Consider the following 116,252-nt stretch of genomic DNA (forward strand, 5'->3'; position numbering starts at 1 on the left):
AGTAATTTTGCCCCCCTGTCAATAAGCAAAGAGACACTTTGCTGGTGGTGGTATTCTTATATGTCAGGGACAGAGCAGATGGCAGTCCTTTGTTCATTCTAGCTTGATGCCTGGCTTGGTGGCCAAAGCTGTCTTATACCAAGGACTCATAAAAAAAATCAAATCAAATCCAGGCAGCTTGGGGAGGAGAAAGACAGACAGAGGCCTGTGGACCACCATGCCACCCACAAACCTGTCTTCCAGAGCACAGCGCAGGCGGGTCATAGATACCCACATGCTGCCACACCACACAGCAAGGATGCACAACGTCACCCAGGGGTCCACAGGTCCATAGCCAGCCTGCAGTAGGAGCCACCGCAATGTGCGAGTATGTGTTGGTTAGATGGGAGAGAAAGAGAAGGGGAGCCACGTGAGCATTATGAAAAGAGGTGCAACTCTAGGCTGGAGGGTGGGGAGAAGTAGCCTGTGGTGAGCGGCCAGCCCTGCTCCCCGGGGCCATGATGGGTTCCCAGCCCAAGGGCCATATCTGAGTCTGTGGGTATGCAGCAGCATGAGTTGGGGCCAATGTCTGTGGCTCATGTTACCTCTGGAGAAGGTAGGGATGTCCAGGGGCTGTGCATAACTGGCCCCACTCCTCACTGGATGGAGCACACTCAGGAGACTGGTCCCTGCAACTTAACCAGGCAGCACAATGGAGCTGGCCCTGGTTGCAGGGGTATGGGAGAGCTGACCCTGCCACTCATCCGCTGTGGGGTGGCATGGATTCCAAGGTGGTGGCCCTACCCCAAGCCCTACCCCCTCACCATCTCTGGTAGTCAGGAAAGCTACCCACCCATGGGGTCATGAGCTCAGGACAGCTATCCCTGCCCCTCACCAGCTGCAGTGTTCTGGAGAGCAGGCCCTGCAACCTCTCCTGGGCAGCACAGTAGAGCTGGTCCTGGTGGTGAGGATGTAGGTGAGCTGGCCCTAATGGAAGAGTGTGGGAGAGCTGGCCCACCACTCCTTTTCCATGAGATGGTGTTGGTACTCAAGTGATGCACCCCACCGCCCTTACCACCTGCAGTAGCCAGGAGAGCTATCGCTAGGGTCCAGACAAGGGAGCGGGAGACCTAGCCCTACCTCCTCACTGGTTGTAACACTTGGGAGAGAGGGACCGTGCACCTCACCTGGGCAACTCAGTGGAGTTTGGTCCTGATGACAAATGCATAGGTGAGCCAGGCCCCAGGATGTGAGAACTGGAGAGCTGGCCCAACCCTTCACAGGCTGCAGCACTTGGGAGAGTGGGCCCTGAGCCTTGGCAGGGGAGCTGGCTCTGGAGGCCTGTGTAAGAGTGAGCTGGCCCTGAGGGCCTGAGAGCAGAGGAGCTGACCCTGCCTCCTGCTGATGGCAGGAGGTGATGTGGATAAGAAAAAGCCTGTGGACTAATCAGCTTAGTTACCACCCAGGCCCAGATCCAGGGCTCTGAATTGGCATACCCCAAAATCTGTACCCTCTACAAATGGTTGGGATGAATGAAAGGGCCAGTCCTGCCATTTCAAAGCTGCAGGATCTCCATGACACAGAGCAACAACAAGGTAACCAGGGAGAGTCCAAAACTGATGGTGTGACAGAAGCCAGAGATCTCTTGAACCAAACCAATGACTCATTGCAATGAACATTTGCAAGTGAAGATGTGTGGACCGAGAAATATACTGGGGGACACACTGTGACCTACTACAGCTTCCATGATGAAATGTTTTCTATACTTTGGGTGTTGTTGTTTTTGTTGTTGTTTCGTGTCTGCACAAGTGTGTGTGTGTGTGTGTGCGTGTGTGTGTGTGCATGTATGTTTGTGTGTGTGTGTGTGTGTGTGTGTGTGTGTGTGTTATTTGGGAGGAGAGAATGCAAGGGTGAAGGGCAGATATGAGGGGATAGGGAGATGAGGGGCTGGGATGTATGATGTGAAACTCACAAAGACTCAAAAAGTTATTCTGGATATAAGAATTCAATAAATAATAAATAATGATGTCTTATGTGTTATGAAAAAACAAACCTCAAATTTTATACCTATCTAAACTACCAGGTAAATGAAACAAACGTAAGGACATTCAGCCTTATGGCCGCAAAACTTTATAAGTCTCCCCTCTTTTCTGAATTACTCAGAAAATTGTACTATTTCCTTTTGGTTTTCATAGCTCTATGCTAAGTGTCATTTCTCTGCTACTTTGGGACTTCTCGTTCTCTAAAGCCCCCTCCCTGCCATACAGCTGCTTGTGGCCCTGTGGCTAAATGCCTTCTTAGTCTGCTTAAATCCAATGGCAAGGCTTTTTTTTTCCCCCTTCTTTTCTCCATTCCCCTCCTCTAGACAGCTGCTGAGATTTACAGCTTGTCAATCTTGGGTTTTTTCTTTCAAAGTCTAATAAAATTGTCCTCAAGCTTCTGTTTGGATCCACGCTTTAATTCTTTTATTAATAAAGCAAAGACCCTGAAGAGGGAACACAGTTTCATCAGGCAATTCCAAAGGCAGGGGAGGGAGGAGGTCCCTAAAATTTCTAGAAACATGTTTGGTGGCCCATACAGGGACGTTACAGAAGTTTCTCTGAGGATAAAACCAGTGACTGTACTATGGGAGAAGGGAAAAAGCCTCTTGGCAATTTCTTGCAATGCCCCTCTTCCTGGGGTGCTCTTCCACACTTCTGTGGCTGACAGGTAGCCATGTGGAGGGAGATAAATAGTACTGTTTCGCTCCACATCTTCTCTCTCTCTGAGCACAAGATTCTTTCAGGTTTCAGAGAAGGAAGAAACAGACAGAGGAGCTTGGTGGTTTAGGCCCACATTCCCCAGACATGAAAGCACTGTCTTCCCTAATGAGACCCAAGCAGTTGCTTTTCTAACCAGGTGAAGGTGCCACCAAAGGCTGCTAGGATTTAAAGTCAGAATTAACTATTTTTAGCAAGTTGATTTCCAAGGAACTTTCATTCCTAACAAAACAGAGAGCCACACATCCTTCCGCACTCAGCTCAGGTCACACTCGGGTGGGACAAAATGGTACCAAAGTCATTTTCTCCCTCCAAGTTTCTCCATATGCCTCCAAGAGAAGAGTGTCGTGGACAATGGCCATACCTCCACATTCCTTCTACCTCTTTCCAGCATTCTTTCCCTAGTGACAGCTTTTACATAAGAGCCAAAGGGAGATGAGGATGAGCTCCTGAATACAGCACTTGGTGTTCCCAGTTATCACTCGGTGAAAAAGGATACAGACTTCCCTTCCTTGCAGTGACACATAGAATTCCTATTTGGGTCCTATGGACCTCGGGGCACTTTCTCCTGCCTGAGCGCTACTCTAGGAGGCCCCATACCTTAGCATAACTGAGACCATTCTAGAAGTACCATTCAGGTCATAAAATGCAGCGCATAGACGGCACCACCTGCCAAAATGAAAGCAAAGACCTAATCCATCCAAGCCTAGATGGACTAACCTTGCCTTTTGGTTTCTGTAGTTCTGCTTCTTGTATGCCAACGCAGGGTGTGGTTTTGTGCTTAAAAGCTCACCCTAAAAAGGCCCGGGCTGAGCAGTGGTGGTACATGCCATTACTCCCAGCACTCAGGAGGCATATGCAGGCAGCTCTCTGAATTTGAAGCCAGCCAGGTCTACTGAGCAAGCTCAGGACAGCCAGGACTATGCAGAGAAACCTTGTCTCAAAAGAAGAGGCGGGGGTGGGGGGGGCCTCGGGGCTACATCAGGAACCTGAATACCCAATGTGGTCACTTGCTGACTAATAAAGATTTTCTATTTGCTTAAATCTGTACTCTGATGGAAACCCCCACAACATTATTATCTCCTATCTCCGTGCTAACATAACTTGGGTGCCTTTTTAAATTAATGTGGATAACTGTCCACCTTTAATCATGCCCTCGTTTGGGAAGAAGCTAGCTGGCCAGCTAACAAAGAGAACTGATGGCTTAACCTGGAAAGTAGGGTGGAGTCTTGAGAAACCCTATATCCCAAAGGATAGTACTAAGTGTTAGACAAGCTACTGCTAATGGCCAGCTGCTCCAGCTGAGGCATGGTCAGACTGCGTGGGCAAGAGACAGGAGATGTGAGATCTGCCGGGCCTTAGTGTCTGCTTATTCTGTCCAGAGTCCAGGCTTGTTTTTCCCTAACTGAGATAAAGTATTCCTTCCTTCCTCCAGGCTCCTTCGCTCCACGTTTATTGTCTGTTTATGTGTCTGCCTCCATCACACCCTGGGTACCACTGCTTTTGTTTTCACTCTCTAGTTACAGTGGCTCAGAGAAGTTAAGGGAAAAGAACTTTCTGGTATCATCTATTTCCAAGTTCTTTTAGATTTTCTTTTTGTCATCCCTGTTGTTTGTTTTCTGTGATCAGTATTCCCTAGATTATGGGGATCTAAATCCAGTTACATGTGATAAATTGCAATATGGCTATCCTAATCCAGGCAGCTGACTGATAGCCTTCCTTAATTAGAAAACTCATCCTGAGTGCCATTGAACTTGCCTCCTATCTAGACTGAGGAATGTAATGTGGACTGATTATCAATTTGGAGGAAAAAAACAGGTCAGAAACAATGTTTAATGAGAATATTGGAGTTTCCTTGACATAAAAAACCACTAGGATTTGACTGACTTCCCTGATGCATAAGGGCCAATATTTACTGCAAAGTTTCTTTTAGATGGTAAGTCCTGCACAGACATGCTAAGACTAACCAGGAAAAGTGCAGAAATATCTCATCAAGGTCACAGGGAGTCAGAGCCATGGAGAATCATGTAGTTAAGAGTAAATTCTCCTTCCTCCCCATCACTGATGAGGGGAAGACAAGACAGGAAACTCAGATCTCCAGAAGTAAGGGTCACTAGTGTGACAGACTTCCCCTTTCCTTGGGGTCACCTTGAGGATAACGGAAAACTCCAGAGGCGCTTTTAGGTCAGGTATACTAAGAGAACATGGAAGATGTTCCAATATAGCTTCCTTTTGTCTTAAGAGGGGCAACAAGACATCTCTAGACTATGTCAGTTTGATCAAGAGCCTAAAAAACAAAATACCTGATGATTTCCCATACTCCAGCCCGGCCTCAGTTAAACTGGGTGGTTTCTAAATGTAGCCTAGAGTGGGACTATCAGTTGGTATACTATTATCCTACAGACTGATCTCTTCATAAGAAGGAGAGGGCTTAATAAATCTTTCTGAGTTTTTTTTTCTCCATTTTGAGGCACACACATGGGTAGGTTTTCAAACACTTGGTCTCCCAAAGTCCAGCCAGGAAAAATATCCAATTGGACACTGGTAAAGGCAGCTACTTCTGTTGGCCTGACCATCTTTGGTCATGCGTGCTAGATAAGTGATACTCAGCTTATAAAATGTAAAGGTTTAAGAGAGTGACCTTTCAAAATCAAATGTTCTGTCTCTTCCTGGTTTAACTCTATTGGGGGGAACATGCTTTATGCCCTTGTCAATCCTTATTTCCTATACACGACCCAACAGATGATGTGACTCATCCAGACAAATGTGTGTAGGTTATAAGGTAGACAGCACTTTGGGCCCAGCCTCTCATCGCTGAACTCAGGAGCAAGTCTCCTTTCAGCAAATACCACTGGGTTCCCTCTCTCTTTTCTCTGATCCTTTAGAAAAAGTAGTCATTGTTATATTCTTCAGTTATACAGAGAGGCAAATGCCTTTTGTATGTATTATATTCATAAACTATAATGTACTGCTCAAAGTCACTGAGAAAGTGCCTCTGAGGATGGGATTTGGCCCTACCAACTCTAGACCAAAGCATGTGTGTCTCAAGTGTCCTATAAAGTCCCTGCCCTGGGTTTGGCTAGTCCCCTGGCTTTGTGGCAAGGAAAAATGAGAACAAAATATCCTAAGAGTGAACAACTTGAAAACAACTAATGGGTTTGCTATTTCCAACAGAGGCTACTGTTGTTTAACTTGTGACATGAAGGTACCCGTAGTGGAAACCGTTTATGGAATGCTCACCCATGGAGAGGACAGAGAAGGCTCTCTGAGGGGAGAAAAAAAACCTCTCAATCTGTAACACCAGTATAATAGTTTCAACAGGGGTTTTTCAGTTAATTTCTCCAGGATGTTGTAAACATCCATCCGATGATGATGTTGCTATAGACCTGCTGCTCCTATGTCTCTGCTACTTATAATCACTCAAACACAAAAGCACAGCTGCTGTAACATTCTATAGACTATACAACACACAAAAAGATGTTGGACTTCCTTGTGTTCTCCATGGGGCTTTCCTGGGATCTTATAAAGCCTCATAATTTAACAATACATATATGGGTAACCTTTATTTGTTACATTACCTTATGTGTACAATGTGGACTTAACTATCTTTCAATAGTGGTATTTTTATGTTAGGTACTGTTTCATGGTATTAAGAAAGGAAATGTAAAGTTAAACCAGGAAGTAGGAAAAATGTTAAAAAAGGGGTAAGAATGGAAACCTTTTTAGCAGAGAAGGGTTTCTATGTGAAGAATAAGAGAGCTGAAAGCAGATTCTGGATCCATCACTCTTGAGTCCAGCCTTGGAGGCCAAAGAAACTACGAAATAGATAGAGGGTGTTATGAGATCATTGAGACATTTTAATGGACTTACATATAAATGCTTGACAAGTACCCTGTGATCTAGACTTTCCTTGTTCCCTGCCTAGGGTTTGCAATGCTAATAACTCCTGCCTTTGCTTCTCACTCACCTCTCTATGCAGACATCAGTCAAGGACTGCCTTTCCTCATTACATCTAAATTTTATACAAATGTAACGACTGATGTACTTTTCGGGTCCCAAAAACAACAAATTCAGAAAGGGCCTAGATCTGGCATGGTGGCATATGCCTTTATTCCAGCACTAGGGAGACAGACGCAGGTGATCTCTGATTTCACGGCCAGCCTGGTCTATAGGGTGATTTCTAGGACAGCCAGGACTATATAGAAAGACCCTGTCTTAAGGAAAGGAAAGAAGGGAAGGGAGGGAAAGAGGGAGGGGGGAAGGGGAGGGAGGAAAAGAAGAGAAGAGGAGAAGAGAAGAGAAGAGAAGAGAAGAGAAGAGAAGAGAAGAGAGTAAATAAGAGAAAAACAATGATGTTGGTTTTCTGGCCAGGAATGCCAGGAAGGAGCTCTGGGGTGGGTTGTTTGTTTATTTTCTTCTTTGGTGGTGGTGGTGGTGGTCTGTTATTAGTTCTTTTCGAATTTCATACGACAGGTTTTGAGCAACTCTTCCCAGATCCGCTAGCTCATCCCTACCCATCCAACATTATTTTTTTCTTAAGACGATCAATACCAATTTGTGTTGCCCAGATATTCTTGGATGTGGCATTCCATTGGAGAGTGGCCAACTTGTCAGGCACTATATACTCTTTGAGAAAACTAGGAGTTAATCGTATCCTAAATGAGAAGCCCGACCAAGAGACTACACATGAACTAACGTGGTCCGTTTTGGGGAAGAGCTTTGGAACTGGGTCTCTAGATCTTCATGGTGACAATGGGACAGAGGCAGGAATGAGACATCATCAGGGAAGACCCATGAGGAGAAAGTTTTTTCCCTCTGATGAAGAAAATGTAATCTTGGTCTTAAAGAACAACATTCCAGCTGGGTAGGTCAATGACATAGCTAAGGGACTTCCCCTGAAGAAGGTGGAATCATCCCTGAAACAGTGCATTTACCATAAGCCACATTCAAGAGAGTAGTTATCACTTTAATGAGATAATAAACTTTTTATCCAGAATTCCCTCCCACCCTTGACACAGTAGCTCACAGAGCTCTAGCCATGTAGCTTCGTAGGTCTTTCCACTTTCCTGAATTATTCAGAGAAGCATACTTCCTTTTCTTGCTCTGTTCTATGGAAACTTTCCCAGGTCCTTTGGGCTTCCTTACTTTTCTCTAAAGTCTCCCTCCCCACCATGTTGCTGCTTGTCCTCCACATGGCTAGGAGACTTAATTCAAAGGATGTGGCTCGCTCTCTCTCTCTCTCTCTCTCTCTCTCTCTCTCTCTCTCTCTCTCTCTCTCTCTTTTCTCCTCCTCTTCAGGGAAGCTGCTAAGATTTACAACTTGCCTGCCCTGGGGATTTTCTTTTAAATGCTAATAAAATTGCCTGTGTGTTTGAAAACAAAAAATAAAATAAATGACAAACAAAGCTATTCATGGACATATAATCCTTCAAAACAATTACTCCATGGAACCCATCACTGAAAACATTTCTTAATTCCAAAAAGATTTTAGTGCAAATTGGTACCATGGGATATGTACAGTGATTAAAGATCTTAGTAAGTGTCCAAAGTGGGTAAGGCAGAAATAGGAAAATGACACACAAGGTAGTAAACAAAATAACATAGGCTAAGGTGGTAAAAAATAAATCTTCATGTAACAGTAGCTTGAAAAATGAGTATATTAAATTCACCAAACAAAAGAAGAGACTCCAAATTGGACAAGAACACAAAACACCATGAAATGGCATATTTTAAGGGCTATGCATGAGTTTTCTAAAAGCAGAAATGATTTTCAGGGGGAAAAATGTATAACAGGCAGTTATACACCAAGGAGTAGCATTATACATCTCAGACAAGTATACAAGACACAGAACCAAGGAGAGAGAGAGAGAGAGAGAGAGAGAGAGAGAGAGAGAGAGAGAGAGAGAGAGATTATACACTGGCAAAATAATCAATGAGCTACAAGCTACAACAATAGAATTGCCAAAATTAACTATTACCATTTATTGAGCACCATGTAAGTGATAATTTAAGATCTTTTCACCCACTGACTCATTTAAGACCACAAGCCAGTGAGATATCACCACTACTAGCTAACATGTTATTATCACTAGTTTACATGAAGCAACTAAGATGCAATGTATGCCAGAAATATAAATATAAATGTCACTAATAATGCCATGAAATATAAGGCAATGACTAATAAAACTACAAGCAGAAACAAATAAAGCAAACAAATGCAGTTAAAACTTTAAATGCACCTTCCAAAATCTATTAAATCAAGAATGTGTTTAAAGGACCCTTGAATTCACAATTGCATTAAAAAGGAGACAAAAGGCCCTTGTTTTCAGAACAATACTAATAAATGCATAAAAACGCGGTGTATGACGGAAATAACCACCATCCACAGGAAATAATGCAGTTCTTCAGGTGAAAGTCATTAGTCTATAATAAAACCATTGCTCAAAAAAGGTTTTGAGAAATTGAATAGCTAATGCTCTTAAAGTTATGTACAACAGGTTTGACTTTAAGGTGGAAATAGCTTATTGATTTCAAAGGGAAGAAAACGCATAGCTTTATGATTTAAAAAAGTGCCCAAGTGCACACCACCTAAATAAAATTAGCAGTGACCAGACAGACTGGCTCCTTGTGCCTCTTCATGTGATGCAATGAAAAGAACACATGTTTTACCAAAACACAAAGAAAATATGTGGAATGTGAGAATAGCTACAAAATGTTAATGATCATACTCAAAATATGATCACTCACAGGACCCTATGTCAAGATTTAAATTAGAACAGACATCAGTGAGTTAAAGAAGAAAATATTGATTGCCTTAACAGGTGTTACAAATTGGTAATGTTCAGTACTATTTATAAATTAAAATAACTCAGAAAACCAGAAATAAGAAAATATCTTAAGTCAATGAAAGGGTCAACGGAAAAGACTCAAACCTTTTAATGAATTCCCTTACAACAAAAATAAGACGAAGATGTTCACTATGTCTAAAACTGCTTTACATAGTTCTTAATGTTTTACCCATGGTAAATGAAGGTTGCAAGAGAAAATCAAAACTGTCATTGTTTTCAAATAACAAACAATGAAGGCTAATTTCATAAAGAAAATCTTAAAACCCATTAAGTCATAAATTACAATTGATGAATTAAAAACCCAATACTTGTGGGTGATTTAGCATTGTATAGATAAACTCTCCAACAAATTAACATAAATTTAATGGAATTACAAGCAAAATTGTAGCAGAATTTTTAACATCTCATCAAACTAACTCTAAAATAAGGAGAGAAAAACAAATGTCCGTGAATAATACAGATAATTTTGAGAAGGAAAAAGAGCAGAAGTCATTTGCAAGAATAGATTTAGGGTCACTCTAACAAATTGCCTCACCAAGATGGCCCTAAAACAGCAGGCATGTTTCCTCTCACAGTTCTGTTAACTTTGCTGTTGAGTTCGAGTCTAAACTAAGGTGATGGCAGGGCTTCCATTACCTGTAGGCTGAATCCAATGCTTTGCGTTCCAAATAAAATAGATCATACAAAAGAAATAAAAATTAGCTCCATTTGACCAGGCAATGGTGGCATATATCTTTAATTCAAGGACTCAGGAGGCAGAAGCAAGTGGATCTCTGAGTTCAAAGCCAAGCTTGGTCTACATAGTGAGTTCCAGGACAGCCAGAACTTCACAGAAAAATATTGTCTCAAAACCAACAATAATAATAGTAATAATAATAATAGTATTAGTAATAATAATAATAATTAACTCCATTATAGAAAAACTTAAAACCTATCATATAATATGAGAACAATACTACCAGTGATAATTTTTCTTCTTATTACATACCCTTTAGTGTTATCTGATGAGAGAGACACATTGCTTCTAGGGTCTTTTTTCAAAAAATTCTTATGGTCCAATGTGGCCATTAAAAAACCTCAGACAAACCCAAATCAGAAGGCATTATACTAAATGTTTGACCAGTACTCTTTAAAACTCCAGAGATTGTTAAACACACACACACACACACACACACACACACACACACACACACAGTGAAAAACTATCTCAGATCAAAGGAGATGTGTCAGCTTAATGCAATATAGTGTCCTGAATTGTGTATTAGAACAGTCCAAGGAAATTCATGTAAGAACTGGAGAAATCAAAATGTCTGTGTGTAGTTAATACTGCTAAGCCACATAACTGGCTTGCTTTTTGATTAACACACCGACTTCTATGGATGTCAGCAACTAGAGGAAGCTTGGAGAAGCTGATAAGATTAGTCTGTAGAACCTTTGTAACGTTTTTATAAAACTTCTAAATTAAAACACTTTGCCACATATGAAAGTTTTTTTCTCAACAAAGGAAGATAGGAGATGCCTTGTATGAAGTAAATGAAAGCCTAAAATATACAGAACTCCAAGAAGTGAATGAGAAAGTCAAGAAACTCAACAGCAAAATGGATAAGGCTATGAATAGGGTACTGGACCATAAATCCAAATGTCTAATAAATGTATAAAGAGAGTCTACCTCACAATTAACCAGAAATGCTTGTAAGAGCATCAAAATATACCCAGATCGTTTTGGGAAAGTATGTGGATGAGAATGTGCAGACAGGAAGTCTAACGCACATCTCACTGGAAAGGGAGAGGGAGCAGACCAAGGCACTCTGCAGAGCAACAGTAGCACGTGAGGTGGAGCAGGTGGGTTGCCTGGTACCTCTGATCCCTTTCTACAGTCAACATCCCAGACCCTCTGGACTACAAAGGAACACTCCTCACATCATGGTTTGTAGATTAAGTCAACGATGCTGTCTATAAGTAGGATGTTGAGCAGAACACGGCGGGTGAATACTCTAGAACATAAGAATTAGCTAAATGAACATTCACCCACATAAATGAATCCTAGAAACTGTGCCAAGTGAACACCATCAAAGGAGAAAACTGGAAATGAAAATGGTATTCACTGATTTAAATGGCATGTTCTAAACACATTAGTATATATCTTTAAGATATACCAAGGAACTCAACAGACATCAAGATGGAACAGAAGAAGCGAAAACACTAAATAAACTAGCATATGAGGAAGGCCATGGACAGGAAGGCACTCCAACTTCAGCTAAGGTCCAAACCAAGAAGGAAAAAAAAAAAGAGTGAGGGTATTCTGGCAAAGGCTCGGAGAGCTTGCCTTTGAGCTAAGCACACGAGTTTTATGTGGGTAAGCACACAGGTATCTATATTGGGTGTTCAACAGCAGCACTTTTTCTCTATATACTGATTACAGAATAAGTCATTTGTTAATGGCCAGATAAGTCACCCTCAGATAAGAAAGGCATTGTGGTATTGGATTCTATTATGGTAAGAAATACTGATGGTACAGTCTGATGCTCATGAGTAATTCTTTCCAAGACCTTTATGAACCCCCCAGTTCTCAAATAGCCAGTATGTCACACAGTTTCCATATATATGAGTGAGAACATTATTTTCACTAGTGATCTGGGGCAGGGTGTCCAACTCATTTACTAACCATGTAACCCACCACTAGACTCCAGCATCCCAGCCAGCAAGCATAACTCTAATTCATGCTTCAGTAAAAATACAAATTCTAATACAAATTTTGGACCCAGAGGGTCATTTGCAAATAATGAGAAATGCAAATTCTAAATCAATGAAAGTCCAGGGAGAAGTGTGGCATGATGACCCCTCTGGTGCCCGGGAAGAGCTGCTGCAGCCTTTTAAAGTGTTTAATATAATCTCTGAAACAACAGAGGCCATGAGCAAGCCCTGCTCATTTTGATTGACAATTTGGCCTGTGGCTCAGAGCACTATAGCACTGACTCACAGCAAATCAGGGAAGATTGAAATTCTAAAAGAAGCTGTTGCTTCCGAAGCTTTTAATGATTCAAATTTTCAATCAGAGGGGCCTTTTTTTCCAGCTCATTACCCACAGATTCTATGGATCAACCAATGTGTGTAGCCCATCTTGCCTTTCTTTCCTCTAGTATATGCTCCTGTCCATCATTTTACTGAGCCTTGAAAAACAAAGCCAATATATACATGTTTATTTCACCTTCATTTACCTTGGCAGGATTCCAAAAGCCCAAGAAACAAAGTGGTGGAGGGGGGGGGGAACATCCCAGCATTGTAGAAAGCTTCTAAAATGAAGCCCGATCAGACTGATGGTTCCTTAACACAGCTGAACCAATGGGAGATTGGGCACAAGCTGGCAGCTCTGGTGTGACAAACGAGAGAGTCATGTAAAAGAACAGGAGAAGACAAGAGCATCTCAGCCTCGAGTCAGAGCTGTGTCCACCTCAGTGCCAGTCCACCTCAGCAGCCTGAAGATGAAAATAACTCTGAAGCACACAACAAGGCTATTGAGGAAAGCAGCTGACAATTACAAGTACGAGGAGGGATACGGGAATAGGTTCCCACTGTGTAAAATTGCATGTTATTGAATAGATTGAGTTGTCATTCAGGAAAGGTGATTTTAGAAATGAAGCTATCAGGCAAATAAATAGAGTAGAAATTCAGATAAAACTCATTCAAGTATTGCTACTGGTATATGTAAAATGAAAGGACGGTAGCTAGTGGAGGTAATGTCGTTAAACAATGACACTGAAGGTCATTTCTTATTCCATTTCTTCTTTGGCTCATGGGCTATCATTCAGAAAATCCACTGGCACAGTGACTTATCTAGAATCAGTGCCAGCAAGACTTTGGTAATATTAAGAAATCCTATGCACTGCCTACAACATAACCCAGCCTGACCTCTAGCCTCTTCGGTGCAACACTCCCACTAAGATCATTCTCATGGTTGACCAGTTGGAGGAACTGTACATAACTGGTTTATTTCCTTGCTTCTCATCAGGCAGATCACGCCACTAAGTATACATTCTTTTTATTAACATAGAAGTAATTGGGTTTCATCATGGGTCTTTTTCCAAAACTACTCCAAGTGGGGCAGGCTTATGTTTTATCATAGTTACCGTTAGCTAAGGAGGATCAACCCTGGTATCTTATTTTTTTGTTTCTCTTGTTGGAAGAAGCGTGTTGCTTGAGGTTGCAGTCCTCCCAGTCCAGATAGCCATCTGAGCATTAGGCGCAGGACTCCCTCCCCAGCAGGGCCTCCAGGTCTCTGCCAGACTCCATTTGGAGAATGTCTTTAGACATAGATGCCCCTAACCTTAACACAGCTCCCTGCTAGCTTTTCCCTCCCTGTGCCTATAGAATAATTAGGTACTGTGCCTTTGCTAATATGATAGGAGCTGCCAAGTGCAAATCCAGCATCCTTAAAGTGCCTGATTTCAACCAATTATGAATGCCTATCTTGGAAGGCCCCCACCCACTCCCCAAGGGCTATATAACCTTTGTTCTTCTTGAGTAAAGTTGAACTAGCTCCTGGAGCAGTTCCTGGAGTGTTTGGTCTCTGTCATGCTTATGGCCTTCCAGGCCCTGTGTCACATTTTCCGCTCCTCATGCCTCAGTGGGCTGGAAGCAAACAGCTCCCCAGAGAAGAGGAGAACCACAGTTCTAATCAAAGTGCTCAATAGAAACAACAGAAGGGGGAAAGGTTTTGCCTTAACAGGTTCAGAGGGGTCTCAGTCAGTCCATCATAGCAGAGAAAGCATAGAGGAAAATCTCAGTCCGACAACACCTGGATTGTGTGTACTGTATATAGTAGATTCTCAACAACAACAAATGTTCTCGATGAATGAAGAAATAATGAACCTCAGGCAGCTCCCTGTAGTAACAGGAGTCTGAGAGTGATAGAAAGAAATCCCAGCAATACATACAAATTTTGCACGAGGTCAACTTGTTACACTCAGAGAGCGTGTGTATGCACTCACCAGTGCTCAGAAGCTGTGAACAATATCAGCCAGAAGTGGACAGAAAACACTACAGAACGGTAGCTCCGGGGTCTGTCCTGGAGGCTGGCGAGCCCACTCTGCAGGTCACGCTTATTCCTTTTCCAAACCGATGTCTGCATGACAAATATAAGAGTTGGCTGAAGTGGAAAAGAGTACAAACAAGGATGTTCATCTGAAACAAACCCGGGATTCCAGCCCTGGCACAAGCAGACTGTGCCCTCCAACAATTTGGTTCACTTTTCTAAGTCACGGGTCCCTCTTCATAATTGGGGGCAGCAGGAAGACTGATTGGAGGACTTGAGAAAAAAGGAGCCTACCCACCTGAAAGCATTCCGTGCCACTCTCAGTGTGGCTGTTTGTACATGAAACAGTCTCCTATGCGAATCCTATGCTAAATTTATCAAATCAAATTGTAATTATAGAGCTACAGCTTTAGTTTCTTGTTAAATTTTTAAACTTTGAGCAGGCAAAATGAGTTTTGGAGGAGGCCAGAGAGGCTTTCCATGGACCCCTGAAATTAGTCCATCAACTTGGTGCATCAACGATGCTGTGAGTCGCAGCCGACTGGGCGTGCAGCGCGTTTAACTGTCTGCTGGAGGGCATGTAAATAAAACCCTCACTAAGGTAAACACTTGTGCCGTTTTACAGCCTACTCACACGTAACTTTTATGCCCCATTATGATATATGACTTATATGTGTTTGGAAGTCCTAGAGTGTCATTCAATGCAGAGTCCCCTAAGTGACTGGCTGATAAACGATTATTTACTCACTAGCTTTCATGGCTCATGAAAGCCTTTAAACTGGAACACTGTCCCTAACTACCCATTAGTGACCATGGTGATTCTTCCTAATGGCATGAGAGCCGGTTATCCTGACAGCCTTAGTTGCATGGGGCAGCAGCTTGGACAGAATGAGAGAAGATCCGTGCTCAGCCCAGGGGCTCAGTGCACTGCATCCCACGCACCTGTAATCCCACCACCTGAGAGGTTCAAGCAGGAATTCCAAGCCCGTTTATTGGACACTCAGGTGCTGTCATAAACATGAGGCTCTTCCAAGAAAGAGTGGGTGCTAAGTGCAGCATCTGCTCCTAGACCAGGTCACCAAATCCTCAGTGCCTACCTGCTGGTCTCACACTAACATGACTGCTCAGCTGCTTGATCAGATCTCAAGGTACAAAGGAGACACGTACAAAGGAATTCCTTTCCCTATAGGCACCTATGAATGCTCCGGACTATAAAGAAGTCAGATCATTCTGGGGTGGAAACGCCGTGGGCAGACTGATAGCAAAATGAATCCAGATTTTTCTTACAAAATTTGCTTCTCAATAATCTTGTACAACGTTTTCATAGAAGTTTGGGGGTTACGCTTTGGAAACCAATATGGTGCTTTCTCAGAAAACTGGGAATAGTGCTACCTCAAGACCCAGCTATACCACTCCTGGGCATATACCCAAAAGATGCTCCACCATACAACAAGAACATTTGCTCAACTACGTTCATAGCAGCTTTATTTGTAATAGCCAGAATCTGGAAACAACCTAGATAATGGATAATGAAAATTTGGTACATTTACACAATGGAAAACTACCCAGCTATTGAAAACAAGGAAATCTTGAAATTTGCAGGCAAATGGATGGAAGTAAAAATGACCATCCTAAGTGAGGTAACCCAGATCCAAAAAGACATACATGGTATGTACTCACTTATAAGTGAATATTAGCCCAACATAGATGTCCTCTGAGAGACTCCACCCAACAGGGGATCAGGACAGACACTGGGACTTGCCGCTGTACTCTGAGCAGAGCACTGAGAGTTGTATGGAAGACTGGGGGCATAGAAGGAACCAGAGGGGACAGGAAGCCCACAGGAAGACCATCAAGACAGTGGATCTGGACCCAAGGGGGCCTGCACAAACTGATGCAGAGAACCTAGACCCCTGTTCGGATCTAGCCAATGGACAGCTCATTCTCCACTGTTGGGGGGGTGGCGAGAGGGCTACCTCTGACATGAACCCACATTTTGATCACTGCCCCTTGACAGGCACACAGAGGAAGGGGATGCAGGCTATCCTGATGAAACCTGATAGGCTATAGTCAGGTGGTGGGGTAGGAGGGCCCCTCTGTCAGGGGGAGGGGAATAGGGCAGAAGAGGGAGGGAGGGTAGGGATGGGAAGATACAAGCAAAAAGATAACAATTGGGATGTAATGCGTGAATAAATGATAATAAAAAATTGAAAAAGAAACTTGTGGTTTAAAATCATTTTTAAAATATCAATGGCTATTCCTACAGTCATTATAACAAAAATGGGGTATTGAGTATTATTTATTTTTTTCCAGAAAATGTGCTAATGTTCCATAGAAGCACTTTCCATAGAATACTCATGTGATAGTCGCAGCAATGCCATTAGATAGGTTTATCATCTCCACTTTGTACGTGAGATTTCTGAAGCTCAGAACAGCTAAGTAAGTTGCCCCAGTGTTGCAAAGCACCCAGCCTACGGACTGCTGCCACCCACACTCAGGGTGACCTTCCTCATCTCAATAAATCTGATGTAGATGATCCCTCCTCCCACAGACAAAAGTTTGTCATGGACTCTAAATCAGAGCTTCTCAGCCTGTGGGTCGTGACATATATGTCAGAGATCCTGCATAGCAGATATTTATGTTACAGCTCATAACAGGAGCAAAATTACTGTTGTGAGGTAGCGATGAAATAACTTTATGGTTGGGGGTCACCACAACATAAAGAACTGTGTTAAAGGGTCCCAGCATTAGGGAGGTTGAGACCCACTGCTCTAGATCATCTCAAGTGTTCAATCAGTGTTAAGCATCTCACAGCGTAATGGTAAAAAGCTTTTAAGTGTCAGATTAAAGGCTGTGGACTTCATTCCATCTCCTAAACCAATACCACTTTTCACCCCATGGATTTCATAACATAAAACGGTAATGAATATTAAAGTAGCTATCCGTCAACCAGAAGAGAGGAGAAGTAATTGTTGGCAACTACAAAGAACAAAATTTTTTTAAAGAAATGAGATTATTTAACTGTCATATTTATAATAAGAATCATCTCTTCCTTAGAAGTAATGAAACGTGATTTTCACATTTCCAAAATACTAATGATAATGTGGCATGCTGAAGTGTTGAAAATGCTCAATGGATGTGATCGGGGGCCATGTTTTCTGTCCTTCCACCCTCCCGACTCGCCACTCTCCATAGCCAGTCCTTACTTTTACACTGAGCCTCAAGCCTCAGTGGTCACTGGGATACTATGCAGGGAAATGAAGTCAGCAGCTTATTCTGTGGCATTTTAGAAATCTGCCTTTTGCAGAGCACTGGGAGTCATATGGAATAGTAGGAGGATAAAAGGACCTGAAGGGGACAGGAGCTCCGCAAGGAACCAACAAAGCCAACAAATCTGGACCCGGGGGGGCTGTAGAGACTAATGCACCAACTAAGGACCACTCATAGAAAGAACCTAGACCCCCCTGTTCAGATGTAGCCAATGAGCACCTCATTCTCCATGTGGGTCCCCTAGTAAGAGGAGCAGGGGCCATCTCTGACATAGACCCTGATGCCCACTATTTGATCACTTCCCCCTGGCGGAGGCGGCCTTCCTGGACCACAGAAGAAGATGCAGGCAGTGCTAATGAGACCTTATAGGCTGGGGTCAGATGGTAAGGGAGGAGGGCTCCCTCTTTCATAGGACTAGGGGATGGGGATGGGGGGGATGAGGGAGGGAGGGTGGGAGCAGGAGGAGAGGAGGGACAGGATTACAATCGGGATGTAATGTGAATAAATTATTTTAAAATAGATAAAATAAAATAAGAAGACTGCCTTTCAGATACTTCTTGGGTATTCAGAGCTCAGCCAACTGCAAAAAAATTGAATACCAGGCACATCTGTCCTTCACTGAGGCCTTAGTGCCCAGTACTCTGCTGAAACTGGGGAAACACAAACAGAGCAGGCCCTTTAGTTGCCCACAAGCTGGTAGAACTTTCTGAATCCCCAGAGACTTCTAGAACAGAGCAGGCAGGAGCAGAGCATTTGTGAGTCCCAAACTGAGATTCTGCCTACACCTTCACACCTCCTCTGGATCTAGACAAGAGAAAAGGCCTCCCGTCCTGCACCTGGCAGTGGGGGAAATGTTTTCTTTATCTTTGATTTGTGTGGCATCGTGTCCAGGGGCCAAATGTTCATATCCAATTCGTCGAAGGCATGACCCCTGGGGTTCCATTTCCATACCTCCTGCAGCCATCATAGACATTGTCAGAAGTACCATGCTCCTACCACTTGGGACCCTTTTGCTGTCTATTCTAACAGGAATATTCCTCTCTCCCTAGCCACCCTGCACCTCCAACTATTCTACCTACTTCTACATTCAAGGATTGGCTTAACCATCACTTCTGGAGGGGTGGATCTCCTCCCCCACAGCAGGCTGCACAGCTGGCAATGCACCCTCTCGTGTCCTCTTGTTCCCTTGCCATAGCTCTTGCCACACTCATAAGTACTCACCTGTTGTCTCCTACTCCTCTAGACCAGAAACTTCAGAAAAAACATGATTTACCTGTCTTTGTCTCCACCATATCCGTATCATCATATAGCAGGTGCTCAACAAATGTTTAATGAGTGAGCTGAGAGCCACATCTTTAGGGAAGAATGAATCTCATGTTAGTCTACAGTGAGCTCATGTGGTCTAGACGAAAGGACCACACCTGCTGTAGCTCTGTAGCTGTGATGCCCCACGTTGTGCTAAAATAATTCAGCTATAGAAGCAGAAAAGGCATGATGCAGGGCTTCCTGGCTCCAGACTTCCCTTCCGTCTAACTTCAAAGGACTAACTTGATTTCTCCAGGCACACTGTTGTTCTTTTCCCCTGCCACCTCAGCTTCCTCTGTTCTCTGCCCTTACACTTGTCAGTTGCTGTCTTTTCACAAGCTCCTGAAAGGAGAAAGATGTGCCTCCCTTCCATCTCTGGGTTCCTAACTCCTCATGCACAACTGGGGCTCAAGAAATGTTGACTGATGCCAAACAATGGTGGCATACACCTTTAATCCTTGAACTGGAAAGGCAGAGGCACGTGGGTCAGTGTGAGTTCAAACCCAGCCTGGGGTATAGAGTAGGTTCCAGGACAGACAAGGTTACACAATGAATACCAGTCTTGAAAAACCGAAACAAAAGGTGACTGAGAGCTGACAAGAAATTGAATTTATTTCCAAAATTATTTTATAATTCTCTCCTTGGTAGACTTTGAAACAAAGAACAGATTTCCGGATATGTAGAAATCTGAGCAGGAGCCATTCTGCAAACAGTAAAGTACATGAGTCCCCTATCCAAGCCTCCAACTCTGAAAACAAGTATCTTGTTGACACTGAAAAAACCTCTTTTGGGGGGGGGGGTCTTCCTTCATCACAGACAAAGCCTGGTCCTGCCAGACATAATCAGGTTTCAGAAGGCTCTGAAATAACAGGCAGTGATGCTCACTCTGATATGAATCAACACAGACTGCCTGACTTCCTCCCATCAGAGCTGAAGCAAGCACCTGGGCCTGGAGACTCCAGGACAGAGTCTCAGCATTGGCACCACAAATGCAAACCCATTGCTTTCTATATGAGTCCAGCCTCCATAAGGGTCCCTCAATAATCACCCCTCCCCCACCCCACCTCACCCCAATCTCCATACCGACCTGCACACTGTCATAACCACAGATAACCTCTGACACCTGGCCTGACTTTTGCACCAGCATCCAGCCTTTTAGGAGCTCTGCTAAACCTCTCACCTACTTTTCTCATGGGCAGAGACAGGAAAGGCCCCCACACAGAGACCCCTGGGTATGTCACTAATCCATTCGCCTGCTTCTATGTCACATTTAATTACTTACTCAATACAGAATTATCCGTACTGAAACTCCAAACTAATGAGATGCTGTGAAGCCTTCAAATTGGGGATTACAGACTGCCGCGTGTTGCACCAAGGTCAGTTCAGATGGTTCTAAAGCTCTGATTACTACGTGATCACCTTCTCTTTAACCTGAAGCCCCTTTTGTTTTCGTTTTTCAAAATAAAAAAAGGAAAAATCAGAGTGTTTTGGAGGAGGCAAAGGGCGATGCTTCGTTGTTTGTTTTAACTACATGAAAGCTTCAGTGATCAATATCTGAATCCTCAGAGCTGCATTGAAGTTCTTTCTCCTAATAATCTTCCCAACAGGGTATGTTGACCTTTGTCTCCAGGGGATAAGAAAATACAGCCTCGTGGTAGCATTTTGCAGGGGAAATACTGCACAAGTTGCATAGACATAGTTTTAAATAAAGCCATATTTCTGTTTCATAATCAGAAAGGCTACAAGCAGTCTTTAGGTTCAGTTCCTCAGCGTGTGGCTCTCTAAATAGTAGGATGACTATATCTCACCATATTTGTTCCACCCAAGAAATATGTAATGGTCCCAATAAGCTTCCAGGACTTTACAAATACATACACTCTGTACCCCTGGAATAGGTAAAGTATATTACTGTAACTTTTTGAAATGTTTTAATGCTAAAATTATTGAAACACATTGGTAAAGTTAGCGTCGTTGTTTCACTCCATTATTTTAAAATGAATTGCTAGGGAATTTTTAATTTATTCCTGCAGCCTGCATTTTGGTGGCTTGTGCTACACTTTCATTGGACAGTGTTGGCACACACTGTGGACGTCTTGCCATTGAAGCCTGTGATTTTTCATCTAATACCCAAAACAAAGCCCTTTAGGACCCAGCATGAGGGAAGGCGGTAGACCTAGGACTGTGGTAAGCAGTGCTTTCAAGAAGGGGTCTTAGGGAGTACCCACTGGGATTACTCAGGAATCTAAGAGGGAGAAAATGGGACAGACACCAGAAGTCACAGATCAGACCCACACATGATGGAAGAAAACACTTGCAACAAGTCTTAGCGAGGAAAGGCACATTCTTAGTAACTATTATAAAATCGCACGCTGACACACATGCCTTTGACGGCATACATGCCTCTAAATAAGACCACTTCAGCCTCAACATGTCTTTTAAGTGGGAATGACTCTATGGGTGTCAAGCAGTAGAGCATCAAGTGTATGGGCTGGAGACATAATGATCTCAGTCAGGACACAAGCTCCCAAGTCCACTCACCATTTTTGCATTGCACGGTCCTGTTGTGACTCCCTTGGTCTGCCTTTCCCTCAGCTGTCCTTCCCAAGCCTGAGGTTACTTTTCACCCACTGTGCCCAAACCTCATAATCCTCAGAGCTTCGATATGGTTCTGTCACTCCAGATGCCTCCTGCCTGCACTAATATGGGTGCACCTCTCCTGTTGGAAACTCCGACTCATAGGTCAACTCTACACCACCTCCAGCACTCCCAAAGTGACCCCCTTCCTGGATCTCCCCTTGATAATTGAGTCTCAGCTCAGTCTCATGACTTAACGCATGACCTACCTCCGAGCTCTCGGAAAGGAAGAGATACTTAGGCATCTTTACTTTGTCCGTTAAGCTCCCTTTGCTTGAAAAGGACCAAGAACTCAGCCAACCCAATAGATAAGGGGAGGATAGCTCCACGGTTAATTGGGTAACTCAATTTCCTCTTTTTATCTGTCATTCTCTTTAAGGCTTCACTCTGCTCATCTTAAAATATATGCAGCAGTTCCAGCATCCCATCCAGACTGGATGTCCAGAGGCGGTGAGAGAATGACTATCTCCCTCCATTTCTCTTCTTCTTTTAACATTTATCTTATTTTTTTTTAATTCTCTCTGTCTGCTTGCTTGTCTTTCTGTCTCTGTCTCTGTATCTCTCTTCTCTGTCTCTCTCTGTGTCTCTGTCTCTGTCTGTCTGTCTGTCTGTCTGTCTGTCTCTCTCTCTCTCTCTCTCTCTCTCTTTCTGTGTGTGTGTGTGTGTGTGTGTGTGTGTGTGTGTGTATCTATGATTCTATGATTCATGTACATGAATTCAGGTACCCACAGAATCCAGAAGAGGACATCAAATTGGATGGAGCTGGAATTACAATCTCTTGTGAGCTGCCAGATGTAGGTGCTGAGAAAAAAAAACAAACCATGGGTCCTCTGGTAGAGCAGCAAGCACTCCCACCTGCTGGCCTACATCTCTAGCTGCCCTGCTGCCACCCCATGAAAAACAAACCTTTCCCATAAGCCCTCAGCATGTGTCTGTATCTAAGTGGCAAGGAGAAGAGAATCACCATGATTGGCTTAGAGTGGTGATGCTCAAAGAGTAGTCCTCAGACCAACAGCATCACTTACGCAATTAGAAATATATATTCTCTAACCCACTTCTATTACATTAGAAACCTCAGGAATGGGAGCCATCCCCTGGTGGCTTAAGGGGACTTTGTTGTGAGTACTAGAAGCGGAGAGCCACTGGCTTGGACCAGTCAAAACCTGTTTCTTATTTAAAGCTTTGTTCTCCTGAAAGATACAGTCAGAGCTGATCCTGAGGTGGGGGTGGGGGCTAGGGGCGGGAGCAGGTGGATCACAGTTATTACATAAAGAAGAAAGGAATGATGGGAGGATAGGCTGTACATCAATTATTTTTTTCCTTTTTTGACTAGAAAGAACAATGTTGACACTTTTTCTGTTGCACATGCTCTGTAACCAATAACTTAAGAGGATACTTAAAGGGAATATTTTACAAAAAATATTTTGGATGCCCTTAGATCACTATATAATACTCTTAGCCATGCACACCGAGTCTTTAAAAGTAATTCTCATAAAGCGCTTCATAACAACCCCAGGATGATTCTTTATGGTAGAAAGATGAATTACTGTTTTTAATTTTCATTTTACAGATGAGAAAACTGAAGCTTAAAGGGGGAAAGAACCACACAGCTAGCAACTTTGCATGCCAAGGCTCACTGAGCAGAACTGGCTGGGAGCTTTCTGGAGCATCTTCCATTAAACTCTGGCGTTGGGAGGAAACGGCCCCTGCAATGAAGTCTTCTATGGAGAAAACCACGAAGATTTCAGCAGCTTTATCTGCATAGCCTAGTCGCCTGCAAGACTTTGCAATTCCAGCTACAACACAAGAGAAGCTGACAGCTAGAACGAATGGCACACATTTCCCCACCACTACTAATTGCATGGCAGAGGAGTTTCGCATGCTGCTGCCCAAGAAAATGAGCATTTTCATTACCCACTATAGCTTTAATGAATGACCTAAAATACAGCCACTGAAATGCTACCTCCATCACACTGCAATGCCTAACTGCACATTTTTCTCCAGAAAAAAAAAAATCCAAAAGGCTCTTTTTGTTTGTTTGTTTCATTTTCCTGTGAGCTACAGGTATGAATATTTTTTTAATCTTAAAGAAAAAGAACACACGTGGCATGTTGTATGCTAAAGTGGATTTCAACCATGACCTTTCAGCTAAGGGACCTAGACTGTTGCGTGCTTGAATGAAAATCAGTTCGACGCTCAGGCCACAGAGGGACCACAGATGGGTCTTAGAGCAAAATAGGCCAAGATAGAGTTCCCCATACCAGGGATTTGCTCTATGCCGCAGCCCTGCCAGCAATGCTACTCAGATCCAGGAGCATCTATCTTCTCCAATAGTTCTGCCGGGGACTAGCGGGATTGATTGGTGGTTATAGCATTTGCTTCATTTCCAGAGGACCAGGGTTTGGGTCCAGGCAACTCGTGTCAAGTGGCTCACAACCACCTATAACTCCACTTTCCAGGGGATCTGATGCCCCCTACGGCACACCCATATAGACACACACCAACTCAGAAAAATAAAACTCAGGTTTAATAGCTCTACTGAGAATTCTATGAGGCTCCAGTGTCTGTCACAACCTAGGTCAACACTGTGAGATCCTGGGACCAGCAAGCCACAGCTGCCATTTGATGGGAGACTTCTAGGAAAAAAAATAGAGAATATTTCAGCAGATATCAGTGGGGACTCTGATTTCAAGGGCAAAGGCAGCATGGTCCTCCGTGCCCTTTGCCCTAAAGTTTCCCAAGGAAAACTGTTACCTCCCGATTCCCTGCTTCTAGCCTTTGGGACTACCGCTCCTCCTCTTGTGGCCTAGTCCTCCCACATCTCCCAGGCCTGCAGCTGTCTTCATCTGAAAGTTAAGCATCTTCCTGTAGAGCCCAGGTGGAAGAAAACACAGTCCTACCTCGGCCTGGCAGGAGCACTGAAGTTCAAAGCCCCAGGCAGAGCTCCCCGTAAGCTGGCTTCATGAATGCTGTATCACTGTTCGGCTAAGCAGTTACCCCCATGCCAAGCAAGTCAGAACAAGCCTTCCAAGCTGTGGTGATGGATGTTTGCGGGGAACCCGTGGGAGTTATTAATATTCATGTCCCCGTCACACTTTTGCAAGTAAAGGAAGCCTGTTTTCTGTAACACATCATTAGGTGAGGAAGACAAGTGACCTCCTAGGGTTTTGAAGCAAAAATGGGGTGGTCACTCCAGACCCAGAGGGGCTGAAAGAGGAGCAGACAAGGTGAAAGGGTTGTAGGCAGTAAACTCTCTCTTTACAGGGATGCACAAAAGATCCTTTTCATCAAATGCAGACATTTGTAGGGCTCTGCAAAGAAAGGAGCGATGGGATCTGAGGTTGTTCGCAGTCTCTTTCCTCTAACAGAGGGACAGCGGGACATAGAAGCCATGTCTGAGAACACAGCTTTTCGAGTGCGGAGCAGAGAATTGGGGAAATCTGAGCCGAGCCACCCTGCTCGCCTATAGAACACCGAAGGGGTCTTCTGACTTAGGAACAAAATAGCAGGGCATCTAGTTAAGATGGCTGTCATCAAGAAGACAAAGAACTAACAAATGTTGACAGAGATGCAGAGAAAGAGGAACTCTGATACACCAGCAGTGGGGATGCAAATTAGTACAGCCATTATGGAAAACAGCATGGAGTTTCCTCAAACAACTAAAAATAGGGCTACCATATGATCCAGTAATCCCACTACTGGGAATGTATCCAAAGGAAATGAACTCAGTGTGTCAACAAAATATCTATACCTCTGTGTTAATTGAAGCAACATTGACAACAGTCACGTGTAGAATGTCTATCAACAGGTGGAGATAATGAAAACATAGTGTGTGCAGTCAATGGAATACTAGTCAATCATCAAAACAAAAATCCTGTCATATGTGGCTGCATGGTTGATGGATGGCACTGAGGGGCGTTTTGCTAAAAGAAATACACCAGGCTCATAAAGTCAAGTGTCACATGATCTCAGTGGCATATAGAAACTAAACATGCTAATCACAATTTTTAAAAAGGCATCAGCAGCTAGGAAGGCCAAGAGAGAGAAGAGATTAAAAAGAGAAAAGATAATAGTTATCAAACAGATAATAGTTAGCAAAATTCAGTTAGATAGGAAAGAAGTTCTGACCACAGCAGGATTCCCTTAGCACTTTACTGTATATTCCAAAATAGCCAGGGGGAAAAAAGGAATTTTAATGTTAACAACACAGAGAAAGGATAAATGTTTGAGGTGATGGAAATACTAATTACACTAATCATTACATCTTCTCATCAGACACTATGTACACGTACCAAAGCATTACACTGTACCCTCTAACTATGGAGATGATCTTGTGTCTACTGCAAATGCTTAAAAATAACAAGTCATGTAGCTCATAAGGAAAGCACTTGCTGAGCTCAGAACAGACCGTCTGGAGTTGGTCAGTGGCTAGAAGGAAGCAAGAGTTAAATGGGGTGAGAAACAACCAAAGAAAGGGGGGAAAACCCATCCATGATGGTGGAAGTAGAGAGCGCCCATCAGAGCTCCCACCATCCTCTGGCCCCTCCCATTATGATGTGCCCAGCTAAAATGTAAGGGACTTTTGTCAGCCACTAATTAAGGTGAGCTCATTTAGTGACAAACCCCCATACTTCATGAAGGAAAACGGTTTTGCCCCTTTAGAAGACAGTAAAGCACCTTCAAAGTTGCTCTGTTTCAACTAGAACTCCTTGACGACACAAGAAACCAGCTGAGTGAGTCATTTTGACTCGTTGTTTTAGGTGACCTAGAGGAATCTCAGCTCACAGTACACCCAAATGCTTAGCCTGGAAGGATTCCTGTGAGCCACCTATCCCTTTTGACTGTGTCTTCTTTGACACTGAGCTGAGAATGCTCCGAAATGGACACCTTAGTCTGAGCATGACCATAAAGTACCACCCTCCACTAATCCCACCCCTGTCTAGATGAGCTTTCCTCTATGTGCGTATGGTATAGGCTATCTCATGTTCTTTCCAGGAGCCTCCTTTGTTCCCCAGAGCACTGTTTGGAAGTAACACCTGTGGGTTCCTTACAGGCTATGGGTCTCAAGATGTCCTTGACTGTTATTGCTCTACTTGCCTTTCTAGCTCTACTGTGTCTGTTCACGCTTTCACACTCCCCAGAACTCTCCTCCCAGCGCACTGTAAATAGGTGCACAGCTTCTCTGTGCCTTCCTCGGCTACAGAATGAGCAGAAGGTAAAAGCTCGTTTCGTTGTGCAAATTGAGAATTAGTGCCCATGGGTGTACACTGAGCCACATCTGGTAAGTGTGCTGCCACCCTTGAGGAACACCAATTCGTTTCTTTCGCAAACCCTTAGATTATGGATTTCTTCAACAAACAATGGCCATGGGTCTGAGATGGATACTGTTCTGAAAGCTGAGAGTACGGGGCAGTGAAATGAAACTCTTGGGCCTTCCTGAGATTAGCTTCCATGAGTGTTGGGGGAAAAGAGACAAATATAATAGTAAACAGAAGCAAAAGTAAAAGACAGTGAGCTAGCATCAGAGACAGGAAGTGGGGACTGAACTCTATAGTGATGAGCTGAAAGACCTGCCTGAGCAGGAACACTTGCAGCGACCATGGAGGGTTGACTGGGTGGCCACAAAGCTGTAGGGAAGGGTCTTTCAGTCAGAGGGAGCAGTTTTTTCACTGTACCCTGGCAGGTACATCACCACTGTACTGAAATGGGGGAAGGTTTCCTTCATCCCATAAAGTGAAACCCCAGCAAAATAGCAACAGTCCTTAATTAGCTCAGGTGTGTGCGCAGAGTGAAACTGGGCTCCCACCTGCCCTGAAGGACATCCAAGATCTGCTTCTGCCTCCATGGCACTGCCTCTTACTCACACCAGTGAGACAATGTAAGTGAGTGCTTCACCCTGCACCTGTCGTGTTGGAAGCAGCTACAGAGCTTGCAACATTTTTGCAATATGCCGAGGGCATTCCTGGCCTGTAATTCCGGTCTTATTCTTGACTCTCCCAACTTTTCAAAGTCCTAGAAAGGACAGAGGGTGCTAGAAAGGGGCTGTTGCCCTGTTTCTACTTGGGGAGAGTGGATAGTCAGGAGGAAGGAAGTTACAATTGATTATTAGTGTGTTGTTTCCATAGCATGCTGGGAACTGTTGCAGTTAATTTAAAAGTATGGCCTAATAAGTGTTTATTATTAGGCTATAATTACTACAGCGGTATTTTCTAACCTGATATCAATCAATAAAAACACAGACATCAGTTATATTTTAAAACAGCCTTGGCTCACCTGGTGCAGGGCAGATATTAATCCCCTAAACTACCTCCTGTATCTTCCTGCCCCACACCCATGCCATCTGCTTCTAATAATTTCTATCAAGCTACCTCCCATCATAATCTCAAATACTTGCTAATGTTCTTCATCTGAGCCAGATCCTCCATCAACACCAGCCGTGTACTTCTCCACCTCACCCATGGCAGCAGCCTCCTTCCTTCCTTCCTTCCCTCCTCTCCTCTCTTCTCCTTCCCAAGATCCTCTTCTGGTCTCTGACTACTTCCTTTCCCAAGAGCCTCTCTGTCCCAAAAGCCTGTGAGCTTTTGCCATGCCTACCTTCCTCCATCCCTGCCCATGTAATGGCTTACTTTATTAGTCTAACAGGGCAGCAAGGTTAAATGGTGATACTTGGGGTACGTGATGCTCTGCGGTAAGAATCTTGAATGGCAAGCCATTGACAAATACAAAACATTAGACCATACTCCAACAGGAAACAGTGTGACTTCAGCTGTCTCCAGCCTTCTGGCCATGCTCAGCGCCCAGTGGAAAACCTGGCACATAGTAGCAACTCAATAGATGCTCAATGAAAGAAGAAATGGAAACTAGCGTTCCTGAGCATTTGCTGAGGCACAGCACAGGCACTCTCCTCACGTCCATGACCCGGCTCTGCTTCTCAGCCAGCAGGAACTTGGGACACCCACAGTGCCAGCTTGACAGAGCCCTGACATCTCAAAAAGCAAAGTCACCTCTTGTCTCCAGAGCACGCTCTCTCGTGCCCCCCACACCCCGCCCCAAGTGTCTGTGGGTGCGACTGAGAAGCAGCCCACAGAGGAAGCTGGGGTGATTTTACTGCAGGTTAGCTTTGTTGGCATTTACATCAGTCACCTCTTTCTGTAATTTTAAACTCTAGCTCAGCGTTCTCGGAGAAGACATAAATTATTAAACAAAAGAAAGCAACTCTGGCTTCAGATCACATGGCAATAAGCATCACCTAATACCGCTCAAAGTCCCTTCGTGTGGCCTGGGTGGCAGGAGAAGGAGTTTAAGATTTGGCAACACTGCTCAAGTTCTGCCTGCTGTTAATTGTGGATGTGTCTGGAACTCAAAAGGACTATTGGAGACAACTGAGGCACTTCCCCACCCCCACCCCACCCCACCCCACCCCCACATGCAGGAGGAAAGAGGAGGGTAGGAGAGAAAGGACAAGTAAACCTTCAGATCAGAACAAACAGAATTTGCACTGATTACACATCTTCTACAGCCTATGTACAATGTATGTCAGCCGTGCCCCTCCCCACACCCTGTGGACAGCCATGAAGTCCATTATAAAGGATGCCATAGATCATGAGCCCTGGCGTTAGCTTTGTTGTGGGACACATGCTTTGAACGACACACTGAGGGGGGAATGAGACCATCTGCCTCCTACAGCATCAGAATCACATCCTTTCTGTGCAGGGGGGGTGGGGGGGGAAGACAGCGTCATGGCAAACAGCAACACTTGTGTGACCCCAGAGCGGTGCTCTCAGCATGTCCTCTATGGTGGGTCCTGCAACACAGTCCTCCTAGACATGTCCTTCTGTAGCCCCGATGAAAGTTTAATGCCATGTGTGATATATAATACATATGCTTTATATAGCTTGAGAGGTGGAAAGAGGGAGAGAGTGTGTGACTGGTGAACACACAACCCAAAGCCGATGTCCGTTCCCACTGAGAGTGTGCGATCTAGAGCAAGATGGAGTCGCCATTCCGTGCCTCATTCAACGGGCTCCAGAAGCAGACCCCAGACCGCAACATCTCACAACATTTTCCCTCCTGAAATTAAAGAGGAGGGGCTTAGTGAAGTTGAGCCCCTCCAGAAGCTGGGAGAGAGATGAAATAAAAGAGACTGATCTGCTAGGGTGAAGGGTCCAGCAGGAGCCAGGCCAGAGCCCATCCACATCCCCAAGAACCTTCACTTGCACATAGGTGTCTGAAGCGCATGCCCTAGCAGCCCAAACACCCCCCCACCCCCCGCCCTGGGAAGGCTGGTCCAGTGTGCCCGTCCCCAGGAGCTTGCCAAATCCATGATGTGTTAGACAACTCTGGGGTACTACGGGAGGGGCATCTTTGACCATTTCTAACAAACCTGCCCCCATGTTACAAAGATGAAACTGACATGCAGACGGAGAACACTTGACCAAGGTCACAATGGCCTCACTAGTGACAAAGGAACCAGGAGGCAACCACCCTGACACCCTTCCCAGAATGTTGGTCCAGTTCAACCCCGGTATATCTCAGCAAAAGATGCTGCCTGAGATGGAAGTCCAAGCCTGGCATCCAGCTCACCAGGCGCTAACAGATATCACTCAGCAATCTACACACCTGTGGCAATAAGCACAGGTACCTAAGACACCTGCCCTGGTGAGAGCCAGGTAGTGACATCATCATACAAATAAACGCCGATGCACTGGATTCCACTCTCAAAGGCCACACACAGTCATCTGAAGCATTATTTGGACAGTACCCAAAGAGGCTTCCTTGGATCTCCAAAAAATATGCACCCAAGAAGCTGCAAGAAGACTTAAGCCTCAAGCATCACTGACAAGGCCACTTCTTCCAGGAAGCTCTCAGCTCTCACCCCACCCTCAATTCCAAATAATCTCTCCCACCTCTGAAAACCTTCAGGCTTTATCAATTCTTTGGCAGCACAAGCTCTTGCATAATAGTCGCTATTGAGTTCTCTTTCAGAAACAGGTCTCTTTGTTATGGTATTTCAGGAGCTCATACAGCTTAGAGATATATTATCGAATTCCCCTTCAATACCTTGCACCGAGCTTTGCCCACAATACACACTTAGTAAATATTTGTTGAATGAATATTCTTATGCAAAATCCATCATGGGAAATAGAAGATTATAGCTGATCCAACCAAATAGGGTTCAAAGAAGAGAAGGCTTTAGGCATAGATATTTCTTCTAATGCCAAGAGCAAATCTCCCTCTTGGAATTCAGAAAGTGATAGGAGCTGTTGACACTGGAATATGGAAGAAGACGTTGAATTAATCAGGTGTTAAACCAAAAATCTTTGTTTACTGAAGAGCCCGTCAGCCTGTGCCAAGTACCTGTAGTGACGGAGTGCCTTTCCTTTTCGGAAATTGTTCCTCCTATAAGTGAGGGCGAGGGGAGGAATAAGGCTGAATCGTCCATTTGAAAAGGTTTACAAGACACCATCAGTGAGATAGTCAGCACTTTCAGATGAGAATGCCAACTGGTCAGGCTGTAAGGGTTGAGAAAAGAGCAAAGGGCTGTATTGAAATGACCCTTGGCTGACCAAAGCGAAAACTGAAAATCTAGGCAAGGACGGTCAGGTGAGTTAAGAAGAAAATCCTGCCTCCAGTGCGCCAACAAAGAGCTTCCTTATTCACCTGGAAAGACCACACACTTGTAACTGATGAGAATGTTCTTGGGCCTGGTCACCTTCTACCAACCATTGTGCCAACTGCTGTGCCCTTTGGCTCCCAGGCCACCTGCTTAGCATCACACATGCCAGAAATTCCAGCTGCGCATCCCAGAACCGTGGAAGTTCACACTAGCCAGGTGACTTCTGAGCCTGAAGGATGAAGCCAGCTCCAATATTTCTCTTGGGAATCACGCCAAAAAGCAGCTGCCTAAATAGCAAGGCCCACAGCCAACTCCAGTAAGACTTCCTCTCTCGGTGCCAAGGGTCAGCTACGCTGCCAGAGAACAGACTGCAGAGCAGGAAGAAATATTCAGACAAAAGAAGCTAAGAATATTATTAAAGCTATACATTTCTTCCTTGGGAATTTCAAACTTTCTTGGCTACAGAGTCCTACAGACCTCTTCTGGCACGCCTTCTCTCTGCCATCCCACAGCCCTCTCGCTTTTGCAAAGTAGCTAGAATTTATCCAACAATCTCTGTTCTCCTAGCAAGAACTGACTCATTTAGTCAAGTCAAAGAGAAAACTCTTTAAGTAAGCAATATTATCACCTCTATATTACAGATGAAGAAACTGAGGCACTAGGAGCTTAACCCAACCAAATCACATGGCTCTGAGGCCCCAGGCTTAGACACAACCCCTAGGTGTTTGTTTGTTTTCTCTCCCTCCCTCCCTCCCTCTCTCTCTCTCTCTCTCCCTCTCTCTCTCTCTCTCCCTCTCTCTCTCTCTCTCTCTCTCTCTCTCTCTCTCTCTCTCTCTCTCTCCTGTTGCCACTGATGCAGAACAACCCCTCCATCTTTACTTTGGGGAGTTAAGTGGATTACTAAGGACGTATACAATGCACACAAGCCAATGAATGGTGATTGGGCACCTGCTAAGTGAAAATTAGGACTGGGTAGGGAGGCAGATGCCAGGGGGGGAGGGAGGAGGGAACATTGCAGGTAACTCCAAGGAGGAGGTATCTAATAAGGAACATGGGTTGAGAAATACCTGGGCCACAGGACTGAGAAGGGTGGTCAGTGCAAGGAAAGAGAAGCTAAAAAGCCACGCCCTCTTGAGTAGCCCTCTTCTTGCTTGATCACCTTGACTGGTTTCATTTCCAGATTATGTCCCTTATATCTGGCCAGCATGGTCAATTACACTTTTGGCTCCCTGCTAAGCCCTGTATTCAAAGTCTAAGAAGTAGGACATGAGACATCTATTCTCCAATGTTCCCCTAGACCAGCTCACTGTTTGATTCAGTTGCCCTCAAACTTCTCACTACTAAAGGGCTCAGTAGCTGGATATAGATCACGGAGAAAGGGGCCAAAGAAGCCAGATGTCAGTCAAGTCTTTGAGCATCTCGGGACACAAAAATGCTGTGGCTCATGCATAGTGAAACCAACTCATTTGGACGATGGAGGACTATGGTGTCCAGCACCCTGTGATAAGAAACTGTTCTTGTCTGCTCTTGCCCTCATGTATTTCTGCTTCTAAACAAGGAGTGTAAACTTGGAGGATCTAGCTTATAGCATCTTGGTCATGTCTATGTCCATCTTAGGGATGTGAGGACCAATGAACTATGGTCCTGTCCTTGCTTCAGCCTAGAAGAGATGCACACGAACAGTAGTCAGGTAGAAGGCAGTCTGTGCTCTGAAGACCCTTTGTATATTAAATGGCTTAAGCTTGTCTCATAACAGATAAGCAGTGTCCTAGTTAGAGTTTCTATTGCTGTGACAATATGACCAAAAAGCAAGTTGGGGAGGAAAGGGTTTATTTGGCTTACACTTGCAGATCATAATCCATTACTGGAGGAAGTCAGGACAGAAATTCAAAGCAGAGCTGGAACCTGGAGGCAGGAACTGATGCAGAGGGTATGGAGGGATGCTGCTTACTGGCTTGCTCCTCATGGCTTGTTTAGCCTACTTTCTTATAGACCACCTACAATGAGCTGGCCCCTCCCACATTGTTAACTAATTGAGCCTATGCCTTTACAGCTGGATCTCATGGAGACGGTTCCTCACCTGAAGATCCTTCCTCTCTGATGACTTTAGCTAGTGTCAAGCTGACATGCAAAACTGGCCAGTACAAGTGGGCACTCAGGTTACAAGTGTTTACTTCTGAAGGCTATCCCTTATCTTTTCCTAGAACTCTGAACTAGTAAACCCAAGCGTATGGATTTGCCATACCTCTGCTTGTTATAGACACACACACACATACACACACACACACACACACACACACACACAAACACAAACACAGCTCAAGCCCAATATTTCCAAACCAAACCTAATTCGTCTTGACTTTTCTCACCACACCTGCCTTTCCCACCTTTTGCTGCTTGAGCCAGTTAACCTGTCAGTCAAGTTTTATTTCTTTCATGCTCTCACATCTCACAGTCATAAGCAAATTCTAATAGCTTGAATATGAAAACATATCCAGAATCCAAGCACTCATCACTCATTTCCACAGATACCTGCATGGTCTTTTGTATGCTGGATTACTGAGAGAGCCTTAGATCCACATACAGTCCACCCAGGGCTCAGAGTGACCTTGAAAGTTGTAAGCTGAAACACTCAGACACTCCTCTGCTCAAAGCCTCTAAATAGTTTCGCTCTCACTGGGAATAAAGGTGAGATCCCTTCCCCTGCCCTGAGCTCCGAGGTCTCCTCTACCACCTGCTCCCCTTCCTCTGCACCAGCATGCTGGCCTCTCCCCTGCCACTCACACACCGAGAAGATTCTACCTCCAAGCCCTTTACACTTTCGGTTTTCTTAGCCTGGTTTGTTTCTCTCTATATGTGCCTGCGTGGCTTTCCCTGTCCCTAGTCAGGTCTCTACTCACATCCGGATCACCAACACTGTGTCTGGCTTCCTTGCATTTTTTTTTAAAGAATTCTAAAGAATAGCAACCCTGTGCTTCTTTTTATTTTATTTTCTGATGTATTGTGCCTTATTTCTTTGCTTGATTACATACAAGTCAACTTCTTTTCACCAGACTATACACTACATGAAAGTGTTTAGTCGGATTTATCCACAGATGACTCCTAATGGCTAGAGAAGTAGCAAGGACAGAGGGCATGCTGTGCTACTTCTTTCAATGTCTAGATCTAGTCGGTGAGTTCCGTGAGTCAGCAATCCCCACCAAAGATGTGTTTATAGTGGTCCAAGCCACCACTGATAGGGTCCAGAGCTGGGTCGGATCCTGGACAAACACTCCCTTGTGTTACAAGAAGCATAAGCTTGGAGTGACAGGTGATGTCTCATAGCTTCAAATCACAGAAGCCCAGGCTTGAAGGGACCAGAGCTTTAATGGTGTCCCATCTTCATAAGCAGCACAGACACAAAGGCTTTGGGGATGGTTCGTTCAGTAACCCAACAGTGATGTCAAAAGCCAGGTTCTCTTCCATCTTTCCAAGTCACACGTCAAGGTCGCTTCACAGAGATCATAGAGCAGATTTCTCCTCAGGTATCACTGGCAGAGATGGATCCCATGCCCACCTCTAGCCAGTGCCCGGCAAGAAGAATAGAACCAGAGCCTTGGGTACCTAAACAAAACTGGGTTGCTGTTTTTTTTAAGGGAGTAGGGGAAAGGGCATTGTTGTCTATTATGAGAGACTGAGTAAAAAGTCCTGAAAGATGCAGCTTCTTCCAGAAGACCAGAGCTCAGTTCCAAACATCCACATCAGGTAGCTCACAATCTCCTAGAACTCTGCCTCCACAAGGATCCACAGAGATCTGATGTCTCCTGCCTCTGTGGGCAGACACGCACATACACAAAGAATTAAAAGTAATAAACTTGGCATGGTGGCACACACCTTTAATTCAAGAGGTAGAAGCAGGTAGATCTCTGTGAGTTCAAGACCAGCCTGGTCTACATAGTCAGCTTCAGGCCAGCCAGGGCTATACAGTGAGACCATGTCAATTAATTAATTATATTTTTAATCCTGATATGTACAACCCTTACTTCCTGGAACCTACAAGTGTGATCTTAGATGGCAAACATGAATTTACAGATATCTCTAAATTAATAATAGCTGGCTTGAATGCAATTGGTAGAGAGCTTACCTAGAATGCGCACGGCCCTGGGTTTGATCTCAGTACCACGTAAAACTTTGCACAGTGGCACAGGCCTGTCATCCAAGCTCTGGGAGGTAGAAGCAGGAAAATCAGAAGCTCAAGGTAAGCCTGAGCTTCATGGTGAGTTCGAGTCCGGACTGAGCTCCATGAAACCCTACCTCAAAGTAATGAACTAGTCAATTAATTAATTAATTAATTAAAATAACTTAAGAATTATGAAAGGGAGATTGTTTTGAATTATCCAGATGAATCTATGTAATAAATAGTTCCTTATGGTGGTGCTTATAGGAAGAGGCAAAGGGAGCTTTCACAGAGAAGAAGACAATAGGGTGACAGAGCAGGGACTGAGTGAGTCACAACAGTCACTGATGGTGTGGCTAAGACAGGAAACAAACTCTCTGCTGGAGCCTTTAGAAAGAACCTCCCCACTGGTACCTTGATTTCAGCTCCCCACGATTGGAACTGTAAGACAGCAGATGTGTGCTTTTAAGTTACAAGGTTTAAGGACACTTGTTACAGCTGCAAGCAGAAACTAATACAGCTGCAGAGCTGACAACGCCTAGCACACACAGCAGCAGCGAGCCCTGCCCCTTCCAGGATCCCTTTACTTTTAAGATTCCAACAAGCAAAACAGGAGATGGGGTGGGGGTTGCTTTTTAAAATTGAATGCATGTATGAGATTATTGAATAATTTAAAAACTTGTTTCAGCCCCAACCCCAACCAGAAACTTTTGCTTTCTTCCACAGCACAGCACAAGGAGACAAGGCCAGCCTGCACCGTTCTAGTCTGTGTGCCATCTTTTGTAACAGCTGCTTTAGGAAATACTATTTTCAGACCTGACATACCGAAGCCATCTTATTTTTTTAAGAGCATTAACTTTCTTTTTTGCCTCCGATGGGAGGGGGAGAAAGAGAAAAACTTCATGCCCTCAAGTCAAAATAATTACCTTCAGGACTTTAAGACCGCATCCCCGCTGCTTACGTTGGTCTGATCAAAGCCAGTCATGAATTAAGAATAAACCGTAGCCCTCTATTCACTACGTCTTTAAATAAGCTTTCTGCCTCTCTTCTTGGAGGAAGAAAAATAACATTAAAGCAAAGACTGGTATTAACTGTAATGATAATGTTTCGCGTTTATACTCTCAAAGAGCGTTAGTATCATTAGACAGCTAATGCATGTGACACTGTCTCACCAATGCGGGTCAATACTGTTACTCTCTCCTAGCAACAGGGATCCAGGTGCTGCAAGGTACAGCAGTCACTCAGAAACTTGTCATCCGTCAGTTACAGAGCCAATGCTGAAAAGTGGGTGGACGGACGGAATCTTAGATCCTTCCAGCATATGTAGAACCAGGATAGACCAACAGCCCGTGCAAAAAAGACTAGCAAAGTGTGTCAATTAGTAACAGAATTCCGATGGAGGTGGAGTGCTCCCACTCTTCACGGGAGATAAGATCATGACTGATAAACAGGGCACAGAAGACAGTGTGAGAGCCGAACATTGCACTGTACCACAGTGACAGCAAGAGCTGCAGGAATAAGGCGAGGGGAGGCGTGTCTACGGGGAGTCTTGTCGGGGCTTGGGGATGGGGAAGAATCGTTTCTTTCCTGATTTCACACCAACTTGGGCTCTCACAGATCGGAGAATCACACCGGAGTACGCAGCCAGAGCACACGCGTGGCCTACCTAAAGACAGTGACACATGCTCAGCAGAGCAGGACACATTAGATAGCAGTAAATGGGGCCTCTGGTACTGTGACTGACCTGAATTTAAGAATGTTCTGGGAGCTCTTGCAAGCCTAAGACCCACTCTGGATCCCTGCTGTCCATAAACAACACAGACAAGCACTTGTTAGCCTTGAAGTATCTTATTTACCGAACCTAGTGAACCCATTCAAGCAGTCCAGTGACTCAATTTGGGCCAACCTGTAATTTCAGTGACATTGTTCAGAAAGATAAACACAAGTTAACCCAGTGGTCCGGCCTTTGGGATTGCAAAGACCACTGAAAAGTCATCTGTTTCCTAAAACCAGAGAGGGAGACTCTTGAATCAACGGGATTCAAAGAATGTGCTCTTTTACTAAGTGGAGGCACTTGGCAGGGGGAAAAGGGCAAGCTATTGTCTGATATTATCCCCGGTTCTTTAAAGGGGGTGGGGGCATTCAAATAAAAGAACCCAATTTAAAGAATCCTGGCAGAGTGTGCTCAGCTCTACAAGAGTAGTCACGTGCTGTCCTTACTCTGTTTCCTATTAGTGCAGATAGGGAAAACTTCACTCCCCGCTGGCACAGGCTGCAGCCTGCACTAGTGACCTCTGGATAACAGGATTCCTAACCATCTCTACCAGCAATTTGTGCACCATATCCTGCCTCCATCTTACCTGCTTACACAGATTCAGGGGAAGCCACGCGGCACACCTGCTCTGTTCCTCGAGGCCACGCTGGCTGTGTCTGAGGAAGGCGGTCTCTGAGAGACGAGTTCATTCATCTCTCTCTCTCTCTCTCTCTCTCTCTCTCTCTCTCTCTCTCTCTCTCTCTCTCTCTCCTCATTCATACAGCCATTCCTTCATGCAGTGTTTGGGACGTACCTGCTAAATACCAAAGGCTGTGTTAGAAAATGGACACATGACGGGGAATTTAGAAGGAAGCCTTACTGGTTGCCATACAAAGTATTAAACAAAGAACCAAGTTGCAGCAAGACATGCAAATTATAGTGACAACATCACCGGACAGGGAACGGGTCTAAAGGGGGTGGGGGGAAGGATGGGACAGTGTGCACAGGCTGCGCCCACTGAAACGCTCATCTTTCATTGTGCGTCCCCTGGTAGCGATGCTGACAGCCGGCAAATCTTGGGATACGGCAGACAATGATACATCCCACTGTTCTAATTCTGGAACTGCTATGCCACCTCATTAATATGAGAAAATGTGTTAAAAAGCTGCTGATAAACAGCTGCACAGAGGCAGAAATAGTGACTCCCATCACATTTGCAAGCTTTCTTGGCTCTCCAACATGGCATAAGAGGCGAGGCTTTGCCTGCATGTATAAACGGAGTAATTTGCTGTAATGCTCAGTTTATTGGTAGACATTTCGCCATATCATGTCTCCCCAACCACAGTTTAAGGACACTTCTGACTTACACAGTTCTGTAAACGGCCTCTTTCTTAGAACTGTCACACCGACTGGCACAATTATTCCAACATTTCAATCTCTCTACAAAACAGGATACTGTCTGACTAGCTTCCACGCATCCCATAAGCCCTTATAAGTAAATTTCCACTCAGTCAGAGGATATTTGATTAAGAAATTAGCTGTGAGTTGTGTCTAAGTCGCAGCAAGTTGGCTGAAGCGGTGGGAAAGGACACTGCTCACACGGGCAAGTTAAATCTTAGCCTAATCCAAGGCCAGACCCGGAGTTACAAACGAGGTTGGAATGAAATGCCACAGGCAGGGAAGGTATTCAAACCTGGTGGGCACAGGTTCCCAACAACAGAAGCAAAAGTCCCAATTTCCCTTACCTGGGGACGGCTCTGCTTCATATCTCTCCTAATACAAGAGGGAAAGTCCCACAGAAGCTCAATTCCAATTACCTGCCTCCCTTCCCCCAAGTCTCCCTCCTTTCTGATGACAGATTGATGGCCTCCTCGGGTGCCTCCTGGGTGCAATCCACAACAGGGGACAGCAGCATTGAACTCACAGAATTGATTTCCACTGGGCCCCCGTTTAGGCTAGGCCCGTGGAGGTGATTTTCATTGCTGACCTCCCCTTGACCCCCCTCCCCTTGAGGAGTTACAGCCCGTTGGGGAGCCTTCTCTTCTAGATAAATATTAGACTGTGTTCTGTTTGGCACCAGGTGGCAGCTGCTCCCTTCCTTCTGGCTTGGGGATTATGTATTTGTGTAATTTTTATATTGTGTTTGTTTTCTTGGCAGATGGTTTATTATTGGGGTTGCATGGGAAGAGGGGAAGGTGTAACTCCAGGGGCACGTTCTGCTAAATTAGAGGCAGGTAGGGCAGAAAAGTGGGAATTTTTTTAACAAATAGAATCCAAAACTGTATAATTTAACTAAATGTGAAGAGCCTTAGAGCCTACAATTATCCAAACAATGCTTTGAAAGGGTGGCTTAGAGACAGGATTTTCCTTGTAGATACATTTAGGCAATTCTTCTGGGGGGATCATCCTCCTTGGGCCTCATACCCCAACTCTGACCTCACCCCATCACCTAGAAGAACAGCCAAACAGGCTCTGGGTCTGTGTCCTCATATCCTGAAAATGTGACTGTTTCCTGGCAGCACCAGGGGATGGGGTCTTAGAACTGCCAATATAGCATCAAGTTAGAGCCCTCAGTATAAAATCTGACCTAATTAAGACACTACGGGCAAGGCATTCCAATAGCAATTACATGGGTTGTAAAGGGGTAAAGTACCTTTTAAAACCGAGAAATGCTTCTGCCAGAAATAAGTGCCCTGGAGGGTCAAATGAGGTGGAGCTGTAAGCTCAGGACATTACTTGCCTTAACCTTAAAGGGGACACTTCCACCACCTGGCATGAAGGATGTCAGCTGGGGACCTCAAAGCCAGCATAGGGGTCCCACATCCGAGACCATGCTCATCTTGATCAAGGACTGTCTCTCAGAAGCTGCAACAACCCTTTACTCGGTGGTCCCAGCTTCTCTTACAAAGCCATCCATTTGTCCACGGATTCTGTGGGATACTTATTTCATCTTCCAAAGGTTCAGAGACAAAGGAAAATGTAGTCACAGGAGGTTAACACAAATTCATCTCTAGACCAGATATAAGCTGTAGTTATTTTCTTACGAACATTCATGAGGTTCTAGTTTGGGGGAGAAAATCATTCATTCTTGACTGTTTTGAATACTGAGCTGGTATTAGACACAGCTACCATGCAAGAAGGGTGCCGAGTTTGTCATATTGTCCCTGCTCCTGAGAAGTGACGAGACTAGTGGAAAATATATGCATCTGCATAAACACTTGAGATAATGAGCAATGTCCCCTCATCAGCCAAAGAGAAAGAGCTGTGCAGAGAATCACTCTACCCAAGGCAGTGCAGACTGGAGACAGGGGTCCATGGCCCTGGCCAGACTACAGAACAGATACATGTGCCTCAAAACAAGAGGGAAAGGACGTGCTCTGAAGGTGAGCTGCACAAGCTGATTCCTAAGTCCTCCACTTACCGTGTGATCTTAGAGAAGACACTGAAGCTCTCTGTGTCTCTAGCTCCTAGTCTACAAACTGAGGCTCCAACACTGAGTTGTCTTAAGGATGGAGGAGGAAGCGGCTGCCAAGCCCCAAGCATAGGCCTGCCCTGCTCAACTGAGAACTGACATGTTAGGCAAGTTATCTGTCATAGCTCCTTCAGCATACTCAACCTCATTCCATCCTTAAGAGAATTTAATGAATAGACACATGTAAACTCTTCAGGAAAATCTACTGTAATATCTTACTTGTTATTATTGATGTTTTATTACCACAAATAGACCCCCTCTGTGGTATCATAAAACAATCTTTGCATTTCAGATGATGTTCTCACATTCAAAAGAAAAAGCCATCAGTTAGAAAATCAAAACTTTAATTAAGAAGATTTAGGAAAATTGATTAACCTCTCCAGGCCATGGGGTTTTTCCATCAATAAAGTTACATCCTCCCGAACCTTCCTGGTAAACCCGTCTGTCAGACAGAGTCGGGAGTGGCCATGATACACGGCCCCTAGAGCAACACACCTTGATTGGAACCTAGTCACTTAGTCTGCAGTTCTCAGAACTCTAGGCTTGTTTCTCCCCTATGTGTCCACTAAGGTGTCCCGTCATATGCCTCCTGAACAAAGAAAGTCCAAGCATTTCTCTGAGAGTCAATTAACTGTCTGAATCTGGAAGTCCTTCCTCAGGACTACAGTCAGCTTCAAGAAAGAGACAGAACAGGATGCAAGCAGGCCTTTGTTTTAGGGATTTAATGTCAATCACCTTCAAGTTGCCAGCTATTCCAGTGCTCTCAGAAGTTAATCTGATGTGAAATACATAAGGAAATGTGTCTGCATTCCAGCCCAGCCTCTCCATTTCTGTATATCAGAACGATGACTAACGCCATCATTATATTGGAGACTTAGGGGTGTGTTTGACATTCATATTCACAGAATTTGAAAATTTATACAAAGAGCTTAAGAACAATAAGGCTCCCGTTGTTCTCAATCCATGGGCATTTATTCAAATACCTTTAAAAAATAAGTAGAAATAAAACCTTGTGGCCCCAAACTCAACTTATTTCCCCTCCAGGGCAATGAGGTTTCCTTGTGAACTAATGTCATGCTTATAGAAAACAAAAGGCAAGGCAAACAGTCTATGACTATCTCTTAGATTCCAAAACTGTTCCTAAAACTCACAGACAAGTTTTAAAAGCCAAAGCCTTTGATGTCCAAAAAACCAGTTTGAAAAACATGAAAATTAGCCAAAATTTGTTAGCCAGAATTAGAATCCTTGCACAGGATCTGTTATATCCTACTCTCCATGGATGTTGCTGTGGAATAGATGTGGTTTGAGGATGTCCCCTCAAGGGGAAGAGTGGTGAGACAGGAAGTGATGGCATCATTAGGAGGGACAGCCTATTGGGGGGTAACTCTGTGATTGTGGGTTCTGCCTCCAGAAGAGATTAGGGCAGTTGGCATGGGACTTGGTAAGTTCCCACGAGAAGTAAAAGTGGCTATTCAAAATAAATAAATAAATACATTAGTATGTAGGTAGGCAGATAGATGATAGATAGATAATCAATAGATAGATAGGTAGATAGATAGACAGACAGACAGACAGACAGACAGACAGACAGACAGATAGATGTTAGGTGTAGGGACAGGAAGATACTGACTTTGAATCAAGCCTGAACGACATAGCAAGGTCAAGAACAACTGCACTAAACAATGAGACTCGGTCTCAAGCATAACTAAACACACAAAGTAACTTAAGTTGTACCAAGAGTTCTCGTGAGAGTCATGCTGACCCTTCTTCCAGCTGCCATGCCATTTCTGACCATGCGATCTCTCCACGTTACACACTAAAGCCCAAAGCCATCTGCCACGCAGTGATCTAAACAAGACCCTCACCAGAAGTTAACGGGACCACCTGACTTTTTCTTTTCTTTTCTTTTCTTTTCTTTGTGTATTGCCCATCTTCAGGTAGTTTATTACAGCAGCAGAAAACAAACAGATACAGACATCTTCATAATAGCATCACTTGAAAATGCTAACGTAGCTTAAGAATGAAACTTAATTATGAAGAGGGAAAATAAAAGAGGCTAGGATGGAGGCTAGACGGAGAGAGATGCCTCTTGAAAGCTGCCTCATGGGATGGTGCCCACGGATCTGGATAGACCCCAAATCACTGCTAATATTAGCTCCATCCCTGCAGAGGGAAGAACTCTACAGCAGAACTCGTGGCCTCTAAGTTCTGTGTCGGACAGAGGGAAACAAGAATAAAGTCTATGACAGCAGTTCAACGAGTCTACATCAGGTAGGTCAGAGTTATCTCTGCTGAGGAGAGAAAAAAAAGTGGAATGCCTGGCACACCATTGACCTAACGCCAGCGACAACATCACTGGACTTGTGGGAAGTGGGCATACTTCCAGTCCAGATTCTCTGCCAGACTACCTCGGTTCTCATTCCAACTTCATCCTCACCAGCTGCACCAACTTAGACAGGATTCTCAACCTCCACCCTCAAGCTCTTCATCCTTCATGTCTTGTATGATGGCCTCGATCAATGTTATTGTATTTATTATTGATATTCAGAATATCTGACTACCAGAGACTTCCTCAAAAGACTCCAAGGATCTAGTGTAATCCTCACTGCTGTGAAGAAAATCTCATTTTGTAAGATTTCTTTTCACAAGAAGAAATGTGATCTGCGGCTGTTTAGCATGTGACATAGCTCCAGGCATAAGTGGGCATCTGTTCCCTGTCTTTGCTGGGGATGTATTAATCACTTCTCTCATCATTATGACCAAAGCTCTGACAAGGATCAACCTAAGGGAAGAAGGGCTTATATGGGTTCACAGTTTGAGGAAGGATACAGTCAGACATGGTGAGGAAAGCATGGCAGCGGGGGCATAAGGCGACTGTCTGGTCACATTGTATCTGCAGCCAGGAAGCAGAGAGCAGACAGGACATGGGGCTGGATTATATAACCTCAAGGCTTTCCCCCCACAGTGGTCCACTCCCTCCAGCAAGGATCCACCTACTACAGGTCCTGTGACCTTCTGAGCAAAACAGCACCACCTGCTAGGAACCAAATGTTCAAGCACATCATCCTGTAGGGGACATTTCGTATTCAAAGCACAATGAACCCTTAACGAAAGCTATGAAATGTGCCTTAAGATTATTTTTAAAGAACTTGGGAAGGCAAAGGCAGGCAGATCTCTGTGAGTTTGAGGCCAGCCTAGTCTACAAAGTGAGTCCAAGACAGCCAAAACTACACAGAGAAACCCTGTCAAAAAAAAAAGAAAAGAAATAGAAAGAAAGAAAGACAAGATTCTTTTGAAATTGAACAGGCACTCTCTACAAAGGGTAGAAGCCAGGAAAGCACCTCATGTTAAAGTAACAAGCAGTTTTCACAGGTCAATAAAGTTGACTTTAACTGCTATTATCTGGATCCAAAGAAGTGCTATTACCTGGAGATGCAAATGTATAGAAAGGAAGAATGCGTAGGAGGCAGATTCTCCTACTTAGAGAGATGGTGATGAAAACATCTTAACATGCTATTAATCTTCATTCAAAATAACTTTTGCTCTCATTAAGAAGCCATTTCTGAAGGACCTGAATGAGTGATGACCGGGAATAAGTACTTCACGAGCATGGGCGAGCATTGAGGGCATGCTTCGGGGTAAGCTCAGTCAAGCACCTACATCCTACTGCTATTGCTTCCAGCATCATGCTGCCGCTTGGGCAGTTTGCAGCCGAAGACAAAAGACAGGTGAAGTAGAAAAACCAACTCCCACAACTCTCTCGGGGTGGAAGGGTTAGGAAAAGTTCTAAGAATAGTGAGGACCAAATCTCACCTCTTTTCAAGCAAAAAACGAATGTTAGCATATTCCCTCCAGGTAGAAAACCCTCTGACTTCGGTCATGTCTGTTGCTCTGCCTTTTAGTTGCTCGGAGTAGAAACCCTCTCCTTCCAAAAATGCAGCTGTCTCGGAAAAATAAAATTCTAACAGAGGTTTGGACCCTGGGCAATCTGAATCCCCCCACACCCCCACCCCCGCCCCACATGGCATTGGAAGGGAGTGTATGCAGGTGACAGAGGACTCATTCAGTCCCAGAGCCACGGAAGAGGATTAGACCAAAGGGTGAGGTGGTGGCGATGTGTGATAAAGACACTTAAATGGAATTTAACGGTTTATTCTCTTTCAAATTACTGAACATTAAGTTTAAATGTTTTCATATAAATATTAAATTATATGTATATAGCTGAATCGCGAATTTGCACTTACCACTCAGTTTCACAAGGAAAATGTAGCTTTATTTTCCTTCTCTGATTTATCCTCCCTCTGAGCTTGTCCTCTAGTAAGGAGAAAAACAAACTTGCCAATTAATACTGTCTCAAGTGCTGCCTTTTAAATGGTGTCTCATGGCCATTATTTTGTTTAAAGATAGAATTCTATTTGTAGTCTTTGTCCACAGATGGTATGTGGTGATGAGAAAGAGGCCCTGTGACCCACATAGTCTCTCTCTCTCTCTCTCTCTCTCTCTCTCTCTCTCTCTCTCTCTCTGTCTCTCTCTCTCTCTCTCTCCTGCTCCAGTCTAAACCTGACTTATTGCCTTCTAGACACCACTGGTCCCCTCTCGCCTTTTGGGACACTGTGCAATTGTTTCCTTCTAGATTAGTCCCTTCTGCATGCAGTTCTACCTCTCATCAGAGACCAGGCCATCCCTAGGATCAAGCCAGTATGGGCTTAACACACTGGACACAGTACCAAGCCAGTCTCTCAGACCCTTCTCACATCACTGACCTGGCCATCCCCAGGACCAAGCCACTATGGCCCTAACACACTGGACACAGCACCAAGCCAGTCTTGCCAACCCTTCTGGGACGTGGAAGAGGAAAATATCTCCAACACCATTGCCTTCCCACTCCCCTGATACCCTCCCAGCTTGTTACAGGAAAGGAGAAAATATTTTCCTGTTACAGCTGCACTCTTTTTTACAACCACAACTGGTTTCTACCAGCTAAAGCTGCTAAGTGACTGTGACCCTCAGTGACACAGCCAGCACTACACATCCAACAGTGATAAACAGTGAAGAACTTTGGGTGACCCCAGTTTGTGAGCCCCTTACTGAACCTACCTTTCCTGATCAATGAGCAATGGATTTGTTCTAATCAAGCATATACAGACTGATGGATGCATTTTGACTTTGCCACAGTGAAAGCTTTCAATTATGAATTAGCATAAGTATCATGAATTTCCTCCTTCTCTGGTGCATAAAACATCCTGTCAGGCCCTCCTGGGAAGATGCATTCAGGGCTGTGTGTTCTTCTGCTGGGAACTCAAGGAAGCTGAGGGCTTGCTTTCTTGAGCACTGGAGTCACTGGTTTTCTGTGAATGCCTGAACAGAGAAATAAGGGCTTGAGCATGGGGCTCCTGGCCCTCCTCCTGGGTCTTCAGGCTCCTCCACGGAAGTGCTCTCTTTCATTGGGTAGGATGTTCCCTGAGCTGTTGCTCCCAAAGGAGCCATGACTGTGGCCTAATAAAGTGGCAGATTGGATGCTGAGGAGATTGGCTTTACAATTAAGATGTATCTTGAGACGTATTTTAAAATTACCATTCCCGCCAGGCATACACGTCAAAAAAAAATGGCACAGACAATCCGGTAGACAAAGCTGCAGTCCAGTATTTTGTTTATTAGCTAGACACTAATAACTGTAAACACAAAGTTATCATCATGAGTTGTCCACATTTCTAGAGCCTTCATGATACTAACACTTTCCCTGTAAGGTAGGTACTATCATCATCACCATCATTTTATAAATAAAAAAAAAAATTTGAAGTACAGGGCAACAAAGCAACCTTGTCCACAGTTGCAAGGTGAACTGTGCATGAGCAGGGTTCAGGTTCAGACAGCTTAGTGCCTGGGATACTCACAGGCAACAGCTAAAGTGCTGCTGCTGCTGCTAGGTGTAGGCATACAAAACCTAGGAAGCAACCAACTCAGGAAGAAAGGAAACCCACACATAGTGAGGGCTTTCCAGGTACAAAACACTTATGTATATAGTTTTAATTTCATCTACGATGGAAAGAATAGGAAACAGAATATACCACATTCATCTAGCAAAGTAACTCGTTGATTAGGGGAGCTTTTGTCCGTGTTTCTTAAATTGAAAAAAAAAGTGATAGCATTAGAGTAGACCTGGAAGTTAAGAAGACCAGTCTTTGATTCTCCATTAACAAAGGGCTCTTTCTGGCTATTCACACCTGATCGCACAATGGAACCATTATTAGAACGACGTCAGGGAAGAGACCATCAATGTATTTTCTCCCTCTACAGAAACCAGCCAGAGACAAGCATTTGCTATAAAATTATCTGGATTTAATCGCTATCAACATCAGAACCATAGTACATTAAAGTACAAAACTTTTATGTACAATTACACATACAAAAATGTTCTTTGTGAGGAGCAATTTTAAGCAAATCTGACAAACAGCAAGAATCATCCCTATTTGAGGTTTGAAAGGGAAAAAAATGGAAATTTCCAAGACATCTCCCTCCTCCATCGGGCCCCACTGACCCTCAGAACATCAATTTGCAAAGGCCTGAGGTAGAAAGGCAGGTATTAACAATATGAGGCACTCATTCCTCCCCTCATATGGGAAGGATGACGTTTTAGCAAACGTTTTCCATTATTTATTATACTGATGTTCCATCCATCTGCATCATTAGGTTCAGTAGTTACCATGACAATGTGATGCCTACAGCAATCTAACTTGATAGCCAGATGTCAGAATGTGAAAAAATAGGACCAGCTAAGAAAGTGAGAAAAATATAATTAGTCTGAACCACATAGAAAATGTGCACAAAACTAGGACCAGCAGGAAAATTGCTGAAATGTCGTTGAAAAGGGAATCACTGAAGGGCAACAATAATCAGATTCAATGTAAAAACTTCACTAACAAGAGCTGTAAACTGGTCTTTAGGCAACTTTAAGGAAGGAGTCCAAGTTATTCTGGGATGTTGCTCCAAGCCCCTGCTGCAAAGCCCAGGGGTGTCTTCTCTGGCCCCCATTTTCATTTTCCTGAGCTTCTCAAGCTTCCTCCTCAAGTGCTGCTGCCATGACACTCTACCATGGACCTTATCACCTGTTCCTCCATCTGATGAGATAGTCCCATCACTCAGAAGCTAGGCTAAAGACTGGTCCACCAAGCTGTGTCTAGAGGGATACTGCCTTTTACCTCCAGGTACCCCTTGTGCAGCAAGGGTGAGGAGAACACAGAGAAGTGGGAAGCAGAGACTAGCAGTGCCTTGGGGGTGCGCCCAGGATGGAGAAGTGGTCACTCTCATGCACCCTGGACAGATGGTCATTCTCAGCATGGTTGGGTCGGATAGCGGCGCTGGGCTAGGCGGTTGGGCCGATTCAGGTTACTAGCAGTGGGAAGCTAGAAAAGAAGAAGAGACAGTACACTAGAGTATAGCCTCAAGTGTGGCTTCACTTGGAGACTAGTGGGTTGAACGAGGAGCCATTTTAGCTGACTATCTAACTCTGTGCTCTTTTTTTTTTTTTTTTGGTTTTTCGAGATAGGTTTACTCTGTGTAACCCTGGCTGTCCTGGACTTACTTTGTAGACCAGGCCGGTTTTGAACTCACAGTGATCCACCTGCCTTTGCCTCCTGAGTGTTGGGATTAAAGGCATGCATCACCACCACCCAGCCTAACTCTGTATTCTAATGGCCAACCTTTACTTTTGAAAGATGGTGAAAGGAAGTTTGATTTTTATCAAGATTAAAGGTCAAAGAATGCACCTGCAGAGTCATCTCTAATCACCAAGGAGCAGAGAGTGAGGCGCCTCTCAAAGTTTGCAGGAATCCCCTCACCCCAAGTCAGGAGGAGGCACCAATATCAAAACATCAGCACTTTGTCTCTTATATCTCAAGACCAATTACAGGTCAAGAGTGACATTCAGAAGTGTGACATTTCTTGAGCATTTTCTAGGTACCATATTACATACCTATTCTATTTGAGATAGCTACTGTTAGCTTCACTTTACAGAAGTAGAGACAGAGACTTGGGGGAAGCTCAATAATTGCTCATATTCAGTGGGTGGGAAATTGGAGCTATACGCCTTCCTTCCTAATCAATACCCTGACCTCTTAGCTCCTCCCCGGAAGGATGGTCCTTACCTGAGGGACCTGAGACGGATTGTAGAGAGGAACAGCGCCTTGCAAGGTAGGTGGAGGAGGCAGAGCACCGGGTTGGGAGTAGAACTCAGAAGAAACACCCTGTGGTTGCAAACAACAAAGACTCTAATTCCTGGCAGCTTCCTGATAGGTTAAACCCTTCCTTAAGAACCAGTTTTGGCCAATGAAATGGCTTCTTATGATAAAACTCAGGTGCACACAGACAAAGCAAGGACCCAGGACGGCCATGCTCTTATACCCAAAGACAGTGGGTGGGAGAGTCACAGTATATTATGTTGGATCATAAAAACCACTATCAAACTCTTCAGAAGGCCTCAGAGGCTACAAGAGTACTCCAACGAGGCTTCAAGAAATGGAAACTTTTCCCTAGCAATAGTCAGGAAATCCCTTGCTATACAGACAATTTGTGAAGAATTTGTGATAGTCCCAGGTAAGTGCATATGAGTGAACTCCACCTCCCACTAAGACAGAAGAAGAAGCCGTTCTCTGGACTCCATCAAAGCTACACAGGCCAGAGTGTGGCCCTCCAAAATGCATATGACAAAGCCCCAGTATCTCAGCATGAAACAGAAACCTCAAAGAGGCTGCGTATGTGCCCCACCTAACATGGACCACGTCCTTACAAAAGGAGGAAAACTAACACAGACACATGCAGAGGAAAGACCCAATGAAGACACAGGGGGAAAGCAAGCTGTTGCAAACCATAGAGAAAGCCCCAGGAGAAATCACATCAGCCAGCACTGTGGCTATGTACTTCTGTGGCCCGGAATTGTGAGAAACTATCCTTCCACAGTCTAGGCTCTCCAGGCCAAGGGACTATGTGGGCAGCTACAGCAAAGTCAGGCAGAAGTTTTCTCTGTATCTGAAGTCATCCTTCACAGGGATGCTCCACCGGGCCACTGAAGACATCCAATACACACACACACACACACACACACACACACACACACACACAAGCATCTTCTGGAGTTCAAGGACCCAGGCCAATATCCTGCTCACCTGTGGCCCCAGGAACCCTCCGGTCCCAGCACCTTTAGCTACTCCACTATTGTTTGAGGATCCTTGGAGGGTACTCCCACCTAGAAAGCAAGGAATCAGAGCTGTTTCACATGCTCAGAACTGAGGAGTCCCCCTTCCAAGAGGCAACCCCCAATCTAGGAGCACCAACAGCACTAGAGATGACCCAGAAGACCAGAGGCTGGCAGTACCTGTGCCTCTAGAGAAGGTGCTGGCAGCTGGTAGAGATGGGGAACCGAGAGGAGGTGTTGGTGAGAGGCCCAGACCAGCATGGCGAGGAGGTGATGCTCTAGAAGACTCCTGCTTGGTGGCAAAGAGGCAAGAATGGTGACATCGGCTCTCAGCAAAGTCATGCCAACCTACATGGGCTCTGGCATCCACAATGGTAAATCTCCATGAAGGCAACTCCCCCACAAACACCATTTCCTCCTGTGGAACCTCTACTAAGGATGCAAGTCAGCTTCCTGTTACTGCACCTCTGAATGAAAAATTCTTCATCTTTATTTTCTAATAAAGAGAGGTGCCCCTCCCACCTCTGTGTGTGTGTGTCTGTCTGTCTCTGTCTCTCTGTCTTTCTCTCCCTGTCTCTGTCTCTCTGTCTCTGTCTCTCTGTGTCTGTTTGTGTATGTGTACGTGTGTGGTGTTGTGATGTTTGTGTGTGTGGTATGTAGGTATGGGTGGTATTGTTTGTTTGTTTATTTGTTTGGGGCTTGGTTGTGGGGTTTTTTTGTTTTTGTTTTTTTAATGAGGCCAAACTGTGTAGCCCACGCTGGCCTAGAACTCACAGCAATCCTCCTACCTCAGCACCCCAAATGCTGTGATTATAAGCATGAGCCACCATGTCTGATTTCTGAGACCTGTCTCACTCTGCCTTTCACCTTTCAAAAGAAAAGATTTATTTCCTGTGCTCTCCCAACACAAAGCCTCCCTTTCCCTTAAACACCAAAATGCAACGTGATGCCAGGGTTGCTGTGTGTTTGGGTTTCCTCTGAGGTCCACAGGCAGGGCCTGCCAGACCATCTGCAGAAGTTACCTCTGAGTCAGAACTGTCTGAGGAGCCTTCATCTTCAGAGGTGGACATGCTATCGGCAGGCTTTGATCGAAACCAGCTGAACCAGCCAAATCCAGAGCTCTAAAAGGTCAAGGAGAATTGTCAAGGCCAGTGGACTTGTTTCCCTCACCACCTGTGAGAGCTGCCAGCCGGGCATGGATGAGCGTGGAGGGCCCAGGGCTCTGGACTCCGCTCCAATGTTTGAAACTGAGATGAAAGTGGGGGGGACACAGAAAAGACCAAGTTCTCTACCTTTGTGGTCTCTTTCCCATCCCCCGGCTTTCCTCTCTGCGAAGCATCTTGGTGAGATGGGTTGTCTGCTCTGTCAGAAAACCCCTCCTCGTCCTCCTTGTCTGAAATGACGGAACTCTCAGAAAACCTCCGAGCCCTGGGGGCCAGTGGTACCTGAGGTAAAATAAAACAGGGATTTGCACGGAGTTAGGAGGTTTCAAAGCACATTTCCATATGACCTCTCACTCCGAAGCCAGGACTAACCTTGGGAGATCCCATCCTATGGGGAGGGAAGCAGGCTGACCCATGAAAATGCGTGGTCATAGGAGAAAGGACAAGCCGGGACCCACCTGGTCTTCATCTTCTCCCTAACATTAGGGGGTTTGTCTGCCCTGTAACCTCTCCAGGTCATAATCTCAGAACCAGGCCAACACCTGGAGAAGAGTGTGTGAACGCTCCTGCTGGAGATGCCGAGCTTCTGAAAGCACCTCTGAGAGATCCTCAACCTCCAAAGCCAGAGAACTTCGCAGCCAGTGAACCTAACCTCAGAGCCTACTTCCTAGCAAGCTCTCCCAAGAACATATACGCCATGGAGGAGCCAAATATGCCACACCCCGTTCCTTATCATGGTAAAAACATGCACAGCATAAGGCTCCCTTTAATCATTTATGACACAGTGGCATTAAGAATACCCACAGTGTTATCCAGCCATCAGCAGGACCCATGGCCAACAGCCCATCAGAAACACTACCTCCCTGCTCCGTGTCCCCAGACCCTGGTCACCTTCGCCCTGTTCTATTGTGTCTCATTGAATTTGCCTACATAAGTATCTCATATGAGAGTAATAATGCAGCATATTGCTCTTTATATTGTATTTTCATGTCATATCCTCTAATAGAGACAAATTAATAAATAAAATAAAAACTTTGCAAAACACTACAGCAAAGTACAGGAAGGGCTTCGCTGTCCTAGGTGTTTGGGTGTAGTGTCTTCCGTGTCCCAGGCACTGTTCCAAGTGCTTCGCACACCGTGATCCGCTGAACCCTTGCAACAGTACAGTGAGATGGGCACTACTTTTATTATCACCTAGTTTTAAATATGAGAAAACCAATGTGTAGCGAGGCCCAAAGACACACAGCTAGTAAAATGTAAGAAAAGGAATTCTAACCTGGCTCTGCACTTAAGAATTTCTTCAGTAAGTCATGACACAGGCAAGAGCCTTACTCTAGGGTGGCCGCCATGTGTGTTGTGTAACAGTGAAAGGGGGAAGGGATGGGGGAAAAAAAGCACAGGAGAAAAGGAGGGAGGCTGAAAAGGAGAAGGCAGAGAAGAAACAGGCTGTTTCTAAGTCCCCTCCCCTGTGCACCCCGCTGTCTAAGCCAGGAATCTTCCTTCATTAATCTACCTGTGTCCATTCAGGGCTCCCTCTACAATGACACTTGTGCCTTTGTCACCTGCATCGTTTCCACACTGCACTCTGATCTCTGCTTAAAGACCTCCTCAGAGACACAACCCTGAGCCATCCTCTCTACCCAATGCACAGTGTTGTTCACCTCTAGTCACTGCCACCAGACAGCAGAGCGTGAGGGTGGCTGCATCTGGTCACTGATCATGCCCAGCCGCCCCTCCCCCCCCACACACACGGTGCCTGGCATACTGCAGGAGCTTGGAAGATGCTTGGGAAGGGGACTGATACTTTCACACAGTGGATCTTGTCATACCATCTTTGAAACTATACTTACAAATGATAGAAAAAACATTATACAGTGTTAAATAACAAATAAGATACAAATACAAACAAAAAAATTTGTTTGTTAAAAAACAAGTAATACAGAAATAAGTTTTAACTATTGAAAAGCATATCTCTATATATACTTATATATGTATATACACATACATACATAGAAAAAATATATATGTGTATATACATATATAGAAAAATAACAAAAGAACCAAAATATTTGCTGTAGAATTCTGAATAATACTGTGCAATTCTGAATAATATTTATTTAGTTATTCATTTTAATTTTTCTATAATAATAATGTACTATTTTTCTGCAAAAGAAAAATATATATTTTTTTTAAGATCCATGGTCCTAGGAATGGAAAGATTACTCAATGGTTAAGAACACTGGCTGCTCTTCCAGAAGACCTGGGTTCAATTCTGAGGTCTCTCACTACTATCGTAGAGATCTGACATAAACCAAGGCGAATGCTAAAATAAACACCAATAGTTTTCCTCAACATGGAAGGAGAGGATGAAAAACAAACAAACAAACAGAGATCAATCCATAAGCCACCTCCGCTACACTGTCCCTCACTTACAGAGGTCAGGGGACGGTGGGACTAAGCGCACCTGAGAACACAGCCTCCTTTCCAAGTCCCAAGGTTTCACATGGGAAGGAAAGAGGACTGACTTGCACAAGGTAGAGCAAAGAGCTCCCCGCGCAGGAGAGGAGCCTGTGTGTGGCTGAGACACCAGGATCAAATAGCAAAAACAGATGCCTTGGCGTGGTCACCAGCATCCCTCCTGCTCCGTCTGCTCACCTGAGGACTGGAAATAACTTCTAGACCATCAGGATCTCGTAGGGGTTCTTGAGGGGCTGTGTTCTCTCCTGAAGCACCAAAGAGAAATGAAGACAAGGGCCTCAATTTGTGCTCTTCCTACCCAGCTTGAATAAAGAAAATGGAGGCCCGGGGCCCAGTGGCCTAAGAGGCAAGAGTTTATACCACAAGCAGGGCACAGCAAATGCAAAGTCGGCTTGCTCAGTTCCACCCAATCCACGCCACCTCTTGACAGACTTATCAATCCCAATTCTACCTGCTAAATACCAAGATCGTTCCTTGGGTGTGTAGGGAGTCCCAGCCACATGGAGCTAGGTCTCGGGGACTGCCCCTAACCTTCTTTCCATGTGGGGCTCTATCTTGGCCAAAGCTTTAATCTTAAAGGGCTGAGATCTAATCTGGGGGCCTCCTTTGTGCTCCCCAGAATATCCTTGGCATCACCCAACACTGTCCCTCCACATTTAGGCTTCTTCTCCCCAAGATCTGATAAGCTGAAGAAATGTGGAACCAGGCCAGAAATAGGGCCCCAGGTCCTGTCAATGATCTCTTGGGTAGAAGACGACATCACAAAGAAGCCCTTGGACCACTGTGCATGCGACACTTTTTGTCACTCTGCTTTGCAGCCTCTGCATTTCCAGCTATGTAGTCCAAGGAGAATGGTGATGTCTGTCCCACCCTGCTTGTCCCAGGAGACAGGTAGATGGGCTAGAATAGAACACGCTCCCTCAGGCTAACAAGAACAAGCCGGAAGTACATTCCCCTTCTTCCAGCAGGCCCCTGCGCCTCCCTCGCCTGCTTCTTTACCAAGACTCTACCATCCACGGTAGCTGCCTAGCTGGCAGATCTTACCAAGGGCGGGATGGATCTGCAACATTTCCTCTCCAGGAGCCCCTGTCACTGCCACACTGCTGCTGTTGCCTCCACTGCCACCGCTAGTCACTGACAAGTGGGTTGCAGGAACTGAGTAGAGAGGCACCGGAGCAGCCACGTGCCCTGAGCCTTCTCTCTCTGAGTAGGTATCTCTCTGCAGGGAGAAAGGCTGCTGTGGGATGGGCTGAGGCAGGCCTGACTGCTCAGGTGTTGGCCACAGGGATGAGCTGTACCCAGGATCCTCTGAGTAGCTTTGATGTCCTGAAAGATCTTGGTAGGGGGTGCCTAAGAAAGAAGATGTGGCAGTTACAGACCGTTCGTAAGCATTCCTGCTCTGGTCCCCTCTAGAAAGCAATCCCACGGCCTGGCTGCTCCATGTAGCTTCCATTAATTTGATGGCAAGCAAAGCATTGACTGGCTGTAACAGCACTTCTGTTGCCTTCAGAAATACAGTCTCACTTCTTGGATGATCTCTGAGCCTTTCTCCTTTGGGTTGAGAGGACAGAAGTGACATCCAATTGAATCCTTCCTCAAGGAGACCTCATCAGATTTTTTTTAAAGCTCACAGTTAAAAAACACAAATGACACTTTAGAAATGATGGCTTTCCTTGTAAAGACTCAGGGTTCATTTGCCCTGGAGGAGATGGGCCTTGCTGATACAATCAGCTGATGTGTGGGTGTGTGAAACGCTTGGCCCAAGGGCACAGAAAAGGTGTGAGCTGCCATCCTTCGTGCTTCCAGGGCTCCAAGAACATCCTCGCATAGAGATGCCAAGGCAGGCTCTCACGAAGCCAAGAAACAGAAGCCAAAACCTCCCTACATTCTGCACAGGAAGAAGAAAGGCTGGAAGGCAGGAGACAAAGGTGGGGCCCCTGCCTGAACTTCACCACCTCGGAGATGACTTCGGCAAAATGTACGGAGTTAATTTGGAATATAACTTGGGCTGACCAGACATTTGGAGGCGTTCTAAGGGAGGAGGGAGGAGGCTGGGAAAATGCTCTAAAACAGATTTCAGTGATATGGCCAGTCGATAGCTCAAAATCTTCACATTTCTAGTATCTAGAACACTAATATAAAATGTACACTCTCTGGCCTTGAGAGAGATATCCATCTGGGGAGCAAGGTACGCACACAGGTGAAACTATTAGCTAGCAATTTTTAAAAAAACACGAAATAGTCAAATATTTGGAAAACAAAGCCTGCAAAGCAGAAACCCTCATATTACAGGCACGTGGATGTGTTCAAGCAGCCTGGATCAACAGGTCTAATTTCCAGACAGAGAAGGCACCAAGGAAGAGGAAGTGTGGGGTGTGGCTGGAAACACTGTGGCCAGAGTACTGGTAGTCAGTCTCTGTTGTTGGGTACCTGTTGGTCCTCTGGCTCCATACGTTACCTGAAGACGTAGATTTGGGGTCTCGGAGGCCTCCTGTTCTAGCCTGCTGTGTAAAATAAAGAGAGATCCCTTTCAACAGTATAAAGGACAATAAGGACAGAAGACAAGAGAGTGAAAAAAATTAAATCATTAAGAATGACGAGACAAGGACCCTCCACTGAATGGCCCAGTGCCCCTGTTTCCTGGGTCTCCCAGCTCCGCTCAGAGCCAGGAAGGCTACAGCGAGTGTCACCATCCTCCCCAGAGTGAGGGACCAAAGGAAGGAATTAAACTGTGGGCCTCAGAGTTTGCTATCTGCGAAAGGGAGAAAAGGCACTGGGCGTTTAAAAATCCATTTTGTCCTGCCTTCACAGCAGAGTGGAAGAAAGAAAATGGGGGAGGCCTCGCTCCAATTACTCTTCTGATTATGACCAGCAGCTTTTGCAATTGTGGGAACAAAAAGGAAAGGCCCGGAAGTCTTTTAAGCAATTGCCCTACATAACATGAAAGTGACACGGGTCCACTATGATCCATTGTTCCTGACAGAGATGGGGGAGCTTTGATAGTCATGAAACATTCTCTGGGACCTCAGAGAAAGGGTGGCAAGAGTGGTTGGGACGAGCGCCCCCCGGTGGCACTAGGCAAAACACAAGGAAATGATTGCACGAGGGAAAGAAAAGAAGCAGGGAACAAAAATGTTGGGAATCCCAACATTCAGGGACACAGGCCATGCCCCAGAAGGAAAAGGAGAACCCGAGGTGTAGAAACAAGCACCTCTATGTCTCGCCTATGTCTGGGAATAAACAGGAAAGCGTTGGGTACCCAGCGACCCTAGTACCACCCGGCTTACCTCCAGTTCCTTGTGCTTGCTCCGCAGTTCCGCTAGCCAGGCTGGTTCCAGGTCCTGGTCCCCACGGCGTCTTTCTAAAATCAGAGGATCTGATAGCTTCAGCCTCTCTGCAAGCTGAGTTGCCAGGCAGGCCGGGGGTAGAAAGTGAGAGAGGACACGAAGAGAGAGAAATGGGGCACATGGAAAGACAACAGGGGAGAGAGAGAGAGAATAAGAAAGAGAGAAGGAGCCATAATTCACTCGTACATCACATTACGAAGAGTAATTGAGAAATAACAAATTCAGCAGATCTCCTCCCAAAATTACAGCATAAATAAATAAGCAACCCATTTTGGCATTATTTCAAAAAAAATATGAGGGAAAAAAATACTTCTTCAGCTTTGTGGCTCTGTAAAGCTGTCTTCTCTTCAAGAAGCTTCTAGAATAGGAATGTTGGGACACTCGGGGACCTTCAAATGCTAATTCTGATTCCAGTCTGGGCTGAAGCTCAGATCTACATTGCTAGCAACCTGATCTTTCTACTTTAAGGTGTCATTATGCCCTGTATCTGCAAACTTCTAAACACTCATCCTGGGCAATCAATTCACTAGCAAAAACGTCAGAGTATCCAGGACTCAGCAACATGGATCTTTTTGGTCACAGCATCCAACACTTGGGCCTCATGCAAAGCAGTACACAAACCAAAGAGCACGCTGCCTTTTCCTCTCCAGCTAATAGAGTTTTTTCTTCAATTAATTGGAACAACTATTTGCCTGATTGTTGTTTTCTTCCCAAGGAACTAAGGGTTGCTATACGTTTTTGTTTTCTTTTTCAAATGTGTCCCACACGTGATAAGATACTCCATGCATTTAAAGGTATTTTAATAAGGATCATTTCTTGTTTTAATCACTAAATTCTATTTCCAAAGGCTCGCTTTTGTAATTAGAACAGCTCACCATAGCTCGCAGTTTAGCTGCACCAGAAAAGCAAACATGTGGAACGTCTCAAGCGGAACACAAGTGCTTTCCAGTGCCCCAACCCCACTGTCCCCTGCCCAGTCAGTTGTTCTTTGTGGAAGTAGGCCTCTGCTTATCACATTGGGGCATGCATACGTGGTCAAAGACAGCTGCGGGCTCCAATTTTGCAGAGCACATTCAAAGAAGACGAAGTGTGGAGTGTAAGCCTCCTACAATGGCGTCTCTGAACACTGAAGATAAAACACCAACAGAGAGAGACCCCTTTGAGACGCTCACCTTGATGAGCTCCGCTAAGAGCACAGGGTGACTGCTTCTTCCCTGGCTCAGGACAGCCGCACCGATGGCTTCACAGTAATGCAAGGCCTGGGACGCCAGACCATAATCTGCCAGGCGGGAGGCGTAAAGGAGCTTATACACCTGTGAAGAGGAACGGAGCCAGTGATGACTCCATCCAGGCAGGAGCGAGGGAGAGAAACGTAGATAAGACTTCTTGGAAGTCAGCTGACTGCCAGCTTCCACTCACTCTGGCATCCAAATAGCAAAGGCCCGGTGCCATTTGTGGCAGTTTATCCGTATGTGGGCACAACTCCAAAACCAGCTTACACACAGTTACTGTGTTATGGAGGCATCACATTTGCCAGACCCCCGGCCTCCACTGTAAAGGCACCCCCTTTTATCCAACAGCCCACCTCACAGGGAGCTGGAGTATGTAAAGTACAGCCCTGGGCCCGGGGTGGTGAGGGGGGAGGGGGCACAGGAAGTTACAAAACTAGACCCTTTGCGAAGGGTAGGAAGCCCAGAGGAGAGTACAGAGGGACGCAGGTGTGGGGAGGGGCTCTCCTTGAAGGAGCAGTAGGACAAGATCAAGCTTGATGGCTCTGGTGTCAAACCAACCCAACCCAACCCAAGCTCACACTAGTTGTAGGACACTTGGGCTACTCCCTTCACCTCTCTGGCCTCAGCTTCCCCATTAGAGCATAGACAGTGCCACCTGTTCCACCGGAAGCTATAAAGCTAAAAGTAGATGTTGCACACAAAGTACTTAGGACAAATAGTGTGCACAAGCGAGCCGGTAACGTATAACCAAAGCCCCTGAACCTCGGTTACCTCTTTTGCAAAAACCCCACAGGATTAGATGTAACATCCAAGAAGCATGGTAGTACAAAGCTGAGTACGTGAAACAGCGGATAAGAACAGCTATGTGATGGCCATCAGCCCAGAGCAATGTCAACAGGACGTGGGGGCAGGATGAATAAAGAGGGGAGAAAAAAGCCCAAGTGCCTATGCAGGAGCCACGCGGAGGAGCAGGTGGGCAAGGCAAAACTCTCAGAGAGGAGGGGCTAAATGGGTCATTTATTTATAATACAGTGATCCGTTCCCGAGGTTGCGTGTGTTTCCTGTTGCACGTGTGTTGCTATTGTAGCTGCGTGCACTCTCAGTAGCAGGCACTGAAGGACATCCGTCCAGTTGTTAGAAAAGATCTCAGGCCTGAAGAAGATAACTCAAGACAGAGAAGAAAGGTGCCTGCCCATCCAAGAGGAAGAAAATACAGAGCAGTGGCAAGTAATTGTGAGATTGGAGCCTTTGGAGCCAGCGCTGTGCCTGGAATAATCCTGTCCCCAGCACAGAAACAAACTACCTCGGCTTTACTGCCAATTTACTGCACAGGCTACATTGAAGTTCACACTCCACACCAGCAAGAGAGAAGAGAAAAGGCTACAAGGGGCCAGGCCTGGACGAGGACGCAATGCCAGCATCAGACACTGTGGGCATAAGGCAGCGACGAGATGGCAGGCAGAGAGGCTGACAGGAGAGAGCAGAGCCCTGCAGCGCAGTTGCCACTTGTACTGACAGGAAGCTGAAGCCATGACAGGAAAGAGCTGGTGGGCCAAGGACAGAGTAAGAGGGAAAATCCTGAGGAAAGAGGGATCATCAGGAGGAGGGGGAGACGCTGAGCAGTCAGTACGACAGGATAGCCCTGAGAGTTGAGGAGGAGATTAGGGCGGGAGGATTGCTGAGAGAGAAAGCCCAAAGCTACAGAAGCAAAGGAAGGCAGGGGCAGAACCGCAGCAAGGGCGTGAGGCTAGAAGATTCTCCGGCAGAGATCTCGGATCGGTTTCCTTCCAGGAACACAAAAAGACACCCTAAGCCTTCCCGTACTCCCGTACTCCCGCTACTGAAGAAAAAAATGCAGGAGATAACTTGGCCCTTGGTGCCAGGTGCCAAGCAGCAAGGCTGAGAACCTGGCTACCCACATGTACACAGCTGAGCTGATGGTCCCCTCTGGATTCAGTTACCTGGAAAGAAGGAATGAAGGATTTGGGGCGGCCCAGCATCTGGCAGTACTCGAAGATCTCCGTCCTCTGGATAGCCTCGATTGTTGCAAATTTCAAAAAGGCTTGACTAAGACCAGGGAATAACAAGAACAGAGGTGAGGTGGGAATGCTGCTTGCCCGGTGGCTCCATGAAAACAGAGGAGACCGAGGGCTCGCGGCGGATGCGCTTCCTTCTTGCCCTCTGTACTCTTGGGTTTGGGCAACACATGAAAAGTGCCAGGGGTTCTAGAAGAGCCTGCCCCCTGCAATTCTCCTGTTTCAACTTCCTGAAAACTAGCCTTCAGCCCTCCAGCCTGGCATGCCCCAGGAAAGGCTGATTTAGCCTGAGCACGCCCAGCGCGAAAACGGAAGCTGTAGGGTCCGTGAGCCTGGGAGCCGCAGATGGCCTGGCGAAGAACGGAAGGAAAACTGAGCCAGAAAGAAATGGCAGATTTCATTCAGCCAATGAGAAAGAAAACTAGGTAAATGAGATCTGAGGGGCAACACCACACACACACACACACACACACACACACACACACACACACACACACACACACACCTTCAGAGCCTACACACACACAGCTTGCCAAGTGCCCGATATCCCAGCCACCAGAGTTATCTCCAGAAGCTAACATACCTCCAGAAACTTCCCCAGGATTCATAATCATGGGAGAAGAGGCATATTAACCCAGGTGTCTCTCTGGTCATATTTGTCCCAGTCAGGCTTCCTTGAGAAGAGGACTCACGAGGTGGGCACATCAGCTACAAGTTTGACTGCAACAGCCTGGCAGTCTGGACTCCAAGTCCAACCTGATTGAGTGCCAGCGGGGCTACTTTAGATGAGATTTTCAGTCCCTCTATGTCTTACTTTCCCTGACGCACTTATCTTTTCTTATAAGGTAAATCTGTAGCAAAGCAAACAGTGCAAAAGGACTGACTACCACATCTCAGAAACTTTTTTTGCTTGTTCGTTCGCTTGTTTTTTTTCTCATTTGAGACAGGTCAGTAGCCCTGGCTGGGTTGCTAGCTTAGAACTCACTGTGTTATGCCAGCTAGCATTGACTTTGCCACAATCCTCCTGTCTATGCCTCTTGACTGCTGGAATTTAAGGAGCGCCATTCCACGGCTGCTCAGAGATCATAACTATTAAGAAGAAATGGGTAGAAAGACCCAGAACAGTGAGGACCATCCAGGACAAGCTTATTTGCTTCAACTCACCCGTCTCCAGGGCTCTGGGGTTCTTCTGCATAAAAATCCTGACGTGTGGCTACCAGAAAATAAGTGACAAAGGGGGCAGGCTCCAAGGCGCTTGTGGCCAAAATTAATGTAGTGAAGCAGTATGGAGGCCCCAGAAAGGTAGGCAGGCTCCCGGAACAGGCCCAGGGCTGCCCAAAAGAGACTGCATGAAAACATCCTCTTCAGTCTGTCTATACTATCTCTGGTTGTGGAGCTAGGCTGCCACCCAGTGGCCAGAAGGGTACAATGCACACCAGGCTCCAAAGGCCCTCTGGTGGTGTGATGTGGCTGGCACCCACTGGTCACCTTGCCTAGATCTGTGCAGAAGATACAGAGGGAGAGCCAGCAGTAGCTGAAATTTGAAATAAATAAATACATAGATGATAGATAGATAGATAGATAGATAGATAGATAGATAGATAGATAGATAGATAGATCAGGAAGGGCCAAATCAATCCACGGAAAACATCCTTTTCTTTTCCTTTCCATGCAAAAGTCACGTACCTGTGGTCACTGCCCACCAAGGCCAGATGGTCTGTCTTCACCGTGTAGTGGCCAAAGGGCACATGAGCCATGAGATAGCAGAAGTGAGCTGCCTCTACAAGCCCTTTCGCCTCTGCAGGGGGAGAACAAGAGGCACACCCAGTGAGGCCTACCATCTGATACAGAGTGAACTCTGGGGTCAGAGGGCAGAAACTCCGTGAGAATAAGCCAGGGGAGTCCTCATGGCGCCTTCATCTCGGCCCCTCCCACGTCAGCGTTTTTTGACCTCAGATACTGCATTTCCATTCCCATCAGTCACAACCTGGTGCTATTTCACATTCCCCTGATGGATTTTTTTCGCTGAGAATTTACTAAAAGTCATGGTCCTCCCTGAGGCTGAGAAGCGGGAAGCGATGCCTATACCGAAGTAAAGTGGAACATTGGGAAATGAATCTAAAACATCCCCCATGCAGTGTGCCTGCTTCCTCTACCAAAGCCGGATAGTCGAAAGCTTTTCCTGCGCTCTTAGAAATCACATCAATTACCAAATTGTTCCTGATTTTTAAGTGTTCTCAGTACATTTCCAGGGCCCTAAAAATTGAATTAAGTGGGTGTGACGGTTAATCTTCATTGTCAACTTAATAAAATAACTTAGGAGATACACTAACGCCCCTCAGGGTGTTTCCGGAGAGGTTTAACAGAGTAGGGAAGGCCTATGGTGGGGGGGCGGGGTGAAAGGGTGGAAGGGCACTAACCTCTGGGCTAGAACTCAGGAATGAACAGAAAGAGAAGGAAGGAGGGGCCAAGCTGAGCCCCATTATTCACCCCTGCTTCCTGACAGCAAGTATCAGGCCTCTGGCCGCATCACCCTCCTACCGCAATAAACTGTGTTCTTTAAAACGGTGAGCCAAATTTTGTTGGCTACAGTGAGAAAATAGCTAATACAGTGGGTAAAATACCAATAACCCAATAAACATGGTACCCAATAAACATGGATTCCCTTTTAACCCAGACAGCTGAATGACAGCCATCACTTGTCACAGATTTATATATGGCTGCTTTGAATCCAGAAGAGCAATTGTTCACATAGAGAACAACACCATGATTTCTAAACATTATCTCCGGAGCAAATTTGTGAAGTAGTGATCTGGAATATTCTACAGCTGTTAAGTAGCATCTTCACGGTCAGACAATAAACACAACGGCAGTGAGGCGCCAAGGTAGTTTAGGCAAAAATAGCATTTCCCATCTTGATGGTGTTGGGCCACTGAAGGCCACAAGGCAACAAAAAGTGACATGCCCCTGTGTTAGCGCTAGGTGAAGGCGTCTTGCCTGTGACTAGAAAATGAAGAGGAGGCTACATAGCACTGAAGAACCAAAGCTCCTAGTGGGAATTCTGGGAAATAGATGTGGAAAAACAAACAAACGAACAAAGCTAGCAAGGGGAACTCTGGGAAACAAAAGCACAGGATCAATATCCTTTCCCTGGAGTTTCTTCAGCAGAAGGACAGAACCCCCAGAGCCTGAAAAGCCCTGAGCCCTAGACTCTGCCTCTCCCCAGTGTCTAAGACTCTAATGTCAGGCATTAAAAGCTGGCCTGGAGGTGCCCAGGGAGGGCTTACTGCTGTTTCTGCTTACCCAGGGTATCCCCCATGCTGACAATTGCTCGTTGGTACAGCTCTGTGTCTCCAGCCTGATTTGACAGGATCACAGCCAAGTGGGGTCGCCAGTCTCCCCACTGTTTGTCTCCACAACACTGAAAGATAGTAACAATTTAAACAATCATTTAGCACAGCCCAGGATGTAGGTAAAGACGGCTGCTGTTTATATTTTGGTGTGGAGTCCAGAGAAAGTCTGTTACACTATTGATGCAATTACTCATTGATTCAGCATTCCCTCTGTGTGGAGCGGCAGGTGTGTGGCACAGAGCAAGCTGGTGGCGCCCATCTGTAAGCCTAGCACTCAGGAAACTGAGAAAACATCATGGTTTTGGACCACATGCTTGGACCACAGTGTGAGACCTTGTCTCAAAATAAAAATGTAAAAAGGGAAAACCATATATATGTACACACAGAGATGCATACACACACAGAACACAGAAATACCTATACATACATACACACAGATACAGATAAAAACACACAGAGACACAAACACAGAGAGACACACACAGATACAGACACATATACATACATAGACAGAAATATACACACACAGAAACATACACATACACAAACACAGAGACACATATACACAGAGACACACAGGTACACAAACATACACGCAGATACACATATACAGAGAGAGAGAGAAAGAGAGATACACATATACACACACTGAAAGACACACAAGGAGAGGCACACAGACACATAGATACACACAGACATAAACACACAAACACAAACACATATCCATGCACACAGACACATACCAAAAAAATCCACACAGAGACAGACAGACGCACAGTTATAAGCCTATTAGATGATAAATAAAATGGCATCATTAACTTACAAATTTCCAAGTTTCTTCCCTGTGCCTTCACTTCAAATATCTAGAAACAACGCCCTTCTCCACACTCCATGCTCCCAAAGTGCCTGGTGTTTCAGTGAGAAAAGGCAAGTGAAATATTGTTCACTCTTGCCTCATGGGCAGAGGGGCCATGCTAACCTGGCACATAGGTCAGGGACTCTAGGTTTCTCAGTGTCCCACAAACAGCTAGTGTGTCCTGGTCTAACAAGGCCCTTCCACTCAGGGCAACCTTCATGACGCTGCTGCAAAATGTGCTTCCTGTTGTAACGTAAGGAAAGAGAAAATCAAGCCAGCTTCCAACTTCCCTCTCGACCCTGGTGACAGTGCAATAGTCACAGACCCCACCAGGCACCAGGGGAAAGCCAGTAGACTTGTACAACTGTGAGGCCACACCACGTAAGTGCTGGTTTCCTCCCACATAGATTCCACATGCCTTTGACCCATTTGAAGCTAGTTTTTATGTAAGGTGATAGACACTGGTCTAATTACATTCTTCTACACATGGGCATCCAGTTTTCTCAGCATCATTTGTAGAAGAAACTTTCTTCTCTCCAGCTTGTTTTTGATGTTTGTGTCAAATCGCAGTAGTTACATGTACTCAAGTTTAGGTCCTTGATTTTGCTCCACTAGTCTACATGTCTGCTTTTGTGCCAGTATCTTTTTTTTTTTTTTTTTTTTTTTTTTTTTTTTTTTTTTTTTTGCTGTGGCTCTGTATCTTAACATCTAGGAAGGTGGGCTGGAGAGATGGCTCAGAAGTTAAGAGCACAGGCTGTTCTTCCAAAGGTCCTGAGTTCAATTCCCAGCAACCACATGGTGGCTCTCAACCATCTATCATGAGATCTGGTGCCCTCTTCTGGCATACAGATGTACATGCAGGCAGAACACTGTATACATAATAAATAAATAAATCTTTTTTTTTAAAATAAGAACTAATTTTGAAAATCTAGAAAAGTGATCCCTCCAACACTGTTCTTTTTTTACAGATTGTTTTGACTACCTGCAGTCTTTTGTGTTCCCATATGAAATTTTAGGACACTGTTTTCTATTTTTGCAAAGAATGAGAAGGGGATTTTGATGTGGATTGAATTGAAATGTAAATAGCTTTTGGTAAATTGGTCATTTTCACAATATTAATTCTATTAATCCATTAACATGGAATGTAAGTCCATTTTTAATGTCTTTTTTTTCCTGTTTCTTTAGAGGTTTTAGGTTGCAATATATAGGTCCTTCACCTCCCTGATTAGATTTATTTATATTTTCCCTGAGGCAACTGTAAGTGGAGCATGTCCATAATCTATTTTCCTGTATGCTTGTTGGTGGTATGTAGAAAAGGTAGTGATTCATACAAGTTGATCCTTTATCCTGCCACATTGCTGAACATGTCATTCCAGGACACTTTCTGGTAGGATTTTGTGTACTATCATGCCATCTACAAATATGGGTAGGTTCTCCTCCACTTAGAATGATGTTGGCTGTAAACTTCTCATTTGTAGATTTTATTGTGTTGAGATACTTTCTTCAGTCCTGCTCTCCAGGACTTTTGTCATGAAGACATGGTGGAGTTGGTCAAATGCTTTTTCTGCATCTATTGAGATGTCCCTGTGATTTTTGTCTTTAGGCCCATTATGTGGTTTATTACATTAACTGACTTTCATACACTGAACCCCACCCTAGGCCACCCTCCTCAGAGAAGAACTTCACAGGAGAAAGAACCAATGAAGAAACAACACAATGTGATAAATTCTACCCAGGCCCTAGATTCAACCCAAGTCCTGCCTCATGCTACCAGTGTGAACCTGAGCAAGTCTTTTATTTCACTGAACCTTTGTTTTCCCATCTCTAGCATACAGATCATCACTTCTACCTGACATGATTCCTAGTAACAATAAAATAGACAGCTATATGAAGCATATAACACAGTTCTTCGCACTTGGTTTGCACAATAGGCAGGAACATGCATGTGCGTGTATACACTAACAAGCACACACAGAGAAGCTCAGTAGAGGAAAGAGGTAATTTGCAAATAGACTAAATCAATCCTGCAACGTAGATAAAGAGAGACTAAAACTGACAGTAATTGCTAACAGAGTTCAGAGCCATTTGTAATTGTTTAGTGTTTATAATCATCACAAGGAATTAAGGATGTTTTATCCAACTCCATGTGATACTTGCTCCCTATCTATTTCAACGGCACAGTATAAATGTATATCATAATGGTGGTCATAAGGAGTCATCATAGTAATAGCAGTTTTAATTAATGACAATGGCTGAGACCATGAACCACACCCTTGGCTAAATATTTCTCTTGCTAATAATTGCATACTCCATACTCCATGGGCATTGTTGCTCTCATTTAAACATATAGAAAGGAAACTCCTTCTACAAAATCATCATCATCATCATCGTGATCATCATCATCTTGGAAGTCATCATCTGTCTCCTCCCTGGTTTGAAGCAAGGTGAGGGTAGTGTAAAGCCAATTGTGTGTGTGTGTGTGTGTGTGTGTGAGAGAGAGAGAGAGAGAGAGAGAGAGAGAGGGAGAGAGAGAGAGAGAGAGAGAGAGAGAGAGAGAGAGAGAGAGAGAGATGTTAATTTCCTTGCTGGGATAGTCATGCAAACATGATGGCTGATGGGTTCAGACATTCTTGCCCGTCATTCCATTGGTTGGCCATCAAAATCTCTACAAATAGAAAAACTGTGATATTAAATAGCAGGTAAGTTTGCCTAGCCATAATGAGCAAAGTCAAGCTTAAGCCTCAGATAAAACCCACGCTGTGCGTCCAATGGTCATGCTCCTTCCATGTAGCAGAAGGGCAGCCTTGCCTTCAGTGTGAGGGCTAGGAAGTTCTCACACTCTAAGATCAAGTACTGAACTGGCACGTTGCCTGCAGAGCCTTACCGTGCCCATCTAAGAGCAGGGGAAATTAGCTAACTCTGCCTCGTCACTGAGGCCCAATGGACCACAGGCTGATTACATCACCTCCTCCATTAGGTGCCTCGTGACATGGTGCAATTCTATCACAGTGCTGAAGCTCCCGTTCAGCTCAATTCTGAAGCGTACCCTGTATTCCAAAATAGCTTTCTGGTTTAATGATGGGGGATAGAAGGCATCATTTCTCTTTGCTTTGCTTTCCTTAGAATTATCCACAGTAAGAAGAAGGTCAAAAGAAAAACTGAGAAATTCATTTTCATTAAAACCAGTTACTCAAGCTTCAAGATACAGCTGCCAAAAGTAGTGGAGATTGAATGGCCATGCATTAAACAGAAACAGGCAATGAAACAATACTTCTATGAAGAAAGAACATCAAGCAAGCATAAAGGAGCTCAGGAAAAAAAGATGGCTCCAAGCAGGGAGAGATAAATGTGACCTGCAGAGCTCAGGAAAGGAATGGGGGGGGGGGGAGGGCACGGAGGGGCGTGTTGCTCAACATTAAATAAACAAAGACGAAAATGTTAGAACACAAAAGCAAGAGACACTGGGGGAAACACAGTGAAAGACAGAGGATGGAGGCAAGAACAGGAATGGAAAGTCAGGAGTGGGCAAAGGAAAGAATGAGGAGGAAAAGGACAAAAATATTTTTAATTTAGGAGGAAAAGTAAAACTTAGGTATGGTGGCACAGGCTTGGGGTTCTAACACTTGGGAGATGGTAGCAAGGGGACAGGTGTTCAGGATTGTCCTTAGCTACGTGCTGGGTTTGGAGTCAACATGGGTCTCAAAAAGGAAATAGACATATTTTTATAACTCACATGTTAATATATAGCTTATACATATGAGATACATATAGATGGAATTCCTAGAAATAAAAACAAAATAAATACTGAAAGATTCAATTAAAAAAATGTTCCTGAATTCCAAGATATGAATGTGTACATCCAAAGGGCAGGCTATGGTATACTCCCAGAAAAAATAAAAATAAAAAATAAACCCGACCCAGACAGTCAACGCCAAGATACGTATTAGTAAAGCTATTGGGTAAGAAAAGAATACGTTGGGGCAAAAAGATTGGGTCTGGGCCAGGTGTGGTGGCTCATGCTTTTAATCCCCCAGCACTCGGGAGGCAGAAGCAGGCGGATCGCTTTGAGTTCAAGGCCAGCCTGGTCTACAAAGCAAGTTCAGGACAGCCAAGGCTACACAGAGAAACCCTGTCTCGAAAAAAAACAAAAAACAAAAAAACAAAACAAAACAAAAATTGGGTCTGTTACCGTGGAGGAGCTCTTGAACAGGCCTCCACCTTCTCCTTAGCCATACTCATTTCCCAAAGCAAGAAGCCTACATGTGCCCAGCTCTGGAGGATTAATATGTGACAGGGATTCTTCCTGCCAGAAGCTGCGGGAAGTCTGAGGAGCAACAGCTCCTGTACAATCAGGCACAGTCGGAGGGGCAAGGTCTTTAGAACCGGACAGACCTGAGCCAGTCACAGCCCCAATCCCCACTACCTCCAATCACTGAGCCATTTAACACCTTGGCACCCGTTTCCACATCTGCAAAGCAGGGATAATAACTCCTCTCTCCATACCTGAAATTAAATACTATGTATCGAATCCTATATGGGTCAAGCACACTGTACATAACTAATAGACTACGATTCATGCTTCATCGTGAAAAGTACCATACCTTCCCAAGCAGTCCCCAACACCCCACTCCCCAGCCCTTAGGACGCCAGAGTAGAGAGAGGGAAGCCTGTCGCAGGGAGTACCGTGGCTGCCTGTGGAACCCTTCCCGACATCAGCTGGAAAAGGGTCTGCAGCGGGTCGTTGAGTGCCAGGGTACTGGTGAAGCTGCGAGAAGAAAGGAGAGTGAGTGAGGATGGAGCCCTGAGGGAAGCCGTCCCCGGCACGCGAGCCTGAGCAGCCCGCTTGGCCGGAGCCTCTGTTCTGGAACTCAGCCTTCTCTCTGCTCCGCTGGGCCTGTGAGGCCCTTGAGGGAAGACCAACTGCAACTTCACCACGTCACACACCCGGAGTAGACTTCATCGGTCAAGGATACTTTCTGCATTTTTGCCCTAACGCCTTAATTCTTGGGTAGTCCCTTCCAAATGCCTTCTATCGGTGAGCCGACCACCCATATCTCCAGTTGTCTGGGTAGCCCAGGGTCGCCCAGCAGTAGACCTGAGAGCTCTTCTCCATGGCCCCTCCTTCCTAGTCACGCTCATCTCCTCCTCATTAAACCCATCCCACTAAGTATCATTTTTCTGGCTCATCTCAAGCCTGGATCTGCCTCACAAGCATCACATAGCCGTTTTCAATAACCGTAGAGGCGTGGAAGAGGGACCAGAAATGATCCAGCTGATGACAAACTGTGGGATATGCTTAACAAGGATATAGTAAGCTCTACAGCTGACTTGAGATTTAAGCATACTCAGGAAGAGATATTTTTTACAATTCATTGGGCCTCATCAAAAATCAATGGCCCAAGGCAAAAAATCTGTAGCAGAGATGTATGCTACAGCGTGGGGACGTGGGATGTTCATTTCCAAAACCCAGAGGGAAAATCGCCCCTCAGATCACCACCTTCTGCTTAATAGCACCCTTGGCACAGGAGCTGAGCACATTCCGCATCACAGACAGCAGTGTGCCCACCACGCCAGCCGAGGACCATAATGGAGGGGAGGCAGCATTGCTGGTCCCTGGGAAGATGGAGTTGAAGTAATAAAGAGTCTCTCTGAGACCATCATGAAGAACAAACCACCAGGCAGTGTGGCAGCCAATAGGAACACAGACAAAACTTAAAATGGAGTGCATGGCTTCTCATGCAGCTCTCTGCCCAACAGGGTTGACGGCCGGTTCGACCTACATAAGCTGGGATAGCTGCCTCCATAACATCGGCCAGGCCTGGAAGATAAACATGCACACGCGACGGCTTTCTAATACCCTGACCCAAACCTGCTCCTACAGGAGGCCTCCACCTCACTCCTGTCACCTGTGGTGTGCACAGGAGTGTAGGGGACTCATGTGGAGGTCCTTCTACCGTGTCCACCTGGACCCAACACCTCCTCTTCCTCTTCACACTGATCCCGCTGCTGTATTTCACCTCACTGAATCCAGCTGCTGGCCTTGCCGCTATCCTTACCTCCTCTGGTTTGGTCATCCTCCCTGGCCTACCGTGGCACTTGGTCCACTGTCGGGTGTGATCTCTTGCTAAGTACGCCTCTTCTTGCCACATTCCCAGCCCAATTAATGCCTTTTCTGCCATGGTTTATGGATCTACTGGTTCATAGCCCTACCAGCCTCTCAGAGGCCACAGCTCAGTGCAAAACCTAAGCCCTGGGTACTTCCTTAAGTTGAAACCCTTAGCCTTCGGGCTCTCCCAACTACACAAGCCCACTCTACTTTAACTAATGAAACTGTCTAAACCAACCCTTCCTGTAGAGGACAACTGCAGTGTAGAATTTTCTGACTTCTTGGAAATTCTGGCCCTGGGGAATAGTGCCAAAATGTTTTGTTCCATTTAAATGGATTGAAATAATGTCTCTTTGCCTAAGTTATAAGAATGTAGGTAAAGCCACTCACTGCCAAGCTTGATGACCTCAGTGTAGATGCCCCTGGATCTATGTGATGGAAAAAAAGAACTGACTCCTGCTAATTGTCCTCCGGCCTTTATACACACGCCATGGCACATCCACGTGTGCATGCACGCAGAGACAGAGAGAGAGAGAGAGAGAAAGAGAGAGACAGAGAGAGAGAGAGAGAGAGAGAGAGAGAGAGAGAGAATAAGTGTTTAAAAATGAAGAGTCTTGAGAACTGAACATGAAAGTGGCATGCTTATAACCCCAGTACTGAGGAGGCTAAGACAAGGAAAATGAAAAGGGGGAGGAAGGCAGAGAGAGAAGAGAGGAAACATGAGGAAAGGGGAGGGGAGGGGAGGGGAGGGGAGGGGAGGGGAGGGAAGGGGAATCAGGAAATGAAAAAAGTGCTGCACACATCTCAGTAAAAATAATTTGGGCAGCTGTGTGTGGAACTTCTCAATGCATTTTACACTTCTCCCCTACACACACACACACACATACACACACCACCTTGGGAGGGGGGTTTATCTGCTCTTCTGGTCTTTGTAAGCTAGACTTACCCACTCATAACCCAGTTGTAGGTCCTAGGGTCCATCTTACTGGCTAGGAACAAAGCGTGGCCCCACAAGTGGTTTTTCATAGCCCATTCCAAGGCCTCCTAGAAAACAAAGCATGACATTCAATAGAACCTTGCCCATTTTCCTCCAATAAAAACAACAAATTTCCATACATAGGCATTTCTATACCCCGCATGCAACAGAAATTCCCAGAGAAACACAGAAAATGAAGAAGAGAGAGAAAGAGCGTGGGTTCCCCTCCGCGTTGTACTGCCCTCCCAGCCATCAGCCATTAGGACGTTGCACCAGCTCCTCCTCAAACATGGTCACAGCCTAGTCTCTTTAGTATAAGTTACAAACTACTTGTAAGAACCTTTCTACCAAGAATGAGGAAATGGGTTCACCCCAGAGGTGGAATCTCAAGAAATGAATAGCAAAAATGTATTTTTGTGGCCCCGCTAAAGAACAGGGCCCTCCTTAACAGCGGGACCTTTTCCTTCCTGGGCACAAAGCCGGACACGTCCCACCTCACTGACTCCCGAGCGTGGCAGAGTCCAGGCCACAGTTTGGGGATGACAATACCACTTACAGGTTTCACCTGTAAAGTCAACCACATCCATTCCTAACTTGACTGGCCCCATCAGGTTTCTGGAATGGAAAGGATTCTGAGGAACCTTGGAAATTCTAAGCTGACAATGCTGAAGGCCACAGCATGCTGAGTCTGATGACCTGCAGGCTTATTTGTGTACTCTGATGGAAAGTAATTAATGGCCACTGTCGCTTAAGCCAGAGTACATAAGAGCTAGCTTGCAAGCCTATTGCAAAGACCTACTGTTTGTTAACTGTCAGGTGCTTTCACAGGAGGAACTGGTAATACCATCGAGTAAGATGGACTAAAGTTGCAAACTTTAGAACACACACATGTATTTGCTTGTATAATTCAACTTTTAGTTCATGTTTAGAAGTGGTATTAATAACTTCTTTGGTAGGGGAAAAAAACATGATTTCTGGCAGAAAGTCACTAACGGGACAATTCTACCTCTACGTAACAAGTATCTTGATTACCCCAACATACCTCCACATAATCTTATTTGCTTGAGGGAGCAAATTTAATTCTCATAATTAGGGAATTCAGCCTCAGATTTGGAGCAAGTGAAAAAAATAGCATTAGAATAACTTTTTTTTTTTTAGCATGCTTGAACTATTCCATAATTCTTTTTATTTTTAAAAGAAGTAACCAAGGGGATTGGTTTGGGATTATCAATTGATTCAAAATTCTGCCCATCCGGAAAATATAATTTATGAATAAGTAAAGAATTTGAGAACTTATGGAAGGTTGTCAGGATTGTTAAATCCCAGAAACAATGCCTGAGTCAACTACAAATAAATGTATCTTGGTTCCCAGCTCCTCGTTCATCACCGGAAGTCACCCCCGCTGCTCCATCACTCACTCGCTCACATCTGTTGCTCAGGGTGGTGAGGTTCCCAGAAGCCTGTGTTCAGGCTCACACCGCCCAGATTCAAGCCCCATGCCTACATCTAACTGCCCAACCTGTAAATCTGCAAAACAAAACCAGGAGCTAACACACGCGTTTCCATGGAGATAGATCAGATAATGCATAGAAGATATTGAGTTAGTGCCTGACAGGTAGAAAATAATTTTTAATCTCTGCTTTTGTTATTATTGTTATTACAGACATTGCTCATCTTTCTTGAAGGAAACGCTCAAGAATGATTTGCCTCTGTGTGCCCCACTGGATGAGAAGTAGTACCTGTGGATAGCTTTTTCTTCTTCTTTTTTAATCTTTTATGTGTGCTCTCTGTGAGGGTATCGGATTACCCAGAAGTGGAGTTACAGACAGCTGTGAGCTGTCATGTGGGTGCTGGGAATTGAACTTGGATCCTGTGGAAGAGCAGTTAGTGCTCTTACATCTCTCTAGTGCCCCCCGCCCCATAGATGTTTTTAAATGGAATAAATGAATCACTGGCAAGATCACAGTTCTATGCTATATAATGAATGTATAGAAAATAACTGTAATTTGATACCACTGTTTTTATAAGTTATCGCGTTAAGTACTCACAGAAAATAAAACATCATGTACAAAAACTCAACAGATAAAATATTAAAAATCAAAGTAGGGGGCTAGAGAGATGGCTCACCAGTTAAGAGCACTTGCTGCTCTTACAGAGGACTCAAGTTCAATGCCCAGCATTCACATGATGGTTCACAACCACCTGTACCTCCAGTTCCAGTAACTTGACACCTTCTTCTGGCCTTCCTAGGCACCAGGTACGCCCATGGTGCACACATATACACGCAGACACTCACACATACACATACAGTAAGGATAAATGAATCTTTTAAAATGTCAAACTAAAGTCCCAAAAGTAATTCAACTTCCTTTTTATAAATTAATTGAAAATTTGGGGAAAACTAACTATGATACTCCTTGAAAAAGAAAGTTGTGTGGTTTGGAATAGAACATACTAAAGAAATAGAGCATGGGCTGGAGAGATGGCTCAGTGGTTACATGCACTGTCTCCTTTTCCAGAAGGTCCTGAGTTCAATTCCCAGCAACCAGATGGTGCCTCACAAGCATCGATAATGAGATCTGGTGCCCTCTTCTGGCATGCAGGTGTACACACAGACAAAGCATTCATCTATATAAAATAAATTAATGTTTTTTAAGAAAAGAAAAGAAATAAAGAGTGCAAGCAATTCAGCATGCTCAGATAAAAAGGCTCTACAGGGAAAGGTGGTGAAAGTCCATGACAAGAACTGTCACAGGTGAAAAGCAAATTTCATTCATAATAACAGAAGTGCCAATATATACACTGAATTGTACTTTTCCCCCCTCTTAGAGTGTGAAGGCACTTTGATGAGGATGCGCAGTGACAGCCTCACTCCTTGCTCATGGAGCTAACTGATGCATCTATAGAAGCAATTTTTTTGATACCCATCAAAACGATAAGCCACATACCCTTCCACTCAGCACTTCCACTTCTAGAAACTCACCTTACAAATATTCTCTCCTAGTGGGCAAAGCGATGGTGACGCTCTGGGTATGAAGTGTCCCCCACAAAAGGCCCACATGCTGAAGGCCTGTCTCCCAGCTCTTGGGAGGTAAGTGGGTCACAAGGACTCCGATTTCACATGACAGAAGGTGGTGTATATGTAATAAAGCGCAGGTTCCACAGAACATTCTCAAAGCTAACCCCACAGCGCTGCCTGTCTGGGTACAGTCCACAGGTTCAACACACTTCCAGCCTCTTTAATGGTTAGAAGCATGGAGCGTGAATCCGTGGACCCTGTCCATAAATAAAGTTTAAAGCACAGCCATAAGCCAGTCTCACTCATCCTGCGTCCCCTGTTAACACGCTCTGTCTCAAGGCAAATTTGGCAAAGCCTGAAACAGTCACTCCCACCCTTTAAGGGAAAAAGTGTGTCAACCCCAGTTTATCATCTAACATGCCTCGCTAAATGAACAACGTAAGGTCCAGTAAAGATGTACAGAATGGTGCCATGAAAAAAACAATTATACATCAAAAAAAACTCCAGATTTTTTTTTTAAGATTGTACTTCTAACCATGTGTACGTGGCCTGTGTGAAGGGATCCCATGCATGTGGTACCTATGAAAGCTGAAGGTGTCTAATCCCCTGGAGCTTGAGTTACAGGAAGTAATAAGCAGCCTGATGTGTGTGTGTGTGTGTGTGCTGGGAATCGAACCCAGGTCCTTTGGACGAACAATACACACTTTTAAACACTGAGCCATCCCTCTAGGCCCTCCAGATATTTTAAAGAGACAGGTATAATATCTGGGGATAGGAATCTTTGTACATTATATTCCTATCACCTTCTGTTTTAGCTAAACTGATTTGATTTTAATAACATTTTTAAATATTCAGATTTACTTTATGACTTTTACAAAACAAGAGCACAACTTCAAATTTAAACAAGGCAACCATCTCCACCCATTACATGCCAGCATTCGGTGTTGGCAGGAATGCCTGAGATCCGGTGACAGGGATATTTTCTTTAAAATAATCTCTCCATAAACTAAGCTGTTGTATATGTGGGGAAAAGAAACAGAAATAGACAGTCTTTAATCTATTAATTCCTAGCAAAATGTGCATAACTGGCAATGAGTAACAAAATTATAAATTGTTTTACTTTCCAACAGTGGTGAGCTTATTTTCATTGTTGTTGAATTGTGTGTAGGGGGGGGTGCATTCCCACGAGTCCAGGTGCCCACTTAGGATAGGTGCTGGGTCCCCAGGGAGCTCCATGGAGCTGGAGTTACAGATAATTGTAAGTTGCCCAACATGGGTGCTGGGAACTGAACTCGAGGAGTAATAGTAGATACGATCAACCGCTGAGCCACCTCTCAAGTCCCTAGAATGTTGATTCGCTTGTCTGCTTGCATGGAGGGTGCTTGGCTAGCATGTACAAGGCACTGAATTGAATTCTGAGAGCTACAAAAACAGTAAAATTGCACTGTTCAAACATATTTAATGTTATTAGGGTATTTGTTTTTGTTTTTGTTTCAAGACAGGGTTTCTCCGTGTAGCCTTGGCTGTCCTAGACTCACTTTGTAGACCAGGCTGGCCTCAAACTCACAGCAATCCACCTGCCTCTGCCTCCTGAGTGCTGGGATTAAAAGCATGCGCCACCGCACCCGGCTGTTATTAGGGTATTTAAAAAGAAATAAACAATTATATATGTATTTCTTTGGAGTTTTTTTTTTTTATGTAGGGTATCCCTTTATAAGCTGCCCTCAACTGATTTTTAATAGGGAAATGCAAGGAATAATATAAAATGGGAGCAGATGTTGTCTTTTAACAATAGGACAACATAAACACTGCAGGTGTGAACAGCAAATGCCTGTGTGTTTTTATTTTTCTCGCTGTAACTTTCTGATCATTTCACATGTGCTACGAGAGCAGTATTCTAGCCATATCATTGAAGGAGAGGGAGACGGTGGTCTGAAGGAAGGCTGAGGGGAAGACCTTCTCACCTTCTTCCTTCCGTAGTAGAGCAGCTTGGTGAATTTCTCCACAATCTGTGCTGGTGTCTCCACACTAGGAGGAATCTCCCCAGTGAGCAGGTTGCGAGTCCCAGAGCTTTGCACTGGCCAGTGCTCGTCAGTCAGGTTGATGAGGTTGGCCACCGGGGGCTGCCTCTTGTACTTCTCCAGCTTCCTGCAGTCCTGCATCAGCAGCTCAGCGATGTCAGAGCCCACCATGGACTGCAAGGTAAAGAGAGTTTTCCTGGGGCTGGGGAGGGGCTCCTAGGGATCCGCAGCCTGGGCCCAGGCTGGAGAAGGAAGACCGGAGGGCCTGTGCCTTCTTCCTGAGGCAGTCGTGCAAATACACGGTAGACCTTCTGTGAATGACTGAGTTTCAACCATCAGCTTCACTATGGCGGTTACTCGCTGACAGCCGGCAGTCACAAAAGTCATTAGAGCCACTCAAAATTCCCCTGGAATCTGGCTGGTGCAATAATGCAGGGGCCGCTCTGAGGAAAGGTCAGCAATGGCATACTGGGGTGACAACCAAGCTGGCCTTTTTTTTTTTTTTTTTAAGATTTGTTTCTTTGTTTATTATGTATACGAGTTCTGCTTGCCTGCCAGAAGAGGGCGCCAGATCTCATTATAGATGGTTTTGAGCCACCATATGGTTGCTGGGAATTGAACTCCGGACCTCTGGAAGAGCAGCCAGCTCTCTTAACGTCTGATCCATCTCCTCAGCCCCAAGACTGCTTTTTCTAATTGTGCCATACACCAACTCCCAGGACTGAACCTTCAGTCTGTCCTCTGTCTGCCCCCTACTGATAGCAGTGACTTACCCCATTCTGTCGACAAAGGAGAACCAGCAGCTGCCAAAGGAGAGCGGAGTCCCTGCTCCCTGGTGTCTCAGATTTGAAACACTGAGCCGCTTTCTTCTGGCAAAATGTCATGACATCCACTTTGTGTATGTCCTCCCTGTGGGATGATTCAGGAAGCAAGGCCTGAGCAGACCAACGTGCAGGGGCCCAGGGACTCCACACAGTGAGCTAGCTAACGTGTCAGAAGCCTGACGGCGCTAGACTGGAAGTCTACATTGGTTTTTTGTTTTATTTTGTTTTGTTTTGTTTTTTGTTTTGGTTTTTGGTTTTTTTGTTTGTTTGTTTGTTTGTTCTTTTGCTTGTTTTGTTTCATTTTGTTTTGTTTTGCTTTGCTTTGCTTTTCCCCCTACAGAACAGGAAGGAGTTTCTGAGATTCTCTTATGTATCCGACCATCTTGTAGATGAGGAAAATGAAACCTTCTAAAGCCTCTGTTTAAAGTCAGACAAGACTGGGTCCATGTCTGGTTTACACTAACATCTCTCTCGCTCTGAGCCTCAACGCCATTCCCTCCTTAAGACAGGACTAAAAAAAGAAGCTGGCTCCATACAAAAAGAGATAAGCAAACTGTGTGGCATCCATCAAATAAATGCTTATCAAGTGGACATTATTTTTCGCTCAAGAACTTTCAACAAATCAATGCCAAGTGGAGCCGGTGTCAAACTATTTAAAACACTACTTAGTTTTCTGCATACCTGTAAGACGTGGCCAGGCGGGGGTGGGGGGATGTGGGGGGGGGGGGGTTGGCACGTGAGGAATGACCCTTGAGGTTGTCCTCTGGCCTCTACATTTGTGCACACATACATGTGAGCAGGCACACATGCATGCTCATACACACACACAAAGCACACAGCTAACACTCATTTTTACTTGAAGGAGTTCTCGGTTGTAATATGAAACTTTCTTTGGGGCAAGCTTCAAAATAAAATTGTATGCACAAAGTAATGGTAGCATTTAATGGGCTTCCAATGAATAGGGTCTCACAACCTTTAGAGGAGGGAGAGTGAGCGCTATACAGCTTCTCAAGAGGAAGACCTAAAGAGGGCTGATGAAACACTAGTCAGACATCGATTCTGGTCCTCTGCACCCAGGACTAGCCACAGCTTTGGGGGGGAAAAAAAGTTGCTGAAAATGCTAACGCAGTTCCAGTTCATTCCTGCAGAGGGCAGACGTTCACAACATCAGGGAACTGGAAAGCTGAGTTACAGCTCAGTTTGCAGGCTGTTTTCCCCAGCTGTGCTCCATTTCCAACTAATACCTATCAAGTACTTAGGACACTAAGGCTTCCCACCAACTAAGCTCTATGAAACAGAACCATTTTTCAGATGTCTAACTTGTTAGCCTACCTTTTCTTTCTGCCCTTCAAATATGAAGCACCTTGTCAAAATTACTCCTCTTTTTCTATCTACTGGCATAGAGGAAAGTGTTTCAAATGAAACAGACATTTTCTTCCACAGAAACCAAGACCTGGGCAGGAAGACTCCCCAGCTTTCCAATGCCTTTATTTAAGAGTTGGTGATATAGTTTAGTGGGTAAGAGCACTTGCTGTGCAAGCAAGAAGACACAGGTTCGAATCCCACATGCCCACATAAAAGCCAGGCATAGACACATGCATCTGTAATACCAGAGTTTGGAGGACAAACACAGGCATATCCTGGGCACTCAGTGGCCAGGCAGTCTAGCCAAAATGGCTTCAGGTTCAGTGAGAGACCCTGTCTCAAAAACTAAGAGAGCAAAAGAGGAAAATGAGAGAGTGAACGAAGCAAACAACAGATGTCTTCTGTTTCCGGCTTCCACAAATGTATGCATGTGTGCACCTTCACAGAGGTGTGCATACACCACACACACACACACACACACACACACACACACACACTTCCTTAACAATCTTGCAGTACTTTACCTGATGAGGGGTCCTGGGAAACTTCTCATCTCCTCTTGATCCTCAGAATCATTAAGTATAACCTGAAGCAGAAAACAAAATTATGTCTTTCCCCCCCGCCCCAGTGCCCACCAGTCAAATCCAGTATGAGACCCAGGGCTACGGTCCTGTGGTGTGGCTCAGTGCCTTGTGGAGGCAGTTACCCTGTTGAAGATGAGCCACTGGCATCTCAAGGCAAATGCAAGCCTAGCATCACTTCTTTCAAAGAAAAGCCCACCCATTCTGGCCCACGGTCTAGGGTCTGAGTGTCTCAATTCCCCCTCCTGGAGATACTCAGCCTCGAGCAAACTGGAGCCCTGAAAGGAGCAATTGAAGTGAGCGTAGCATCTACATCCCCAAGGCCCAAGATATTGATTACCTCCATACTGTGCACTTCAACAAGGGCTGTTTGTCCATCAGCAGGAGAGTTGGGAGACACACATACTAGCTGGCCTCCTGGCCCAAAACTCACAGACACATGGGGAACATAAAACCTCATAGGTGCCTTGGGAACGGTTTCTGAGGTGTCATCTGGCCAAGAGACACACAAGGACATCGTTAGGTTTATTTTCACTGCTCTTTAGTGGACACATTTCTGCACAAACTCCACCTGGGCCACGATGCGATGCTGAGCGAGATGCTTAGTTAGAAAAGGGCATGCTCTCTCATCTGACTTAAACCTCTAAGAATATGCCAGGGTTGTATGCAAGGGTTGGTCCAGATGATAACGCACTCGCCTCGGATTCTCAAAGATGCTCAGAGGACAAGCAGCCTCCTGCTGCCTGGGTTCCTTGGCATGTGGCAAGCCTCCAGGCTCGCACTTTGTGACCTCGCTTCACCTCACCCAGTCCTCTCTGGTCTTCACTTTCCTCACTTGTGCTTAAACACATCCCAGAGTGCCTCCTGGCCCAACCTATGATGACTAGGAGCAGTGTCCCCTCCCAAGAGCCACCTATGGTGGCCCGACCCATCACTAGAGAAGGCGTGGGAAAGGGATCCGAGGCTGGCTTCTCTGCCTAGACCTGCATAAGCCAATATAAGGCAAACATAGACCCATCCCTGCAAGTACAGAAGGGTGACCTCCCACATGACCAAACCTTCCCTTAACAGAATTAGCCAGCTCTCGTGGCCACTTGGTACCCACCAGGCTGAATAGGCCTCCACGCTTCGTGCGGATCAGGGGCGTCTCCCATGTACTGGCTGAGCTCGTAGCTGCTAGAGCTGAGGCCAGACTCATGCTGTTGGAGAAGGTTGGATTTGCTGATCAGCGGTGGCTGGGGGGGGGGGGCGGGAAGAAAAATGATTAAATGATCCGGAGAGCTTGTCCTACCTCTTCCCAAATGTTCCTTCAAAGAAACAAATTCAAGATTTCCACTAAACACTGTAAGGGTGGATTCGTGGAAAGAAGAAAGCATCCCATTGACCACACCCCAGTGAGGTCAGGTGACTTAGGTTTCAAATTTCACCCTGCTGCTATGACCTTAAACAGGTGACTTGGGTTTTCCCAGCCTAATACCTTCATGTGCAACATAACCGTATCTGTCCTATACACTTTACTTATTAATGCACCGGCTATTTTGTGAACAGCTGGGACACTCTGGATACTGTGAATTCCCCCCACAGACAAGTGTGAGAGGAATTTACGACCCAGGAGAGATGACTAAGACAGTGGATTCAAAGGTTCTTTGTACCCTGTAAAGTGCTGTTCACACATTGGGGTTTTAATATCGGTCACCATAACCTATGTCGCACCCTAGTAAGTAATAGGAACAGAACAACTGTGTACAACAACAACAACAACAACAAAAAAATCACACGAATCTAATCAAGGAGAAAAACAAAAAAGCAAAAACCTATCCCTGGCCTGCCAAAAATTAAGGGCTCAACTCTACAATGCTTTTGTAACTTTTCTATACATCCAGAATTATCCCATAATAAAATATTTATCTCAATACTATTAAGAGCTCTATTTTGTGACCTAAATGGCACATACATTAGGATTTCAGACCAAAGAGATTAAAGAGTCAGGAAAGATTTCAAGGCTGCTTTTCAAACCTAAATTAAAAGATTCCGACAACTTTTTATTTCCTAAGCCCCTAGTCCCCTGGGGTGCCCTAACACCTAACAGGTCACGGCAGCCTCTTCGCTTTCCAAGCACCTCACAGTGAATTATGTCCTACCCACTTGACAAAACAGGAATAGGTCAGATCAGGGCTTCTGACTGGTAAAACCAAAACGGGAAGGGGGCGGGGGGAAGTGGTGTGACTGGGGACTCCCCCATCCCCACCTACCACTGCTGACAAGGTGGCTTAACACATGGCCACAGGCCTCCAGCCCTCTGTCATTTTAGGTTACCTTTTGCATGTGGGCCTCGCTCTCTGGAAAGAACTCCCCGGGCTGCTCCTGTCCAGCAGAGACAGAAGCAAGGCCATCTTTGTATGGATTCTTACTGGTGTATCTGCAGCAAAATGACAGCAGTGTTGAGACAGGTCCCGGGTGAGCCAGCAAGGCTGAAACACTCTCTGCTGGAGGCCGGCCTGGTGTGCTCAGTGTGGCCAGGTGTCAGGCCAGTCTGAGTTCTAGAGCAAAAAAAACATTTCCCCCCCCTCTCTCTCCCACCTCAATGTGCTAGGAAGATGGAGTGTTTGGGTTCCACGCACAGTTATTAGAAGTGGTCCAGGCCTTACAGAGAACGGCTGGTCGCTACAGCCTAGCCTCCTCAGAACCGTTGTGTGGGTCATTTCCAAAGACTAAGGGAACCAGGCCAAACACTTCAGTAAAACGTCTTCCCTGCTGTGCCTTATGCCAGGAGAATGCCCATGCCTGAGGACCAAGGAGAGGGAATAGAGAGGCACCTCAGCACCAGTAAGGTCTCAGCCATAACAATCACTGCAAGACCACAGCATTTCTGAGGCCAATATAGAATCTGGCCTTTAGATGGGCCTCAAGTAATCTGACAGGATGTAGACTGATCCTGAATGGGACCAGCTCTCAGAGATTTAAAGAAAAAATCTCTCTTCCTAGGATACCATCAGCAGTTGGCCTGGGCCACCTGGGACTATCTCCATGTCTCTGTGGCTGGAACAAAAGCAGGCTGTATCTTCCACGGGTCAGGGGCCACCACCAGATGCCCTTAGATTGTCCTAACAGTGTCCAGCTGGATCTTGTCAGTGTGGCTTGTCCTCCCGCACTTACCGGAATTGGGTCTCACTATTCGTTCCAAACGAACTATCGTGCTTTTCACGATGATGCTCACTGAAGTGCTTCTGCTCTCCGTAATCTTCGTGCCAGGTGTAAGGACTCCCTCGCCTTGCCGCTGCACCCTCAGAGAGAGCAAAAGAGAGACAGGTCACTCGCTGCTCCACAAAGTTCTTTTAGAAAGATACCACAGAGCTGTGAAGCCGGGGTGGTGCAGCACAGTAAGTAAGAAAATGTATTTCCGGGGAGGGGAATAAGGGGAAAATGGGAGGGAGGGAAGAATGGGAGGATACAAGGGATGGGATAACCATTGAGATGTAACAAGAATAAATTAATAAAGGAGAAAAAAAAAGAAAAAGAAAATGTATTTCCCAATTCGAGTCAATTGATGGATGAGAGCTAACAATGAAAGCATCCCAACATGCTCCGAACCAGTTTGCATGGCTTTATATAGCTTCACAACAGCTGTGTGTGTGTATGTGTGTGTGTGTGTGTGTGTGTGTGTGTGTGTGTGTGTGTGTGTGTGTGTTCAGTGATGAAATAGATTCTCTATGCTACCTAGTCATAAACTATCATAACACAATATCCTAGTCTGTGGGGGTATAGGAACTCCCGTGGATGTGCATCTCCTGCCCCCAGGATGAAGTGATTGCTGTGCTCAGATACTCAGCATACCCAATGGCCTTAAGAACTGACTTTGCTGTTACTGAGGAGTAAATATAACCTTTGCTACAAGAAGGAATAATAAGAAAACGTGGATGGAGTGCCTACTGTCCACAGGATGAGTGACACGGGGTAGGCTCCGTATTGTCCAAGGGCAGGGTCTCCAAACAGTCATCTCTGGGCCTGGTAGCAGGCTGCCCATGCATCTCTAGTCCCCAAAGGCTTCTAGGCATTACTTCATACCTCTTTCCTCTTGCAGGAGCTGTGGGTGCCCATGGTAGTAGTAATTTCCATAGGCATACTCATCCCTCGGTGTGGGAGTGTGGTACCTCCGATAGGGGTCCTCGTAGCCTGGCCTGGGATATCACAAAGACAGTCGGTCATCCATCGATGACAGTAAAGGGAGAAACCAAAGGGAGAATGGATGAAACACACAACCTCAGAAGACAGGATCAGTTCAGAATCTGCCTGCTTCACGTTAGGTCAGAAAATCTAAAAATCAGAACAGGGGACTACCTTTATTTCACAAGAAGGCTGTAGCTATTATAATAAAGCTCCTTTTTTTAACTTTAAAATGTTCTTGTTAAAAGGAATTTATTTACAAGTCTTTTTATAGCAGTATTCCTAGTCCCCAAATATATACACCGACTACCGTAAAAGCTGATATCTTAGAAACCGCAGCCCTGGAACTATCTGTGGAAAACCCTCTTCCTGAGGAGCCTGTGTAAGAGTGTGACATGCCACCAGAATGTCCATGCATATTATAGACAGAAAGGAGACTGGCATGACTGCTTTTATTGTCCCTGTCCTTGACACACTCAATTCCTCTTGAGAACTCAGCCCAGAAGAACTGGGGAGAGGAGCATCATTAGTGTCCCTGTCAATTAATAGTAACCACAGAGGCGAAATACTTTACAATAATTGCTGAAACTTTAACCTTCAAACTGGAGGGCAGAGAGACACAGTCCCAAGTAGAAGAGATAAAGGAAAGCATATGTGGCTGCTAATAGTCTGTGAGATATTTAGTCCAATACTAGGGCCTGGGGTAGCCGGAGCTCAAGATTCTCCACAGAATCACCTCTGTGGTCTCTTCCTCCTCACCCTACAGCCTGAAAGTCTGCATTTGCCTTCTCTGAAGTGGGTTTTTCTTAAAGTTCTTACATATGAAATGGTGGTCTTTGCATGTCTGCCACCCTCTCTGGTCATAGTTCAAGGCCTTGGGGTTGTTGGTGCTGTTGGTATCAGGCTAAGATCACAGTGTCCTAGGGAAAGCTTTCCCACAGAATACAAATGCTGCTTTTCATAATCCCAAAGCCCAGAGGTCCCATCTGCTCTCTTATATTTCTGCCTTCTATCCGTCCCTCCACCCTAATCTCAGTGGTCACAGCTTTATGAAGTTCTACTTGGGATTTTAAGAAAAAGGGAAATACTGTCACCAGTCACCAAAAACCAAATCAGGCCAGGACAGGTTTCAGCTAAGCCAATAGAGAACAGTGGGTGCCTTGGTGAGGGTCAAACTTGACACAAATCTAGACATATCTAGAAGGAGAGAATCTTAATAAAGAAAGCTCCTCCAGAAGATTGGCCTCGAGGCAAGCCTCTGCACTGCACTTTCTTGACTGGTGATTGATGTGAGAAGGCCCAACCCACTTGGGGCGGGGCCACCCCAGGCAGCCGGTTCTGGGTTGTAGAGGAAAGAAAACTGAGTGATTCAGGTCTGCTTCAGTTTCTGCTGCCAGGTTCCTGACTTAAGTTCCTGCCCTGAGTGTAAGCTGAAGTAACCACTTTCCTCCCCAAGCTGTTTTGGGTTATGGTGTTTTATCACAGCAATAGAAACCCTACCTAACACAGGAAAGAGGAGGAGGAGGAGGAGGAGGAGTACAAGATGGTTAGTGCTCTTGAGAGGCTGGGTGAGGCAGGAGGATCCTAAGTTTGAGGACAATCTGTTCTGTGTAACAAGTTCCAGGAAAGAGGGAACTGGGCAGGGAGGAAGAAGGAAATGAACAAGAAACAAGAACAAGTAATAAGCTATGCATGCCTACTTAGGAGAGATAGGTCCCCTGTAGCCCGAAAAATCATACCTTGAGTACACCTGACTAGAATAAGATCCTTTCAGGTAGTCATCTCCAGACACAGGCTGAGACCACTCCCCAGGCCTGGGTACATAGCGGGGTTGTTGCTGGTCAGCCCTGGGGTCCTGCTGTGGTTTTGAGTTCCTGTAGGCATCTTGCCATTGGTGGTACTTCTCTGCATTGTACTGAGGGTGAGGATGTGGTCTATAATGTCCACTCTGAAGCCCTCTGTTTGCATCCTTCGATGGTGCTGTGGGCCTCCCTTGTGGCTGAGATGGCCACTGGGGAACCCAAGGTTCCATCTCTGACCCTTTGTGTTTTCCCGGTTGGGTCTTGAGGCTGTTATGTAGTTATTTTAATTTCCTGCACACAAAAAGAAAACAAATCATCATTCTGGAAAGCTGGGGACATAGCTCAGTTAATAAAATGTTTGCCTTTCAAGCATGAATATGCAAATTTGTAGGGGTTTTTTTGTTTTTTGTTTGTTTGTTTGTTTGTTTAAAGGTTTATTTATTTATTATGTATACAATGTTGTGTCTGCATGTACAACTGCACGCCAGAAGAGGGCACCAGATCTCATTATAGATGATTGTGAGCCACCATGTGGGTGCTGGGAATTGAACTCAGGACCACTGGAAGAGCAGTCAGTGCTCTTAACCTCTGAGCCACCTCTCCAGCCCCCTCAACATGTATATTTGATCCCAAGCAGTTACATAAAAAGCTGCACAGACATGGTAGTGCACACTTGTGATCCCAGTGCTGGGGTCCCTGAGGATCGCTTGACAACCAAGTGATCCAAACCAGTGAACCCTAAGTCCCAATGAAAGAATTTGTCTCAGAAAATGAGGCGTATGGCTCCTGAGGAATATCACTCAAAGTCCGCCTCTGACCTATACATGCACACACATGCAATCACATACATGCACAGAGAGAGAGAGAGAGAGAGAGAGAGAGAGAGAGAGAGAGAGAGAGAGAGAGCATTTTAAGCCTTTATCCAAGCATGGTAGTTGATGAGATTCCGTGAAAAGAGCAACTATGGTTCTCAAAATTGTCTAAAGCAAACCATATGAGCACACACAGAGAGGAATAGGAAAAAAATCAAGCTGATACATTAAATAAATAACAGGCTAGACAATTAGATTGATGCTGATTAAAAAGTGCATATGGAACAACAGATGTGGGTGGCATGGGAGGCAGATAACAGTACTTGCTGCAGCTACAAAATGCTATCAAGGAATCCCAATTAATGTTTCCTCGTTTATCCCACCAGCAGATGTTTATGCCACACTTAAAACGGATGTATTGAGGCATCAGAAATAGAGTGAGCCATGTGGGGAGCTAGTCAGTGTTCAAATCATTAATATATCTCTTACCAGATAGATGATTTGTTTAGCCCTCAATGTCCGTTCCCATGGAGATGGCCGATACTACGGGCTAGTGTTGCAGGGTTAGTGTCAAAGTTAAACATGGCATATGGGAAGTGCCCAAAACTGCCTAGAACATAGTAAGTGTTCAATACATCATAGTAAGTCTCTTCAGAATCTGAGGTTAGGATAGTGTGAGTTACAGAAGGCTTCGCAGGTCCAGGGAGATGTGTCACTGGTTAACTGTTCACTACATAAGCATGAGACCCTGCGTTTGGATCCCTCCCACATACATGAAAAGCCAAGCCTGGTGCCCCTGTACCCATCAGTGAGCTTCTGATTCAGTGAGAGACCCTGGCTCAAAAAATAAGATGAAGGGCAGTAGAAGAAGATGCTCAGTATTGACCTCTGTCCAGCCTACACACACACACACACACACAGACACGCATCACACACATAAACACACACACACACACACCCCACATCACACACAGTACATGCACACACACACATCACATACACACACAGACATGCATCACACACATAAACACACATGTACACCCTACATCATACATGTGCACACATGGGGTACATGCACACATACACATGCAAGTGCACAGACACACATGCGCACACACACCATCACATCACCACATACAATGCACGCACACTCATACACACATACATACAAGCACACACACAAGTCATGGACATACACATATCACACACACACCTCACCACACCACACCACACCACACATACTGTTTCAACCGACCCCATGACAGAATTCTTTTCCAAATACTTTCTTTAACCTCCTCTCTTCCCCTTCCTCGGGGAGAATCTACAGACACAAGTTTAGAGCTGCTGATGTGGGAAAATGGAGGGCCAAGCCTCTCAGTTCTTTATGACTGAAGACATTTCGACCTAGAAGTTTCTCTCCTATTGGACTAGTTTCCCCACTCATTCCTCAAGATAAGAACTAGCTCCGGAGACCAGCGTCCTTTCTCAGATCCTCTGCTTCCATGGCAGGGGGCCACATAACAGAGGGAAACCCCACCAGGTCCTGCTCCTGCTCAGTGAGCGTGCTGGGTCACCAGCATACACAGGCAAGGACAGCCCCCACCACCACCCTCCTTTCCCCCGGGAATGTTGAAGGCAACGAGATTCTGATCGAACCTCTTAGCTTGCTCTTAGTCTGGAAGCTCCCAAGTTCAGCTGAAAACCCTTATCAGAAGAAAAGGTACAAAAGGTCTATGATGAAACCAAGATCACCCTGTTTGAATACCACAGAGCTAGGGTCCAGAGCAATGAGCCGGGAGCTGTGAGGCAGCACAGAGCAGGTAAGAGGTCAGCCATAGCACAGGAGCTTGGGCCTTCATCTCTGTGCCAGCTTGCTTCCTCGAAAAACTCAGTGGTAATGAAGACGTTGCCAGCAAATTCCAGGAAGGGCCTGATACCCCTCATCCTTTGGATCTTTTGCTAAAGACCCATGAAACACAAAGGTACTTGGAAACAAGTAAGAAGAACTTGAAAAGTAATTGATTCACTTGTCCCTCAGCCTTTGCACTAAGCACCCTGGCCCCAACTACAAAGGCACAATACCAGATTGTTCTGTCACCAAGAGCCACCAACTCCAGGAGGTTAGACCTTGGGTTATAATTAAGGGTACTCACTCTCAAACCTCTGAGAGCCTCAAAATGAAAGAATTCTGTCTATAATAACAATCACAGCTTTGTATGCACAGAAGTGACCCCCTGACTCAACAAGGACAAAAGCGTCCTTCCGTCTTCTGGAGCACAACTCAAGGGAAAGAAGGGTGTCAGTGCCCCCCGCCACCTCCCCCTCACGCACCTGCTCCGCGGCCTCTCCACCGTCCTTCAGCGTGCCTCCAGGGGCCTGCTGGGGAGTGCCTTCTCTCCTCTTAGAGACTGACAAAGTCCAGGTGCCACATCTACCAAGCCTCACCTGGCCCTCAAATCTACAGCCAATTACTTACCTTTGCAACCGCCCGGCCTCCGCGGACCTGATTCTTTAGGGCAAAGTACAGTGTAGCTACGACAGGCTGGGACAGTCCTGACTTGGCATATTTGCTCAGAACCTGGTAGGGGCTGGTGCTTTTGTTTACCTGGTCGTGGACTGAGCCAGTTTCACTCCTATGAGAATAAGTCCAACCCCCACTACCCATACCGTCCGCTCCCCCCCCCCCCCACCAACAAATACGGAAGAGGCACACTAGAGAAAGGAAGCACAGAATGGCCTGAGGCAGACTGATCTGTGGGGTGTGGACCTGTGGCTCTGTCACTGACTGGGATCTGTCACTCAAGGTCTCTGAGCCTCAGTTTCTTTTTCTAACACTTGACTGACAGGCTCACGGAGAGGAGTGGATGTAGTGAAGTAATGAGCTACAAGCAAGTACACACTAAGAGCAAGCACAGTCCAGACTAAAGGAGCTGACTGAGCACACCGAGGGAGGTGGAGCATAAATACTTGGATGGCCTGGCCTGCGTTTCCCCAAAGGGCTCTGCCTGCGCAGCCAACTGTTTTCCAGCTGAAGAGGAGATTTAAGTCCCAATACTGAACTGAAATGTTTTCTATCACAAGAAAGGAATTTCTCACATTTGAAAAATACATTTCTTCATGCTATTAAAGTAAATATGGAGTGGGTCATTACTCCTCTGGGATGTACATTTTAAATTTTAAATCCTACTCTAGACTGGGCCCAATTTTTATTCTTTCAACAAACTTGTTTTGTCACACTACATGTTAAACCTATGGCTCACGGGTGCTAAGAGCCATATCCTCACTCCTGGGTTGTTTTGTTTTGTTTTGTTTTTTGTTGTTGTTGTTGTTGTTTTTTGTTTTGGTGGTGGTGGTGGTAGTTTTAGTTTTTTGCTTTTGTTTTTTGGGTTTAGGGGGTGGTTCAGTTTGAGACAAGGTTTCTCTGTGTACCCCTGGCTATCCTGGAACTCACTCTGTAGACCAGGCTGGCCTCAAACTCACAGAGATCCACCTGCCTCTGCCTCCTGAGTGCTGGGATTAAAGGCATGTGCCACCATTGCCCTGCTCAGCCCTGTTTTTGAAGAAGAGAGTCTCACTAAGTTGCCCAGGCTGGTCTTGAACTCACTCTGTAAAAAAAGTAAACCTTGAAGTTGATTAGAGGCCTTTACCACCAGTCCCAAATCAACAAACCCTTACCTAGTTCCTGCTACTTGCTGCATATAATTATGAAAAGATACTGTCTTCGATTTCAAGGCTGTTAGAACAAATTGGCCTCTCATGCAGTTCCTGGTCCAGGGAAAACACCATTATCATCTTTTGTGGTCAGATAGGTAACAGACCTAAGCCTTCAGACATTCTTTTTACCTGAAGCACCTAACAAGTCTGAGACTATAGGCAGTGGTTCCTTACCATGCTAGGCCATGAGGTCTGGCTCACCAATGGCTGCGAGGATGCTTTTGGCCTCTCTAAGAAGAGGTACTAGAGAACAGCACAGGCAATGACAGCAGGAATCAGAACACTGTTAATCATCAAACAGACTCTGTATCAAGTTATGGTTTTACACATCACCATCCCAGTCATAAAACTCTGACAGAACTCCTTTCGCTTGAAGATGGCATCTAGATGCACCCTGTCACAACAGGGGTGTTCCTGGGGTGCTAAGTGTAAAAGAATTTCAGAGACCATTTGAGCAACTTCACTTTAAAAGATAAAAATGATAAGACTTAAGAATTACAGAATAGTGATTTACCCAAGACCTTACAAAGCTAAAAAGAAGACGAGTGAGAAGCCTGTGGTCTGCTAACTATAGCTAGCCGCTTTACACAGGGCTTCCCAGAGCTGACTGGAAACAGTCGAGAGTTATGTGAACTGGTCATTAAGCCAGAGGTGATTCAAAATTCACTATGCTGTGGGTGTCCACACCACAGAAATTGGTGAATGATACACTAAAAGACTGTTTGGTTTTCAGCGAACAAGTTTACCAGTGTACTGAGTTTAAACCCAGACTCTTAGATTTTAATTCCCTGTTCCTTCAATTTTAGAGTTGTCACTCTATGGTTAGTCTTAGCTGCACATTTCTAGTTTAAACATCTAGCCCAGTTACTCCAAATGCTCCTTTTGTGGCATCCCAAAGCATCTCTAATTATCTCAAGAGTCATTATGAAACTCTTCAAACACTCACCAGCCAAAATTAATTTTAATTATCTTTAATTATTTTTGTATAGACATATGGCATACAACAGTTAAATGGGTCACAGAAGGAAATAGATTGTGGTGGGATCTCACCACTCCAAAGCATTTGGGGTTTCTCGATCCCTGATTTCTGTAGCCCCAAATAGCTACAATTACCCAGCCTTTCTACCTGGCAGCTAAATTTTTCCTGGTTCCCAGACAAACTCTATCCAGCTCGACAAGGCTTGAAGAGCTCCGTCTCTACTAAGAGGTGATTTGAATTAGTCCTGACACTCCAGATTCAGGTTTCAATGCCCCCACGTGAACCCATAGACCCCCTCGCGCCCAAACAGCTAACTGTCTTTACACTAGCCTTGGCCAGGTGTCTTGCCCTTTCATCTAATTCTTGTTCTGCATCCCAATTATTCACCAAGAAGAGCCTTGGGAACTTGCTAATCTGTGGGAATTTCACACACTCCCTGGCCTCTTTTCCAAGTGCCAGGCTACTATCTAGGGTCTTGGTTCAAACAGGAGTAACTACCAGGTCTGTAGACTAGCCGTGATTTTCTCCCAATATTTGCAAATTGAAATCCTAAATCCTAAGGAGATAGAGTCATGAGGTGATGCCTTTGAAAGGTAAACAATCGTGTTAGTGGAGCCCTTGTGGATGGGGGTCATGCCCTTAGGCAAAGGCCCAAGGGAGCTGTCTTCCTCTCTGCTCTCTATCACAGAAGGATTTAATCAGAAAACGGGTATCTGCAAACCCAAATGCAGCCCTCATCAGACAGCAGACCTGCCAACAAGCTGACCTTGGACCTCCTAGGCTCTGGAAATATGAGAAATAAATTTCTGTCACTTAAGTCATCAAACCTGTGGAAGTCTGTTGCAGCAGCTCAAGATGACAAAGACCTGACCCCCGGTGTGACATGTGCCTGACAAAAAGGACACCACCTGCTAATGGTGCTGCTGAGTCTCCTGCCATCAGTTGGAGCTGGCAGATGCTAACACCAACCCAGCTCCGCTCAGGCCTGTCACGAGTACCCTGGTCCTGTGACCTCAGGGCTGCTTAGTATTGCAAGGAACAGCCCCGCAGATGAGACTGTTCCCCAGCCTTGACCTCCTTCCATCACCAGAATTAAAAATGTAGAAAGCAAGCTGAGAAGTTCTGTGTCAACTCGTTAGCAGTAGCTATCCACTTTCAGGCAACCGAAGGTTCCATGATTTTCTTTTCCTCTTCTTGCTTGTTCACAGTATCTAACTTCCCTATGATAGGTGATAGACAGATGATAGATGTCACAGTAGTAACTAGTTGGAGACTCAGCTTACTAAGTAGGGTAATCTTACCCCCAAAGCTTCCAAGGTTGGTTAACTGTGCTAAGTCTGCTATTGTGGCGATAATTTGAACCATTCATTTACAAAGTATTTGTGGAATAATACCAAACCCTATCATGTGCATTTTAAGCCCTTGGTCTTTGATTTTAAAAAGCTTTGGATTCAGTGAAGTATCAGACACTGTATGCAGGGATTATTCTAAAACGTAACTGATGCACAGTTTTGTTTTGTTTTGTTTTGTTTTGTTTTTTGAGAGGGAGGATGTACAGAGGAAAACATGAGGCACAATGAGGAGATACGTTACTCAAGGCCATTTGAGAAAAAGATCAGGTAGAACTATGCACATATTATACAAGAAGAAAGAACACTGTGTGTGGAAGGCAAGTACCACCCGTTTTATAACAGAATTGACATAAAGTGGTATCCTGTTAGCTACAGAATAGTGGTGATGAGGCAGGGACAAAATCCAGAGCTGAGACCATGCTGCATTTTTTTCAATATACAGTAACCTTGGGAGAGGAGTTGCTTCATTAAGAAAGATGATGGAGTCAGTTTGAGGCATGGTGAGTGCGAGGGACCTTAGGGCTACAGGTAGGTAGGTACAGGCAATAAGGCATTGGCTGTGGTGCTCTGGAGACCAAGAAAGAGGTCTGAAAAGAGCAATGGATGGTATGACCAAGCAACACTGATAATGATAAACAAGTCTTGGGAAGGAATCCTTACACCAACATCTAAGAGCTGGACACGACAGAGGAGCCTGTGCAAGACAAGAGGGAAGTGGCAGAACTGGAAGAAAACAGTGCCCCATAAACCCAAGGAGGTGATGGGTTCAAAACCAGGGAAACACTCAACAATTCCGAACTTAGGGGTGCACTGAGAAAGACTACACATGAGAGGTGCTCTCTGGGTCACTGGATTTGACTATTAGGAAGTCTGAGGGTCTTAGCACAAACCATTTCAGCAGGATTATGTTCCAGGCAGTGACGGATTAGACTTTGAAATGACGTAATAGCAAAAGGAAAGTAAGCAGAAGGAGGCGGCAAGCAAATGGCTCTTTCTACGGGGCCAGGTAGACAGGACAGGGCTGGGGCTACAACCAGCACTCAGCCTTGAAGAATCTGTTTAGCATGGACACGGCAACATATATCACCACGTTTTGTGGGAAAAACATAGACAGCAGAAAGAAACTGAGGGAGGGATCTCAGAAGAGGCATGTGGGACTCAGGATAGGGGAACACACATCTGAACCTCACTACGAGGAGAGACACATTCCTCTGAGAAGGGATACAGAAGGTCAAGACCAGCACAGACAAGGATGAGTTTGTACCCGAGAAAGAAAACTCCCCTTCGGGAAGATGGACCAGAACTGGCTGTCTCTAGGATAAGCATTTGGGCAGGGACTTAAGGGACACCATAGGCTTAAAATGACCAGTGTGGAGAATATGAGGGGGCTACAACTAGTCCTATACCTTCAAGTAGAAAGTAGACTGGAAATACCCCAATATTAGGCAGAGCATCTGGCTTTACCCTCCATGAGGGCACAGACTTTCTGTGCTTACTTCCATACCCTGTGCCTGGCATGTGGTAACAGCTCAGTTAAGTTTTATTTATAAACACCTCAAAAGTAGAGCAGCGACAGCTTCCCCATGATTTCATCCAATTGTTTCCACAACAAATATTGAATTACACTTTTAATGAGAAATTCAAAGAAAGTAAAGGAGAATGATGAGACCGGGTAAAAGGAGTTGGCCAAAGAGTGAATAAATTGTGCCATACGGACACAAATGAGCAAAGACAGGCCCACGTCACGTGCCTTGTTAAAGCAGCGTCAGTAGTTATAACTGGAAGGCACATTCCAGCATGAGAGTGAAAGAAAAACATTAAATTTCAATAATAATTTGTAAAACTCAGTCCAGGTGGGGAAGGCTGGATGGTTTCCTTATGTGTATTTCCAGCAGTGTCGGAGGATGGGGGCGGGGGACCAGGGGGGCGGGGGTTCTTTACAGTGAGTGAGTGCCTCCCAGGCTCAGACTCCAAGAATGAATCAAGGGGTACAGGGCTCAAGGGGAGCAGCCTCCCGACTCTAGCAAGGCCACCCCTGAAGCCAAGCTTACAACTGTATCATGTGGCCTTAGCCACCAAACTTCCCATCCCTTCCTTTAAGGTGAAGCCGAGTAACAGGGAAGACACAGAATTATGCTCTGATCAAGAGTTCCAATTACGTAGAGGTGGAGTGCCAGGGAAAAAAAAAAAAAACAGTGCCTGTGCCAAAGTCAATTTAGCCTGGCACAGGCGCTAAGTCACCAGCACTAGTCCTGGGATTTACTGAAGCCTTAGAAACAAAGGTTGGCACAATCTATACTTCACTACACCAAAGAACCCTTGACAATGATTCCTTGTCAATGGATTCCTTTTATTGACACTTAATTGGCCTCCCACAAACCTGTTCTTCCTGAATCCAGCTCTGACACCAAGACTCCTCAAGAAGGAGTCCAAGCTTGCTTGGCAGCCCTGGGCTGGCAGGGGGACTGTACTTCTCAGCCATTCATCCTCCCATTTTACTGGTGGAGGGGGTGTTTCTGTGACTTCAGGCCCTGTGTCAAGGGCCAAGGGGGCAGAGAAGACTCACACAGCAGCAAAGTGAGATAAAGGTCATTAGTCCTCTGAGTGTTCTCTCTGCTGCAGATCAGTGGCTGTGACGTCCTCAGAACAGGAGAACGCAGTCCTAGAATAAGACTGTCTGCACATGAGACGCTGTTCTACCATCTGCTGGCTATCTGCACCTGTTAGCTATATCTATATCTCCCTCTCTTTGTCTGCAGATATGATCGCAGAACCCTACAGAATTACAGAAGTATGACAAAGACAAAAATCAGATCTGAAACCTTCAAATAACTTAAATGCAGCAAATGCTCAATGGGTGTTAATAATTACCACTTCCATAGGTGCACTAGAAAATGCACCCACAAAGTAGTCTGCACACATCACCAGCAGAAGACTTGAATATTAATTACTGCTGTGAAATCAACAAATCCTCCCCCACTATCTGCATTGATCCAGGACTTAGAGGACACAGAGAAGCAGCATCACTTGACTACACAGAAAAACAGGTGCACGGATTAGGATGAGAGCATCAGCATTAGCAACTTTAAGGAAGTGTGGTCCAGTTCTCCCCGCCCAGGAGCTTGGCTGCTCCAGGAACAAGACAGGATGCCGTAGGATGAGCATGAAGCACGACTTCTCTTTTATAAGATATTTTAAGTAGAATCTCAATTTAATATAAATATAAACACTCTGGAGGGAAGTTCAAACTTACATTCATTTTTAAGACAAACATGAGATGTCAGGAAAAAAAGATTCCACATTGGCTATGAGACAGATAAACAGACACGTATTCTATTGTGCACCCCCAGGCTGAGTCATTCCTTGCCACTCAGTGGGGACGTTCGAGAGACATATTCTGAACAAGAGCAGACATTCAGCCAGACAGAGCCAATGAGCTGGAAAGAGCCTCTGGAAGAAATCCATCCCCGCAGGTGAAGTCATGACGGTGCCAACGAGGTCCAAGCCAAGGCCCCCACCGATGTAAAGTTCTTTCATTTACCGACCTAGAGCATTCTGCGCTCTCTACTGCTAGATAAAATTCTGAATTATGTAAGACCTTAAAGCCCGCCACCGTGGCATACCCCTGAAGCCCTAGCACTTGTGGAGGCAAAGGCAGGAGGATCTCTATGAGTTCCAGGCCACCCTGGCCTACAAAGCAAGTCCAGGACAACCAAGGCTATTCAGAGAAACACTGTCTCAAAACAAACATTAAAAATTTGAAAAAATAATAAGACCTTGAGCACTCAACCACTGTACTGCACCAACTCACTCACCATGTTTGTAGGGTCCTAAGACTATATATAGTTCTGTCTTGGTTTTCCTGAAAGACATGGTGTTTCTTCTCTGAGGAAAGTATGACCTTAGGGAACCTCACAGAAATATATCCCAATATTTTAAAGCTCAGATGCCCTTCTTAAAGATGACAAACAAATGGTCTGAGAATCCCAGATCACTTGTTTGAATACAGGGAAAACCCACCATGCAATGCAGCATTTTTTTTCTCCAGATTACACAACCCCAGCATCATTCATCAAATTTCCTATCTTAATCTTTCTGGAAAGTTCCAAAGTTCCAAAGGACTGGGAGTTGATGCGACTAGAGAGATGGCCCAGTGGTTCAGGCCACCTGCTGTTTGCAGAGGGCTGGGTTGTAGTTGCCAGCTCCCATGTGGAGCAGCTCACAATCACCTCAGAGCATCCAACATCCTCTTCCAGCGTCCATGGGCACCTGCACACGCAGGTGCGTGCAAGCACACAGACAGAGACAAACACATGTGCTTGTGTGCTCACAAATTAAATCAAATCTTTAAATAATAGGCACTAAAACTAAGCTTCAACTTTTCACTAAGTTATTTCCCAGCCATCTACATTTAGAGAAATAAAAACAAAAACAAAAAACACTCAATTGCTATACTATCCTTCGTCTTTAAGATGAAATCTTTTTTTTTTAAAAGATTTATTTATTTATTGTTCTGTATACAGTACTCTGCCTGCATGTACACCTGAAGGCCAGAAGAGGGCACCAGATCACATTATAGGTGGTTGTGAGTCACCATGTGGTTGCTGGGAATGGAACCCAAGACCTCTAGAAGAGCAGTCAGTGCTCTTAATCTCTGAGCCATCTCTCCAGCCCCTAAGATGAAATCTTTAAAAGGCTGAGATATGGATGAAATGAAGGAACATGTGGAAAAGCACGGAAAGAGTGGTGTTAGATATGAGGCTGGGTTTGGAATAAACACTTGCCTTTCATCCGGGTTCCTGACATTCAGTAAGGGTGTGACAACCTAAACTACCTAAGTAGGTGATTACTGGGCTGGTGCAAACACACAGCGGGAGAGCTCCTCACACTTGGAATTAGATTCCCATTTTAATACCTCCATGGATTAGCTGTGAGACAAACAAGCAACTACTTAACAACTCAGGCGAAGTAGCCTCCATGTTTAAAGGAGTGGGCGATAATAAATACCTTTGTAAGACAATGGCAGAAGAAGGGAGACAAAGCACTGCTTGTGGCATATACCCAACGTTTAATGAATATTTTAAGAATAAACAAATACACCGTCTAACAGGTGTGGCCGCATGAGCCTGAGAGAACTGATGAATGCAGGCCAAGACATTTGTAGATCACTTTGTGTAGCGATGTTAAAAAGTTATTTACCCCCCCCCCTTTGCTAGAAGCACTTAGAAAAGTGTCTATATATTGTAAGTGTCCAGCAAAGGTGACTGTTAAAAGAGCGCAGTGACCAACAGTTGACGGATGAGACCTGGCTGAGTGGGCTAAGGTGCACTAGTACAACGCAAGGATCTGAGTTCAGTCCCCAGACCCATGTGGTGGAGAGAAAGAGCTAACTCCCACAAGTTGTCCTCGGACCTCCACACCATCGCTATGGTCTATACATACATACACATACTAAAGAAATGTGATTTTTTTTTTAAGTTTAAAACTTCTGTGCAGTAAAAGAAACTATAAGCAAGAGAAGAGGGAGCCTCACAAAACAAGAGAAAAATCCTTACCAGATATACATCCAACAGTTGACTGATATCCAAAATAAGAACTCTAAAAAAACTAAACAACAGAAAAAACAAACAATATATTGAAAAATGTACCAGAGTTGTAAACAGAGAATTAAAAACAATACAAATAACTAATAAGACCTTAAAAGGTGTTCAATATCATTAGCCACCAGGGAGAAAACAAATTAAAAGAACGACGAAGTTCCAGCTCACCCCAGTCACAATGGCTTTCATCATGAAATCTAGTGACAGGAAATGCTGGAAAGAAATGTGGAGAAACAGGAACCCTCATTCGCTGTGGATGGGAGTGTAAAGTGGCACACCCACTATGCAAATCAGCCCGGAGGGTCCTCAAAAAGCTAGAAACGGAACTACATGACTCAGCTGTATCACTCATAGGCATACACCCAAAGGCCTCTCCATCCTACTCCAGAGACACTCATTCAAATATGGCTGTTGCTTGTCTATTCACAACAGTCGGCAATGAAATCAGCCTAGACACCTGTCAACAGATAAATGGATAATGAGACTGTGATACACTTACTCAGTGGATTTTTATTTTGTAAGTAGAAATAAAGCTGCAAGTAAATGGACGCTACTGGAAAATAATTATATTAAGTGACGTGACCCAGGAAACAAACTCTACGTGTTCTCCCTTGTACATGGACCCTAGCTTTAGGATCTGTGTGTTTAACTTGGAGTGTTTGTTAGAGGCCAGGAAACTAGAAAAGGGTCATTGGGCCAAGGGTTACCTCAAGGGATGGTGAGCAGCAGACATTAGGTAATATGAAAACAAAGAGGGGGAGTAATAGGAGGGATTGCTAAAGTAGAGATGGCATAGGAGAAGAGAGGGGAGGAAGGGGCAGAAGGTTAACCAAATTGTTTATAAAAAAGACATTTAAGAATCTACTATTTGTAAACCAATTTTAATATGTATTTTTAAAAGACAGAAAGGAGACAGCCTGCAGGCTGGATACGGCACCTAAAATCTGAACTTATTTAACAAGATCCCAATGTCAGTCCTCATGAGTGCCCCCAAAACAATACAAGTTCTTGCCATGCCTTTTGGCTGCCCATCAGAACTAACTGAAAAGACTCTACTACTGAAGACATCCGCACATCTTGGTTGCCAGGGTGTAAAGCTTTGAGATGGAACTGGGCTGAAAGCTTCTTCCGTGCTGCCTAGCTCAGGAAGTTACTATGCAGGCTTCAAGGAGTGGGGCAAGAAAACAGTGGTCTTACCCAGATGAAAATTCTGTGACCCAGCAAGCCAGGCAAGTTGTGACTAGTGGCACAACAATGGCACAACTGTTAGGGAAGTAACCACACACTTAACTTGATTTTGGGGCCCATTCTAAAGAGAAAAATGGCATGCCGAATACTGTTAACTTAGTTTAAAAATCCACAGCTGAAGAGGTATTTAATACAGGGGAGAGGTAACCTGCCACTATTGTTTAGCTAAGTTGACACGGTGCCTAACTGCCTTCCAAATATTTATGTTTATACTCACTGACAAGTGCTATTTTTAGCCTTAATCAGAGAAGTTTCTCTTTGCCACAAATGGTAGTGAATAGAGAAACTCATGGCTGTTTAGGTGCTGAGAATACACGATGGTTGAATGCTCAGTCCTAAAGAGGACATTTACACCACCCTGTTGTTCAGAGAACAGTAAAGAAGGGGAGATGGGGAAAAAAAGCCAAAATAAGAGCCACAAGATGGGGGAAACGGCAAAGAAATGGTTTCTTTTGGGCATAACATAGCCAAGGCCATTTCGATCTGCAGCATCTACGGCTGCCTGCAATAAGTCTGCCTAAGACTGGACTTGTCAACAGTCAACCGTGGATCTGGGAGTAAACACCTGCCTACTGATGGGTTCTGGAGGAGTGGCAGTCAGTGTCTTCAGCTGTGCACCTAGTGATGATGAGCCCATCAGACACCAGTGAATGATTCCAAACATGTAGCCACACAGACAGCCCTGGCTAAACTCAGTGCCTAACAAAACAAAGCAAAAAGGCATGGCTGGAAAATAAATGTATAGAGGGGAGGGGAGCATTAGAGACAGAGGATGGGAGGGAGGCAGAAGGAAGAGATGAGGGTGGAAGTAATTAGACGTGTGTGCGCTCATATTTGTGAAATTGTCAAAGACTAAATCCAATAAAATATTTTTTTGAATTAGTTTATCATCCGGCACCAATGGGATGACTTGTAAGCTGGCAGTAGGACACTCAAGTCTAGTTTCTAAAATATGCATTTAAAAGTGTGCTTTTATAGTTCAAATCTTACTCAGTGACATCTAGAATGAACTCAAAATGGTGTTTATGATTTTCCTGAATACAAGATTCTTACTATTACTTTCTTCAAACACCCTCCACCCACACACAAAATGCAAGACTTGCTTTGTCAACTGTTTGGGTATGTTGTTTTATTTTATCTTTCATTCCTAATGAACTTTTCATTTTGTTATACTTTATTGTTGCTTGATACTCTAACCTGGAGCTGTTATTCCTCACAGTCACTCTTTCCTCACAATGCGATGACCCAGAGCCTCCATACCTGTCTTCCCCAGAAATGCTCATCTGTGCCTTGTTATTTCACTATCAAATAAAATCAGTGAGATTGTTCATTTTAGAAACAATATGGACAACTAGAAAGGGTCAAATATTTTCCCAAACTCACCCAATGCATCTATATTAGTCACTAAATGGAGAACTTCACGGAAAATCAGTCTGAAAGCATTATAGCCCAAGGCTTTTGGGGGGAAAAGAAAGCACAATGCTTAGCAATAGGCATGAAATATATTTAACACAAAACTGCAATTATGTAAAAATCCACTTCATGTGAATACAATGATTACAACCTTCAAAGTCATCAGCCTGTATAAATAGACTCATCCTGCCTAAGGATAGATTGGTAGGTAGGTAGACAGCTACGATAAAAATAAGAACTCAAAGATTCATTTCTGTATTTTCTCCTCATCCAATTTGTCAGCCAACAAAGTTTCATTCCACTTTTTAGTGTTCTACTCCTCTGCCCACTGTTCATGTACAGAAATAGTCGGTGTGTGTGCTGTGTGAATACATACACGCGCTTTAGTGGCACTTGCGTCCCTTGTTCTCCCGGGCTGGAATTAGTGCCTGCAGATACAGCAGCTCCCCAGGAGTGCTGTTCTGGTGCTGAATTTAGCACATTAGGGCAATTTCTGTAGGAGCCATTTATGATGCCAGAAACCAAAGTTCAAACTTCAGTTCTAGAGGACACCGAAGGGCATGTCAAGATGATGGAGAATGTTCTTTTCTGAGCATGCATGTCTGCAGTCATCACAACACCACAGCTGCCAAAGTTTGCTGTTTTCTGGGGACAGCCTATAAATGACTGCTGCAGAGTCCAGAGTCGCTGTGTGCTGAGCAAACACTGCCCTTTCTGACATTGCTTCTCTGATGTAGTTCCTCTACAAGTTTGCCATGGCTGTTTTCCTTAGTGCTGCGGATTGCTTTGTATTCCCCATGTCATTAATGACGTCATGTCCTCATGCGGATCCAGATGACATTCATCAAATAAATGATGTCACTAGCTGACCCCAACTGGGGTACAAGCTCGTCTATAGAGAAGGGGAAAAGTAGTTCTTTCCCCTCACAGAAGCTGATTCTCCATAGTTGCTATAGGAAAGAAGGTAAGTCCTGAAATAATATAGAAAGAATCCACATAGCTCATGTTCTTACCTAATAACTAGGGAGTTAAGTGGCTATTGTGTGCCAAGCTGGGAGTTAAGACACACAAAGCAAACAAGGTGAACTTACTCTTTGTATTCTTGTTCACTGCTGTCTTAGACTTTCTATTGCTGTGATGAAACGCCATGACCAAAATCAAGTTGGAGAGGGAAAGGTTTATTCGACTTACACTTGCACATCATACTCCATCCATCACTGAAGGAAGTGAAGACAGGAATTCAGACAGGGCAGGCTTCTGGACGCAGGAGCTGATGCAGAGGCCATGCTGGATGCTGCTTGCTGGTTTGCTCCTCATGGCTTGGCTCAGTTTGCTTCATTATTCAACCCAAGACCAAGTGTCCAGGGATGACACCACTGGGTTAGCTGAGGTAGCACAATGCCAATATGGGTGGCGCGGGTAGCCATTGACTTCATCCAGTCTATTAAGTAATTGCTATGTGCTTCATGCTGTTGTAAGCATCTGGAATACCAAGTAAGACATAATCCTGCCTCATACATTTCAACATCAGATGGTAAGGCAAATAAAGCAATATTGGCAGTTAGTGGAGACAGTGGTCCCAGAATTCTAGACCACAGGTAAGGTGAGGCTTCAAAGTCATCAGGAGAATCCTTAAGTCAGTTCAGGCCAAACTACAGGACTGGTAGATCTAGCAGTGGGCATCAGATTCAAGAGGCAGCAAGGAGGCAGAACAAGCAGATCTAGAGGTTGGACATCCATAGCCTTGGACTGGTGACTGAATGCCGATGTCCCTGATCATGAAGTTTACTGGGAGAAGCATGTTGGGCCATGGTGAGCTTTGTTGCCTTTAGGAAAGCTTGCTGGAGGAGTCTGAGCTGGTATCTATGAGTCAAGAACTCCCAAGAGAAGTCTGAGGAAACACACATTCATGGTGGATGATGTTCATTCATTTATAAATTGCTTTTTTATTTTTAAGATTTATTGATTATATACACAGTGTTCTGCTTGCATGTATACCTGCAGGCCAGAAGAGGTCACCAGATCACTTAATACATGGTTATGAACCACCATGTGGTTGCTGGGAACTGAACTCAGGACCTCTGAAAGAGCAACCAGTGCTCTTACCCTCTGAGCCATCTCTCCAGCCCCTATGCATTGCTTCTTTCCAGAAAATTCTGTGTGCTTTAAGTTAGGCAGTATCAGCACCCAAGTCATAATTAAAATCACAGCTATGAGTAAGACCATCAAAGGTGAATACAGGCTTCAAAATAACATCAAGATGGAGATAGAAGGGTCCATGCAACTGGAAAAGCTGAGTTAAAACAGTGTGAAGAGAGATGATAGCAGAAAGATCAACACGTGAGCCTGACGACATAGTAACTGAAGAGCAACCTGGGCTACATGAGATCCTGCATCAAGCAAATTGAGAGCAGGGAAGGGAGAGAGAGGGAGAGGAGAGAAAATACCGTGTCATCACAATTCCATGGGGTTGATGGAAGGATCAGGCCAGGGAGAAGACAGCAGACCACGTGAAGCAGCCGTGCGCTTTCACTGGCTGGTGTGCTGATCGGTGGGTTGGGATAAAATGGGAGACACTTGCATGACTTTTTAACCCAAAATGGGAAACCAATTAAAGGAGAGGCTGAAGAGGCAGATGAACGCAGGGCTGGGAGATGGATGTAGTAGTCCCTGGGGAGGCTGACATCGATAGAAGGCCCAAGATAGGACATCTGTCCAGGGCAAAAGCACATCTTAGCTGGGTGTGGTGCCAAATGCCTGTAGTCCTGGCGCTTGAGCGTCTGGGGTAGGAGAATAAGGATTCAAGGCCAGCCTAGAGACTATAGGAAGCTGCAGGCAGGCCCTGGGCCACATAAAACCTTGTCTCAAGCAGGCAACAACAAACAACCAAAAACCACGAAGAGCAACAAGAAATGCAGAAGGACAGACAGCAAGAAATGTACGCAGACCCATGTAAATAATTTTGTGAGCTAGGCTAGGCAAGGTCAATGGGGGGGAGAGGGATATGTGTATAGTAATTATGTTAGAGAAATCTATTTCATCTATCACTTCTATTAAAATATCTTACGAATTTCCTACAGTTTCTAGTGTAATTGTTTGATCTACGGTGGTGAGTTTCTGGGAGCCAAGCTACTCCACACAGTCACTAATGGTAGGTATTTTTTTTTTTTATTTTAGTTGAAACCACAGCCTGCTTTGTTTTTTGACTCTGTTCAATTTCTTTCAAGTCATTTTAGGAACTTTCCCTTTGTCTCCCTGTCCCTCAAAAGTCATCAGCAGTGAAGGAACTTACTGCAAGCAGAGACCATGTGAAAGCCGACGCGGGACATCTAAGATGAGATGTTATAAAATCACTACTCTTACGGCAAATTTCTTGAAAGCAGCCTTTGTTCCTAACAATATCATACCATGAGTAGGCCCCATCTAGGAGGATCTTTCCAGATTGTTCCAGAATATCACAACGTGATGAGGCCTAATTGGTGATGGGTGAAATGCAGTCATAAGGAAAATATCCATCCCTTTGGATGTGGATAAAATCCAGAGCTGTGTGAGAAACTGTTCAGCAAGTGGGAAACTCCCACTAGGTGAGGAATCAATTACAGAGAAGCTTATTCATCCCAATGCAGTCACTTTATAGTGCATAAGCTGGAGCCCGGAGTGCCGTATGGCTCATCGGGACCTGTGCCAGGACCCACACTCCAGATCTCTCTTCTCCCAGCCCAGTGGTCACTCTTCTCCTAACATCTGTTTTTCCTACTGAGCTGCAGACTCCACAGGGGCAGTCACTTCTTCTATCTTGTTTACTTAGGTCTTCCCAGTGGAGAGGTGGAAATTAAAATTATCTGTTGGCCAATGAGTTAACTGCACTCCCCAAGGACGGCAGGTGGTCCCTTGCGAGGTTTCAGGCAAAGCTGATGATCAGAGCAAAGAGTCTCCACAGAAGGAAAGAAAAGAGAGATCACCAACCTGGAAACGCATGGTGTACGAACTCTGCAAACACCAGGAACTCTGGACATGACTTCAGGCTATAAACCCTGGGAACAGCAGCCACACAGCCACCGCTTGCTCAACGGATCTGTGCCAAGTCCTCATTTGTCACCGAGTTGGCAGGCATTGTGCCCCTAGTCATCTCTATAGCTTGAGGACAGAAGTTTCCACATTGTCTCTAAGTCAGCTTTAAGCAGCTTGAATCCTCCTTAAAATATTTAGCAGGCTCCATCCTCTCCCCAAACACTGTAATTGCTCAGCCTCCTTTCATCTTACCATAATCAAACTTGTCTAAATTTTTATGAAAGTTGAAATTACATGCACATTAGCCATGCATTCTGTCCAGCAAGGGAAGGCCCCTGCCAGGGTGTGCAGTCACTGTACACAGTGAAGACCTAAAACAGCATTAGCCACCATTGGACTTGAAGTTTGGCTTTTTGGGTTTTGGGGGATATTTTTTTCCAAACAGTATCCTGTCAAGTTCTTCCTTCTGATGAAACCATGTGCTGGCCGGAATGCCTGTCTTGCCTGGTTTAGACTAAATGCTTTCCCGATGACTCTGTTAGAAGGGTCTCTAGTGGGAATTACATTCTCTCTTAGTTTTCTTCCGTTTGGGTTTGGTCTGGGCAAAGTTGTTAGTGGTGAAAATAAGTACTTACATCTTTGCTCCTAAATCGGGGGCTGCCGCAGCTGCTTCTGCTACATCCCATCTTGACAGCCTGCTGTTCCTCACAGCTGGCAGACACTGCAAACTGCCGTGCCACGTCAGCCACACACAGAACCTTTCTGCTTCAGCAGCAGTTTCCCCACGGAATACTTTAGTAGTAGCTCCTGAGGCTGGAAATATGATCTGATCTCCATATTGAGAAGGTCCCACTAAAAGGGGTACTACTTGAAAGTGTAGAGAGTAACCACACAGCCCTCTGCATGTCTGATGAAAGTTCCAGAAAAGACTAAACAGTATACTGGCTTTCTTAGCAATTATAACAACTTAATAAGTATACTCCCTCAAAACTGGATGAGGATTAATGGTAGTTCTTTTTTTTTTAATTTATGAGTTTGAGCTGACACCACTGACATCATTGACATGCAGCATTTTCTGACTTATTGTTGAGTGGAAAAATTGTAGCATCCCTTTTTTCCATTTTAGACATATACATAATTATATATGATGATATATAATTTATATATTAGTTATGTGCACCTACATTAATAAAGGACATACAAAGTGTATGGTGACAGTGGCTAATACTTCCTTTCTTTGAGAAGGTACGCAAGGGAGCATTGGCAGGGTGAAAGTTACTTTTTCAAAGGCTCAGGTGAAATGGCATCTACTGTGTCCTGTTCGTATAAAATAGTCCCTTTGTGAGTAGTATGTGTGCTTAATGGAAAGACTAAGTTTATGAAGTGCTAACTAAACATCTTAAAGCAGCAGGATCCTCCTAGATGACTTGTCTCTTCCGTATAGTTTTAAGTGTGTTTCAACTTTGCCCCCTCAGGGGAAACTATTTAGGTAATTGGGGTGGAGGGGGAGAGGCGGGAACCACACACATAAAGGTGTTTTGATTATGTGAAAACCATTGACAAGTAGTAGCTTGCCTGGACCTTTATGCTTCTGAGTTCTTTGCTGAATCTTACATAGATTTGGGGGTGGGCTGGGGATGGTGGGGTGGGAGCAGTAGTGCTTGTGTGCTCTTTCTCTGACTCAGTCAAACTCACAATACTACACATGTTCTTATACTTTAATGGAATGGACAAGTCACACCAAAGGATGGGAAATTCCAGAACTCCCCACCCCTCCCCTCCCCCCTCTCCTCCTCCCTCCCTTCCCCCCCAGGCTTTGGTCAGAAGTAGGCTATATCCTCTGCCCTTGGGGATGACAAAGAAACCAATCCCTGCTCTATTTCCACAGCAAGAAATTGAGTAACACAAGCTCTTGCTGATATGTAACCAAGTAACCAACACAACACATGGTCTACAACTGGAACATGGGAGAGAGGACTTTTTTGTTGTGTTGTTGTTGTTGTTGTTGTTAAACAAAGGGGGGGGGAGTTACAGCAGAATAACATGATCAAAATGTATATGGATGGACATGAAACTGGATGCATAACAAATTTCTAATGTGGAAAGTTTAGAGAATTCAAGCTGTCCAATCACATAAGGCTATGTGTCACGTGAACACATGTGTGAATCAGAAGGTGAATGTCGTATGTTCGTATCAGCATCACTAGAAGAGGCTCTCGGTGTCAGGCTTGCACAGGGAAGAGCTGCAGCTTCAGCAAAAAATACAGAATCATAAAACTGGTCTAAGACTGATTAAAAAACAAAAAACAAAAAGCTAGTGTCTATTATGAAAGAGACCAACAGGAAGCCAGCACAGAGCCTACATGCTATAAAAGGAGATGGAAAACCAGGCCCTCTGGCCCCACCTCCCCTGCCAAAAACAAAAAAAGGAAATAAATAAAAATAAGCATCCAACATCAGATGGTGTTAGTATTAAAAGACTGTGAGGAAAAGTAAGACAACGAAGGGCCAGGTTGGGGTGGCAGCCTCCCTTAGGGTAAAGCCTCAGGAAACACTTCTCCAGAAGGGGAGGGGAAGGGTTTCCATGGCAATAAATGGGTGGAAATGTTGAGATCAAGTGACTGAGAGTGCAAACGCTGGGAAATGGGATGGCACACAATCATGGTGGAGTCACCAGAGGGAGTTGTTTTGAAGCCACGGGTCATAAAACAGGAAAGTGACTTAGCTGCATCTCAGGGATCCACTGGAGCATTGGGTTCCTAAATTATCCATAATCCTGCTGGGTCTGTCTATCTGGCATTGGCTGCTCAGATGCAGGGATATACGATAATAGGGATTTATCAAGTCTGGCCAGGCCTCTTAACCCAGCTGTCAAGGAGGCTCGAATGGAAAGATCAAGGCTTGCTTAAGCTGCAGAACAAGTTCAAAGCCTGCCTGGGTTGGGGATGTAGCTTAGTGACAGAGCCCTTGCTGGGTGTGTCTGGGAGTTTTCCAGGGGAGAGCATCAAAGGCATGAGAAGTTGAGCGGGTACCCTGGACTCATTTGGGGAAGGATGGATGGTGAGGTATGAGGGTGGTGACGAGTATATGGTGACGGGCAAAGCTGAAGAATGGTTGGAGCTTGAGCTTTAGAGAAAGCTGCGTAGAAGTGAGGCGGTGAGATCAAAGTAGGGTATTAGAAACTAACACTCCAAATGTGCGGCTAGTGCCTGTAGTGACCATCTGTGAGCGTGATAGCATGTGACTGTGACAGTGTGTGAGCATGACCGTGTGTGACTGTGAAGTGTGTGACTGTGACAGTGTATAAGCATGACAATGTGTGACTGTGACAGTGTATGACTGATGGTGAATGAGTGTGACAATGTGTGGCTGTGATGGTGTATGAGCGTGACAGTGTGTGACTGTGATGGTGTATGAGTGTGACAGTGTGTTGACTATGACAGTGTGAGGTAAAAAGAAATAGTTATTAGGAACTGAGAAGGTTAGGGATCTGAGAAGCCAAAATATGATTTGAATCTACCAGAAGGTTCCCAAATCTGGCCACATAATTTGGTGATCTGGGAGTACTTTTAAAACTCCATGCCTTGGGCTGGAGATGGCTCAGAGGTTAAGAGCACTGGCTGCTCTTCCAGAGGTCCTGAGTTCAATTCCCAGCAACCACGTGGTGGCTCACAACCATCTGTAATGTGATCTAACACCCTCTTCTGGCCTGCAGGTGTACATGCAGGCAGAGCGCTGTATCCATAATAATAAATCTTTAAAAACAAAACAAAACTCCATGCCTTGGGGCCAGAGAGATGGATGAATAGTTAAAGCGTGGTCGATGCTCTCCCAGAGGGCCCAGGCTCCATTCTCAGGACCCACATGGTGGTTTACAAACGTCTATTCCAATTTTAGGGATCTTTAGCCCTCTTCTGGTCTCCATGGCATGAGTCATGCATGTGGCACATGGTCACACATGCAAGCAAAACAGTATTACACATGAAATCATTTTTTATTTTAATATTTGTACTTTGGAGCCGGGAAGGTGGCCCAATAAGTTAAGGCTCTTGCTGCTAGGCCTAACGACCTGTAGAAGCCACATCATGGAAGAAGCAAACCAACTTTATGTCACTCATCGCCCATTTGAGCAGCGGAAACAGAAGGTGGAAAGGCAAGAAAATGACTCCCAGGTAGCTGGGGAAAATAACCTAAGTGGGCAACAGAAACCACAAGAGGCCAGCAGTGGTAGTGAATTAAATATGAGAGGTGAAGAGGGACCCTGAGCTTCACAGAGGGAGGAGAGTGGCCACGGGTGGGGAAGCTTCTGGATACTCTAATGGTCACTACTGTAGAACTCCCATGGAGAAGTGAGTGCAGAAGCAATGATTTAGGGGTGGCCATGAGAGATATTAGGCACTGGCTCACTTCAGGAGTGTCCTAAGTGTCCCCAGCCATCTCTCTCTCAGAACAGAAGATAAAGAAATTGAAGATAAATGGGTAAAGGACTTGAGTCATGGAAATGAAGGATCAGGTAAGTCACCAGTATGTAGGGGCTGAGAAGATGGCTTCATCAGCAAAGTGTTTTCCTCACAAGCCTGAAGAGCCAAGTTCAGATCCCTGGCTCCTACATGAAGAGCTGGGTGCAGCAGAGGTGGCAACAAAGGAAGGAAACAGGCAGATCCTTGAAGCTCGCTACTTGGTCAGCCTAGCTGGATGGTGAGCATCAGGTCAGTGTGAGGCTATGTCTCAAAAAAAAAAAAAAAAAACGTGGATGGGGCTGGAGATGGCTCAGAAGTTAAGGACACTTTTGCAGAGGGTCCAGGTTCAGCTCCCAGCATCCACATGATGGTTCACAACCATCTGAAACTCCAGTTCCAGGGAACCTGGCACTTTCTCGGATCTCCACAGGCCTGAGGAACACACTGTGCACATCCACACATGCTGGCAAGACACTCATACACATAAAATAAAAATTAATCTTTCAAAAAATTAATTAAATAGAGAAATCAAAGAAGACACAGGATGTTGGCCTCTGGCCTCGGCATGCTTGTGTATATAAGTATGTATGTATTATGTATATATGTATGTATGTATGTATGTGTATATATATGCCAGTGCATATATGCACAATAGCACACATGCACAAGTACACACACACACACACACACACACACACACACAAGGGACCTATACAGAATTCTGTAGGGATCAGAGGCTGGGAGTCTTACACTTAGGTAATCATCAAAAAGCATGGCGCGATTGTGACCATAGCCCTTCAGGGGACAGTAAATAATGAGCTATATTTAGAAAGTCGCATGCAGAATCACACGTCACTTAACGACAAAGCTGTGCCCTGGGAAGTGCTTTGTTCTGTGAGGTTATGACTGTGGGAACACCGGAAGAGCAAGCTTTCAGCCCTACATCACATAAGTCAGCCACTCCGTGTAGCCTCCCGCTGCAATGAAGAGATGCGGACGGCTTGAGGCGTGTGGTGGGAGGAGGCTGCTCACTGCGTACAGTAAAAACTTGCCTAGGTGGAAGGAGCAGGTTGGAACGGAACACTAAGAAGCATGTGCGGTAGAGTGACTACATAAACCAGAAGCTGCCATGCGTCACCCGCCTGTGTAACTCTATGTGCTGTACTCTAGCCAGCTGACGTCACAGGGGCCTTGTTAAAACCGTCATCACCACAGGCATGTGAGCGGCGCATCATACCATGTCCACAAAGTCACTAGGCAGGAATTTTCAACTCCACTACGATATTATGGGACAACTAGGACATCGGTGGTCCGCTGTTGGCTGGAAGGCATGATGTGACACATGGTTGTATTTTATTTAGACTCTTCGGCGGCATGCTAATTTCCTGTGGCTCCCATAAACACAGAGGCCTAAAACTATAAGAATGTATTTTCTCATGGTTCCAAAGCCAGAAGTTCAAAATCAAACATTAGCCTTGCCTATCCTTCCAACCAACCTGGCTTTCTTGGTTCACGGCTGCATCACTCCAATTTGTGTGTGTGTGTGTGTGTGTGTGTGTGTGTGTGTGTGTGTGTGTGTGTGTTGTATGTGTGTGTGTGTGGGTTGCTTTTTTTTTTTTTTTTTTTTTTGTCAATGGAACAAAATACCTGAAACAAGACATAGAAGGCAGTGTTCATGGTAGTGGGTCTATGAGGTGGCTCCCTCACATCTCTAGCAGTGGCTAACCCAGAAGCAGAGAAGGCTAGACCAGAAGCAAGGTTGAACTATAACCCTCAAATTCTACCCCCAAAGCCCTATGAGACATCAGCTGGGCCCCATATCCACACTCTCACAAAACAGTACCACCAGATGAGGACTTTATCCTCACTCATATGAAACTATGAAATACACTTCTCACTTGAACCATAACTATAAAAACTGCTCCTTCCCGAGGATACCTAATCATAACTGGATTGTATGTGCAAATATATATGTCCAAATAATGTTATATTCACAGGTTATAAAGGCCTATAACGTCAACATATCCTGTATGTTGAACAGTTTAACAAGAACACGGGTTCTTAGGGCTACCATGAAATCTCCCTGACACCACAGTTAGACGAGGGTCAGCCCTGGGCTTTCTGTATGGACCTCAGTGTGCGAGCAGAGGAAAGAGTGGTCTAAAAGGCAAGCATGCTGCCAGGGGTGCAGGGGTGGGGATGGGAGATGTCATCCTCAAACTTGTCTGAAGGAAAGAATGGCTGATTCAGGGAAAACCCACCCACAGAGTCAGTAAGCAATTCAAACAAACTTTCCTTTCAGGGCAGGTCAGCAGTATCTTCATACCCGAATAGCTCATATTTGATGAGAAACCACAAATTGACAAGATAATGAAAGCCTGAAAGATTTCCTGCTAGCTCCCCATTAGCAGAGCACAATTCACCTGGAGAGATGAAGGCAGAGAAAACGACCCCTGTTGTATACAAATCCCAAATTTAGTGAAATGGGCAACATGTTCTAGAAATCAATTATCAGGGATTAAGTGCCCATTTCTCCAACACTGACATGCAAAAATAAAATATTCAGCCCCATCCTGCACCAGATGGAGATGTGAAAAAAAATAGAGCCAATATGAAAGACTAAATATAATTAAAAATCCAACTGTAGCCAAGCAAGGTGGCTCACACCTTTAGTCCCAGCACTCAGGAGGCAGAGGCAAGTGGATCTCTGTGAGTTCAAGGCCAGCCTGCTCTACAAAATGAGTTCCAGGATAGCCAGAGCTCTTATACATTAACCCTGTCTCAAAAAAATAAATAAAGGAAAAGAAAAGAAAAAGAAAAATCCATCTGTATTCTGTAGCTAGATCAATACAAAAGTTCAAAAATGGAGGTTATTGATCCTACGATTATCCAATTGGGCAAACTGGAGTTTGGTGCTTCTCTGGGTCTTTCTCCACCAGCTTGGCTGGCTGCTGTCCCTCAGCTCCCTCGCCCTGAGATTCTAGCATCTCTGTTTTACAGATGGAAAACCAAGATTCACAGGCGTGAAGTGATTCGCCCACGATCAGATAACTCTTAACTCAGGAGACTTCTGCCCTGAAATCCAGAGCTTTTCTACCCTCCACCGAAGGATAAGGAGGGTTTAGGGAGGAAGGGAAAACAAGAAGATCATTTCACGTACGGGAAATAGGATTAATATTTTATTATTACATTGAGCTCACAGGCTCCTGAGAGCCAGCCTATGTCCCCAGAAGAGAAGCTGCTGCCAGGCTCTTAAAATCCCTGCTCTTAGCCTATCTGGGTCAGTGACAGGGGGTTTACAGGTTATTTTTAACCTTTTTAAAAGAACCTTTAAAGGAGAAGAGAAAAAAGAAAGTCAGAAAGTTGATCGTTTGAAAAGGAAGCTGTAAGGTAGGAAGTGGAAGGTTACCGGTTCTGACGTGGGAGCTGCGGCGGGCAGGGTCCCTGCAGGGTCACAGGAGACGCGGAGATGGGTGGGTCCATGGACTCATTCAGTGACCAGCCAGTCTAGCCTCATCAGAGAGCCCCAGACGCCAAGGACAGATCTGTCTCAAGACTCAAGGCAGGCAGCTCTGGAAGAAGGACTCCCACCTCTGGCCTTCACGTGCATGTGCACATCTGCACACGTGCACATTTACACACACGTGAAAATGAAAAGAATAAAAATAAGTTAAATTAAGAAGCAGCCCTTTAGGGTCAGAGAGGGTCATATTTGCAAGCAGGTTCTCTTTGCCTTCTCAGCTCCATCGGCTCTCAGCATTGCCTACTTAGAACCCTGACTTGGACAAGAACATCAGGCAGAGACAGGAAGCCTAATAGCCACTGCTCCCTCCCATGGTGCTTCACTTCAAGACATGGGCAATTTCACCACATTATTTTAGGTTACTTTCATAATCCCCCATGAATCTGACCTCTAATATTGTAAATCTCTCTTTGATTTGATTTGGGTCCCAGCAAACTTTGAGAGTAATAAGATCTTTGTCCTCACCATTCCTGTGTAAAAAAGAAGTACTATTTTTACTTTGCCCTAAAACTATTTCTTTAAAATGATAGGAAAAAAATTTTTTTGTTCTTAGTTTTATCCTCCGGGACTTAATAAGTTCATATTTTTATCCTATGATTTTCATTATTTCATAAATTTCAATCGTGCCCTTTTCTTAGCCCGTGGCTTTTCAGGATGAAGAGTCCTAATTCTTTTATCACCCCTCACTTTAAAAAAAAATATGCTCTCTGCACGCTTAATCAAGTGAGATGTCCTTCTCTAGACCTTGGCTGGCTCTGGGTATCTTTGAAGTACATCAAATCACCAGGTCCCCATCACTTTGTCTATTATTCTGTATAAAAGAGCACAATGACTTCTGCTAAAATGTTTTTTTTTTAAACCTTTTAGAGACATTTCTTTAAATCAAACAGTCCCTTTGCTCTGTGTCAATCCAATATATGCTGGAAAAGCATACATTTTCCTTTGATCCTGAAGTGAAGTTAAACATACAGGCACGAGGCAGCCTTGTAATCCATTGTAAAAATGGCACCTTGCAAAGCTCTTTCCCCTGCATCATCGCATCTGACCCTCACCTGAACCACAAGCTGCAGAAGGAAACATACTATTATCCTTGTGTTTCGCAGGCAAAAAGTAAGAAGATGAGTCTAGGCCAAGATCAAAGAGCTGGAATTAAAGCTCCACTCCCTGGCCCTCCAGGCAGGAGACGGTACCTTAGTCACTGCATAGACCAACCTTCTTTATAACTGCTTGTCACCTAGTTTAAATCCCAAAACATCCCCCTCTTACAACTCTTTCAGTGGTCTTCGGCAAAGCCACAAAATATCCTACGGTTCTGCTAAAAGGAAAAAAACCTACTGCTCTTCCTTCCTCAGATCATTGGGTAATCTCCGTCACCTGTGTGTGTCAAGCCCACCTACAGGCAAAAAGACTCCCGAATTTGTATATCTAGATCATACTCCTCTCTTCAGAGCACCGAGCAGATACTTAACACGTCATCTCCTTAATTACATCCCTCTCCGTTGCCAAAACCCACCTCTTTCATCATTCCTCTTATGTGAAACATATGTCCAGAAAGTTGGTGTCACCTTGACACTTCTTTCCTCCCTTTTGTGGCTATATCCAATCCAACATCAAGTCCTTTCTCTTACATCTCCTGCATAGGACCGTGGTCTGGCCACATCTCTCCTTCCCCATCATAACCAACAAGCAACAAGCTACAGCGGTCCCTTATTTAGAACGGACCCCTCCCTGATTTGCTTCCCTTCAACGCCCCGCCCCCTATAGCTGGTGGAAATCTAAAAGGCAATTCTGATCACATCCCATCTCTGCTAAAAACTCTTCGTGGGCATCCCATTGCTCTTACAGTAAATCACCTTCAAACCCATATGTGCCCTGGTCCCTACTTCCAGTACCAAATCACAGCATTTGACATTTCTGGGGTGCCAGCCCCTCTCACCTACGGTCAGCTCCTTTTGCTTTCATTAGCCAGGGGGTCCTAGAATATTTCACTCTTCCCTAATGAAATGTATAGAAGCCTCTATCTTTCAAACAGATGCCCAAGAGGCTGTCATCAGAGACAAAGTCCTGCCCCCTTTATACCTTACCTGACTCCAGTTTAGCATTGTTATGTTTTTTGAGGTTTCTTTTGTTTGCCTTGAGACAGAGTCTCATCTTGTAGACCAGGTTGGTCTCGAACTTGGGATCATCATCCTGCCTCCAGTAGATCTGTAGCTTTTGTCCACACAGTCTTCCCTGTAGTGCTGAGCACTTTGAACGTAACTGCCCAGCAATGAGAGAGTTCCAGAAACCAGTGTATGTTCCATGCACTCCAGCAGCAAAGCAAGAAGCTCTGATGATTTAAAGAACTGGAAAAATGGAATCCAGCACAAAGAAGACTTCAGAAAACCATTTTTATTTGGTTCCCTTATATAATCCTATAAAGAAAACTTAAGAAGGAATAGCCGATTTTTCCCTAATTTATTTAAATTTTTTTATTAAATCCAGGTGAATGGATAAAGACGTCTCGATTCCATCATTTGTTAAATAACAACACATTTATTATCTTTACCATAGATCAAACAGAAAAGATTGCTTCCTAGAGCTACACATACACACAGGAAGGAAGATTCCCAAGTACACTGGTGAGAAGTAGATAGCAATATTCCATGGATCAGAGCAGAAACTCTCACTTTGGTTGTTTACCTTTTGTGTGCGTCAGTGTTGGGGAATTGAACCCAAGACCTGACAAATGCTAAGCAATTGCTCTGCCATGGAGCTACAGCCACAGTCTTCGACACTAGTTTAAAGAAAGAGACATGTGCAAGTAGACCAGTCCACCATTACTGAAATGGAGAGGCAGGGCCGTGGGAGTAATTCCTTCAGCAGCCAGTCTCTGAGGAAGAATTGAGAAGTCTGTGAATATGGAATAAACACTGTCACTTGGAGACATATTGATTCTTTTTTCATACTAATGGCTCAGATGGTAGAACCAGCAAACAGTGACTAAGCTATGAGTCAGATGCTTTCAAATCAAATCATTTCACTAAGGCAGGAAGACAGGCAAGCCGAGAGCAGATCATTAGAGGGCCTCGTCAAACCCTGCTAAATCTGAAACCCATTCTCCCTAATGTCTGCCTCTTCCCATCTCAGTCATTTTGACACGAGTGAGCTGGGGACATTCAACCCTCACAGTGTGTGACACCCACTGATCATCCAGGCTCCGTGGGAAAAGGCAGCTCCTGGCTGGAACACGCACATTCTTTCCCAATTCTGATTCACCTTCCTTCTCTCCCAGGCCCCATCCAACTTGTCTTCCAGAGATGCCAGAAGGGTTTGAGAAATGCTGAAGTTGCCCTCAAAGTTGAGTTTCATTTGATTTGGGGAAAATCAACTCTCATTGAAGAATAAAATTTGCTCCTATGAAGATGAAGCTTATGGAAATGCTAAGACAGTTGTATGATTAGAAGAACAGGCATGCAGGCTGGAGAGATGGCCTCAATCTCTGGATTGAGAGCACTGTCTGCTCTTCCAGAGGTCCTGAGTTCAATTCCCAGCAACCACATGGTGGCTCACAACCATCTATTATGAGATCTGGTGCCCTGTTCTGACACAGAATACTGTATACATAATTTAAAAAGTCAGGAGGAGGAGAAGGAGGAGGAGGAGAAGAAGAAGAAGAAGAAGGCATAAAGCTCCAGGGAGGTGGGACTACACCACACAGCATCACATGGCAAAGCCTTGTAGACCCATAGCAGACATGTGACAAATTTCCACAGCATCCTTTCCCCTTCAGTCCTTCTTATGTTATTTTCTAGGTTTCAAAT

General features: G+C 45.0%; 1 protein-coding gene across 1 annotated transcript; it reads right to left on the bottom strand.

Annotated features, from left to right (window-relative positions):
- Positions 1 to 46,457: 46,457 nt before the first annotated feature.
- Positions 46,458 to 105,200, bottom strand: SEC16B (SEC16 homolog B, endoplasmic reticulum export factor). The gene is given in 27 exon segments (XM_084774607.1): positions 46,458 to 48,227; positions 48,969 to 49,067; positions 49,986 to 50,065; positions 50,195 to 50,303; positions 51,037 to 51,135; positions 51,307 to 51,459; positions 53,833 to 53,900; positions 54,700 to 55,005; positions 56,086 to 56,110; positions 56,112 to 56,159; positions 56,943 to 57,056; positions 58,175 to 58,315; positions 60,196 to 60,301; positions 61,957 to 62,068; positions 63,574 to 63,691; positions 69,163 to 69,244; positions 71,532 to 71,629; positions 76,545 to 76,775; positions 77,375 to 77,510; positions 79,315 to 79,376; positions 79,712 to 79,863; positions 80,477 to 80,606; positions 81,688 to 81,790; positions 82,528 to 82,648; positions 83,437 to 83,549; positions 85,275 to 85,628; positions 105,102 to 105,200. Coding segments are annotated over 26 exon segments (3,171 nt in total). The 5' UTR covers positions 85,568 to 85,628; positions 105,102 to 105,200; the 3' UTR covers positions 46,458 to 48,155.
- Positions 105,201 to 116,252: the final 11,052 nt, after the last annotated feature.

Source organism: Acomys minous (genome assembly GCF_964271855.1).
Source record: "Acomys minous genome assembly, chromosome: 1".
Taxonomy (NCBI): Eukaryota; Metazoa; Chordata; class Mammalia; order Rodentia; family Muridae; genus Acomys; species Acomys minous.